At 36.0% G+C, this 140577-nt stretch overlaps 16 protein-coding genes, 1 long non-coding RNA gene and 1 other non-coding gene across 26 annotated transcripts in view; 8 read left to right on the top strand and 10 right to left on the bottom strand.

Moving 5' to 3' along the window:
- Positions 1–15775: 15775 nt before the first annotated feature.
- Positions 15776–16998, top strand: LOC140036104 (uncharacterized). Its single transcript, XM_072077376.1, has 4 exons — positions 15776–15881; positions 16019–16302; positions 16671–16907; positions 16978–16998. The coding sequence occupies exons 1-4, from the start codon at positions 15776–15778 to the stop codon at positions 16996–16998; spliced, it is 648 nt and encodes a 215-aa protein (XP_071933477.1).
- A 6199-nt stretch (positions 16999–23197) lies between these two features.
- LOC113728555 (probable 2' cyclic ADP-D-ribose synthase BdTIR) lies at positions 23198–24424 on the bottom strand. Its single transcript, XM_027252951.2, has 2 exons — positions 23931–24424; positions 23198–23599 (listed from the first exon to the last, which is right to left on the bottom strand). The coding sequence occupies exons 1-2, from the start codon at positions 24422–24424 to the stop codon at positions 23491–23493; spliced, it is 603 nt and encodes a 200-aa protein (XP_027108752.1). The 3' UTR covers positions 23198–23490.
- Positions 24425–34230: 9806 nt separating this feature from the next.
- On the top strand, positions 34231–38643 carry LOC113728556 (uncharacterized). Its single transcript, XM_027252952.2, has 9 exons — positions 34231–34359; positions 35126–35314; positions 35418–35513; positions 35640–35766; positions 35852–37253; positions 37358–37523; positions 37608–37772; positions 37886–38038; positions 38145–38643. Exons 1-9 carry the CDS (start codon positions 34294–34296, stop codon positions 38343–38345), a joined length of 2565 nt encoding a protein of 854 aa, XP_027108753.2. The 5' UTR covers positions 34231–34293; the 3' UTR covers positions 38346–38643.
- On the bottom strand, positions 34976–38392 carry LOC140036649 (uncharacterized). Its single transcript, XR_011840211.1, has 2 exons — positions 38253–38392; positions 34976–36259 (listed from the first exon to the last, which is right to left on the bottom strand). It is a non-coding gene; the product is annotated as an uncharacterized lncRNA (long non-coding RNA).
- Positions 38644–45108: 6465 nt separating the features above from the next.
- Positions 45109–47183, bottom strand: LOC113730934 (polyphenol oxidase, chloroplastic). Its single transcript, XM_027255932.2, has one exon. It carries the CDS (start codon positions 47067–47069, stop codon positions 45327–45329), a length of 1743 nt encoding a protein of 580 aa, XP_027111733.1. The 5' UTR covers positions 47070–47183; the 3' UTR covers positions 45109–45326.
- A 1632-nt stretch (positions 47184–48815) lies between these two features.
- Positions 48816–55312, bottom strand: LOC113728557 (polyphenol oxidase, chloroplastic-like). Its single transcript, XM_072077377.1, has 4 exons — positions 55308–55312; positions 54982–55177; positions 54229–54247; positions 48816–50338 (listed from the first exon to the last, which is right to left on the bottom strand). Exons 1-4 carry the CDS (start codon positions 55310–55312, stop codon positions 48816–48818), a joined length of 1743 nt encoding a protein of 580 aa, XP_071933478.1.
- Positions 55313–58044: 2732 nt separating this feature from the next.
- LOC113728558 (cysteine proteinase inhibitor 1) lies at positions 58045–58446 on the top strand. Its single transcript, XM_027252954.1, has one exon. It carries the CDS (start codon positions 58045–58047, stop codon positions 58444–58446), a length of 402 nt encoding a protein of 133 aa, XP_027108755.1.
- Positions 58447–63962: 5516 nt separating this feature from the next.
- LOC113730935 (protein MOR1) lies at positions 63963–88625 on the top strand. 3 transcript variants are annotated; one of them, XM_027255935.2, is made up of 54 exons: positions 63963–64462; positions 64635–64740; positions 64840–64963; positions 68782–68861; positions 68962–69139; positions 69231–69295; positions 70110–70192; positions 70382–70467; positions 70615–70728; positions 72787–72906; positions 73697–73799; positions 74487–74623; positions 75153–75218; positions 75333–75450; positions 75559–75599; positions 76352–76423; positions 76540–76644; positions 76747–76852; positions 77666–77778; positions 77884–77971; positions 78070–78170; positions 78530–78637; positions 78762–78867; positions 78941–79020; positions 79152–79298; positions 79383–79458; positions 79551–79675; positions 79756–79866; positions 79942–80091; positions 80200–80274; positions 80359–80440; positions 80803–80915; positions 80993–81094; positions 81165–81239; positions 81342–81437; positions 81512–81613; positions 81718–81819; positions 82187–82369; positions 82452–82563; positions 82779–82855; positions 82947–83026; positions 84379–84441; positions 84607–84733; positions 85310–85432; positions 85522–85599; positions 85775–85933; positions 86050–86208; positions 86567–86664; positions 86812–86968; positions 87056–87172; positions 87264–87359; positions 87461–87532; positions 87627–87927; positions 88016–88625. In XM_027255935.2, exons 1-54 carry the CDS (start codon positions 64303–64305, stop codon positions 88285–88287), a joined length of 6090 nt encoding a protein of 2029 aa, XP_027111736.2. In that variant the 5' UTR covers positions 63963–64302; the 3' UTR covers positions 88288–88625. The 3 variants fall into 3 exon arrangements, with proteins under 3 accessions (XP_027111736.2, XP_027111734.2, XP_027111735.2); XM_027255933.2 differs by having other exon boundaries at positions 64152–64462; positions 76352–76432; XM_027255934.2 differs by having other exon boundaries at positions 64152–64462; positions 76352–76432; positions 84613–84733.
- A 2029-nt stretch (positions 88626–90654) lies between these two features.
- Positions 90655–90754, bottom strand: LOC113733560 (U6 spliceosomal RNA). The gene has a single exon (XR_003459068.1). It is a non-coding gene; the product is annotated as a U6 spliceosomal RNA (small nuclear RNA).
- Positions 90755–91891: 1137 nt separating this feature from the next.
- LOC113730936 (uncharacterized) lies at positions 91892–95681 on the top strand. 4 transcript variants are annotated; one of them, XM_027255940.2, is made up of 4 exons: positions 91892–92218; positions 92340–92444; positions 94358–94557; positions 95223–95681. In XM_027255940.2, exons 2-4 carry the CDS (start codon positions 92352–92354, stop codon positions 95476–95478), a joined length of 549 nt encoding a protein of 182 aa, XP_027111741.1. In that variant the 5' UTR covers positions 91892–92218; positions 92340–92351; the 3' UTR covers positions 95479–95681. The 4 variants fall into 4 exon arrangements, with proteins under 4 accessions (XP_027111741.1, XP_027111740.1, XP_027111737.1 ...); XM_027255939.2 differs by having other exon boundaries at positions 91892–92138; XM_027255936.2 differs by having other exon boundaries at positions 91893–92138; positions 92332–92444.
- A 4684-nt stretch (positions 95682–100365) lies between these two features.
- LOC113730938 (uncharacterized) lies at positions 100366–102159 on the bottom strand. The gene has a single exon (XM_027255941.2). The coding sequence runs from the start codon at positions 101649–101651 to the stop codon at positions 100737–100739; it is 915 nt and encodes a 304-aa protein (XP_027111742.1). The 5' UTR covers positions 101652–102159; the 3' UTR covers positions 100366–100736.
- A 4821-nt stretch (positions 102160–106980) lies between these two features.
- LOC113730939 (uncharacterized) lies at positions 106981–116061 on the bottom strand. The gene is made up of 18 exons (XM_027255942.2): positions 115604–116061; positions 113489–113608; positions 113266–113391; positions 113046–113108; positions 112776–112883; positions 112136–112213; positions 111217–111309; positions 111035–111121; positions 110338–110439; positions 110082–110201; positions 109877–109939; positions 109193–109335; positions 108742–108823; positions 108597–108655; positions 108443–108488; positions 107605–107696; positions 107452–107521; positions 106981–107359 (listed from the first exon to the last, which is right to left on the bottom strand). The coding sequence occupies exons 1-18, from the start codon at positions 115862–115864 to the stop codon at positions 107285–107287; spliced, it is 1788 nt and encodes a 595-aa protein (XP_027111743.2). The 5' UTR covers positions 115865–116061; the 3' UTR covers positions 106981–107284.
- A 1497-nt stretch (positions 116062–117558) lies between these two features.
- LOC113730940 (probable polyol transporter 4) lies at positions 117559–119927 on the top strand. The gene is made up of 2 exons (XM_027255943.2): positions 117559–117776; positions 118320–119927. The coding sequence occupies exons 1-2, from the start codon at positions 117599–117601 to the stop codon at positions 119681–119683; spliced, it is 1542 nt and encodes a 513-aa protein (XP_027111744.2). The 5' UTR covers positions 117559–117598; the 3' UTR covers positions 119684–119927.
- A 1859-nt stretch (positions 119928–121786) lies between these two features.
- LOC113730941 (uncharacterized protein At4g19900-like) lies at positions 121787–123621 on the bottom strand. Its single transcript, XM_027255944.2, has one exon. It carries the CDS (start codon positions 123293–123295, stop codon positions 121988–121990), a length of 1308 nt encoding a protein of 435 aa, XP_027111745.1. The 5' UTR covers positions 123296–123621; the 3' UTR covers positions 121787–121987.
- A 2321-nt stretch (positions 123622–125942) lies between these two features.
- LOC113730942 (protein RTF1 homolog) lies at positions 125943–130184 on the bottom strand. 3 transcript variants are annotated; one of them, XM_027255946.2, is made up of 3 exons: positions 130046–130184; positions 129815–129918; positions 125943–128114 (listed from the first exon to the last, which is right to left on the bottom strand). In XM_027255946.2, exon 3 carries the CDS (start codon positions 128109–128111, stop codon positions 126216–126218), a length of 1896 nt encoding a protein of 631 aa, XP_027111747.1. In that variant the 5' UTR covers positions 128112–128114; positions 129815–129918; positions 130046–130184; the 3' UTR covers positions 125943–126215. The 3 variants fall into 3 exon arrangements, with proteins under 3 accessions (XP_027111747.1, XP_071935022.1, XP_027111746.1); XM_072078921.1 differs by having other exon boundaries at positions 129815–129941; XM_027255945.2 differs by lacking the exon at positions 130046–130184 and having other exon boundaries at positions 129815–130008.
- Positions 130185–132464: 2280 nt separating this feature from the next.
- Positions 132465–134624, top strand: LOC113730943 (epoxide hydrolase 1). 2 transcript variants are annotated; one of them, XM_027255947.2, is made up of 4 exons: positions 132465–132925; positions 133406–133573; positions 133743–133978; positions 134119–134624. In XM_027255947.2, exons 1-4 carry the CDS (start codon positions 132641–132643, stop codon positions 134363–134365), a joined length of 936 nt encoding a protein of 311 aa, XP_027111748.1. In that variant the 5' UTR covers positions 132465–132640; the 3' UTR covers positions 134366–134624. The 2 variants fall into 2 exon arrangements, with proteins under 2 accessions (XP_027111748.1, XP_027111749.1); XM_027255948.2 differs by having other exon boundaries at positions 132513–132925; positions 133743–133921.
- A 1193-nt stretch (positions 134625–135817) lies between these two features.
- Positions 135818–139718, top strand: LOC113730944 (epoxide hydrolase 1). Its single transcript, XM_027255949.2, has 4 exons — positions 135818–136215; positions 138273–138440; positions 138734–138969; positions 139201–139718. The coding sequence occupies exons 1-4, from the start codon at positions 135928–135930 to the stop codon at positions 139445–139447; spliced, it is 939 nt and encodes a 312-aa protein (XP_027111750.1). The 5' UTR covers positions 135818–135927; the 3' UTR covers positions 139448–139718.
- A 200-nt stretch (positions 139719–139918) lies between these two features.
- LOC113730945 (NADPH:quinone oxidoreductase-like) overlaps positions 139919–140577 on the bottom strand; it is a 1057-nt gene continuing 398 nt past the window's right edge. Inside the window, exon 1 of the mRNA XM_027255950.2 lies at positions 139919–140577. This exon is cut by the window's right edge and continues 398 nt beyond it. Coding sequence (XP_027111751.1) covers positions 140239–140577 — 339 coding nt within the window. The 3' untranslated portion in view covers positions 139919–140238.

The following is a 140577-nucleotide window of genomic DNA, read 5'->3' on the forward strand; positions in this document are numbered from 1 at the left end:
TTGGTGTGATTTTATGTTTAAAGTATGTGTTTGAGTTATTTTGTTATTTTTCATTTGTAGGTTTGGGAAATGGAAGCAAAAGTGACCAAATGAGGTGAAAAAGGCGAAATTTGATCAAGGAACTCAACCCCTCAATTTGAGTAATTGTTGTTTTTGATTTGTTAGAAGGGGTTAAAATGCATATTTTGATCATTTTACATGTGCATGTATTGAGTATTTTAACAAACAAATGATCTATGATGCATTTTGAGTGTTGGGATACCAATGGTAATTTTTCAAAGTTGGCTTTCTGCAAAAATTTCGCAGAAGAAAATGCATTTGGGCTGAAAACGCGCCTTAGAATCGCGTTTTCCATAATCGCGTTTTCAATTCTGCGCCTATACTGAAGAAAACGCGCCTTCAAAACGCGACAGAAAGTCGCGTTTTCTACCAATTCGCGTTTTCCAGCCTGATCAAAAATTGAAAACGCGCCTTCAGAAACGCGACATGAAGTCGCGTTTTTAAGCATAGCCGCGTTTTCGATCCTGCAAGATATGTGAAGAAACGCGACTTCACAAAACGCGGCTTGGTGGCGCGTTTTGATGAGTCACGTTTTCTGAGCACTTTTTTTTTTTTTTTTGAAAAAAAAAAAAATGCAGTTTCCTTGATTCTCTTTTTCTTCTTTTCCTCATATATTTTCTTGTACCTTGAGTTGCTTATTGTATATTTTATATAGGTACATCACCAAAACAAAGGTTTGAAATTACGGATCGCCGTTTTGTTTTATTAAGCCTTTGTTATCACTTTTGTTTCTTATTTTCTATGTTTCGATTATTATTACTAATGGTTATTCAATGGAACTTATGAAGCGTTGGAGTTACACGGACACTGGATTTTGAAGCTTCATATTCAATCACTACATAGGGGAGTTTTACTTTCTTTCTCTTGATTTTCCTTTTTACACATTGAGGACAATGTGTATGTTAAGTGTGGGGGGAGAATTGAGATTATATATATTGTATGTGATTGACTTATTAGTTGCAAATATTGGACTTGTGTTAAAATTCAAAATTTTTCTAACATCTTGTCCAAAATTGCAAATTTGCCCCCAAAAAAATTTTAAATTTTAAATTTCATCCAAAGGGGTAACAAAGTTCCATACCATTAGTAGTTCAAATTCCTTCTACATTTGAGATAAATATATGTGGTTTAAGCACTTCTTTTCTCATTTAACTTGGAAATGACTATTATGTGATTATAATTTTTGCATTTGTAGGAAAGTATATCTTTTAAAGTGGAGAAAATTATGCCTATATTTTTTTTGCATATTTGATGAAATTTCTTCTCTTTGTTGGATGTTATAAGTTAAGTGATAAATATGGTCAATAATTGCAATACTCTTCTCATGATTATGCTTTCGAGGGAATGTTATTATCTTTATGTCAAAAAAAAAAATGAAAATGAAAAAAAAAGAAGAAAAAAAAAAGATTTATTCTACTCCAATGATTCTTGTACTTAGTAACCGGGAGTCTTCATCTACAAATGTCGACTTTCGCGTAAAAAGGTACTTGAATTAAGAGTATGCAAAGCAACTTGAGTATGTGAAGTGTTGAGTAACCGGTGATCTTCATCTAAAAATGTCGATCCTCGCGTAAAAAGATACTTTCACAACTTAAGTAATATTTAGCTACGTTATATGAATAAATATCTGTTTAAATAGAATAAAAAGATGATCATGGGTTTAGAAAGCATATTATTGGCCATATGAGTTACTTGCGTATGAAATTGGGTAAATATGAAAAATTGATTTGAATTTGTTATAATGACGGTATAATTGTCTCTCCTTTACTTGATATTATGAGTACTTGAACTTAATTGAATAATTGCATAATGGTTATTTACTTTGTTTTGAGGAAATGAAGTTGAAATGCTACATATGTTTATTTTCAAATTTTGGATCATTGTTGGTTTGTATTTCTTATTGCTTGAGGACAAGCAATGGTTCAAGTGTGGGGGTATTTGATAAGAATATATTTTACGTATTTTTTAGTGTGTTTTATTAGTTAATTTTGGTTTGATTATTTAGTTTTATAACTAAAATAACTAAGGTTTTGGTAAAAATCTACATTTTATGTTAAAGTGGCTAACATTGCATTTCTATTGATTTTTATGGGAAAAACTTCATATTTTGTAGGTTTAATGATTCAATCATCAAATGAAGTGCATTGAGAAGATATTTGGATGATTGATGATGGATTAAAGTGGTGAAAATAAAATATGAAGTGTAAAAGGAAGAAATGCAATTTGAGGACAAAAATCAAGAAAAGTCAGCTTTGACAACTCAGACACATTTTCGTATTTTGACTATATCAGAAGCTACAATGATCGGATCAAGGTGATCTTGGTACCATTTTGAAGCTAAGAGATATATCTACATTTGGTATGAAGACATCAAAGTCCAATTCAGCCGATTTCTTGGTCAAAAGGTCGAAACACAGAAACTTATCTGGATGGTCGAAAGCTGAAGCCCAGAATTGACCAGTCTATGGTATTTTGACCATATCTCCGTCCGTCGATCTCCAAATTAGATGATTCTTGAAGCATTGGAACTCTAATTCAAAAGGGCTACAACTTTTGTGTTTTGCACAAAAGCCAGTTCGGCCTTCATCATGGAGAAAAATGCAGTTGAAGTGAGGTCAAAAGTAAAAACGTGTCTGGCAGCCGAATTTCTGTAATTTGCTCAGCCATTTTTCTCATCTTCACACTACTTTCCAGCTAGAGTTGGAGAGAAAACGTAGGTTGCACATGCTTCAGAAGACATAAGGAAGAGATATAGCCAAGGTTCCAAGTCAAAAGCCATTATTTTTGACTCCCTTAACAAATTCAGATTTGGAGAATCATAGTAGAAATTTTTGACTGGTAAGGGAAGGACTTTTCATCAGCTTATATGCAGAGACATTTGAGGTCTAGAATCAGACGGGAGAAGCTTGAAGAGTGCAGAAATGTAGTTCTTCCATTTCCTTAGTGTAGGATAGTGTAATAAGTGTAGTTCATCCATTCTTGTATAATGGCTAGATTAGGATGAAAATGGAGATGAAGAAAGAGAAGTTGAAGCTCAAGTGACATGGGTTATCTCTTCTCCAACTCTTTATCTTTTGTATTGGATTCTTAAATATAGTTAATATGCAAGTTCTGGAATTTATGTCTATTATGTGTTTCTAAAGTTTATGCCTTGGGTTTGGTTGAACTTTCTATGATTGTTAGTGTTTATCATTTGGCTATTTAACTGCTATGATTTGAGCAAGTTATTTAGCACTTTAACTCTTTAAATCATGATTAATCTGGTACCATTAATTGTGATTATCTAAGGTGTTATTTCTGCAATGAAAATTGAGATTTAACATTAGTTCAATAAGTGCAAAACATAGGGAGTACACTCACGAAAGTAGAGGTGCACCTATGTGATTTTTAGTGATTCATTTCATGTAATTTCACTGAAGAAATGAACTTGTAGCTAATTTCATAACCATGAGAATATGTATGGATTAGTTATAAGTATAATTGATTCACTACGAAAGTAGGATTCAAATGCATAAGGAAATTACACCATAATTAGCCTAGATGTAGTAATTAATGATCCAAATATAGCACTTGCATGAGTAGTTAGGGATACCACAAGCTAAGGAGTTTTTATTTGTTAATTTCTTGTATAAGTGCAGTAGGTTAAATTTCTTATCATTAATTGATAGTCTAAATAATAAAGAAACTTTAGTAATACCGGTAGTTGTTCACTCTTCCCTGTGGGATCGACCCGATATATACCCTAAACTACTAGTTGATCTGTATACTTGCAGTGAACGGGTGTAATTCGGTATTTTTTAGCTTGCACGTATGTAAAATACTCGTCAAGTTTTTGGCGCCGTTGCCGGGGAAGATTTGGCAATATCGGTGTGAAGAGCAACTTTATTAATTTAGACAATTTTTTTTTATTTTTGTTGTTTTTGTTGTATCTTATGTGTTTTATATCATTTTTTTTTAGTCAACTTTTATTTTTTTTTCTGTTTTAGTTTGTGTCTTGGAATCTATCCTTCTTAACTAATCTTACTTTTGAGATTGTTTAAAAGTAATTTTAGATAATGAGGAGGGTAGGTGAATTGGGAGGACAAAGCTTGAGAAATGAAAGATTGGCAATGGATGGTTGCCTAGTGCAAAGCTCCTTCAACAGAGGTAACCAAGAATTTACTGAATGTATGTCTTTTGAAGATGGTTTGAAGTGCTTAAAGGCAAAATTTGATGTAATTATGTTACAAGTTCAAATGGACACAATTATAAATGAAATTGAGCAAGGGAGGAATGTTAATACTTTTAATTCTTATCATGTGATTTGTGACTTGTGTGGAGGTTATCATGCAACTAATACATGTATGCAAGCACAAAATGTGGATTACTATGATGAATTAGAGCATTACAATCCTTATTTTGATCAATACAGTGCTAATTGGAGCAATTCTCTTTCTTATGGTTGGGAAAATCAATGTGCATATAGTGATTATCCATATTTTTATGATTACCAATCTGAAAATGTCCATTATAAAGCAAAACCATCTTGGGAGTTAGCTATAGAAAAATTAGCTAATGTGACTTCCGACCGTTTTGATAGGATTGAGGAAATGATAGATGAATTGGCTTCTCACTTTGGTAGAATAAAAGATCAATTACATGTATTGTGTGAAGTTATTTCTTCTAATAATTTGCAAAATGATCCTAGCATGAATGGTGAAAATATTGTATGTGAAAATGGATTGCATTTGGATGAAAATGATGAATCTCAATTATATTTCAATGAGCAAATATCCATTTCATATGATAATACCTTTGAAACTAATTTTGAGCCTCAAGAGGTGAGTTTTAATGACTCATTTTTCACCCCTCTTGAGGAGTGCAGTGAAAGTATAGGTTCTAAAGGTATTCCTGCCCAAGATACTCTTATGGCATCCCCGTTGGTAAGTTCTCAAGTGGTGTATTTTCAAGGTAATATTTATGAAACACTTGGAATAGGTAAGCCACTTCCATCTCTCACATCATTAGAATATGTGACTTTTGCTATAAAGTCACCTTTTTAATGATCCACCACGACCTAAAATGGTGGATTATTCGTTAACTAAACCTCCTTAAAAAATGAGGTTCAATAGTCGAGCCAACGATTATAAATAAAAGCGCTTATTGGGAGGCAACCCAATGTTTTGGCTATTTATGTTATTTTGGTGTGATTTTATGTTTAAAGTATGTGTTTGAGTTATTTTGTTATTTTTCATTTGTAGGTTTGGGAAATGGAAGCAAAAGTGACCAAATGAGGTGAAAAAGGCGAAATTTGATCAAGGAACTCAACCCCTCAATTTGAGTAATTGTTGTTTTTGATTTGTTAGAAGGGGTTAAAATGCATATTTTGATCATTTTACATGTGCATGTATTGAGTATTTTAACAAACAAATGATCTATGATGCATTTTGAGTGTTGGGATACCAATGGTAATTTTTCAAAGTTGGCTTTCTGCAAAAATTTCGCAGAAGAAAATGCATTTGGGCTGAAAACGCGCCTTAGAATCGCGTTTTCCATAATCGCGTTTTCAATTCTGCGCCTATACTGAAGAAAACGCGCCTTCAAAACGCGACAGAAAGTCGCGTTTTCTACCAATTCGCGTTTTCCAGCCTGATCAAAAATTGAAAACGCGCCTTCAGAAACGCGACATGAAGTCGCGTTTTTAAGCATAGCCGCGTTTTCGATCCTGCAAGATATGTGAAGAAACGCGACTTCACAAAACGCGGCTTGGTGGCGCGTTTTGATGAGTCACGTTTTCTGAGCACTTTTTTTTTTTTTTTTGAAAAAAAAAAAAATGCAGTTTCCTTGATTCTCTTTTTCTTCTTTTCCTCATATATTTTCTTGTACCTTGAGTTGCTTATTGTATATTTTATATAGGTACATCACCAAAACAAAGGTTTGAAATTACGGATCGCCGTTTTGTTTTATTAAGCCTTTGTTATCACTTTTGTTTCTTATTTTCTATGTTTCGATTATTATTACTAATGGTTATTCAATGGAACTTATGAAGCGTTGGAGTTACACGGACACTGGATTTTGAAGCTTCATATTCAATCACTACATAGGGGAGTTTTACTTTCTTTCTCTTGATTTTCCTTTTTACACATTGAGGACAATGTGTATGTTAAGTGTGGGGGGAGAATTGAGATTATATATATTGTATGTGATTGACTTATTAGTTGCAAATATTGGACTTGTGTTAAAATTCAAAATTTTTCTAACATCTTGTCCAAAATTGCAAATTTGCCCCCAAAAAAATTTTAAATTTTAAATTTCATCCAAAGGGGTAACAAAGTTCCATACCATTAGTAGTTCAAATTCCTTCTACATTTGAGATAAATATATGTGGTTTAAGCACTTCTTTTCTCATTTAACTTGGAAATGACTATTATGTGATTATAATTTTTGCATTTGTAGGAAAGTATATCTTTTAAAGTGGAGAAAATTATGCCTATATTTTTTTTGCATATTTGATGAAATTTCTTCTCTTTGTTGGATGTTATAAGTTAAGTGATAAATATGGTCAATAATTGCAATACTCTTCTCATGATTATGCTTTCGAGGGAATGTTATTATCTTTATGTCAAAAAAAAAAATGAAAATGAAAAAAAAAGAAGAAAAAAAAAAGATTTATTCTACTCCAATGATTCTTGTACTTAGTAACCGGGAGTCTTCATCTACAAATGTCGACTTTCGCGTAAAAAGGTACTTGAATTAAGAGTATGCAAAGCAACTTGAGTATGTGAAGTGTTGAGTAACCGGTGATCTTCATCTAAAAATGTCGATCCTCGCGTAAAAAGATACTTTCACAACTTAAGTAATATTTAGCTACGTTATATGAATAAATATCTGTTTAAATAGAATAAAAAGATGATCATGGGTTTAGAAAGCATATTATTGGCCATATGAGTTACTTGCGTATGAAATTGGGTAAATATGAAAAATTGATTTGAATTTGTTATAATGACGGTATAATTGTCTCTCCTTTACTTGATATTATGAGTACTTGAACTTAATTGAATAATTGCATAATGGTTATTTACTTTGTTTTGAGGAAATGAAGTTGAAATGCTACATATGTTTATTTTCAAATTTTGGATCATTGTTGGTTTGTATTTCTTATTGCTTGAGGACAAGCAATGGTTCAAGTGTGGGGGTATTTGATAAGAATATATTTTACGTATTTTTTAGTGTGTTTTATTAGTTAATTTTGGTTTGATTATTTAGTTTTATAACTAAAATAACTAAGGTTTTGGTAAAAATCTACATTTTATGTTAAAGTGGCTAACATTGCATTTCTATTGATTTTTATGGGAAAAACTTCATATTTTGTAGGTTTAATGATTCAATCATCAAATGAAGTGCATTGAGAAGATATTTGGATGATTGATGATGGATTAAAGTGGTGAAAATAAAATATGAAGTGTAAAAGGAAGAAATGCAATTTGAGGACAAAAATCAAGAAAAGTCAGCTTTGACAACTCAGACACATTTTCGTATTTTGACTATATCAGAAGCTACAATGATCGGATCAAGGTGATCTTGGTACCATTTTGAAGCTAAGAGATATATCTACATTTGGTATGAAGACATCAAAGTCCAATTCAGCCGATTTCTTGGTCAAAAGGTCGAAACACAGAAACTTATCTGGATGGTCGAAAGCTGAAGCCCAGAATTGACCAGTCTATGGTATTTTGACCATATCTCCGTCCGTCGATCTCCAAATTAGATGATTCTTGAAGCATTGGAACTCTAATTCAAAAGGGCTACAACTTTTGTGTTTTGCACAAAAGCCAGTTCGGCCTTCATCATGGAGAAAAATGCAGTTGAAGTGAGGTCAAAAGTAAAAACGTGTCTGGCAGCCGAATTTCTGTAATTTGCTCAGCCATTTTTCTCATCTTCACACTACTTTCCAGCTAGAGTTGGAGAGAAAACGTAGGTTGCACATGCTTCAGAAGACATAAGGAAGAGATATAGCCAAGGTTCCAAGTCAAAAGCCATTATTTTTGACTCCCTTAACAAATTCAGATTTGGAGAATCATAGTAGAAATTTTTGACTGGTAAGGGAAGGACTTTTCATCAGCTTATATGCAGAGACATTTGAGGTCTAGAATCAGACGGGAGAAGCTTGAAGAGTGCAGAAATGTAGTTCTTCCATTTCCTTAGTGTAGGATAGTGTAATAAGTGTAGTTCATCCATTCTTGTATAATGGCTAGATTAGGATGAAAATGGAGATGAAGAAAGAGAAGTTGAAGCTCAAGTGACATGGGTTATCTCTTCTCCAACTCTTTATCTTTTGTATTGGATTCTTAAATATAGTTAATATGCAAGTTCTGGAATTTATGTCTATTATGTGTTTCTAAAGTTTATGCCTTGGGTTTGGTTGAACTTTCTATGATTGTTAGTGTTTATCATTTGGCTATTTAACTGCTATGATTTGAGCAAGTTATTTAGCACTTTAACTCTTTAAATCATGATTAATCTGGTACCATTAATTGTGATTATCTAAGGTGTTATTTCTGCAATGAAAATTGAGATTTAACATTAGTTCAATAAGTGCAAAACATAGGGAGTACACTCACGAAAGTAGAGGTGCACCTATGTGATTTTTAGTGATTCATTTCATGTAATTTCACTGAAGAAATGAACTTGTAGCTAATTTCATAACCATGAGAATATGTATGGATTAGTTATAAGTATAATTGATTCACTACGAAAGTAGGATTCAAATGCATAAGGAAATTACACCATAATTAGCCTAGATGTAGTAATTAATGATCCAAATATAGCACTTGCATGAGTAGTTAGGGATACCACAAGCTAAGGAGTTTTTATTTGTTAATTTCTTGTATAAGTGCAGTAGGTTAAATTTCTTATCATTAATTGATAGTCTAAATAATAAAGAAACTTTAGTAATACCGGTAGTTGTTCACTCTTCCCTGTGGGATCGACCCGATATATACCCTAAACTACTAGTTGATCTGTATACTTGCAGTGAACGGGTGTAATTCGGTATTTTTTAGCTTGCACGTATGTAAAATACTCGTCAAGTTTTTGGCGCCGTTGCCGGGGAAGATTTGGCAATATCGGTGTGAAGAGCAACTTTATTAATTTAGACAATTTTTTTTTATTTTTGTTGTTTTTGTTGTATCTTATGTGTTTTATATCATTTTTTTTTTAGTCAACTTTTATTTTTTTTTCTGTTTTAGTTTGTGTCTTGGAATCTATCCTTCTTAACTAATCTTACTTTTGAGATTGTTTAAAAGTAATTTTAGATAATGAGGAGGGTAGGTGAATTGGGAGGACAAAGCTTGAGAAATGAAAGATTGGCAATGGATGGTTGCCTAGTGCAAAGCTCCTTCAACAGAGGTAACCAAGAATTTACTGAATGTATGTCTTTTGAAGATGGTTTGAAGTGCTTAAAGGCAAAATTTGATGTAATTATGTTACAAGTTCAAATGGACACAATTATAAATGAAATTGAGCAAGGGAGGAATGTTAATACTTTTAATTCTTATCATGTGATTTGTGACTTGTGTGGAGGTTATCATGCAACTAATACATGTATGCAAGCACAAAATGTGGATTACTATGATGAATTAGAGCATTACAATCCTTATTTTGATCAATACAGTGCTAATTGGAGCAATTCTCTTTCTTATGGTTGGGAAAATCAATGTGCATATAGTGATTATCCATATTTTTATGATTACCAATCTGAAAATGTCCATTATAAAGCAAAACCATCTTGGGAGTTAGCTATAGAAAAATTAGCTAATGTGACTTCCGACCGTTTTGATAGGATTGAGGAAATGATAGATGAATTGGCTTCTCACTTTGGTAGAATAAAAGATCAATTACATGTATTGTGTGAAGTTATTTCTTCTAATAATTTGCAAAATGATCCTAGCATGAATGGTGAAAATATTGTATGTGAAAATGGATTGCATTTGGATGAAAATGATGAATCTCAATTATATTTCAATGAGCAAATATCCATTTCATATGATAATACCTTTGAAACTAATTTTGAGCCTCAAGAGGTGAGTTTTAATGACTCATTTTTCACCCCTCTTGAGGAGTGCAGTGAAAGTATAGGTTCTAAAGGTATTCCTGCCCAAGATACTCTTATGGCATCCCCGTTGGTAAGTTCTCAAGTGGTGTATTTTCAAGGTAATATTTATGAAACACTTGGAATAGGTAAGCCACTTCCATCTCTCACATCATTAGAATATGTGACTTTTGCTATAAAGTCACCTTTTTAATGATCCACCACGACCTAAAATGGTGGATTATTCGTTAACTAAACCTCCTTGAAAAATGAGGTTCAATAGTCGAGCCAACGACTATAAATAAAAGCGCTTATTGGGAGGCAACCCAATGTTTTGGCTATTTATGTTATTTTGGTGTGATTTTATGTTTAAAGTATGTGTTTGAGTTATTTTGTTATTTTTCATTTGTAGGTTTGGGAAATGGAAGCAAAAGTGACCAAATGAGGTGAAAAAGGCGAAATTTGATCAAGGAACTCAACCCCTCAATTTGAGTAATTGTTGTTTTTGATTTGTTAGAAGGGGTTAAAATGCATATTTTGATCATTTTACATGTGCATGTATTGAGTATTTTAACAAACAAATGATCTATGATGCATTTTGAGTGTTGGGATACCAATGGTAATTTTTCAAAGTTGGCTTTCTGCAAAAATTTCGCAGAAGAAAATGCATTTGGGCTGAAAACGCGCCTTAGAATCGCGTTTTCCATAATCGCGTTTTCAATTCTGCGCCTATACTGAAGAAAACGCGCCTTCAAAACGCGACAGAAAGTCGCGTTTTCTACCAATTCGCGTTTTCCAGCCTGATCAAAAATTGAAAACGCGCCTTCAGAAACGCGACATGAAGTCGCGTTTTTAAGCATAGCCGCGTTTTCGATCCTGCAAGATATGTGAAGAAACGCGACTTCACAAAACGCGGCTTGGTGGCGCGTTTTGATGAGTCACGTTTTCTGAGCACTTTTTTTTTTTTTTTTGAAAAAAAAAAAATGCAGTTTCCTTGATTCTCTTTTTCTTCTTTTCCTCATATATTTTCTTGTACCTTGAGTTGCTTATTGTATATTTTATATAGGTACATCACCAAAACAAAGGTTTGAAATTACGGATCGCCGTTTTGTTTTATTAAGCCTTTGTTATCACTTTTGTTTCTTATTTTCTATGTTTCGATTATTATTACTAATGGTTATTCAATGGAACTTATGAAGCGTTGGAGTTACACGGACACTGGATTTTGAAGCTTCATATTCAATCACTACATAGGGGAGTTTTACTTTCTTTCTCTTGATTTTCCTTTTTACACATTGAGGACAATGTGTATGTTAAGTGTAGGGGGAGAATTGAGATTATATATATTGTATGTGATTGACTTATTAGTTGCAAATATTGGACTTGTGTTAAAATTCAAAATTTTTCTAACATCTTGTCCAAAATTGCAAATTTGCCCCCAAAAAAATTTTAAATTTTAAATTTCATCCAAAGGGGTAACAAAGTTCCATACCATTAGTAGTTCAAATTCCTTCTACATTTGAGATAAATATATGTGGTTTAAGCACTTCTTTTCTCATTTAACTTGGAAATGACTATTATGTGATTATAATTTTTGCATTTGTAGGAAAGTATATCTTTTAAAGTGGAGAAAATTATGCCTATATTTTTTTTGCATATTTGATGAAATTTCTTCTCTTTGTTGGATGTTATAAGTTAAGTGATAAATATGGTCAATAATTGCAATACTCTTCTCATGATTATGCTTTCGAGGGAATGTTATTATCTTTATGTCAAAAAAAAAAATGAAAATGAAAAAAAAAGAAGAAAAAAAAAAGATTTATTCTACTCCAATGATTCTTGTACTTAGTAACCGGGAGTCTTCATCTACAAATGTCGACTTTCGCGTAAAAAGGTACTTGAATTAAGAGTATGCAAAGCAACTTGAGTATGTGAAGTGTTGAGTAACCGGTGATCTTCATCTAAAAATGTCGATCCTCGCGTAAAAAGATACTTTCACAACTTAAGTAATATTTAGCTACGTTATATGAATAAATATCTGTTTAAATAGAATAAAAAGATGATCATGGGTTTAGAAAGCATATTATTGGCCATATGAGTTACTTGCGTATGAAATTGGGTAAATATGAAAAATTGATTTGAATTTGTTATAATGACGGTATAATTGTCTCTCCTTTACTTGATATTATGAGTACTTGAACTTAATTGAATAATTGCATAATGGTTATTTACTTTGTTTTGAGGAAATGAAGTTGAAATGCTACATATGTTTATTTTCAAATTTTGGATCATTGTTGGTTTGTATTTCTTATTGCTTGAGGACAAGCAATGGTTCAAGTGTGGGGGTATTTGATAAGAATATATTTTACGTATTTTTTAGTGTGTTTTATTAGTTAATTTTGGTTTGATTATTTAGTTTTATAACTAAAATAACTAAGGTTTTGGTAAAAATCTACATTTTATGTTAAAGTGGCTAACATTGCATTTCTATTGATTTTTATGGGAAAAACTTCATATTTTGTAGGTTTAATGATTCAATCATCAAATGAAGTGCATTGAGAAGATATTTGGATGATTGATGATGGATTAAAGTGGTGAAAATAAAATATGAAGTGTAAAAGGAAGAAATGCAATTTGAGGACAAAAATCAAGAAAAGTCAGCTTTGACAACTCAGACACATTTTCGTATTTTGACTATATCAGAAGCTACAATGATCGGATCAAGGTGATCTTGGTACCATTTTGAAGCTAAGAGATATATCTACATTTGGTATGAAGACATCAAAGTCCAATTCAGCCGATTTCTTGGTCAAAAGGTCGAAACACAGAAACTTATCTGGATGGTCGAAAGCTGAAGCCCAGAATTGACCAGTCTATGGTATTTTGACCATATCTCCGTCCGTCGATCTCCAAATTAGATGATTCTTGAAGCATTGGAACTCTAATTCAAAAGGGCTACAACTTTTGTGTTTTGCACAAAAGCCAGTTCGGCCTTCATCATGGAGAAAAATGCAGTTGAAGTGAGGTCAAAAGTAAAAACGTGTCTGGCAGCCGAATTTCTGTAATTTGCTCAGCCATTTTTCTCATCTTCACACTACTTTCCAGCTAGAGTTGGAGAGAAAACGTAGGTTGCACATGCTTCAGAAGACATAAGGAAGAGATATAGCCAAGGTTCCAAGTCAAAAGCCATTATTTTTGACTCCCTTAACAAATTCAGATTTGGAGAATCATAGTAGAAATTTTTGACTGGTAAGGGAAGGACTTTTCATCAGCTTATATGCAGAGACATTTGAGGTCTAGAATCAGACGGGAGAAGCTTGAAGAGTGCAGAAATGTAGTTCTTCCATTTCCTTAGTGTAGGATAGTGTAATAAGTGTAGTTCATCCATTCTTGTATAATGGCTAGATTAGGATGAAAATGGAGATGAAGAAAGAGAAGTTGAAGCTCAAGTGACATGGGTTATCTCTTCTCCAACTCTTTATCTTTTGTATTGGATTCTTAAATATAGTTAATATGCAAGTTCTGGAATTTATGTCTATTATGTGTTTCTAAAGTTTATGCCTTGGGTTTGGTTGAACTTTCTATGATTGTTAGTGTTTATCATTTGGCTATTTAACTGCTATGATTTGAGCAAGTTATTTAGCACTTTAACTCTTTAAATCATGATTAATCTGGTACCATTAATTGTGATTATCTAAGGTGTTATTTCTGCAATGAAAATTGAGATTTAACATTAGTTCAATAAGTGCAAAACATAGGGAGTACACTCACGAAAGTAGAGGTGCACCTATGTGATTTTTAGTGATTCATTTCATGTAATTTCACTGAAGAAATGAACTTGTAGCTAATTTCATAACCATGAGAATATGTATGGATTAGTTATAAGTATAATTGATTCACTACGAAAGTAGGATTCAAATGCATAAGGAAATTACACCATAATTAGCCTAGATGTAGTAATTAATGATCCAAATATAGCACTTGCATGAGTAGTTAGGGATACCACAACCTAAGGAGTTTTTATTTGTTAATTTCTTGTATAAGTGCAGTAGGTTAAATTTCTTATCATTAATTGATAGTCTAAATAATAAAGAAACTTTAGTAATACCGGTAGTTGTTCACTCTTCCCTGTGGGATCGACCCGATATATACCCTAAACTACTAGTTGATCTGTATACTTGCAGTGAACGGGTGTAATTCGGTATTTTTTAGCTTGCACGTATGTAAAATACCCGTCAACCTTAGCAACTCAAATGGACAATGAAAATGAAGACATTCGATGGGTTCGAGAAGATGATGGAGATGAAATCCTCCACTAGCCTGAATTGCTGAAATGCTTAGTTTTTGCTATTAAAACTGTAAAAGTTGTAACTATAAACATAGTCCCAATTTCATATGCACTTTTTGTCGATGCAAATTCAGATTATCCTTGTTTTGTCTTTGCATTTGCCTACTTTGAAATTTCTATTTTAACCCACCTACTTGCACTTTAAAATTGATTTGTTTGTAGATGAAAAACTTCGGTCTAGTTATAGCCTTACTATTATCATATTTGTTTGAGATTTTGCTATCCTTTTTGCATTTGTGTTCTTCCTTTTGTTAAATGTTTTCATTTGTAGGAATGGCAAGGACTAAAAGACAGAAGATTAATGGAAATACACTTGTTGATCAACCCGAGGATATAGCTGAAAATCAGAATCACATTGAGGAGCCTAATTCTACAGGTACATCTCTAATAAGTCACGCTAAGTTTTGCAGTTCATTCTTGAGATCCAGTTTCAAAATTTCAATTCTACTAGTTCTTTTGGTAATGAAATTCACTAGGGTCATATTTCATGGTTGTAGATGAAGAAAATGCAGATGAAAATTCACAAAGAAAAACTAGAGGGCCAACATATATGACAGAAATATGGGGTAAACCTAGTAGTTGTCATCGATACAAAGTTAGATTTGATAAGGATAGTGAGCCTGTTGGCAAGAACAAGTCCAAATTTGCTGAGTTCTTAGGAACAATAGCAAGAAATGGAAAGTATGCTCCTATAGACGTGACAGATTGGCGTGAAATGACAACTGATAAGAAGCAAGACATGCTTGTACTAGTGAAGGTAATACATATTTTTCTTGATACAAATGTACATCTGTACCTTTTATATGACAAAAATATGTATCTAACTATTGGAGGTGTTATTGTAGGAAAAATTTCGTCTTCCTCCAGGTGCAGATTTCTGGACTTTGAAATCTATTGGCAAAAAATGGAGAAATTGGAAATCAGCTTTAAAGGCAAAATATTACAATCCAAATGAATCCATTGAGAGTCAAATTAACAATAGGGATCAACGGATCTTGAAAGATCAGTGGAGAAATCTTCTGGCTTATTGGAGCTTAGAGGAAACAAAGGTATAGTTGTTTTAACTATTAAATATCAATCACTATGTTGAGATTATAAGTTTCTACTATTTTCTATAATTTCATAATACCAGCGAGAAGAATAAGATGAGTCGGACCAAGAAAACAATGAATCATAAGACAGGGAAGAAATCGTATGCTCAAATTCAAAAGAAATTGGTAAATCTGTTTAACATTTTAGTTTAATTTAGTTTTTCCTTGTATCACCTAGTGGTCTTATGGAGACATCGTTTTCTATAGATGAAAAAATTAGGTCATCTTCCATCACGAGTTGACATGTTCGAACACTGTTATACTGACTCAAATGGAAACCCGGGAAATGATGACGTTGCAACTACATTGGTGAGTCACTAATTGGTTGATGAAATTAGTACCCTAAATGACTGAAATTGTCTACTAACTTAAGACTGATTTTATCTTGATTGATGTAAGATAATCGATTTTAGTAATATTAAACTTTTTCTAGATTTTGAATACAACAAGCTTTGAAAGAAAAAGTTAGCCAACTTCCTCCTGGTTCTAATGATGATGTTGGTCGTGATGATACATTCGCCCAAGTATTTAGGGAAGATAAGAATGGACGTGTGCGCATGTATGGTCTAGGTGTGACACCATCAGACAAATGGGGTAATGCACCTAGTCGCAGCACTTGTCAGCGTATTGTTATGGAGCAAAAGGCAGCAATTTCTAAGATGGAAGAAAAATTTGCTGAACAAGATCAGCAGCTTAAAGACCAAGCCAAAGAACTTACAGAGCTCAAAGCAATGGTGTGTCAGCAGCAAAATAGTGGCTCAAAAACCGGTGGCTAGATAAATTCAACATCCTCTAATCATGTTTCAAAATCACCTATTGGTGCTCGTTCTCTTCAGGTATGTTCATGATTCTTTTCAAGAATTTATTGTGATTATATCATGTGAGGATGCTTTTATTGTTTGAAACTTGTTGATTAATTAAACTGCTATTTTGTTTGGTTATGTTGAATACTAAAACATGGCAATTTCAACTTAGTAGGGTCGTGGTTGATAAGTTTTATTGCTGAAAATTGGAGAAATGTTCAAAATGCAAGGGAAACTCTATCAAATTTTTTAAAATAAATTTATCTAATTCAATTCTATGACTTTAAATTATCTTGTAGGAAGGTGATTGGGTGGATATTGTCAGTTTGCTTGATCCAACAAAATATCTAGCTATTGGTTGCCTCCAAGGAATTGATCCTTCTAAAGTTGTTGGCGGACAATCATTAGGACCATGTTGGTGTGAAATACTAGTACAAATTGTGGTGGAACGCAGCGAACAATTGATTAGGCCTTATGGGCTCTTGCAGACAATTGAAGATGCACTTGGTGCACCGATTGCTTGGCCACTGAAATTGGTATACTTTGACACAAAACTGTTTTGTAAGTTGGATGGATAATGAAGTGGTGTTCTTACTTAATGTATAGGTAAAGATTCATGAGGATTGATAGTTGCACTTTTAGAAAAGACAATGCTGGATTCTATCGCAAGAGTTGGACAACAGCCTTTTGTTTAGAGAAGCAATGCTAGTTTTTGAGTTAACTTCAAATTTGTGGAATATTTTTGTGAGGATGCTGCTGGATTCTATTGCAAGAGTTGGATGGCAGCCTTTTGTTTAGAGCTAGTTTTTGAATTAACTTTAGATTTGTGTACTTTATGAAATGGTCATAAAATTTATTATGAGAGGTATAAACTTTCAAGCAGATTTATATTCTTTGGCATAGTGGCTATCTTACTTTTGCATGTTATGTGTTTGGCGTATTGTATTAGGAGATTAGAGTACAAAATTTGGATGAAAATTGCACCAAAAAAAAAACAGATAGCTATTGAGGCACTTGCCAATGTCTACATTGAAACTAATGCATCTACTAAAACCACATATCATGACACTTTTTTGAGAGTTTGAAGATTCCTTTTAACAACGGTAGAAAATGCCCTGAAAGACAGGTAAACACTGCATTGTGAACTGCCTCCATTAATGTATATAATGCACTTCATTGTGCCTAGACAAACACCTTTTGGCAACATGTACAAGTGTCCTAAAAAGGACAAAACTGATACCAAGTAAAACGCCTTTATAGTGCATCTTTAGAGACATTGGTTTGTGCCTGTTTGCAATTTCTTTCATGGCAATTGTGAGTGCATCAAATTCATTAAACATGGCATTAAAAAGTGCCTCCAACCTGTTCCAAACAGGTAGTTTAGTAGACATTTCATGTGTGTGCCTCAATAGTCTAAGTGCCTCTAAAAGTTCCCTATTCCATCATTTTGTTGTGCCTCCAAATATAATTTTTCTTGTAGTGAACTAAATGTACAAATGTATCTTGGAACATATGGCATTTTGTAGGGAATGAGCGCATGGAACAATCTCTCTAGTTGAAGCAAAGTGCAAGGCAACTCAAGGAGACTAACGTGTACATGAAGCAAGATAGGGAGTTGCGCGGAAAAAAAGAAAAAGATGGAAGCTACAAGCAGGGGAAAAGGATCCGAGCTCGGATCCCCTCCCAAAGGCCACATATCCGAGACCTCAGTTTTTATTCTGCAGAAGCCGATCCTAGAGCACAGGATCCGAGCTCGGATCCATTAGGAATTAGGTCTCGGATCTTCTTCTGCAAGAGACGTGAAAGAATGGAAAAGATGATCCGAGCTCGGATAAGTTTTTTAGCCCTCGGATCCTAGGTCTCGGATCTTTCTCTTTCCTCTACAATTTGCAGAACAACTTGTGTGCATTTCACACTTACCTTTTGACTCATGTTTCACAACAATTTCCGGCTGGAAGCTGTAAAATGCACTTTGTACATTTGAAGAAGTAATATTGGAGATTCCAATTAAGGGCATTTTTGGAATATAAAGTGAAGAGACAAGTTAAAATGGAAGGGGAGGACATTATTGAAAGTAGGGAGAAAGGAAGTTAAAAAGGAGATTCTTTTTCTTGTCTCTAGCTTAACTTAGATATAGTGGTAGATCTAGTTTTTCTTTCTATTGAAAAACTTGAAGAACTCTTGATGTACTAAAGGATTATTGATGGAAATGAGGATGATGGAGCTTGAAGATCATAGTTCTCCATTTGAATGAGCATTTCTTCATCTTTACTCTCTTATTTGTCTTACTAATGCTTTGTTACATTAAAGATAAGAGTTTTGGTGCTAAATCTACCATGTCTAGCTAAATTTTCTTGTTCTAGAGATAGATGAAACTACTTGTGACTTGAATATGGATGAATGAAGTGATTATTGCTACATCTTGTACTTGCTAGTTCATTTATTCATGATTTAATACTTGTGAATGCTTGATCATCATTTACAAGCCATTTTAATTGTTATTAGTCTATGAAAATAGTTGACAATAATGAAAAATGAATGAATGAAACCTAAGGAGTGGACACACGAAAGTAGTGGTGCACTTAGATGGATGTTTATCACATTTCTTGTGCTAGAAGCTGGTTTATGCCTAAGATTTCACCACGAAAGTTGGGAAATGCTTGTGTAGACTAAGTTCGGTTCATTGGTGAAAGCAAGTTCCGATGGTTTGAGAGGAATGCATCCTCAACAAGACAAGAGTATTAGTGATATTTAGCTAATTTATTCATGTTTAGGTACATTTGGTGGATTCTATACCCTAAAACATTAATGTTTAGTTGAATTACTTCGAGTTATTAACTTGCATTGTACTACTTTAGCATTTAGTTGATTAGTCTAGTTGAAATTGTTGGAAAGTTTAGATAATAAAGGGAGCCAAAAGCCTTAGTAATTCATAGTTGATTTCCCTGTGGGATCGATCCTAATTTTCTTATATACTACGATTCACGACCCGTGCACTTGCAGTTAACGAGGGATTAGGTTAAAATTTAAAGCGCAGGTATAGGCCTCATCATTTACAATATTTCAAAAAAAAAAGAAAAGAAAAGGAAAGAAAACACTTGTTGCCCACTGAATTTGATGTAATTTCCATGTGAGTACTAAAGAGATAGTTGATAACTAATGGGAGTACAAATCTTTTTTTTTTTTCATATTTGTATATTCTAGGAAAGTAAATGCTAAGAATTCTTTGATATACATATGAAATATGAGGTAATTTTTTGAGATGAATGCAAGATTACATGACTTATCCAATTTGAAACGAATGGAGCAGTCCAAATATGTCAACTAAGTAAAGCTAGAAATAAAAATGAACGTCATCATGCATGTTTCTACAAATGCAGTTCAAGATTAATGCATGCAAGGTTCCCTGCTAGAAATATAAGGGGATAAATGGCTACCATATGCTATGCAAAGGAGGAGGAATTTAGTAAAGAGGTGCATGCTCACAAAGTGTCTCAGCTGCAAGAACAGCAAGTTCCTCATAATCAGGGATTTGCCTGACGGTTTTCGAGCAATAGGATCCCGTCTGTTAGAGATGCTACTTTCCAAGAAAACTCCTTCAAATATCTCCTACAGCATCAATTGAAAAAGGTAAAGCACCCTGTTGTGAAACTCTTTGGATTAAAAAAATGACAGGTTTCAAGCATTGGGATGAGCTGGTATTAGACATGCCCCAGACAGGTAATCGATTATTATTATTATTTAGATAAATGTCTATTTACTGTTGCTATCAATTGCAAAGTTAGATTCTTTTGAGTTTATCTGTTGATTTTTCTTTTTTTTTTTCACTCCTTCAAAACCCGGCTGGAGCATAGATTGGTTGAGGTCTCAATGTCGCTTTTCTGTCCATATCCGCTATGTTTTGGATAGGATAAACCGAAAAGAAGGAAAGCGCTGGGAATGTATTGTCGAGGGCTAAAAATGGTTCAAACAAGAAATTTGTGCCTGTGTACGTCACATGTGAAAGGAATTGTCCTGTTTTTGGTTGAAAAGAAATGTCTCTTTCTCGTTCTGCCTTTTTTGAAAGGAATTGTTCATCTACCAAGTACTGATCGAGAAGATAAAGGAAAATTATAATATTAGTATATATGGCAAAAAATGGGAGAAAAAAATCATAAATTTTGTATACGTAGTAGTGACTGAGTCACATTTTAATTAATTGAGAAAACCCCCTTTGTGAAACCACTTGTTTGTTCGTAAGGGGATGTAAATGCACTTGTCATGCAACTCGGAGATCTGTTTGGTTATCAAGATTTGCACAAAAAAAGTATGCAAATTTTGTTTTACTTGTATCATAAATACAATTTTCAATTACCTTTCTATCATACATACATGCATTATATCACAAAAGTTCTACAATATTACTTCATTATTTAAGATAATATTTCTCAAATAATCTACCATCCAAACGGACCTGAAATTATTTCAAAGTTAAAATAAGGGCTTGAAAGAATTGTTCAAATACAAATTCTAGTTTCGTACAAGACACAATGTGAAAGGACATACGGCGTGTTCAAATATAATACCATGGGTAGCTCACGGGCTTACTAAAACCAGTTTCTGAATTGGGCGTTAAAAAAAGTAGGGCTTGAGACTTGAGAGTTGAGACTTGTATTTTTTTCCCGCTTAGGAAAAGTATCGTGCTCAATCCTTCTCTTTCTGAAATAAGTATCTAATTTTCGAAATAATTGACCTTAGAAGAGAAAAGTAAAAATGGCGGTTTTGAAGAGAAAAAGGTCAAACAACAGTGAAATGGGCACTTTCGTCACAAGGCAGCTGCATCAAGAGAAACTCAGATGAATGATAGCTTTTTGGATTGGACTAACGGTCCACGGTCTTCCAACAATAGAGAGTTGAAATAATTTTCTTGGTCAAAGACATTCCATTCCAACCATTATAAAACAAAACAGTCTTGATTATACTTTTCTTGCCTATTTAGCTTGGTTTCTTATGAGAAAGGTCAGCTCCATCATGCAACAGAACCAAATTCAGAACTAGAATCCATTAGCCTCTTCCACAAGAATCTTGGACAGCCTTTACCTAAAGGAGGCTAAAAAGTGATATTAAAATTAAAAAAAAAAAAGAAATGTAACATAATGAGTGCGGGAGTCTAAAACTCGTGAACTAGAATCCATTAGCTTCTTCCACAACAATCTTGGACAGCCTCTACCTAAAGGAGGCTAAAAAGTGACAAATTGCGAAATGTGGTATTCTAGTTCATGGAACGAACCAAACGATAACAAGTGTACAAGTACAACTACAGCTGCCTAGTTTGGCAGTTTGCACACAAATGCTGTAAGATATGTGCCCCGAAAATTCTGCGTTGAAAGAGCTCGAGACTGTATTTTCCATCCACAATCTGGAAGCCATCAGCTCGAAATTCTAACGTTAGCACCAGATTCTTTCAAGTGTGGTTCTTTGATTTGTCAGAAGTGTGGAGATAAAGCGAACTTTTGTTGGTTTTATTTTTCTCAGGGAAATGTATGTCTTAGGTTTACCTCGATGGTCAAATTGTTGATTCTTCAAAAATTGGTGTATTTAGTTGATTCTTGCATGATATTGCAATTCACTGCTGTACCTGAAATACCGTCAAGGATAACTTGACGCCTTCTAAGAGTTGAAAAATAAATCCTGGCAAAAAAAAAAACAAAACATAGTTCAAATAATAATGTAGCTCCCATGCCAGACATTCCTCTCCTAATATTTTACAGCAAGATCTCAGAGCAAGAATAACAATGGATAGGACCAGAAAGCATAGAATCATATTAACCATTAATGCGCAGATTCTATCATTTTCTTCATGGAGAGGAAATGGAAATGAAACTTGCCAGCAAGCAATGATCACTGCTAAGTGCTACGCGTTATAGGAATTACCAAGACAGATCGGTTATATTTTCAGTTTCTTCTTTCTACGAAATTAATGTATGAAGTAAGACAACTTTCGTGGTTGCGACTGTGATCAGGACAGCCATTGTCTCAATGCTGTTAGAAATCATGTGTGAAAAAGATTAGGTGACATCAAAGGAAATCCAAGGCATACTATGGAAAAAGAAACACACGCTTATTTGATGGCACTCATTTTATAAGAAATCTATGCCAACTAGAACTGGCTGTACTATAAGTGTTGATTAATCAGCTTAGGCAGCTTTTTCCCGGTAATTGGCATCTCCGATAAGCATATAAAGCTATTAGCAATGCATTGATGCTTATGTTATTTGTTTATTTTGCAGCATTATATCTCATTAACCATAGAAATGCAGAACAGATGGAGAAACATTAGCAAGAATCCAATGATCAAAGATATGGATCGAAAATGATTGATTATCAGTTGAGTGCGAAGAGGATTGCTTGACACGATATAACTGAAATGCCTTTTGATGGGAAGAGTATCAGGGCTCTTTCTCCAAGTTCCTCAACTGCTTTGAGGGGAAAAATTACAACCTAGTTAGCGGAATAACTTGTCATAGTATCAAATTTCACAAAAACCTGGATTTCTTTGTTTTTTTCACGGTGTTTAACTACTCTTCCCTCTGAGGGAGATCACCCATTGTCAACATTTGTGTAGTTCTCTCATAGTTTTATTACCATCAGAGTCCAGAGACAATCAGACAAGTCTGGCTGTTCCTTAATAGTTGCATAAAGTATTTGAGGGGATAGCTGGCGCTTCAAACAGAAGTGCAAGAGAGTTGCGCTTAGACAAAAAAAAAAAAAGTGCAAGAGAGTCTTTAACTACTGAGATCAGTCATTTATTAGGAGAAGAAAAATGAATGTGTAAGAGTTACAATGGACACAGTTTTTACAAATATCTGCAGACACATTTACATTGTTGTCGAGATATTAAAGCTAATTAGCTACAACCCTTTGGCTGACTAGCATTATGAATTTTGACTTCAGATGAAGGGTAAGACTGTGCAAAATCTAGTAGAGAGCTAAAATGTAGTCTCCCAGAGCTTTTAAGGACTTGATTAATGGAACAAAGTAATCGGAGAAAAAGAAAAAGGAATCAATAAATGAATTAAATGAAGTCTAGTTGAAGATTGTGCGTATAAATTGCTCCACCCTGGTCTTTGTGCCTAAACCTTACGAAGAAGAAAACTTGTGTCTCCTCCAATACGTCCGGTCTCCTTCAACCTCCACCAAATTCTTCATTACCGCATCTGAGGCACTTGTTAGGAATTCTGACCAATCCCTATTCAGAAATTAAGAGCGAAAGTACATCAGATTTGTTTCTCCATATAGTCATGACATACATACATACATATATACATATGTGTGTGTGAAGAAATACGTATATATACAGACATACATAGACATCTGTGTGTTGTTTTAAGTGTTGTACCGCAGTGGGTGTGTGTGTGTGTGTGTTTTTTTTTTGTTTTTTTTATTGTGGTACGTCTGTGTGTGAGAAGAAATACGTAGATAGGTGTGTGTGTCTGTATTTTTTTTTTCTGGTGTGTGTACTGTGTAGTGTGAACATTCTAGCGCATGCATGTAATATTCCAAATAACGTGAATGCTCACCCTGTTGACGTATCAAATGTGAGTCCAACCGTGTATTTCGCCTCCTCCAGAGCCCGGCTAAACCGCTCCAAATTCTCCGATGTACAGGTACGGCTGTCCATAACATGGAGTTCAGAAGGTTTTACGTTGCAAAAAATTGGTACAACCTTCTTTTGTAGCTCCATCATTAGAGCCAATTCGTGCAGGCAAAAGTGGGATTTGCAATAATTTGGTGAAAACACGGCCACTCCAACCTTGCATTGGTGAATTCCCACGTCAATTTTTTCGAACAATTTGTCGCCTGGTTTCATGTTCTTGCTGTCCAAAAAGGGGCTTACCCCTAGTCTTTTGAGATGATCGTAGAGCAATCCTGCAACATTTTTCTTCGTATCGATTCCTCGGTGATTGATGAACACATCGCATGGTTTTTGCTGCTGTTTAGGTGTTAATATTTGATTTCGGTATCTGAAAAGCAGTTGGCCAGTTTTCTTGGCTGAAGATGCTGTACGTTGCATGGCCCCAAGAAGAAGAAAGCTGAAAATGTGTAAAGTTTGATGGTTTTGTGTGGCTTTTGGGATTTTGCTGTAATTTAATGTGGTAAATTTGTAATGAAGATTCTTGGGTAAGCTAGGCTAGTATTTATAGATTTTGAAGCTCTTATTAAACCACATTCTGATTAATCATATGTAAGATATTTCCAAATTGCTGAAATGTATACTAATCCAAAATAGACTTTGAGCAAATACCTGGTATTTGTTTTGACAATTGTGCGAAAAAGAGTAAGAGAGTTTGAATAGGATGACTGGAGTACTCCGATCAGAGGAACGAGGAACTTTTAATCCTTCAAACACGGTTGTTAAATAAATATATTTTATGTTATCCTGGCCTAGACTATGCAAAATCCAAGTAAAGCAAGGAGCTCCGGTCTTTTCATTTTGCTTGCTGCTTAATTAAGAAATAAATATTCCAACCATCTGTCCAAAAAATTTTCTTATTTTTGTTAATAATAATTTTTCTCCATAGAATTGTTTTTGCCGGGTTCTTCTTTCTTTCATCTTATGAGGGTTTTTATTTTGTATCACACTAGTTTAATTAATTACTGAATTAAATTCTATCATGAGGCCAAAAAAATCTTAACGTAGTGGTTAAAATTGAGATCTAAAGAATTAGATATTTGAGATTCAGATCCACCTACCCTGCCATTACTTCTTAAGGAAAAAAAAAATAAGAATTCTATCATGAGACTTTTCCTTCGTTTCTGAATTCTTTGATGAAATCTTGTGACTATTTTAAATTGTTTCAAACTTGTCCTAACATTATGAGTCAAGCTAGCATTTCGGCTTGAGTACTTCTGAAATTTCTTTTCTTTTTCTTAATGTACAGTGGGGGGTACGGGGGTAGAATGTTGATATTGTCATAACTTTTGCATCAAGAATGTGCAAAGGGTCACTTTCACCTGAGGTGACGAGTGGGTTCAGTCTGAGAATCAACTTTCCTTACTACTTTTATAATTTGATAAGGGCCACTTAAAGTATTGACACGCATATAAATATACACACTATCAGTGTACAGAAAATTAATCCAAATAAATTACCCTCACCTGAAATGAGATTAATTTGTGTTTCAATACATCATTCCATCTACTTTTTCCAATTCTAAGTTGTATTGATATTTTTCCTTGTTCAGCAATTTTCTTCTTTTTATATTCACTGTACATGGATCTACTCTGTAGGAAGATTATACAGAATCAACTGTAGTAGGCTTCGAAATTATTTGGAAAAAAAAAAAAAAAAAAAAACTCCAGGTTCCTCTAGAGCTTTGACAAGGACAACGATAGACTTATTTTGCAAGGTTTTACCATGACTAAGAGGCACTAGCAAGGCAATCAGCTGCACTAATTACTTCAGCATCACATGTACAACCTCTGTCATGTATGCCAGTTGATGATTTTTACATCATTTGTTGCTCAAATTTTATTTATTCATCTTATAAATTAGGGAAGATAATATCCTTGTAAGAAGGACCTTAAAATTTGGCAGTCCAGAAGCTTGGTATCTGATTTATCAATATCAATAAGAAAATGACATACGTAAAATGAGTAGTTTGGTTGGATTGTGATGTATCTAGAAGTAGGACGAAGGGTGTACTTATACCAAGTCTGCATCCAGAGACCTCTTCTCGTACACATCAATTTATACATATATATTTTTTCTAAAGTAAGACTTCATGTCTTGCAAAGAAAAAGAAAAAGAGTTAAGATTTCACGGTCACGTAACTAATGTTTTTATCACATAAGGTGAGTCTTAAGAGCCAAGCACATCATCTTTACATGCCATGCCACATATTCCGTCAAATCATTAAAAATTCAGTGGTAAAGCTCATTTTGATGAAAATATTTCTCAATGAGATTATGGTATTATGTGAAGTGTAGGTTAAGGTGGGGAAAAAAATTGGTTACATACATACACTACTATTATTTCAGAACATGAGGAAATAACCCTCGATCAGCTTTTCAAACATTACATTAACGGAAAACTTGGGTGAATAATGTATAAAATACGTAGCTCGGTGAAGTTTAATATACTTTCAAGGGTATTTGAGGTCACAACATGCACTTTTACGATCATCCAGATAATTAGTTAATGGCCAAATTAGTGACCTGTGGCGACATTTAAAAAAAAAAATCAAGAATTTAAGGGGCAAATGTTTAACCGATCGATGACCTTGAATCAAAACCCAACAATTACCTCAAATTTTGCAAGTTAATACTATACTTTTGCAAATAGCATCGTTTTAATTTGTCATTAAGCAAGTTAATATACTTCTGCATCGTTCTAGGAATGCTTAATTCCTTGTGTATATGCATGGGGGGACGTAGACAACGTATAAGATAGGGTAACAAGAACTGGAGTTCTTTCATTTCCCTATTCTGCTTACTCTCTCTATTTTTTTTTTGGCTTTCTTTTTACTCTAACCTTCAAACCCATGTTCCTCCTTTGACCAGCCGTCTCAAAATCTGCAAGCCATCTTCCTCATTTGACTAGCCATCTCTATCCCATCATATATGATCTTAAATGTATTTATTGAATATGATCTAATCGTACTCGTGTCGAAAAAGTAAAAAAAAATAAAATAAAATAGCAACAGAAAAAAAAAAGAGATCAAGAAGAGAGCAATTTTTTAAAAAAAATAAGATAAAAATGTTATATTTTGTGAGTTTGAGGAGAAAAGAGTAGCACAACGAAATCTGGAACAGAAAACGGGATAAAAAAAAAAGGGGAAGAAGAAAGAGTAGGAAGAAAAAGTTGCGGAGGAAGGAAAGGTAGAAGCAGGAGGAGAATAGAAGAGAGTCAGAGAACGCAACGTGAGTGCCCTAGCGTCAAAGGAGAAATACGAGGAAATTTTAATTTGGGTTCAAAGTTTTAACAATTTTATATTTCGACCCCCAGAGTATCTCAAAACTGTTGACACACATAGAAATATTTCACAGTTTATCGATAGTCCTAAATTTTAGTGCTGTGTTTCAAATAAATCTCCAAAATTAATTCTAAACTATGGAATAGACATGAAATCATATGAAATACTAGTTGATTATTCTAATGCTATTTGTATTTTCTTATTAAATAACTTTGAAACATCAAGCATGTACTAGTATACCTTACTTGATGTTAACCTACTGTTGGACATTTTACATAATATTTTAATTTTTAATTAAATTATATTAATCACATCATACTGACATCATCCAAATTTTGACACCGAACGAACCCATTGACGCTGATCCCTGAACTGTACTGAATCGTTGTTCGGTTCGAGTTTCAAAACACAAAATACTGGTAACATTTCTTATGTTACACAGTGGAGGTGTACGCTTCATGCTATATGCTTTAATATGCTAACAACTATTCTCTTTAAATCATTCAATCATACCGTGATTAAGTTGAACTCTTAAAGATGAACATAAGTCAATGCATGAGCACATGACGGGTGTGTGTTAGCGTATTAGCGTGTAATAGAAAACCCATACCCTACAAAATAGGCAATGGTCTACGTGGCCATTTTGTCAACGGATTGGATAGACATCATTTTGCAGAACATTTGTCGCATCAAATTGATGAATGCAAATTCACCTAAAACAAGGAAAGATAGAGTAGACAATGGACCGAATACAACGATAAGAGTTAATGCCCTTTTATCGATTTGTTACCATCAAATTTTTCATTGAAAGAGAAGTCTTTGTATCCCAAAATCCAACAGGAAAATGGAAAATATAAAAACAAAGCTGGAATTTGACCGTTCAGAGGGGAAAACTTTGAATTTTTGACTTGGTAAAGGAAGAAAGAATTGTCATCTTCTTCTTCCTTACCTTCCGAAAACCAGTAAAAAGATGAGCACGCGAGACTTTCATTAGGGACAACTGGAACCACGTGAGATTTTGGTCGTCTCGTGGGGTGACAATTCTGGAGCTGCATTTCGCGGCTATTGCGCTTGTCTTGTGGGAATAGCTATAAATTGTAAATCACAGTTTTTGATTGGCGTTTAAACAACGTTAGACAACTCAACGCCTCTTATCTCTTGATTGCCAAGACAAGAAAATTCATCTATTGTTATTTTTAAAATGGTACACTCTTAGTGCGCACTTGGAAATTGCAAATTCTTGACAAATTCAATTCTCACGAGGTCCGCCTACGCAAGTATCCACTTGTCGTCATTGATTGCCTCAAAAATACCACTTTTTTTTATTTTATTTTAGGCTGTTAGCCAAAACTCTCACTCTTTCTTGCCTTTCCAAAATCAGTTGAAACTACTTGCCTTGTTTGGAAATGGATTTTCTATCAAAAAATCTCTACATTTTTCGTGAACACATTTTCTAATCACTTTTTTATCTTATATAAATTAAATCGTTACAGTACATTTTCTACAAAAACTTCAGAAAATTGCAATCCAAACACAATCAAAAGGTTGACCGTGAATTCTTTGGATGACGCAGCCACAACTAAATTTGAATAATTCTCATGTTTTTTTGTGGTTGTAGTGGTTTTTCAATTTTCTTTCTCTGTTGTTTCTTATCCCAATTGAATTCAGAGTTGATTTTTGGAGATGAAAATGCCAATCAAGCCTTATAAGCTGATTTACCTCACCCCTCATGTCACCCCGCTTCCATTTGTTAGCCAAATTCGCCAGACACGTAAGTAGTTATAGGTGAGCCCTTCTTTCAAGTCATCTTCGAAGTTTAAACATGGTTTGGTTCCCCTTAGCTGCAGAAAATACACAAATAAAGTTAACGCCCATTCATGCCCCTCTGCTCGAATTTAGATTCTGTGTAACTGCAGAAGAAAAGTTTTAAAGAATTTAACGGTCGAGATCGGTCCAGTTGACCTTGAGCTGATCTCAGCCGTTAATCTAAAATTCAAATGAATGATCAGTCAAGGTGAACTTCAGGTCAACGGTCGAGATCAATCCAACCTGGACTGGACCAATCTCAATCTCAGCCATCATATGCTCTCTGCAGTTGCAGGAGACAATTCGGACCCCCTTTACCCTATTTATTGTTCTTTAGTTAGTTCGATTGTTGAAGGAGTCCATGCCATACTCTCACAACGGGGTGATTCAAAATTTAATTTTCCTTCAAGAGAAAATTTGTTGTTCTTATCGATTACTGAATAAGGTAGTCCCATTTTAGCGTGAACTTATTTTCTAAAGAATCACCAAAGCTTATTAAGATAAGACCAAAATATCATGCACATAGAAGTTGACATCACATGTACTATGAGTGATTGCATGATAGACAACTTATGATGGCAGCTTGTCCGTTCTAAAAGCTGATGTAGCACAAGGCTCTCAAATCACAGATGAGGGTGGATGCAAGTCACACCATACAATTAATGATTTAGATCAGGTCATACTAACTCGAATCAAATTGAACTATTCATTTCAAAGTAAAATGATATATATATACATATATGTACGTTTGTCTGCATACATTGAATGAAAGTCTTAATTCAAACCGTGTAAATATAGTCCAATCTAAACTATTGAATTTCTCGAATTTCACTCGTAAGAAAAAAGACTAGTGGCATTGCATTTTGAACCTTAATTCATAACAAATTTATATGTTAACCTGGCCAAACCCCCATTAACGTTAATTGCAAATGTTTTTCACCTGCATTAAGATAATCGATCATTTGCAAGTGCGCATTATGAAATTGGATTGAATTTACATCAAAACACTCTCATGCAACTATTACTTTAGAATAGTTCAACGTTCGCTATATTGAAATCACACATTATGACACTCCTAAGTATATTTTGCCACGCTTTCCCTTGGTTGATTCATGGCTGTTACACGAAAGTCAATGTCTTCAATTAGCGAGTAGCAATTAAAAGAAGGCACACATCATTAATTTAGCACTATTCCACCATTCAAGTTTGAACTATGTGGATAAGATAAGGATTACACCATATGTCAAACCCATATGCTGTGGACTTGTGAAGCATAAACATGGTGTCGATCGGTTTCTAATTTAATGCATTATAAGTCGGATAGATTTTGACCCTCACAAAAGCATTAAATGCAGGTCCATGACCGTGATTTTGGAGGATTATATTATAGTTTTGCACGTCCTATTTTCTTCTGGCCCAAGGTTGGTGTATAGTTGTTACGGGTATAGATGGACTCGTTCTTGAATGAAGGCACCAACGTTTATCATATAAATAAACGCGGGGGCTACAGAGAAAAATAATTAATGGTCTTTGATTTTGAGTAATGACTTGGTGGGGCTTTCAGGGTTGTATGGTCCGATCCGAAGTACGTTATTTGATTAATTTGGCGCCCACCTGATCAGAACTGTGGGAAAGAGTAAAATAGAAATTTTCTTTCTCCTTGAAGTGTTAAATTTGATTAATCCGGTCAAGACCTTAATCATTCTGAAATTCATCTGTACATGTCTTCTTCGAGCCAGAAGATACTAAGATGAAACTCATTTTGGTACAGAAAACGTGCCAGCCAAATGCCAGTTTGCCCCAGTTTGGAGTTTTTAATTGACCTTTCTTAATCGGCAAGAAAGTAACTGGTCTCCCCAAGACCAACTTAGTTTTTTTTTTCCCCAGTAGAAAATAGTTTGGATAAGTTAATTCCGATCATCATCACGAGTCAGGATATGTTCACGAGATCATAGATCGCTTCATCTACTAATATAACTTTCACATCAACAACAGAATTCAAATCCACTATATTTTGTGAAGAAGAAGTAACTCATTCTTGCCAAATGAATCAATTTCTGTTGGCCTGGAGACCAACTTAGTCGCTAAAATGTTAATTGGATATTGTTTCTTTCATTTAAGCCTTCTCTTTTCTCCTCCTCCTTTCTTAGAAGGCTTAGATTCTCCTTTAAAAAAAAAAAAAAGAATAATAGTACATGAAATTTAGTTGTCATATTGCTTGTCCAAAATATGAGCTATAAAATATTCAATCGCTAACATTAAGAAGACTGATCCAGTTATTGAGTTTGGCTTTTTCATAAGAGAGCTCGTATTGAATCAGTAATTAATAGATACAAGTTTAAATTGAAAATTACTGGCATTTATGGATAGGATACGTATTCTTGCATGCCATATTCATTGTAAATCCATGAATAATCGTGTTATTGCAAATATCAGTTCAGAAGAATCAATCATCCGATGTATTTATATGAGTACTTTCTGAATAATGCAGTTGTATAGGTAATTTATCCATGCAATGACACTTCTACATAAGCGTGGGAATACGGGTTGGGTTCCGTTTCCTGTTTCAGATATTATTCACACACGTTTTATTGAAATTTTCGACCAAAATTACTTGAAGCTGAAGTTACCTTACGGGAGCATTTGTTGATTTCCAAATATTTTCGACCAGCCACGAGTAGAGGTTCTGGTTAACATCAGCGGACTCTACAGAAATCAAATTTGTCTTCTCTTTACAGAAAATACGATGGGAACAGAGACAGCTTCCACATTGCCAGCCATCGTCCGCGACGACGAAGTGTCCTGTTAAGGTTTTCCAGCACGAAGCATCCACCCGACGGCCGGTTCCACATTTTCCAATCCAATCCAATCATGCTCCATTTTTTATATAAAAATAAAAAAGAATATTTCATTACTCAGCGTGCTGGAAATTATCCAGCACGATTTGTTTGATAAAAGTGGAGGGAGAGTTCCGAAGGATTTAACAAAATCAGAAATTATGCCAAAATGTGTCACTACAAGTGCAATCTTATTTGCTTCTTCTCTTGGAGCTCGACTTCCATCAATATCATTAGAATCAGACATAGTTATGCGCAAATCATCAATAATTGGTCCAATCGTGCTCCTTAATCAAGAATATTTTATATTATCGTTCAGTTCTAAAACAAAATAGAAATACGTGTTTTTTTTTAAGAGACGTTATTTATGCTTTATTCTTATATGATGTCCGAGGCTTTTGATATTTTGATTTTTAAAAATCTATTTTTAATTTTTTTTTCCGATAACGTGCTTAATTACCTTTAGAAATCAGCTACTTAGGTAAGCCAAGGTTATCAAGTACTGCAGTATGAAACCGCGGAAGGGAACGGTCCTGATGCATGTGTTTGAACTTCAAGAACTGATTTTTTCTATTACTGTTTCCTTCACCAACCAAATCTATAGCAAATTCTGTATGTCAGTGTCTGAACAATGCTTTCATGTTTTTCTTAATGGGTTTTTCCTCATTGTTTTTGGGGCAATCCGAACTCAAAAGGATCTAGCAAAGAAATTAGAAACATTCCAAGCAAAGAAATTATTTGGTTGTAGACCTGTACGTATTACCGCCGTTCTTTTGAGTATAATATCCTTCTATAACAAAGTTTGAGCTTCGGCCAAGTACCAAGAAGTTACACTAATTTTTGGGATACACTGAGATTTCTGATTATTTTACTTAGTTCTCTTGAAGTTTCAAAAACTACGAGTTGGTTGCCCAATTTTTTTTTATTTGAATCAATTCCCTTTCTTGATTATCCTTTTTTCGATTCTTTTAGAAACGTCCTTAATGGTCATCTTGGGTGCATTTGATAAAATTGATATCTGAAATTTGAATCCATTAAATTATTGAATTGTTAAGTACTAAATTTAATGCATTTGACTGTACATCACATTATGTGATAAGTGAATAGTTTATCACTTATTCTTTAGAGCAAATTTTGCCTAGAAAATTCAATACGACTTAATTAATTCAGATGTTCAATTTTTAGTTATCAAATGCATCTGAACATATTAAGATCTGAATCCATTAAATTTAAGTACTGAACGAATTTATCAAACAGGACTTAGTGTCGAAGAATTAGAAGTATAAGCATGATAATTCAGTGACATACTACTATTTCAGTCATTTTTCAAAGATTTGCCTCTTTAAATAGGAAATATTTTGTGACAACCACACTCTTGGACATGTAGAAACCACCATAATCTCCTCCTTCGCCTCCCCCACCCCAACCCAAAAAAAAACTCCAAAAAAAATAAATAAAGCTACATATAAAGGTAGAAGACTCCAGACCCCAACCCAAAAGTTATTTCCAGAAAAGGGCACGCACTCTCAGTGCAGAAATGATAAGAAACCCAAAGTCACATGAAATTAAGACGATGAGGTGTTATTTCCCTCAGTGGCCATCATGTTACAATCACAAATATTCCTCCTTTTCCGTAAATTTAATTAGTTATAGTTGTTAAAACCCCATGCCAAATATTGGAAACAAAAAAAGGAAAATTTATTCTTCCAGACAATTTAAAGCATGTTGAAACATAAATGGTACTAACATAGCTTGATTATGATTATCCAAACAAAGAAAAGAAGAAAAATGGACCGCAAAATGTACGGATTAAACGCGGATTTCTCCTAAAATACTCGAAGATTCTCTTGTCGCAAATTGACTCTCATTTTCTCTCTTGTGGAAACAAGGAGAGAAAAAGTCACGTCCATGCGCACATTCAAGACCCAACCCTGCAACATTGGATGCACGTTTGATAATATCATTATTATATCTCTTAATATCTTACGCAATATTTTGCTTTGTCTTTTTTTTTTTTTCTTGAAGTGTTGATCCATTTTCTTACGGAATCTGAATACTCTTCTGGTTAAGAAGCAGTAAACTGTTGAATGTTCTCCCCTTTTGGTATTTTTTTTTTTTTTTGCCACTTGTTGATTCTGTCCTGCATTTGTTTCTTGTTGATTAAGGAAATCTTGGTTTTGTATTTCAAACCCCAGGTGGATGACCTTGTATAGTAACCTTAAAGTGATCACCTGAATATTGTAGATAACGACTACCACCATTACAATAATTGGTTTCCTGTCCCTGAAGAAGAAAACTAATATAAAAGCTGCCTTTTGCCGTTCATGGCATCAGGGGCCTGGTGCGGCGTGGCACCCTTCCTTTTCCGTAAAAAGCTTCCAGGATTTGAGGTGTGTTTCTTTACGCCTAAGCTAATTCTTGTTTACGCATTCTCCTTTTCAGCCTCTTTTTCTTTTTCATGCATGTGGAGGTTTGCGGTTGGTTTTCGTCATGTTTAATTCCATTGGGGGCTTTCTCATCATCTGTCAACGATATATCTGCAAATGACATTCTGGGTTCATGATTAGCTGTTGATTGTGATATATCATCTTTAGGTGCATAGCATATCAATTTCTGGTCAGATCTCATCTTTCAGTGATAATTGGTTATGAGACATCTCCACACATAATTAGTTTCCAACTAAGCAATTCACGATAACTAGTTATATGGCATCTTCTTCTTCTTTTTTGGGTGTAGCAATCCCATTATTGTGAGACAAATTAGAATATCATGCCTGAATTATGTTTTGATCACATTGAACTCGAATCTTCTTCTCTTTTGAAAGTACTTTAGTCTGTCTAATGCATTTCTTGAGCAAACTCTAAGTTTATCAACTCAACAAAAGGTTTATGGCCGTGAAAGTTGACGTGATGCAAAAAAGAATGCAGCCCTGGTTACTTCCAGATTTTCAAATATAGACATAAACCATGTTAAACAAATTATCAAGCAACAATAGATTATGAGAAATTGTGAAGAAAATATGTTTGAGTTTTACTTTATTTGGCATGAAATTTAATAAACGTTTTCATGATCTTAGTCATATGAAGTAAACAACAATAAGAAGGCAGATCTGCAAAATGGAGGAAAGTAACAAGTATATGCCTGTAATGTTTACAGGGCAAAGAACAAGCAAGTAAAAGCTCTAAAGCATCAAAAAATCAAAAACAAATGAAGAATACTGCAGTTGTCAAGTCCCGCGGGGTTGCAGGGAACTTTGTAAAGATGACAGATATTCGGACAAAGGTTCTGACCTTCAGGGACTTGCTTGACTTATCTCCCTGCATTGGCTCTGCTTCTGTGAATGAGGTAATCTTTGATTACGTGTTTCATAATTGTCTTTCTTCATAGAGCTCCAGCGTTTGCAAGTTGACTTCTGAATTCTTCTCATGTCTCCTGATTTTCTCTGCAGCTACTGATATGGACACTGCAGGATCTCCATAGACTATATCCTTCCCTTAAACCAAGCATTCCAGTACCAGAAATAGAAAGAGCATCAACAGATCAGGTCATCTTTCTGCTCGTTTTTGTGGGGTGTTTTTGCTACCTTATCAATCACAAATTCTGGATTCAAATAGTTCACTTGCTCGACGTTTAGTGTACAATAGAAAATTAAGATTACCTAATGAAACAGGTACTACGCTGCTTCTGCGATTTCCTGAAATCACTTGGAGACTCATGGATTAACAATGGTGAATGGATGGTTAAATGCAAGTATGATGCCTCTATTAAGCTGAACCAAAATGATCTGGAAGATATTGGTATGTTGTACATAAGATATATTTGGGAAATATTTCTTACCTGATCAGCATTAACAACAATTTGCATTTGCTGGAATTGAAACAGCACAGTCCATGCTTGAAGACATGAACAAGCTAGCAAGAGAAAGGATGTTTGATATGATGGATGAGGATGAGCAGATGAATGGATATAGTCCCTCCGAGACTGCATTTGGGAAAGCTTTGTCAGAGTCCTATTCAGACAGTAAAAATTCCCTTTCCAGTTCTCCAGCTACTCCAACTTCAGTCCTTCAAGATATGACCAATATGTTATCCAAAGGCACAAAGCAATCCTATACTCCACCTCTTCTGCTTCAACTTAGAGTTCAAGCAGTTGAAAAACTGAACCCCATAGATATAAAGCGCCTGTCATTCCACATGCTTCCTCATGCAGCAGCTCCAGATCCTAATTACCCACTCCAGAAATGTGAAACATTTGAGGGACGACGGCTGGAGCTGGAAGCAAAACATGAATCTGTATCAAAAGCAGCAGGCACCAATGAGGTTAACCAAGATTTTGAAATGGAAGAGGACACTTTCAACGTAGTAATGATCAATTCAGATGAGTCGGCAATTGAAGCTGGAAAAACTAGGACTACTAATGAAAATTCGGTAACTGGGCCAGCCCCTTGCACCCCAGCAAAAGGAGATATTGATGTGGTTCCACCACCTACTTCACTCCCTAAACTGAGATCAAATGTCTCTGAAAAGGAAAATACTCCACAAATTCCAGTAGAATACAAATTACCCCTAGATAAAATAGCCTCACAAGGATCAGCACCACCACCACCCCCACCTCCTCCTCCACCACAGATGTTTCCCAAAAATGAAGTACTATTGGCACGACAATGTCAAACTCAATTATTGGAAACAATATGTCCAACACCACCACCACCTCCACCTATACCGTCACCAATTGCTGAGGGAAGCATAGCCATCACACCACCTCCACCACCACCTCCACCTCTACCACCAGTGACTTCAATGAGCACAACTTTCTTTCCTCCTCCTCCTCCTCCTCCACCTCCATCAACTTCCAACATACCGGGAAGTATAGCACCACCACCACCACCTCCTCCACCTTCATCTATGGCATCAGGAAATTTCACATTTCCTCCACCACCACCCCCTCCACCCATGGGATCAGGAAAAATAGCTCCACCACCTCCACCTCCTCCTATGGGAGCACCCAATGGAGGAGTGCCAGCACCGCCACCCCCCATGCAGCCAGGAATGCGAGGTCCTCCACCTCCTCCTCCAGGGCTTGGAGGTGCCAAAGACCCGCGTCTCAGGAAAGCAGCAACCAAATTGAAGAGGTCATCCCAAATGGGAAATCTGTATCGGCTTCTCAAATTAAAGGTGGAAGGTGGGTCTAATTTAGATGCAAAATCATCAAGGAAAGGTAAAATTTCTTCCACAAGTGGAGGACAACAGGGAATGGCTGATGCACTTGCAGAAATGACAAAGAGGTAAGGCCACAGCAATTTCCAATCCAAAGGTGTAAGGAGGTCAAGATACCTTCCTCCCAATGAATGGAACATGAGTAATGATTTATGGTTTGGCTACATCTCAGGTCAGCATACTTCCAACAGATTGAAGAGGATTTCAAAAATCATGAAAAGTCTATCAGGGAGTTGAAAGTTTCCATCAACTCATTCCAGTGTTCGGACATGACTGAACTCCATAAGTTCCACAAGCATGTGGAGTCCATCCTTGAGAAGTTAACTGATGAGACACAGGTTCTTTTCCTGATATTTTCAGCGACAAGGTATAACATGCAATTCACTAATTGATCACAATATGAGTAATTCTGTATTGTGTAGGTGCTAGCAAGATTTGAAGATTTTCCAACAAAAAAATTGGAAGCACTGAGGATGGCAGCAGCATTGTACTCCAAATTAGATACTATAATCACAACCCTTAAGAACTGGAAGATTGAGTCTCCTGTTGGCCCAGTTATTGATAAAATTGAGAAATACTTTAGCAAGGTATTTCCTCAAAGTCATATGGCTTATTTTACTGCTGTTTTTCCCACAATAAATGCTACAGCACTCGCTTGCAATATTAGTAAGACAATGCTAACTAAAAGCACCGTATTTAGATCAAACAAGAACTGGATGCTTTGGAAAGGACTAAAGATGAAGAGTCTAAGAAATTTCAGAGTCACAAAATCAATTTCGACTTTGGCATCCTTGTACGCATTAAGGAATTGATGGTGGATGTTTCTTCAAGCTGTATGGAGCAGGCACTGAAGGTAAGTTTATTAACAATTTGCTTCTAATCTGGGAAACTTTTATAGATGACTACAAGTGCAAGGTTTGGTTTGAACACGTCTGAAACTATTATACGATATGATCCAGGAAAGAAGAGATGCAAAGGCAATGGAGAATGCACAAAAAGGACCTAAAACCGAATGTCCTAAAAAGAGATCTGGTAAAATGCTTTGGAAGGCCTTTCAGTTTGCATACCGGGTTTATACTTTTGCAGGTGGACATGATGACCGTGCTGATCAGCTGACAAGAGAACTGGCTTCTGAAATCCAGACTGATCCGAATCATTAGTCATACCATACAAAAAGAATTTTAGTGACATCAAACAGAAGAAAAAAAATAACTGACAAACATGCAATAAAATTCATAGCAGCATCCTTAGCCATAAATGCACTCAAAGTTTATGCAATCATCAGATTTAAGCTTTTCTTGGCAAGGGCCGTATAGCTGGTTCTTAAGTTGTGATATTCACATGCATTTTGTTGTCTTGATTTTTACTAAGTAAGCTAGGAATATTATTACCATACAGATAGGATTATTTGATTAGACATTGCAGAACATTAAGCTGAACTCTAGCTTTCTTCTGCCACTACATATACACATATTCCCTAAGTGATTGGTGTTGTAGTCTCAGAATTTTTTTCTATACTTTTGAAATGTGAAACAGCATGGCTATCTGCGTGAGTAATTTCTCCATCTCAAAAAACAGTTTCAACTAGAATAAATTCTGCATCCTTCTACTCAGCTTTCTTCATGATTGCTAATACGAGTTCTCTTGAGCTCTCTTTTCCAAATATTGATCTTCTCAAGAATACATGAGAGAAAGCGAAATGGGGACTGCAAATTCTCAACAAACGTGCAGCTAAATTCTAAACGTGAAATAAGAGCTGAGACATAACATGAAAGTAATTCAAAGTGCAAACCAGATGTCGACAAGCTATAAATTAGATTTCGTATTTCCATATAGAGGGGTGTTTTCATGAATGATTATGCAGGTTTGCAATTGGTAATTATCTTATTAAACCAAATACAGCTTATAACAACCAAAGAAACAAGAAAATGGACAGAAATGCATTTATACCAAAACAAAAGCATAGAAGTAAGTACAGAACGGGTAAATGCGCCTTATTCTTTGCGAAATAAAGCAAAACAGCTGGTGGGCTTTGCTTTTTTCGAATAAATGTCTCTTAAAGCAGCTGAGTCACTTTCAAGTGGCCTTAATTTCCAGCTATCCACATAATGTGGAACCTGCAGGGACCAAGAAAATGAGGATTCTACAATTTTGAAGGCGTGAATTTGCTGAGCAACCTCTGGGGTCGCCATGACTGCAACCTAAAGAACTCAGAACTGATGTAACATACATCTATTGAAAGAATTCCAGCATATCAGGTTCAAAGCATTTAGACAAACTTATAGAGCCCAAAAACTCAAGCCCAATAAAAATCAAAAAATTAAAAAAATGTTCAAGTAAATCATCATAAGATGATGATCTCGTGGTGAAAGTCTCTTCAAAATCTTGGAAGTCTCCTGCGTGCCAATTTGCACACAAGCAGAAAATACTCCAGTCTCTGCAGTTGATTCGAATGCATATGCAGGTGCACCTAAACGACGTAGTTCAACAAAGACTTTTCCTTTCCTTTTTTTTCCCCAAACAATCTATGGTGAGTATGAAAAAGAAATTGTGATTATAAAATAGCTTTTTAAAATTAAAATACATGAATTCCGCATCTATTAAATTAATTATTTGTTATCCGTATTTGATTTCTGGGAAAGAAGAGGAATGACTTTCAGTTCTTGTTGTATGCGACCGATTAGTCAGTTCATAAAACGGTGGTGTGCTTTTTTTTTTTTTTTCGACACAGGGGTGTCCGCGTCAATTCTTACGGGGCCCGACTAATTCCCTGTGGCCCGGCCCCGGCGCCCCAACCTGACCCGAACAAGATAAGTGCGCGGAGAAATCCAGCAGAGCGGAGACTCGAACTTGGGATCTCAAGGGTCACCGGTGAGAGGCGCTACCGCTGGACCATTCACGCGAAAGCGGTGGTGTGCTTAAATAGCAAATCATTTATTTTTTTAATTAATTTTTTATTTTATATACGCCACATTACAAAAAATATTATAATATTACTTTAAATGTTTCTAAATGATATTCATTTCAGTTTGGCTAACGAGAAAAGAAGGTAAAACTTTTATTTATCCCTTACTCCCTTTTGCTTCTTAAGTCCCGCCTAATGTATTATAAGGATGCATTGCGTTTCTTTTCTCCAAAAAAAATCAAAAAGTGTAGTAGAACAGTACGCTTGTTTGGTCTGAAAGTTCACATTCCAATCCCCTTATAAGCCCAGTTGGACTTCTTTTTCCCATAGTATAAAAGTAGCATAGATTGTTGTGACTTGATAAAAAATTGAATTCTGGATTAAAACCACACATTTTACCAAAGAAAGCTAATTGAGTCAAGTTAACTGTACTTCTATTAATATTTGAGTAAAGTTCTTTAAACTTCTTAATTTCATAAACTTATTTATCATCGATTAAGTGAAATTTGTAAGCTGAGAAAGATTCCTCTTGTTACACCCTAACGTATAATACTATGTTACACTCTTTTCTGATGACAAGTTTCCTCCCTTAACCATTATAATAACACTCCTGGTTACATTTGACTATAGTGTAATCAAGTAATCCAAATATTAATGGAGTAGGTTAACTGATTACTTAAACAAAAAAAATCAATCTCCTCTCTCTCTCTCAGGACGTTTCCCTTCCCTGATTGCTTCCAAAATCTTCTCAATAAAAAAGCTTCTAAAAAACTTCCGTTTAGTGTGATGCAGGGACATAGATAAGTTGGAAAAAGAATATTATGCTTTTGGTTAGATGAGTTGGAAAAAGAATATTATACTTTTGGCTCTTTTGTTCTTTAAACATTTTATGCCAACACATTTTGTGCCTACTAGATGTTCTACAAAATGTCTAATTCAGAAAAGTTTGAAGAAGCAAAGACAACCCGCAAAGACTTGAAAGTTTTTTTTTTCAAAGTCTTGAACTATTAAACGACTAACTTTACATTGCATTTTGGAAGTTGTCCTATTTACTCATTTTGTACTGTGAATTTTAATTTTAGACACTTTACACTTTAAACTCTTAATTTTGAATATTTTACAACCTAAAAGTCAAGTTTGTGCCATTTAAATTTAATCAATGATAACATTAACAAAATTAATTAGATAAAGGACAGTGCAAGCAAACAACAATGTAACATTTTATTCTAGTTGTGATTTCTTGGTTTCTTCGGATCGCTTTCAACATATTGTCATTGATTTGTATGATTTGAATCATTAATATTGTTTGTAAAATTAATAAGATAAAGGACGGTATAAATTAATAATATTAATGTATAGTATTGTTCTAACAGTGATCTCTTGCTTCTTTTTGACCACTTTTAGCATATTATTATTGATTTGTAGGATCTTTTGTTCCGTTAATTTTGCTACTGTTGTCATTGATTGATTTACAGGGAAAAACTTGAGAGTTTAGGATACAAAGTATCCCAAATTGAAAGTTTAGATTACAAAGTGTCTAAAACTGAATTTTAAGTTTAAAGGATAAGCAAGAATCTCTCACATTCTGATTTATTGCAGTTTTTTGGGTCTATTGCAATTTATGGACCAACGAGCCAAATGGAATTAGAAGACTGCCAGAGGCATTGCAACTTGAGCCATGAAGTTTGCTCAAAGAGAAAGAGAGAGAGAGAGAGAGAGTAAAGAATCGAGGACGGGCATTTAAAAAAATTCAATAGATAGCTAAATTAATCTCGCAACTTGAGGGGTTCTTTTAAATTATCTTGAATTAGAATCAAATATACTCTTCGGGCAAGAAGGGGGAAAAAAAGGGAGAGAGATTATTGCAATTTGAAACAAAATTTTCACATATCAAAACTCGTAAAAAAAACATGGTGTAGCTAGGTTGAGCAAAATCTCATGAAGGATCCCAGTTTAAGAATTGAGAAGACAAACAGCTCAAGGAGTAAAGTTAATACCCTTTGTTTATTCTCCACGATGGGAAGTACCTTTCGAAGTTGCAATATATGGTTTCGATGAAGAGATAAAGAAAAGGAGAATATCCCACAAAAAGGGCAAAAAGGGGCCGGCAGGGGTGATGAAGAATAGGAAACTCCCATGCCTAAAGCAGCTAATCAGTGGCCAAGTTGTGAACTATCGAATTGGAAACAACCGGGAGGTGCAGGTGGAGACCATGCACAGCGCTTGTATAGTCGACGAGTCGTACAGATTATTGCAGTAAGATATGACAATCAATTCTTGACAATTGCGTACCTACTGAATAATAATGTTGTATAAAGTTCTTTATGCCAAGAGTTGGAGACTGATCCTTCAAAAAAAAAAAACGTATATTAATACTTCAATAATTGTATCCCAACAGCTACACTAGATTATTTACTCCCTCAATATGCTAGACAAAAACTGCTACCGGATAGTACACGGCATCTTCCTTTAGTCAGGAAAAAAAGTGTATAAAAGTTCGAATCTTTCGAGAGCATATATAAAATCCCAAAAACTACCTCAGCTCTTCTGTATCTTACTATTTAAAGTTTAATAAAGTTTGAAGCATCATCTACCACAAGGGTTTCTTTTCTTTTGTTTTCTTTTCTTTGGGTAGGATAGGATCACAAGGGTTGACTTGGAAAATATTCTTAAATCTCATTATTTTCTCATCATTAGTCGTTAGAAAGTATAGTTACTTCCACTGTCAAGAGCTTATAATCTACAGCTACATTCATCTGTAAAAACTACACAAATTTGGGTAATTATGTGTGTGGACAAAAAGTTAGGCTACTAGTTAAATTACTTGTATGTGATGACATGACCTGCTATATTATGGACAGCCTCCATGTTTAGACTTTAGGGCAGTCGCGGATAATGCCTGGTTTTTGACCTCTTCTTGTGCCTACTATAGCGGAGAAATTATGGACGTTTAACTTTGAATTCTAGAAGGAAATAATTGACTTAATCTCTTGATTTAATTTAGTATCCAATGCTGCAATACTAAAAAGCTACCAACAACAACAACAACATTTTCGTCAATTCTTTTGTCTAATTTTTGGAATCTCTACTTACTATTTCCTTGGAATCCACAAAGACCCCAAAAAAAACACACACACACACACGTTAATTGTGATTTGTGCAGTACATGTATAGATAGCCATGCAGTACAAACAACAAAGTACAACCAATCCTGTATAAATTAGAGTGATTGTGCAGAAAAGACTAAAGAGAAGACGAGGGCTGGGAGCATCATACTTTTCTTTTCACGGTAGGCGATTAGGACTTTTTTCCACCTTCCATCTCAGATGCAGTTGGCACGACTTGTATCAATTGTTAGAGCCACTTACAGGGTAAGACACAAGATTCTTATTTGTGGGTTTTCTTTTTTTTTTTTCCTTGTTTTTTCATCTTTTCCATTTCTTTAGGTATTTGTTTACTTTGTTCTAAATCTTCCCATCACTTTCTCTGTGAAAAAAAGTCATTAACGTATCGGGAACGGAGTTACTTAACTTTACTTGGATTAATTAACGATAGAATGTCCTTATATTTGACTTTATCAGTAGCTCGTCAAGACACGATGCCTAGGCTCCTTGATTTTCCCCATAGAATCTCTTCTCTTTCACGTGGCATGTTCTTACTTCTTAGCATCTAAATCCCCCAAAGCTTTATAAATTAGAACTAGTACAAAAGATTAACTGGAGGTAGGACAATTCTATTAATGCACGTAAAATATGCCTGTTTGAAAGGTCGTAGATGCCTTGCAAATTGCAAATTGCAAATTTCTATATTTTCAGCGTGGACCAACGACCACGAATGGACAGGAGAGTGGGAGAAAAAAAAAAAGCAAAAAAGGAAACCTTGAAAGTTGGAATCAATACCAAAAGTGCATGCTTGAAACTTGAAAGGTATCCAATCGTGTTTCCTTTGCATCAAGTAAGTAGTCTTGCAATATTAATGAATTGTTAACACGCTTAAATTATTATATTTATAAGTATACGTACTAATAATTATTATCTTATTTTATAATTATATATCTTTTCTATTTAATTGTATTTTTTTAAAGTATTAATAGTACTTGAAATCAATTTTAACGTGTTTCATTTGAGCACTCGTTAAACATATCCGTGATTAAATGCTGACATGCTTAATGCATCGCGTGGTGTCTTTTGCTTATATAGGGATGAGGCCGGCGCAGCCTATGGTTAAGCCATTCCAGCTCTTGCCAAAGCTGTGCAATAGCTCAAGTGTTTTGCTATAATATAAAAAAAGGTAACTTATACGGATGCAAAGTTTTTAGAATTAATTTCACTTTGCATCTCTAAATTTATATCATCTTTTTAATTTGCATTTTAGACTTCGATTTTGAACACTTTGCATTGTAAACTCTTAATTTTACATACTTTATACCGTAAATTCTCCGATTTATCCCATTTAAATCCAATCAATGATTACATTTTTCAAAATTAATGAGATAAAGAACAGTAAAAATTAATGACAATGAACCATTTTGTTCCAACTACGATCCCTTAATTTTTTGACCATTTTTAGCACATTATCCTTCATTTAAATGGTCTCAATTACTAATAGATTATTGACATTTTTTTAATATTATAACTAATCCACTATGATGGATTTTAAACTAACTGATTAAAAAGAACATAAATTATTAGATCGATGAACAGCACTAACCAATCATTTGATCAAGCTCACAAGTCACAACTGTGATATTTTGAACAAATTAAGAACTCACTGATTATTTCTGGTCTTAATGCTTCACCACTATACTAAAGCTTCATTTACAAAGATTTATTGTATGTTTTGGTGCTTCATAATACATAGCCTTGTAGAAATTCATTTGTTCAAAAAAAGGTAAAGGAAAAAAGGGTTAATTAGAAGCTAGTTATCCCTTGCCAATCCGTTAATTTCTGTCACAAAGAATGAAAAATTAGATATCCAAATGGTAACGATCAGATAAAAAATCGGCAAACATTTTTGAGTTTACTTCCATGAACGGCCTCAGATAGGTTTATTCGTTATTATCTGGAATAGTGCCAAAAACAGGAAAAACAAAGTCCAACTATTACATGAAGGATATATCGACGAATCTGCAGAAATCAAAAGCCAAGCCAGGGCAACGATTAAGAAAATCTTGAAAAAAAAAAACTTCAGCTTTTATTGGCTCCTGGCTGAGCCATGAGCTCCGTGATTAATCAAATCAATCAAGAATAATCTTGATTCCACCAATGGTCACAGCATCAAATCCAACTCGTGGAACCAAAGTCACCATCACATGTTCATCATCTTCAGCATCCAAATCTTCCAAAATCTCAGTCAATGACAGATTCAGATGAGTCTTGATCTTCTTCCCATGCTTATGCTTATGAGGAACATTCACAAAGCTTCCAGCAAACTCGGTATTCTCCGGCGTGCTCTTCGGATCATCTTCATCATTAATGTATATGTCAAACTTGGCAAATGCATCTCTCTCCACTTCAATCTTTTCAATCACCAAAATTTCTTCCTTTTCGTCTTTCTCCTTCTTGCTTCTCTTCTTCTTCGGCCTCTTAACCATGACTTTGATTATCTTGTCCAGCTTTGCTGGGAAGATATCTCTAGGTGAATGGCTATGGTCAGCAGCATTTGCCACCACAAGTTTCTTGACTTTCCTCGCTACCTTTGTCAGGCGGGGCGTTGGACGAGAATTCAACCATGGAGTATCCACAGTTTGATAGCTATACCCAAGCTTGGTTGTGTCCAAACAATCTCGGACTCTTACACGAACCATTTGAGCATTTTCATCATAGAACACGAATGAAGCGTTTAGCCAATCCGTGTCAGTGATATCCTGACGCCTTCCACCCAAAGTTTTCCACAAAGTCCACATTCTATCAATGTTGGAATGATGAGCATAGAAAATAGGGTCTCTACCGGCCGAGTAAAAGTTGCCCATGTCCTCTAGATTAGGCTGAGTTCTGTCACCTGTCCACACGTGGACTGGTCCATGAGGGATGTTTTCAAGTTGACCAGCTCCTGGATCAGGATCATCACCGGCGCGATATGGGCTGCCAAAGAATAGCCGGGGAGTCCTGGAATTCGATACCATTTGGCGGTACATGATAGTGTAATTTTGGGACAATTGCTGGCTATCAGAGATGTTGGAATCGGTTCCATTGAAATCCAAGTCTATCATTGTTGGAGGCTGGTGGCTGCCGTCGCGAAGAGTATCATAGAGTGGAGAAGTAGGGTCAGTGTATATATCAGGCAGACGCATTCCACCTTGAGCATCCCAGTTCCAAAATGGCATGGCAAAAGTTGGATCGTTGATCAACTTTCCCAAGATTCTCTCGTAGAAGTACAAATAGTACCGATGAAATGGAAGGAAAAGCCAAGAGTTGTGAACTTGAAGCTCAAGATTTGGGAATCCAACTTGATCATAGGCTCCATCACAATAAGCACAGTGAACATTTGCCTGTTGTTTGAAACTTCTGGGATCATCATCAGGAAGGGCTTTCATGAGTTGTACTGCCCTCTGAAACTTTGCTATGTATGCTTCATCAACAAGATGAGCAGCTGGTCTAACGCGTAGAGTATTAGATGGTGCAGGAAGCTTGAAATCCACAATGGTGGTTGCCGGCGGAGGGCAGCAATTGGTTGGTGCAGCGCCGGAGGGCAAGTCGGCTGGGCCGCATTTCGAGACATCAGGGCCTTGTATTGGGGCTGCGAGGGCAAAGGGATCAGCGGCAAGACTAGCCGCACCATATAGCCCACCTAAACCGATGAGTACATTTCTCCTAGATGCATTTCTTTCTCCATTTGTGGCTTGGCAAGAAACCTTGAAATGATGGTTACGTTTTTTGGTCGCGGAAATGTGAAAGGTCTTGGCTAGGAAAGGAGAGTAGTGCAAACTGGAAAGGGTGGTGGCAGAAGTGCAGGCAGTGGAAGTTGAAAGAGATGCCATGGTTCCAACTGAGGTGTAATCTTATGGTCATTCTACCCATATTTATAGCATATTAGTGTAGCAATACTGGTTCATTCATGCACAGCCTGTAATGGGACTTTTCTCCTCGGGCTGGTTTCCCTAGTTGACAAAGATAAACAAGTAATCTATAAAATCACGTGGGATGAACTAACTTAGCAAAGGAAGTTTCCTAAGCCAATTTTTCCAATTTTCTTTGTATCTGGGAAAAGAAGAAAAACAAAAGAAATAAAAGTGAGAAAATCAGGGTACATGTTCACAAAGAAACTTCTGGCTTTAGATCTTACTTTAACTAGTTGTTGACCGAAAACGGATTTGGTACAAATCTGATTCATACAAAATGTGAACACTCCATTTTTATTTTTTTTTTGGATTCCTGTCTAATTTCTTGGAATAGAAGTAGAAAGTGGACACATATAGGCTCTTTTAATTTGACTATTATTGCGTATAAGCATAGTATTTTAATTAGTGATTAAGCAGCCCGGGCTGCTAGTGCTTGCAGAGTATGCTGCTATATATGACCATAAGGAAAGAAAAAAAAAATCAAAGCACGCAAGAGATATTATAATAACATAACTGTGGTGATTGACGTAAGGACTACCAAAACCTCTAGTTATTTATTTAGTGATATCAACAATCGGTGATTAGTTTCACCAAAACCTTTGTTTTTCTAGGTCTGATAATATCAATTTTAAACAGTTAATGACAAGAAAAAATTTGTCATCAAGATGTGGTGCTAAGTGGAACTATGACAATTAATTGCGTAATGCGTCAGTATCTCATCTAAGGGTTTTGATTTAATTATGTATTTTTATAAATTTATTCTTTGGATCGAATGGCTTTTGACTGATTATTGTTGGTTTAATTAATGCACAAAGGGAAAAACTTCCACAGCCAGCAGTGACCACCCTACCAGTTTTCTGTCTATTCAGATCTTTCAAGTTGTAGTCAATGAGAATTATATGTTATATTATCTTTTAAAAGATAAATTAAGTAATTTATTGGATGTGCATTGAAACTACTTGTTTAATTTATATTCTCCAGTCAAGATCTGATCTGAATTGGGTTTTTTTTTTCTTCTCTTTTCTTTTCTTTTCCACCTACCCTTAATTCAAATGAGTCGGATCAGACTCACCTTCACGACTATCATTGTTATCAATTTATTTTGCATTTGCACGTTAGCTTCCTCCGGCCATTCACTATTTGAATCTCAATACGGTGCCATGCAAGTTTTTTCAATTAGGTGGAGGGCAAATATAAAGATCCTCAAAAACTGAATGAAGTTCTTTTTTCTTGTTTTTTGGGAAGTATTATGACAACGTAAAAAACAAAAAACCGATGTCAGAATTGTTCTTGGCAATATTCGGCTTGTTTATGATTTTTTTAAAAATATTTTTAGAATTGGAGCTTAGTTGTTTGTAGAAAGAGCTGAAAAGAGAATTACTTTCTCAAAGCAGTAAAATGCTGACAACATTTTCTAATGGAAGCTTATTTGAGCAATTTCGTGATGTTTAAGTATACTCTTTTCTCAAAATTCATATCCGTCACTTGTTGCTTACGAAAAGGAGAAAAAATGCCCTTTGACTAAGTGAAAGTAAAGGCGCAATTTCAACTCCATTAAAGAAAAAATACTCACGGAACGAGGCTGGTCAGAAACGTTGTTATTCAATACAGTAGAATCACATAATTCAGAATATTAATACACATTTCTTCGCAGCTATTAATTATTCAAAGCACAACAATCTTGATACCACCTATTGTCAAAGCATCACAACCGCTACGTGGAATTAAAGTTACCAACACATGATCATCTTCTTCAGCATCCAAATCTTCCAAAATCTCTGTTATGACCAACTTCACTTCAGTCTTGATCTTCTTCCCATGATTATGCCTATGTGGAACGTTCAAAAAGCTCCCGGCAAATTCAGTCTTGTCCGGCCCGCTCTTGATGGCGTCCTCGTCATTAATAAACACGTCAAACTTGGCAAATACATCCCTCTCCACTTCAATCTTTTCAATAATCAAAACTTCCTCTTTCTCCTCTTTCACCTTCTTTTTCCTCTTCGTCTTTGGCCTCTTAACCATAACCTTCACTGCCTTCTCTAGCCTTACTGGGAAGACATCTTTATCCATTTGCGTGTCCGCTGCATTTGCCACCCCAAGCTTCTTTATCTTCCTCGAAACTCTGGTTAGACGAGGGGTAGGAAGAGAATTCAACCATGGATTATCCACGGCTTGATATGTATAACCAAGCTTGGTGGTGTCCAAACAGTCGCGAACTTTTACGCGGACCATTTCAGCATTTTCATCGTAGAAGAGAAATGATGCATCAATCCAATCAGGATCTGTGATATCTTGCCGCCTTCCTCCAAGAGTTTTCCATACATTCCATAGCCTATCCAGATTGGAGTGATGAGCATAGAACATGGGGTCTCGAGCAGCCGAGTAAAAGTTCCCCATATCCTCCCCATTAGGTTGATTTCTGTCGCCAGTCCATACATGAACTGATCCATGAGGGATGTTCTCAAGCGAACCGGCTCCGGGGTCAGGATCATCACCAGCCCGATAAGGGCTGCCAAAAAAGAGCCTGGCAGTCCTGGAATTCACCATCATTTGTCTGTACATGGTTATCAAGTTTTGAGACACTTGTAATTGATCATCCATAGAAGTGTCAAAGCCATTGTAGTTCAAGTCAATTATTGTTGGTGGCTGATGATTGGTGTCGCGAAGACTATCATAGAGTGGAGAATCAGGGTCAGAATAGAATCCAGGTAATTGCATCCCATCAGAATTGTCCCAGTTCCAAAATGGTATGGCGAAATTTGGATCATTAATGAGGCTTCCCAAGATTTTCTCGAAGAAGTATAAGTAACACCGATGAAATGGGAAGAAGAGCCATGAGTTGTGTACTTGAAGTTCAAGATTTGGAAATCCAACTTGATTATAAGCACCATCACAGTAGGCACAATGTACCTTGGCTTGTTGATTGAAACTTCTTGGATCATCGTCAGGAAGGGCTTTCATCCGTTGTATGGCGTCTGCAAACTTCGCTATGTATTCGCCGTCGACTAGGTGAGCAGCAGGCCTAACACGCAGGTTAGTAGATGTTGGAGGAAGCTTGAAATCGACTATGTTTGTGGGGAGTGGAGGGCAACAATTGGTTGGTGTGGCTCCACTGGGCAATTTTGCTGCACCGCATTGAGTAATATCAGGTGCTGATATCGGTGCCGCATAGACAAAAGGTTTAGGGTCTGTTTGATAACATAAAAAAGTGCTGAATCTGAATTTTTTCAGACATTCGGATGTTTTGAGTGTTTGATAAATGAAAATCTATTTGCTGAACTTGTTAAGCAGTGCTGAACCTGTGTGTATTTTTTTCAGCACAGGAATCCTAACTGAATGCTTAATTCTGATAAGAATCAATAGAATTACTTCAACTACCTTATCTTATCTACCAAATCTACCCTTGTTTGTTAATTATGTTCAAAATTCTTATCTAATTAAACAACATAATATTCTCTATCTAACAATTTTTAGTTTCTCTTTTCTCCCTTTTTAATGACTTTCACATCTTCTCCATACTCCTCATATAATATATTTCATCTTTTATATTAATTTGATTTAAAAATAAATATTGTCATTTTCATACCTAACAATTTTAAACTAATTAAATCATAGATTCTATTTCTTTTTTGAATGAAAGGATATAAGGGCAAAATTGTCAAATTAAACTTATTAAGCATTCAGCTATAAATATTTATCAAACAGCATAAATAGGTTTAGCATTAAAATTCAGACATTCATATATTTTTTTCAGTGCTTAAAATTCAGTAAATTAATTATTTCAGTATTCAGATTTCAGAATTCAGACTTCAGAATTCAGATTCAGTTTTATCAAATGGAACCTTAGTAACAAAAGTACAGGCTGCACCATATAGTCCTCCTAAACCAATAAGAACATTTCTACGATCGAACTTCCCAAGGGAAGGATCCTCGGCTTTTGAATTGTTTAGTTGGTTTTGTTCATCATCTCTGGCATGGCAAGACAGCCTAAGAAGGTAAGGATTGCGCTTTTTGCTTATTGAGGGGTTTTTCAAAATGTTAGTTATGAAAGGGGAGAGAAATTTCCAATTTTGTGATGAATTTTAAAAAAATTCTACAAAAGGGGTGATTTTGGTGGGATATTCCGTAGGGGGGTCTTCGCATTCCGAGCTCAGCTCTATTGAACTCGCATTCCCGGAATGCGAGCTCTACTTATTGAGCACAGCTCTATTGAGCTCGCATTCCGCTCTATTTATTGAGCTCGCATTCCACGAATGCGAGCTTAAGTATAATTTAATTTTTTTTGCTTTTTTTTTGGGAGCTAGAGAATTTTTTCCAGAAAATAGTAAGAGCTAAATGCGAGCTCCTAAATGTTTTTTTTTTAAATTCTTCAAATAGCTCGCATTTGGTAAATTTGACCTCCAAAAATGGTATTTAATTTTTTTGTTAGATTTCGCATTTATAAGTATGACTTTCAGAAAATTAAATTCAAACTTGCTAGAAAAAAAATTTAAAATGAAATTTACGAGCTCCCAAAAAAATGTAAAATTAACTGTAAATGTTGTTTGTTTTGTAGAATTTGCCTTTACTAAAATGCTATCGGTAGTAAAATCTTATTTTAAAAGCTCTACTAAAATCTTATATTTCGGAAAAATGTTAGAGAAATGTTATTTAAAAATCTGTAATTAGCAGAGGAATAAATTTTTTTTATTTTAAAACTTGCACGTGCCTAAAGTCATCAAATATGTGCTCTAAAAAAAAACATATTTCTTTTATATTAAAAAAAATTGGTAATTGTACGGTTATTATAATACATTTAAATGGTGGAAAAAGTACACATGCATAGTTCTTTCTATCTATTTCATATATCAATGTAAAAATAGAATGAAATTGTTAACATGTAAGGTGTTGACTATATTTTATGAAAAAAATACTAACTTTTTTTCCTTTTTTATGAAATAAATTTTTTTTATCAAATTCTAATTTTCCTTTGTTATTAATGAATCGTATTTATTTGTTGACACCGATGAATATTAGTTATAAGAATGTAATAGTTAATAGTCATTAATATCTGTTACAATTTCAACTGTAATTTTAGAAATTTCATAACGCAATGTTATTTTAAAAAATTATATAAGTTATTTTTATGAAGTGCATGTTATTTGTTTGGTAGTTGAAAAGGAAAAGAAAAAGAAATTTCACGGAAAGCTCACTGCAGTGACCTCGCATTCCCGGAATGCGAACACCCCATTTGTAGAAAAACCTGCAAAAACCGCCCCAGTTGTAGAATGACTTTTTTTTTTCATTATAAACTAAGAATTCACCCTGAAAGGGGAATAATCCATGCTGGAACAGGTGGAGGAAGGATAGGTGGCATTGATGCTGGTGAGAGGTGTAAGAGAAGCCATGATTTGAAAGTGTAATTCTTGACAACTACTGGAGTTCGGAGCTCTATTTATAGTGGTCTAAATTCATAAGCTGAGATTTTGATATGCAGGCATTCATAGTTGGCCGTAATTAAACTATTGTAATCCTCGTTAGTTGAGATTAACTGGCTTTTAGATGAAGTTTTCTTCATAATTTTCTTGCTTGTCAATGCCGTTAAGCCGTTAATGACTATATACACATATCCTTAAATTAATTCGTCTTACTTCTCCAAAGTCCAATCTTCTCAGTCCATGCATGGCGGGAACATGCATGCTAGTATGCTACGTTACTGTGACCTTAGTTTACAAGTCATAACCTCCAAAAATCCAGCAAAGTAACTTGATCAGCTTGTTATTGCTTATTCAAAATTCCTTGCTGAGATATGTAATATGTTGTTACCCATGCTATATCAATACAAAAGAGTAAATTGTCTAGTCAACCCGTATACTTTTAAGATTAATTTTCTATACATTTTAATCATTGGATACATGACACATAATTCAAATTTTAATTTGAAACTCAAGTTTTGTAAATGTGTTATACATCCAACCATAATAGTGTCTAAAATTTCAGTATATATAAAATTTACTTATACTTTTAACCCTTACACTATATTATATATCATTTAAGCTCTTAAACAAGTTAATCTGTAAGTTTTTGACTATTTTGTCAATTTTTACTATTTGACATAATGAAATGCAGGGACAAAATTGTCGCTTCACAAAAAACAAACTGCGAGAAGATGAGTAAAAGGATCGTCCTACCATATTTCTTGTCATTCTTACTAAATCTTATAAAAGTTAAGGCTAAAGGGTAGGCAAACCAACATGAAAGAGAAGGAAAAAGAGCCAAAAGCTCATCGTCCCATCATTTTTTTATGGAGGAACTGTCCTTCCATTCCATTAGCTCAAAAAATAGAAATTGATAGCAAAGCTGAAAGCTTACACATTAACTTGTCTAAGAGTTTGATCAATACATAGTAGTTTAGGGGTCAAAACTATATAAAAGTAATAGTTTAGGAGTCAGTTGGGCAATTTACTCATTACAATAGGCAAATGTTCTCATATAAAAGTATAAAATATAGTAAGTGTGGGTGAACCTTAATTTATCAGAATTCAAGGGTACATATTGAGGAAGGCCTCCCTCCAAAAATTTAGAAACTATGGCATGGTCCAATTCTCAAATGATTTTGAATAACAATCTTATTTTCTGATTCCAAAATATTGCATTAATTTTTCTGTTCTCAATTGTTTCTCATTTTCAAAAACAAAATCAGAGGCTAAAATTATCCATTTTGCCGCCTAGTTTTCATTTTTCAACATTTCTGCTGGCAGGATGGAGAAGGTGAAGAGGGACAAGAATAGCAATGATGACGACTGTATATTAAGTTTGGAGCTAATATATTTGGTTGTCTAATTCATAGGCTGAGACTTTGAGAGTACTTGAAAATATTCCAGATGAAGCTTTCCTTCTTAAGTTTCATGCTTCTCAAATTTCAAGATCTTCATACCACATTCATGCATGGCCAGAGTACAAGGCTTCAATCTGAACGATTACAAGCTAGCCATAACCTCCATAGATCCACCCTACAAGTTGATCAGCTGGTAAAGAAGTACCTAGCTTCCCTGATTCCTTGGCACGTTGTATATTGCGTGCCATATACCGAACGTACCTTCGGCAGCCTCATAGATCTGCGACATTAACAAGAAGATCCAACAGTTGATTAGTTTTCACTCATGTGTTCTCCCCACTTGTTCCAAAGAGCTAAGTACTTTAAATAAATATTTGATTAATATAGTATCTTGCAGCAAGTCATGAAATTAAGCCTTCACAGATGCAGTTTATCTATTGGTTGGCAAGCTTTCAATCAACAAGAGGGAGAACAAGTTTCTTTAATTCCCATTTTTTATCCTATTTTAGGTGATTTGTATCTTTAATCCCCATTTGATTTTTAATTTACTTAAGATTTTCTTTTAACCGAGTTCTTTTCCTGAGTAATGAGCATGTATTCAAGAACTTACTTGGCCATGCATCTTTTTCATGTATCTTTTCCACATTCTAAACCATTTGTCCCCTAAACCTTAATTACTGATGATTTTGAATATTCTTGTGGAGCTCAAGTAATTTAGAAATAGAGATAAGCAACTGTAAGTATTCGTGTATTTGGAATTTGAAAGTAAATTTTAGAAGTTTGATCGAGTCTTAAGCGACTTGGTTGAACAAGAGTATTGAACCTGTCATAGCTATTTGGAAAAAAAAAATTTTGTGGATGTAAGTGCAATAAAGTTTGTACAAGAGGAAAAAAGAAAGAAAAAACCTCATTTACATAAATAAAAAAAAACCACCAACTATTTACGTAGCTAAAGCATTGAAATAATAATTCCCATTCCAAAGCCAGGTCCCAACTCTGCTTAGTCATAGGTACCTTATTCCATCTGTGTACTGCATGCTGAACCTCATCCACTATGACTGCCAAAATGCCATATAGAGTGTTTGCTGCATTTTGACTCTGGCAGATTTTATAAGCTGTCGCTGTAAAAAGCAAACGTTTGAGTCCGTCAGCAAAGGAGGTAGATTTCCAACGATGAACTTTTCCAACGTCATCTAACAAATAGTTCCCTCTGAAAGTTAGGAACATAGCCTGCACTTTCTCCCAAATGCCATGCGTGGCTTTGCATTGAAAGAAAAGATGTTATATGGACTCTTCAGCTTGCAAGCAAAACAAGCCGTTACTGTCCTGCAAAACTATACCCCATCTCTGCGCAGCATATCAAATGTATTTAGTCGTTTCTTGTATAACGGCCATAAAATGAAAGAAAGCCGAGGAACACAGCTTCTTTGTTGGCATATTAAATCAAGGTTCAAAATTAGAAATTTTCATGTTATTATTTAGTAGTGTTTTAATCAAGTTAGGGTTTTAGCAATTCTACTAGAGTCAAGTTATAGTAGTTTTATTGTTTAAAAATTAATATCTCATTAGGAGGCGTCTAATCTATAAATAAGTGTGTTTAGTTGAGAAGAGTGAATGATTGAAAGTCTTATTCTTATGATCTGATTAATAGATTATCGGTGGTATTATTCCTCTTCTCTCACATATATTTATATGTATGTAAATTACCTCCCCATATATATATATATATATATATTAATTTTATGAAATATATCTTCTATATATTTTTAGTGAATTTTTTGAGTTCTACATTCTTTTCCAAACTAAAGGATACCAGGACACTAGAAGTGTCAAAATGGGTGATTTGGACGGATTTCGGTAAGTTGAAATAGGTAATGGGTATAAGTGAGTCAATTCATTTATACCCATTTAATTAAATAGGTAAGTCAAAAAATGAGTTGGGTAACCCAATTACCCATTTATAACCCCTTTATTTTAATTTTTTGTAAACTCAGTTAAATTCATTTTTGCAAACTAAATTATCAATTTATATCAACCTTTGCACCCATCATTAGTTTTAAATATTTATTTATAATACTCAATAAACCTAATTACCAATTTTTCCCATCCGTTCTCTATGTCGCAAATTACATACTATTTAATAATTGAACAATAAGAATATAAAAATTTGAACTAAGTACTATGAAAGTTAACATAAAAACTTAATCCAAAAATTTTGGACCCCTAGTATTTTTTCACGTGTAAATTTAAATTTTCATTTTAGAAAGTTAGGAAAAGTGGTTAAAACTTGTCATAAATTGGTAATGCTGAAAATTGAGTAAGTTAACAAACTACGAGAAAATAAAATCATAAGATAAAATCAACAAATAATAATAATAATGAAACAAAAGTAGTTAACATCATGACAAAATGAAAATTCTAAAAAAAAATTAAGAAGGATATCTATCTGCGTAAAAAATGCATCAAATGTCTGTTAAAGCTGAAAAATAAAATATTTCACTATATACAAGGGTTTAGCAATATTAATGCATGAAAGTCTCCAACAATGAGTTCAATAATCAAACACAAGCCTCAAATTTCTTCTAAATAGGTGGGGGAAAAAGAGGAGGTCTGGGGGAAGATAATTCTAAATGAGTTAATTAAATTTGGTGGGTTATAAATGAGTATTATTAGATAACCCATTTAAATACCCATTTATACCCATACGCAAAAACTTATACTTTGTGATCCCCTTGATCACTTGAGCAAATTTAAGATACTCATATCCATCTATTCATGGACGAGTATACATAAATTTAATTAAATGGATTTGTTTGCCACCTATACATGACACTTTACTATGTGATCCCCTCGACCACTTGAGAGCAGATTTAATAGTGAAATTAGCAGAAGCATGAGCAGCCCAATAAGTGCCATCTTCCCGATCAGGCAAAGGCACTCAGGAGTAGCTTCTATTAATTCCTTTACTTCTTGATCAGGTAAAGGCACTCATAGATTGCAAGGCTGAGGTATGGACTCATAAATAAACCGGTAAAAAAGAAGAAAAAGAAGAAGAAGAACTGAGAGAGGGAGAGAGATTTGAAGTTTTGGCTTGTCACCAATCCTCATAACATTAGTTAAGTAAGACATGAGTAATTGTTCTTTTGGAAACGTAAAATTAAATTAACTTACTGTATAAATGCAAGAAAGCATAATAAAAGTATCTGTGCTAACCACACATGATAACCATAATAAAATGCTTTAAATTTCATTACTTGGTGAAAGATAACACAAACAAGAACTTAGAAACAATGGACGAAAGTACTAAATGGACAACTAAGGGAAACAAATGAAAGAAAATGCACAACTAGTCCCCTACATTGCACTTTTTTTTAGTTGCTCACAGATTTTTCATCTACCTTCATCCTCAAAATGTTCAATACACAAGTTAGGCTGCGTTGTGATAGTTGCTTCTGGACTTGATTTCAAACAAGTTTCATTGTCAATGTATTTTAATAAGTTACTTGAAAACTCACAATGTCCAAACACAGCTTAAGTTGTTTGTTCAAATTTAATTTAGAACCACTTTTTTTTTCTTGCCTGAATTGGTCCCACTCCCATCACAGGCTAGTAAGTTGAGGTCTAATAATGAAAATGTACCTCTTCTTCTCCAACAAAGATATGTATGCATATCATTCAGGACCAAATTGTTTCTCTTCAAATATGCGAGGATCAATTGCATGAAAATTTTGCATGCGAGGTGCTAAAAAATAATGCGAGGACAAATGTGCAAGCATTCCCAATGTAAATTCTATTCATAAGAAATTTATTGTGAGTAACTGAAGAAAAAACATTTAATAGCTCATTAAACAGCATAACGTATATCCACATCTCATAAAAACCATCCATTACTACTCAATTTTCTCAAGTGCTGTTTAATGTGGATTTTTAACTCAACCCCGTCTAGATACGTTAAATTAAAGGCTTATATTGGATCACAAGTACCAGATATAAAGGTAAGCACAAACCTTCATTTGCAGACATCCTATAAAATTGGAACATAATTCTCCTACCACATATCCAGAAAACACACCAAAAATGGCTCTTAATCTTCACCCTCTCCTCCTCACAATCCTAGTACTACCGGTGGTCTTCCCTTTCTCAGAAGCCTACAGACCAGTCGAAGTAGGCAGGAACCCGATTAATGTAAACGACCCTCATGTAATAGAGATTGCAAAATTTGCAATAAGTTGGCGCAATGCTGTATCCTCTACCCGTTTCCAGTTTCGAAAAGTGATCAAAGGAGAGCGACAAGTTGCTCCAGGAGTTACGGGCGTTAACTACAATCTTGTTATCTTGGCGAAGGCAGCAGATGCTCCCCTTTACTGTGAGGTTGCTGTTTTTGACAGAGAATGGGAGAATCTTAGGATACTCACTTCCTTCAGAGAAATCCCTGCTGGTGATGCATTGGCGCCCGCATTGGCACCGGGAAGTTGGTGAATGGAGATATATGATGGGGAGAAAATTACTATACAAGGAATGGAAATGACTTGTACATCAGGACACTTGTATGGTAATTTCTAAGAAAAAAATAAACTTATATATGGATTTCTCTACATTATAGTAAAGCAGTCTAGCAATGCTTCAATTTCATATGGACCATATTGTTACAATCTTTATAAAAAAAAAAAAAAAATTCTTTCTTAAGGTGTATTTTGTACATGGTGGTTAGCAAATTATGAATTTTATTGACATGAAAATCTAGAGAAAACGAAAAACTGCTAACAATTCAAGAAATCAAAGTTATTATCTGCAAAAGTACGTTAATCCCTTTGTTGGGAAAAGAAACCGGTTAGAAAGAAAAAAAAATGGTTATTTAATTCTGTGAGTAAAGCTTAGGGTTATAAGTTCTTGGACATAAGGTACAAGCATTATCTGACAAAATGTATACTCAAATTTTGAGCCCTATAGAGAAATAAGGAATATTAATGGTGACAACTTCTAAAGTTAAAAGGGAAACTTCTCAAACTGATAAAACTTTTATTTTTTTAACCTTTTGTTTTACCATCCCAACCCTTTTTGTTTTACCATCCCAACCCTTTTTGTATCCTTCTTATCTCCAATTGTTAGACACAGTATTCAAATCTTGAACCTAATAGAAAAGAAATCTCAAATTGAGTAGCTTGATTTATTATGTCAATAAAAATGTTACAATGCCAACTTTGGTCAAGCGAATAATGTAGATTCCCTTTTAATGTAATGAACCTAGTGGGAAGCTTAATTTACCGGTAGGGGTGATTGAAGGCGCGGCCGAAAATTACATGTAATTAATTATGCTAGTAACTTATTGAGATTTGAGAATCTAGTGACTATGGTGAAGAAAAAATTTATTCTTTCTTTAAAAGAGACCTATTAAAACAATGTTGAGCTCGTTAATCTTGAATCTCATGCTTAGTTTCGTCCCCCTATTTCAAATTCTTGACTCTACCACAAACTAGTTAGAAGAATAAGAGATTGGTATGAAGGTGAGATTGAAGAGGTAGGTCAATTACAAAACTTAAAATAAATTTTTATGTTATTATATGTACAATTATGTATTGTATACTTCATTATAGAAATAACATACATATTTATTTATGTACAAAATTATTCAGGGCAAGCTTTAATTCAACTGAGGTCAATGACGTCCAAGCTCAGCTTAAAATATAATCAGTCCTCATTTTTATGCCCAAATTGTACCCATGCAGTTAAATATGAGGTTCGGCCTAATTTTTTCGGCCCAGCTGGCCCACTGACCATTCTTCTTGTAGAGATGCGTCTGGGTTGGCAAATATGCACGCTGATTCAGAAAACTTGTAATATCCGATCTAATTTGGTATGAAAAGTAGGGTATCTGACGTGTATTATTTGATCGTTAAAAGAGGGTTGGATATCTACTTATATGTAAAACTGGTTAAGGTCACAAGATTGAGAACCCATAGGTATCCTATCCGCCCCGCACATATATATATATTTTTTATACATATACTACAAAAATATTTTATTGAACAAATTATACTACAAATATGAGAGGTTATAGTTTGTTTCTAAAATTCATTTGTAAAGGTTATGATTTTATATTTTTCAAAAAATATTTTAATAAATGTGGAAGATATATTTAAAAAAAAGTACCACTTATTTCAAATTTTCATTAAGTTGAATTCTTTTGAATTTTTTTCCTTTTTCTTGTGATCTCTTTGCATGTTTGTTTATTGGTAGGAGATTTTTCTGAGAAAAAAATCTTTGTTGAGTTTTAGATGATTATGTAAAGTACAAAATTAAATTAGCATACATAATAAAAAAGATTAAATGATCAGCAAGGCAAGGTGGGGCTGGCGAGGTAGGTCCGGTTGACTCGACCCTCTTTCGGCAGCTATTCGATAATCAGATACTTACTAACTAGGTACTCTGCCCTGACGCTATGCGTCAGGTAGTTAGGACCTGGTATTTTATTAGAATGAGTATGAGATTGAAAAATTGGAGGGCAGAAAGAATTATTCAACTGACAGGAAAAGCCAGCAGGAAAAGGTTAGGTCGTGGCGGTGGTTTGCATTGGTGTTAGCCAGATGTTGTTTGCATGCCTTTGCAGTATCTAGTTTCTAATTTACCCGAGTAGAATTGCTACTTGTATTTCATGCGTTGATTATGTCAGGAAAGGATTGCCAAGTAGTGCTGATTTTCTTTGTACGTGGCCAATTTCCCGCTACTACATAAGAGGATCATTGTTTTTGGGAGTGAATATGTGTGATATATTTTTGGTTTGTTAGGCAGTAATTTTATTTGCAAAGTGTGTTTTTTTTTAGTTGGATGGAGTCGCAGTGTGTTAGTGTTTGCGGATTGAGTGATCGAATTCGGGGATGGATTGCTAAGTTAATTGTCATGGAAAAAAGTATATTTCAGCGACCTCGCAATTCTAGTTGAATGTTTTTCCGAGTTGTTTTTTGCTGATGCTTCTGTAAGGGTTTCTTAGACTTGTTTTCGTAAGTTTTATTGTGTTTTTGTTTTTTTCATATTGGTAGTAGCTATCTCTTTTTTTTTCAGGGTGATACAATTCAGGGAGTAACATATTTATCTAATCTTGGATGCTATGGATTGTGCACTCAATTTTGCCAAGATCTATCTAGCCCTTTTTTGCCAATTAACATGAGGAAATGCAGCAGATTGAGAGAGTCCCAAACTGAGATAGTCTTCACTGCTTCATGCTAAAGCACTACTACGTGGGCTGATAATCACCATAGAGACATTCAATCAATTGGAAATATCCCAAAGGAATAACACGCAATAGAATCAATCTCAATAAAGTAAGACACAATCTAATCACATAGAGATAACAAGCCACTCTAAAGATCCTTATCAGCAATATAAACTTAAACTAAATGAAACAGAACTTTGAAACAGACAAACCTAACATCGCAATAGACACAATTTAGCAAAAAAATTCAATTATTTATTACCTAAAACCATCTATTGGGGAAGCTTCAAATGCTTGAGACATGGCTTAGTACAATAGATATCTTTGACTTATCTTACATCAGAAACATTGCTAAGCTTAGATCAATGATATAGAAGTCAAAAGCATAACTATGATACAAAAGTAAAGCAACTAAAAAAGAGAAAGCATGACTTATATACGAACATCAAACATCCAATTTGCACCCAATGAGCAGTCATGAGTAGTAATCTGCATGAGTAGAAAATTTGCAACTAATGAATAGTAATGAGTAGTAAATGCAAATTTGCCACCAAAAACCAATCCCAGTTCAGAAATATCCGTGAGATAAACAAAGCATAATCCAATGCTCAGGCTCCACGAGAATTGAAAGGAAAGAATCCGAAGTACAACATACAAAATACCAGCCAGATTCTAATTCATATAAACTTCAACATGATTGAAGAACACACATGCATGACAATCAACAATAGCAAAATAATACAAGACCAATTATACCTCATATCTAGCATAAGATCAGTTCAAAGTACCGGAGATTAGGAGAGAGTCCCAAAACTGAGACTGATAGGCATTAAGTCTCATAGGATGCAGAGAAAGGGATTGAATCAGTAAAATCAAATTGGCCTTGGTGGAGGGAAATGGATATAAGACAGGTATATGAAAAATAAAAAGGGATTGAATCAACAAAACCAAATTGCCCTTGGTGAAGGAGATGGATATAAGGTGGGTATATGGCAAACAAAACTGATGAGGTTGGTACTTCAAACTCTGCCACTCATAGGAGAATCAAAGATCCGATTTTGCATTTGCTAGGGGATTTAGATAGAAGACAGTAGAGAGAAGGAAGGGGAAGAGTGGGAAGTAGAGTTTATCAGTGTTTTGCCACGGAATTGCCGCATGTCCTCCAGGTCGTGTCTTAGCAAGTTACTTGTTGGCATCATAAAACACAAAAACAAAAGCCAAAAGAAGACTACAACTCACCTTACCCAACACAATTAGCAGCTCGTCCTCATATATTCGCTGCTGAGCTTTCTTAGTTACACATCAGTCATTCATGCAAACCAACAAAACAGAGCAAGGCTCACATAAACACCTGCAGAACACCTAAATACTGATGAAAAATCCTAAAATCCACTGCAACATTTCAACACATCCCCAGATAAAACCACACCACTGTCAAAACCAGCAAAAATTAACCAGCTCTTGCAAATAACACCTACCAAGTCACTTGCTCATTCCTAGACTTAATCAGCCACCATGAATTTCCCCATTCTTTCTAGAACACTTAAAAAGTCAATTATGGATGAAGACGCAGTGGAGGAGGCAATCAAATTGAAAGATGACGAGGTAAAAAAAGGACTAGTAGAGCAGGCTAAAAAAAGACTGTAATAGAAATTGCAAAGCTTTCGAGCTGTGGTTCTTGCATCGTATCTCAATTCACCGCTAAACTTGTTGCTGTTCAAGAACAACACGTGGAGAGCGGTGAATTTCCAGCAAAACCACTCCCATCCGGCATCAAAAGACCATAACACCGCTCAAGCTCACAAAAATAACGATATAATCGGACCATGAGTCACTGTTCACAAGCCATTCCTATTTTATATATGTATAAGACATACAGGACATGTAAGGGTTAGAAAATGATTAACCTATAAGGTGCGGTCACTGGCTATTTGGTCCAGTGGTCATCACCATATTTGGTGATGCTGGAGGTCAGGGTTCAACCCCTGCCTCCCACTAATTTATTACTATATGTGGTTGGTTTTAGTTGACCATCTCCCTTTCTCCTAAATTAGGTTAGATTAGGTTATAAGACATCTATTATTGCAGGAAAAAGATTAACCTACAAGGTGCGAATCGAATCAATCAATTAAAATATAGGACGGATACCCGACTCATACCCACTCGTAATTGTCCCTGGGTTGATTTGTGGAGAAGTGTAGGCCCACCAACATTGGACATGTAGCCGTTTTAATCATCCATGACTACAAGCCCGCCGGCAACGTAACGATTAAGACCTTAATGACAGATTCCCTGCACTCACCCACATCAGTCTCCCAACTGCTCTCGAATCATAAACCAATCAATGTTCTCTCCCGCGGAAAACCCCCAGCTACTTTCTTCAAATCAAAACATTCAAAATCGGCCATACAGGTTCCTACGCTGGATTACAGGACACCTGATAGCTACCTACTTAATTAACTACTCTTTAATTTTGAATTCCAAATTCTTTACAAGTACTCTGTCTTCTCTCCGCTCCCCCTTCTGGACCCCACAGTAGTCCCCTCCTTCAAATTGCACCGCTCAACCCCAACAGATCCAAATTAATCTCCCCACGCTTCTCCACCCTTCACAAACCTCCACGCCGCCAAAATCCCAGTACAATTATTACACTCGTCGAGCGCAAATTAGTGCGTGTCATCACGTGCTTTTATGAGATTGGTATTTGTTCCTCCCAAAGCGTAAAACTCAAAATTAGCCCACTGTCTCTCTGTTCTTTTGAAACGTGAAAGATAAAAGAGAGATCACAGATACTGTGACACACACACTCTCTCTCTCTCACACACACGCACACTCTCTCAAAATTCTGCCCTCGCCGGCCCTTTCGGCTGAGAAGAAAACAAAAAAAAGAAAAAAACAGATGAAAACAAAAAAAATTCAAATTTACACCTAAACACGGGAATAACGACGCCGTCTCCAGCATTTTCGATTCCGTTCTGTTTTTCAGTCGTCGGAAAAAGCTTTATTGGCGGCCCGATACAGGGATAGAGTAGTAGATGTTTTTGTATGTATAGTCTGATACGCTCGTAGGAGAACACAGTGTATTGTTGGTGGTGGAGATAGATAGATAGATACAAATAGGAGCAATGTCGGAGGATGAGAAGTTGTTGAAGGAGGCGAAGAAACTGCCATGGGAAGATAGGTTAATGCATAAGAATTGGAAGGTGAGGAACGATGCTAACATCGACTTGGCTGCCGTCTGCGACTCCATTTCCGATCCTAAGGACCCGCGCCTCCGGGAATTCGGTGAGTTAGGGCTTTCATTTCATTTTCTCAGATCTGATTTGTTGTTGTGCGATCTTAGCTTCGTCGATCCCTGTTTGAATATGTGTAATGTGGGTGATTATTCTTCAGTTGGATCTCACTTTTGCTGAATTGTTGCAAAGTAATTCGATTTTGTGTTTGGACATTTTTATAGGACCATTTTTTAAAAAGACTGTTGCGGACTCGAATGCGCCGGTACAAGAGAAGGCGTTAGATGCCCTAATTGCCTTCTTAAAAGCTGCTGATGCTGATGCTGCGAGGTAATTTTAATTTTCTTTCCGTGAATTTTAGTTCTGGTTGTAACAAGCTTAATTCTGTTATCTTGAATGTTGTGTGTATGTGTATGTATTTTCTGGTAGATATGCAAAAGAAGTATGTGACGTGATAGTGGCAAAATGCATGACGGGAAGGCCAAAGACGGTGGAGAAGTCACAAACGGCATTTATGCTGTGGGTGGAGTTGGAAGCTGTTGAGCAATTCTTGGTATTCATTCTGATTTCCTGTTTAATTTATTTTATTAGTGTTTTTATCTTTTACTTTAAATAGTATGTGGTTGGCAATACAACGTGTGATGTTCATTGTGCTTGTGCTGTGCTAAAGTGAACTTACTAGTCATGGAACATTCATCATATCTTAATGCTTGGTTGATCCTTAGCTGGTATATATGCTTCATAGATGTCATTTTAGGGAGTTTCCTGATTCATAATTTGTTTTGATTTCTGTAACGTGGGTTAGAGGCTTGCAGCTGGCAAAAGCTATAATTTTCAACATTGCTGTCTATGTAAATTGTTTTTCACGTTATGGGTGTTTTTGATTTAGTTGTAGTGTGTTCGACTATCTTTGACCTGGGAATGAGCACTCAAGTTTTTTATATATATGCTCTCCTTTTCCTGAAATCCTTTCTGTTATGGAAATTTTGGACCAACTTATATGAATAAGCATACAAACTGAACCTACCCAGCAGTGTTGATATTTGCAAAAAACTGCAGTACCAGAACCTTCAAACATGTGCTACAGAGCTGTAATTGTTATATATATTCTACTCAATGTGAATCACTGAGTAGAATAGCTGAATTTTAGAGTGGATGAATAGCGTTTTCCCAATTCATCTTCTCTGAATTAGTGATAAAGAAGAATCCCATGCATGACATGCCATGTTGGCATGTTATTTCGTAAAATTATGAGTACTTCTATATTATAAATGTTAATTCAGGCTGTTATGAGTAGATATTTTGGTGATGCACAGACTGATAATATCTCTGTGGTTTAACAGTAACATGAATAGGGGCAAGGCAGACTTGTGTATGCCAAAGAATTTCCTTGGCTTCTTTGTTTCATTGTGGTCCATATGTTGATCTTCCACTCTTTTGCTGGTTACTGTTATTGATTTTGTATTTTGATATCATAATTATATACTAGGTTCTGTATTGTGAGTATTCAAGTTAAGTAAAAGATAGTGCCTTGCATTGTCAAATTCAAGATATGAAGAGCTTACTATTCATAAACTGGAAGTATGGACATTATGTCACGGAATATTTTGGCAAATGAGAGAAAGCAATAACTTAATCCATCGTTGGTCCCTTCACATAGGGATTCACTTGCATTATTTCCACAATGATCAGCAAATTTGTGAATATGAGTAAGCTTGTGTTTGTAGCATTACTTTTTGCACTTTCCTTGAAATCTTTTGTCAACTGGAAAAGAAGAAATATTGTATAAGCGTTGTATTGGCCTACTTTGGGTAGGTAGAAATGAAATTAAGTTCAGGACTGATTGGAATATGCTCTTGGATTATGGATTTGGTTCTGATGAAGCAACAATTTTTGAATGGATGCGGGACTGACTGAGATTTATCTGGCCTTTGTGAGAGAAGTCAATGGCCCATTGGGCGCACTCACAGTTGCTAGTTGATAGTTACAGTTGTTTTATCTACACTTTTTGCTGGTCAATCAGTTGTTGCAGGCGTGTTTAGTCTGACATCAAAACTTAAATATAGATATTCTCTTTCAGTGAATAGGAATAGTTACATCCAAATGCTTACACCAGATATTCCTCAAATCTGGCTTTCACCACACTCTACTTCAACTACATTGTTGTGGAATTAGAGAAAGAGGTGTTCTTGATTTTTGAAGGTATGGCTGGAGCAAAGATGTTGCACTGATGGGTACGTGCTTGTTGTTGGTAGTGGTGGTTGGGCATCTTAGTTGCTGCTTTGTCGAGAAGCTGAAACATTTGAATGATGAAGTCAAAAGGAGAAAGTTGTTGGAATTTGAGAATGGACATAGTAAGGGTTGGACAGACAAGTTGGAAGCAAGATCTAGAGTGCTAAGGCTAACCGAAGGAGAATGAGAAAACAGTTTTCCTGGAAGATGTATAATGCTCAAAGAGGGAAGTGCTATGACAGAAAACCGGATGCTATTACAAGGATGAAATATGAAGGGTGAATCTTTGCAATAGTTTGTGCTTTGAACTGCTGGTTTAATTAAGGTTATGCAGAATGCAAATTTTAAATCTTTGGATAAGAAGAGCATTTGGCTATATTGCTATGAACGAAGAAAGATTCTAGGCAAGGTGGATAGATATTATCTTTCTTTTGGAAAGAGAAGTACATCCATTGTCAATAGCCAGTAGACACTCTGAACTGGGTCAATATACCAATTTAAGACGCAAAGCAGCAAACGAGTTGTTATGTAAGCTGATATAGGACACTATTGCATCTAGTAGAGTAATTAACTTTCCCATAAAGGCATCCTAACTGGTAGGAACTTAATAAAGAGCTGAGAATAAGAGCTGACTCCCTGGAAATGGCTACTAACTAGGTTGAACAATGAAGATATACCATTTGCATACTTAGATGGTTGTTGAGTTGTGGGAAACTTTCTAGGTACTTGTGGAGTGTAATGGGCTGTGCGATGGAATATGACAAGATGCACTGGATCCTCTATGGTCGAAAGAAGAAGTCTGAAATTGAAGACACTCTGCAGCTGTGATTTTGTATTTTCTGGAGAGAGTAAAAAGAGGACCTTCAACACAATGGGCAAGGACATCGAAAAGCTAGAAGCTGCTTTCTGGAATATACCATGTCTTTGATAAATCCTAGTTATCTAGTCACACTTCATCAATTGCATAGTCATTTGATGGAACATATTGTTGGTGCTGAAATAGGTTTCAAAGTAACTTTAGCTGCATTCTTTAGGTTTATTGTTTTGTAACTAAAGCTTTACTATCTTGTTAATTCATTAAAAGGTGGTTTCAGGGTACAAATACTGTAAACTTGTGAATTTTGGTGCACGTACAAAGGTGATGCAAGAGTTTGAAACTCAGTAGATAAGTTGAAAAGGCAAAATGCTTTCTGAAGGGGCTGAAAGAGGAAAACTTAAATGTTACTTTAACACTAATTAACTATCCGAACAAAGTTCGAGAAGGATAATGAGAGAGTTTGTTTAACCTTGACACAGAAGGCTTATGATGATGTATTGATGGTCCTTTTTTTTGGAATTAAGGGCAGGGAGGGGCCTGAAGATAGAGGTACAAATGGGAGATATGTTCCTGTTTTCCTGCAGTATTTATCACCATCCAAGTGATTGCAGTTGCTCTTTTTTTTTTGGATCTGATGAAGAGCTAAGCCATGAAAGTACTGTGTAGAGATTGAGCCTTGGAAACTTAATTTCTGTGTATTGCAACTAATCCATCTTTTGTTGCTTGAAGAATTGAAATAATTATGGAGGGACTTATGCTGGGAATATGTGAACGGGAATAGGGTATTTCCAGTGGATTGGAAGACATTATTGGCACCTCCAAGGAAGCAGATTTATTATAAAAAATAATAATGTTTTTTGTAAGGATTAGGAGAAATGGATATATGGATTTGCTGGTCATTTGAGATGTTTAAGAAAATGAATTTGCAGATCTGCTGATAATCATATGGCAAATAGGGTGGTCTGTTCAAGGAGCATTATGGTTGATGGTTGTAATAAAAAACAATTTGAAGGCCAAAGGTACTCAGTGATCTTGTTATGAGCTTTCAGAAACACTGGTCAGTTGGAGTTTGCCCTTTTGGAAAACTAATCGAGTCTTATGGATCATTTAAGCGATTTGATGGCAGTAAATGGAACATGGCTTTTGTTGGATCTTTCTACATTTTTGTTGTTTTGTTTAGATATCATTTTTCCTGGGTAATAACATGGAGTTCATGTGAGGGAAGTCTCTGGTTTGGATTATGCAAGTGTCCTTTTGCATGTTTTGCACATTAATGAAGTGAATGCATGTATAATGCTTGATGAATATTTTGTTCTTTGTAGGATGCCATGGAGAAAGCAATAAAAAATAAAGTTGCTAAAGCTGTTGTTCCCGCAATAGATGTCATGTTTCAGGCCTTAAGGTACATAAATCATGGTCCTTGAGTTAATTTTGTTTGACTTGACAATAATTTAGGTTTTCATGCCATTGAAAGTAATAACGTTTTGCTGAATTATTAATAGTGAATTTGGCTCTAAGATTGTGCCACCAAAGAGAATATTGAAGATGCTTCCTGAACTATTTGATCATCAAGATCAAAACGTACGTGCATCGTCCAAAGGACTAACATTGGAGCTTTGTCGTTGGATTGGTAAAGATGCCGTTAAATCAATTTTACTTGAGAAGATGCGTGACACAATGGTATGTTATTCTTTAATAGATCTTTTTGTATGTTTTCTATGCTGATTTTTAGCTCTTTGTATTTATGGTGTATTTTCTGTAACATTTTAAGAAAAAAGAGTTGGAAGCAGAGCTTGTCAATGTGACAGGGACAGCTAAGCCAACCCGCAAAATAAGGTACTGTTTCTTTTTGAAATCAATCCTCTTTTAACCTCATAGAAGTTCATGAAAGTACTTCATTTATAGCCCCAGTGGAGACGAGAAAATGTGTCATATGAATCCTTTTTGTTTTGACTCTTCGTACTGTAGTTACTTTTATAGTCATCTGCATTTTATGTTCACAAAGATTGATTTTTCGATGCAGCCTTGTTAAACTGGCACTAGGCTTTCAGTGTTGACTGTTGACCAGAGTTGTCATACCATTTTTAATACTTGTAGGAACTATTGATTTATACGTTGATATACCTTAAATCTTTATTATTGACTGTAGAGAAGCTCATGTAACCCTTTGATTCTTCTTTGCCATGGTGGATGGGGGCTTCTAAGGTTTTTGTTCCTTTCTGTTGTAGTGCATGATTGAAGATAAATGTTATTGGGGCCTATATATGTTTATTGATTTAAATCTTCAGGCCATGTTAATATTTGCTGACAGATATATGTTTGTGTTCGTTTGTTTCCATGTATGTTGCTTTCTCATGCCATTGTGCTGGGGATAATACATTCTATGGTGGATTTCATCATTTCATGCGAATACCTCCAGCCCCCATCTTTGAAAATAATGAAAATAGAATAGAACTTTACCAATCCTTAAAAACTTCCCCAGCTTATGTGCATTGTGTATCAAACCACACGATTTTAGCACATTACTTTTTTGAAGTTTATTTTGCTATAGTCTGTGAATGAAGGCTGTGCATGCTGATGACTATTCAATTTGCATAGGATGAGTGGTTTTTCCTTTTCTGATGGTAACTTTTTGATTGACATTTGTCAGATCTGAGCAAGACAAGGAGCCAGAACATGAAGCTGCTTCTGAGGCTGTGATTTCTGGGCCATCTGAAGAAGCTGCAGCTGAAGGTATGCGACTAACTCTGCCAAATGGATTCTTCTTCTGTTTTTTGTCACATTAATTATTGGTACTGAATTTGAAGAAAAGCAATGGCTTGAACTGGCATTCAAATGGTGATTTGTCTTTCAAGGCATGCTCAAGTAGAGTCATATATCCTTTGACCTCCCTGCCTGGGCCTGACAATCTTTTCTTGTCAGTTCATCAGGAGATAGATGAGTATGAACTTGTTGATCCCGTTGATATATTGACGCCCCTGGAGAAGTCTGGTTTTTGGGATGGAGTGGTTAGTGCTCCACTCACTCTCTCATATAAACACACGAATCGTTATTACTGTTGTGATTTTTACTTAAGCATCTTTTATCATCTCATTATTGGGCTAATTTATGTAGGATGGAAGGTAACTTTTTGTTTGTCCGTCTTGATATTTCAGAAAGCTGCAAAGTGGTCAGAGCGGAAAGAAGCTGTTGCAGAGTTAACCAAGCTTGCATCTACCAAAAGGATAGCTCCTGGTGATTTCACAGAGATATGCCGGACACTTAAGAAGGTTTGCAAGTCTTCTGCTTGGTTTATACACCCTTTTGCTGGAGACAAAAAGCTCCAATTTCTCACCTGTCTGCTGTCCTTTTTGAGAGATTTTTCCTGCCTTGTTTTATTTATTTGGTGCCTTTGTGTTTAATTGTTGAAATCTGGACACCTGAAGTTCTGGTGTTCTCCTAATGAACAATCAGAAGCTTGAATTTGTCTTATCTTATCATGTTAACTCTTACTTGTGCTGCAACTGCAATGTTTTCATTATATTAGTTATCAGGGTGAATTGCTATAAACAGCTGCCTCTGCCCTTGGTTCGTGTCTAGTTTTTGCTTGTTCCGTTCTGGCTTTGTAATTTTAGCCTGCTATAATCCTTGAAAAAAAGGGTACTAGACTGCTAAAACCGCTAGTTGAAGTTGACTAGGTGGTGTATTAGTTATGCAACCAACGGTCACTTTTTACTTCCAGTTGTTTGAAATCGACTGTAGGACTCTTTGGAATTGATTGAAGGGTATGACGCAATTAGAAAGAGGTAGAATTGGTTAGTCCCCCTTGGCCACATCGATATAGCCCTACTTTCCTCTTTTGGTTGTTTAGTCATCTTACCATAAGTTTTAACCTTTGTTCACTTTCCAACTTATAGCGTTATTCAAATTTTTGTTTTACCATTGGAAAGTTATCAACTTTATACTGATAAGATATTCAAACAGTACTTAATAGGAGAGCGAAGCACACTGGCTGCTTATGTGTGCAAAGCACACTCTAGAGTTATTTTTAAATTTCAATTCACATTGGTCCGACTTGTCTGGTCACAAAGTTTGTATTGTTGTTCTAAGCATCCACATGCACATGTGGTTAAATTTGTTATGATAGAATTGCAAAGTCAGCCATTCAACCACTTTCTTTTCTGTGTTTTGGAGGTTGGACTTCCCAAAATGTTGAACATTATGGGGACCTAATGATTACTTTCATGTCAAACATAGTTCAGAAATTTGGGGTATTCGGTTAGTAATAGGAAGGTGTAGCATTCTGAAAGTGGCTGATTGAGGAAAAGGACTGTTGAATGTGGAACACGAGTTAATGTGACTGACAATGGTGAAAAGGTGTTGAGACATGAGTTATTAGCTGGTTGTTGTTCAACATACAGGAATGGAGTAGCTTGTTGATTTGCAATTGTAGATTGCTGTTTTGATTTATCTAGTTACAGTTTATTAACTGACAGGCGAATGACAAAACAAATACCTGTTGTTGTCCATGTAAGTTGTGTAATCATCAAGTTTAGCAATTTTTCATGATTCTTATTGGTTATCTATTTGAAAAATCCATTGCTTTGAAGGTGTTGTATTGTTTGTAGCATTGGCTTTCAAGTTGAGTCGAGAGTTTAGGATATAGAAATCTGGTTAATTTGCTTCAGTTTTAATTTTCTGGTGCACTGTGTTGCCTTATAACTGAGTTTTAGAACCAAAAATGGGCGGATGTTAACGTGCCCTGTGGCTGCGATATGAAGCTGTACATGTATTCTTTGGACTAGACCCTTAAGATTTTACTGGACCTTTTGTAATAAAAACTTGTGCCTGGCTTCTAAACTCAGCCATGTAACCATTAATGCTCTTGCCATGCAGAGGAGGAATGATATTGAGTTTCTTTGGTAAATTACATAGGTTACCAGTCTGATATTTGTTCACTGTGAGATTAAAAATTCATTTTGGTTCCGCATGTGGTGAAAGCATTAAAATTAGACTCATTCTAGCCTCATAATTGGAGCGAGTTGGTGGCAGGGAGTTAATAATTGTAGGGTGGAGCATCCATTATGTTACTTACTGGTTTCTGGTTCTTCAGTTTCCTCTGCCACATATACTTGTCAAAAGAAGAATATAGTTAATTGTTTTCTGTAAATTTGACAATTTATGGGTAGCTTAAGTTCTTATGTGAATATTAAGGGCATCTATTTTTGTCTAACTAAAATAAAAGGATGGGTGGGTGCATTTTACTTGCTTTTTGTATTATAAATTCCAAGGCTAACCTTCTTTTCTTCTCATAGTTGGAGTAGTGACTTTTATTGGGGACTTTGCAGCTCATTACAGATGTAAACATAGCTGTTGCAGTGGAAGCTGTCCAAGCAATTGGAAATCTTGCAAGTGGATTAAGAACACATTTTTCAGGGAACTCTCGCCTTCTTTTGCCTGTTTTGCTGGTAATTTTCATCCTATGATACTAGAACTTGCATGGTGAACTGTCAGGGTTTGCTTGTTCAATCATCTAAGCAACCTTTGTAGTTTTAGTGGAAAAATGTTCTTATGTTACAACATTTTAATTATAGTCCTTTTTGTCTGGATAAATTGATCCTGAAATAGATGGTCTTGCATCTGGTATGGGAATGCAGCCAAATGTTTAGGTACACATATTAAAGTATGTCTGTTTATTTTGTTGAAGTTATATAATAGAAGAATCTCTTTTTTGGTTTATATAGCTGAAATAGGTATTTGATTAACTGAGGCTAAAATACCTGGGAGTTAGCCTGCCATACTTGACAGTTACGCTATCACAGTTCCTATGTTTATGCTCATTAATCCTATGTTGTAAAGTGGGTTTCTGTTAGGACTAGTAAGGTGCAAGAGCTCCATCTAAGTAAATCTACCCAACTAACATTTTACCAGGCCCAATACTTTTTAAATAACAGCACCCATGTCATATCCTGCGCACAAAAGTACTTTGCGGTTGAAGTACCATGTAAGGATGGTGTTTACAACTTGAGTTTTGAAATATTGTGTTAGACAATTAAAATGAATGTTGGGACAGCAAAAATTTCTGCAAGGTTGCAGTCTTATAAATACACCATAAACATTGCAGTTTTAGTCAGAAAAGTTGTTTTGTCTTTTTGGTCTCCACTCGTGCTAGTGAACTTCTTGTCTATTTGGTCCATACATCATGGCCTAGGGTTTTGACTTTAATATTACTAATCTTATGCATTATTTGTTTTCCAGGAAAAACTGAAGGAGAAAAAACCTGCTTTGGCAGAGTCTCTTACTCAAACACTCCAGGAAATGCACAAATCAGGGTGCTTAAATCTTGCTGATATTGTTGAAGGCAGGTTTTGTTTCTATACGAGGGTTTATTTAATGTTTGTGTATGATGTGTTCCACAATATTTGATATAATATTGAAAGTTTGTTTTCATGATGATTTTGATTTTTTATGTGCAGCTTATGTATACTTGTCTTTTTTTGCTTGGATTTCTTTTTCTTGTTTTGTGGAATTGCAGATGTTTGTCACATGAGTGATTGTCTTTATGAGTAGTTTAGACAAGCAAGTTCATACCTTGCTGTTGGATAACCTATTACTTGAACGCATTAATATTGGCTTATACTATTGAATGGGTTGAGTAGAACTTGTTCTTAGCACGGAAAAGGGCACTGCACTCAAGTTTTGCATTTTTGTGGGCTCAGCAAGTGCAGGTAGCCCTTTTTTAATGTTGGTTATCAGTTGCAGAAAGATGTGATTTAACTTCAACTGAACAAGTATACAATTTTGGATTATCATTTTTTCATATATATATATATATATATATATACATACCTTTGCCGAAATACTGAGCAGAAATATGAGATTCAATTTCAACTAAACAATTTTTACTTTTGTATGTTTATTTTCTTATGGTTTGGGGGTGGGGTTGAAGATCAGATTTGCTTCTTCGTCCTCTCTCTGTTTTTTATACTTGGTTTCATTTCTGGTGCTTCTGAAGGCTTATCCTAATCAAAGACCGTTGTTGTTGCAGATGTTAAGGTTGCTGTTAAGAATAAAGTACCCCTTGTGCGGTCTTTGACTTTGAACTGGGTTACATTTTGCATTGAGACAATCAATAAAGCTGTCATCCTCAAAGTACACAAGGAGTATGTGCCAATATGCATGGAGGTAAGCATACAGTTTGATCAAAATACCACCATATATATGATGTTGTTTTGTGTCACTTCTCGTATATAAGTACTTAAGAAAAATGTTTCATGCTACTTTGTGCTTTGTGAAATAATTTGGATGCTTTGATTACATTTCCCTATTTGACTTGTTGGCACAAGTTGGAGACTTGCATTTGAAAGTGAATATTAGATTTTCTAAAACTTGAAGAAAGGAAAATCAAGTTGATGCGAGGAGCGATGTTGTTATACTTTATTTCTGGAATTTCATTCTTTAGGTTACTGTACCATAATAACATGTTGATCTTTATTTTTTTGGGGTGTAAATTTTTCATGCATGTTCTGAATCATATTAGTATGTAATTGGATGGTTTTCAGATTTTAATCATGCTGTTGCAGAGTGTTACCATTTCCACAATGATGGTTTTTCTATGATGCTGGCATCTTTTCCTTTCCTATGCTAATGTCTGATGATTTGATCAATATTATCTTGTAATCCATCCCTTTGGAAAATGATTTGGCTGTTGCAGTCACTAAAAGATGGGACACCTGAAGTTAGAGATGCCGCTTTCTCAGCTTTGACGGCGATAGCTAAGGTAATTTTTCCTGTTCCATTCAATTCCTTTATGTTAAGCTAATTGACTGCTTGATGCTTGTCTACTGTGAATGTGGCCACGGTCATTTGTCTCTTCTCATTATTTCTTTTGTAGTCTGTGGGCATGAGACCCTTGGAAAAGTCGCTCGAAAAACTTGATGATGTCAGGAAAAAGAAGCTTACAGAAATGATTGGTGGCTCTGGAGGTGGTCCAGCAGTAGTTTCCAGTTCAGGTATGAAGTGATTGTTTTGATTTGTATGCATTTGTTTATAACGTGCTTGTTCTAAACCACTCAGAAGTTCTTTTCTTTGTTATGTGTCTTAACATGCATTTATGACAGGTGCAATTCAAGCTTCAGTAGGAAGTTCGTCTTCCTTGGAGGTGAATATTTTGTCCTTTTGTTGATGCTGTTGGATGTTCTTGTTTGTTTTTATCATTTAGGATCTATCTATACGAGATAAATAGTATGAATGTATACGAACGAATATATGCAAATTTTTTGAAATTAATGATGTGATATGTATTCTGCTTGGGAGCTCCAATTTTGGTTCATAAAATCAGGTTTCTCTTGCCTACTGAGTCGTGATTTATTCAAATTGCCTTGGACTATTTAGGCTGTCATTGTATTTTGATACATCTTGGTCGGATAGTTTAAAAATAGGATATGTTCTCATTGGGAAGGAGATGGTTTTATAGGGGTAGTTAATGACTCACCTGAAGCCTTTGGGAGGCTTTGGAATGAGTTCTTTGGATAGTGGAAAGCCAATCAAACTACAAAAGATTCTGAGTTTAAATGACCATGGGTAGTTCCAGCCAGGGAATTGATAATGTTTATTTTAACAAAAATTCTTTTAGCTTTTATTTTTGTTGACATTTGTTTCAAACAGATTTGTTACTGTTTGTGTATAGTTGACTTGGATATTTGTACATGGGCATGCTTTTTGGCTGTTAGACCATATTTGGCAGTCACTCATGGACAGTATTCCCCCCCCCCCACACACACACACACACATATATATATATGTATGTATGTATGTACTTAATGTACACACACATGTATATATATTTTGTGTGTGTATTTATATTTATATTTATATATATATTTGCAGTTGTAAGTTGATGGTCTCTTGCAGGTTTCAGACGGATCATTTGCTAGGAAATCTGCAGCAAGCATGCTGAGTGGGAAGAAACCTGTTCAGGCAGCTGTAAGTATTGTATGTTGCAATCATGTACTTACACACTGTGCATTGTTTTTACTTTTTCCTTTGGCAAATTTATCTTGCTTCCAGCACATTTTTTGACTTGAAGTTCAATGTTTCAGCCTGCTAATAAGAAAGCAGCATCAACTAAATCGGGTGTTAACAAAAAGGGGGATGGATCTGGGCATGCAAAAGTTTCAAAGCCTGCAGAAACTGAAGATGTTGAGGTCTAGTTATTTTTTAGCAATTTGATAATTGGAATGCATAACTGGTGTTTCTTTTTGGCATTGCTGTACAAAGTTGTTGAATTTCTTGTGTTGCATTCTCAGCCAGCTGAAATGAGTCTTGAAGAAGTTGAAGAGAAATTGGGTTCCCTAATTCAAGCAGATACTATATCTCAATTGAAAAGTACTGTGTGGAAAGAGCGGCTGGAAGGTACTTTTTATTTTTTCCTTCAAAAACTAAAGAACATAGTTTCCCCTTTGAAATCAATTCTTGAAGTTCGTTCATATAGCAGAAAGCAGTGTTTAATATTTGAGGTTTGGAGAACAAAAGCGAATGATACTTGCATCTGTAATAGTTATTGGTAATTCTTCATCTACTAATGGCCATTGTCACCAGTGCCATTGTCTATTTAGATTGCTCATTTTCATACCAAGCATCTTGTGAGCAGTGGCTGGGAACAGATATTGTACCTTCTGTCAATATATTGACCTGCCATGTCTGAATTTAAGACAATGAAAGTTATTTGGAAACGAGGGGAAGTGAGTGTACTTCACAGTATACAATCTTGGAGGTTTTTCACCTTGTGATGTAAAATCGTTTAATGATTGATGAGAGAGAGAGTGTGAGTGAGAGAGAGACAGTCCATGCTCCATTTACTGTTGTCATACATTATTTGTGCTAGGTTTGTGTAGTTGCGAGGTACCCGATCCGCCACTGTGACTATGGATGGTGTTTACTTGTTGAGCTTAGAATATTGGGCAAATCCTAACAACGATGACTGGATATTCATAGAGACCATGATGACCATAACTTTAAGAGTTGAGTGGTTTAATAGTATGTGCTTTTCAGTTTCTTTCTGATCCCTGTCTATCAAGCTCATACTTGTTCTAGTCAAAACTTATGAACTTGTTACAGTGCATTTAGTTTTTTTTAGTAGTTAGGAACTAAAAGTAGTGGTATGTGCTTATGGTGCTTCATTTATGATGTTACCCAGTTAAATTTTTTTTTCCCTTCCCATTGCAGCTATTGGCTCTTTCAAGGAACAGGTTGAAGCAATACAAGAACTTGATCCATCAGTGGAGATTTTGGTCCGTTTGCTTTGTGCTGTTCCAGGCTGGGGTGAGAAAAATGTTCAGGTACTCCTATTCTATGCTCTTTATAGTCTCATAAGAATGTAAAGTTTATTGTGAGTTCCATCCGGATGGATAAGCTGATTCCTTGTTTCCCTCTGACAACTGCAGGTTCAGCAGCAGGTTATTGAGGTTATTACTCATATTGCTTCAACTGCTTCAAAGTTTCCAAAAAAATGTGTCATGCTATGCCTTCTAGGTGAGTTGCTTTTTTTAATTAATTTTAGTCTCTAATACACACACATGTGCACACTTGGCATCTGGTTTTGTTATGCGAAATGTATTTTTGGCTGACAGGTATTAGTGAAAGAGTTGCTGATATAAAGACAAGAGCTCATGCAATGAAGTGTCTTTCTACTTTTTGTGAAGCTGTTGGTCCGGGCTTTGTTTTCCAGAGAGTAAGCCCTGTTTCCATAACTGGTTTCAGACTTTGAATGTATTGTATATTATGATAATTGGTATGGTAAGGGACAAATGAGAGCTGGTGATGTTCTTCTCAATCTGCATTTTGTTGTAGGAAGCCTTTTATTCTGTCCAGTAAATCTAACAGGATTTGCCAGAAAATTTTTTTCCTACAGCACTTTCACAACTTATCATTTACTTTCTGTGAAGTTCTCTGGTTGATCTTGCAAGTTGGGAAGACTCTATTCTTAGATTTTACCTTCTATTAATTGTCTTTCTGTTCTGTTTAGCACTCATTTTTTGACAGTTGGGTTTACTCATCATCTGATACTGTTGGCATTTGTTTTTTTTTCAGCTATACAAGATCATGAAAGAGCATAAGAATCCTAAAGTTCTTAGCGAAGGGATTCTGTGGATGGTTTCTGCAGTTGATGACTTCGGAACCTCACATTTGGTTCTGAAGGTCTGTAGTGCTTTTTGGAAGTTGTCTACTTTCTAATGATTTTTGGTCTTATCCTTAGTATAGAAATGAAGTTCCTTTATTTTGGTTACCTAAAGTTACTTTTTATGTTCTTCATCTTTTGCAGGATCTAATAGATTTCTGTAAAGATATTGGGTTACAATCTAGTACTGCTGCCACTAGAAATTCAACTATTAAACTCATTGGTACATTGCACAAGTATGTCGGTCCAGGTAAATTTTCTGCTTTCTGAAGTTATTGAAACTTTTTAATGTTTGCAGAAGATATAATGCACCTTCCATGCAGGTATTAAAGGATTTCTATCGGATGTAAAACCTGCTCTTCTCACTGCACTTGATGCAGAGTATGAAAAAAATCCATACGAGGTACAGTTGGCTCGGGGATGGTTCTCTTTCGTGTTACATTCATTCCCTTATTTTATCTTTTAGTTATAGTCTTCAGGAGTCTAATCTGCAGCACCTATAAGAACCGTTAATCTTTGAGTTCTAATTTGTAGGAGTCTGCAGCACCTAAAAGAACTGTTAAGGCAGCAGAGTCCATGTCATCGTCCTCAGGTGGTGGGCTAGATAGCCTTCCACGAGAAGATATTAGTGGTAAGATCACACCTGTTCTGCTCAAGGGCTTGGAAAGTACAGATTGGAAGGTATGACATATACACCTTAAGTTCTGTCTTGAACCATTTTTTGGAATATGCAATTTAGTAGTAATTGATTTATTCGAATTCCAGATACGACTTGAATCTATCGAAACTGTGAATAAAATCATTGAAGAGGCTAATAAGCGTATTCAACCAACTGGAACCGGTAATCATTTTTCCGTGTACGGTGAGGTGGGGTTGATTTGCACTTTAGCAGCTCATTTTATTTTATAACTTTTTCCTTGGCATTTTTGATAGGGGAGCTATTTGGGGCTCTTAGAGGCCGGCTATATGATAGCAACAAGAATCTAATAATAGCAACTTTGTCTACTATTGGCGGTGTTGCATCTGCTATGGGAGCAGCTGTAGACAAGTCAAGCAAGGTTGGGGCTGTGTCCTATTTTGATTTTCATGCAAGCTCGCTTTTTTGATGATCATATCGTGAAGACATTGTTTTTTGCAGGGGATTCTGTCAGATGTTTTGAAATGCCTGGGTGACAATAAAAAGCATACGCGGGAATGCACTTTGAGCACTTTAGATTCTTGGCTAGCTGCTGTTCATCTTGAGAAAATGGTTCTTCCCTTTTGCTTTCTATGATATTTCTGTTGCCAAAATTGTTTCTAGGTTCTTGATGTGTTGCTTCTTCAGATTCCTTATATTACAACTGCAATAACGGACGCTAAACTTGGTGCGGAAGGTCGCAAGGATCTTTTTGATTGGTTGTCCAAACAACTGAATGTGTTAGTTAACTTCCCTGATGCCACACAGCTGCTAAAGCCTGTGGCTTCTTCTATGACGGTATTTTCTTAATGGCATTTTACATTTACCTTAATATACTTTATGTTTTTATTTTAGAAAATTAAGTCTGCGTGCAACTGCAATGAAAATTTGTTTCTCTTGGTGTAGGATAAATCAGCTGATGTTCGACATTCAGCAGAAGCGTGCTTTGCTGAAATTCTCAGGATCTGTGGGCATGAAGTGGTTGGTGTTGCAAATCTTGTCTGCTCTTTCGGGTTATTGATATTTATTTATCCACTTAGACCTTTCCTACATTATCCCATTTAGGTGAGCAAGAATTTGAGAGATATACAAGGACCTGCTTTAGCAATTGTTTTGGAAAGGTTGAAGCCATATGGAGGTCTTCATGGTATTCTCCAATACAATAGCTTTAATATTTTTCCTGCTGATTTGTGGATTCCCCAGTTACCTCTTTCCTTATGGGAGTTATTCTTATTTGCTTAGAATCTGTTGATATTTGCGTTTTTAAGCTAAAAGCTTTTTAAGGTGCCTCTTGTTTGGTTGTGTTCTCCTTCAAGCGTATTTCTACTTCAAAATGTTGATTTGGGAAAGAATTCTTGGTTCCTTTTGCATTATGGCTTTTATTTTTCTGAATTTTCAAGACAAAAGTACATTTTACTTTTATTTTGTTTTTAAGAAATTTGAAGAAATTTTGGAAAATTTTAAGCAAAGATATATCTTTTACTTCTGTTGTTGATTTTTAATTCCCAGAAACGTTTGAATCTGGAAGAGTTTCTGCTGCATCAAAAGGCAGCTCAAAGATCGGAAAGTCAAACGGCTATGGTGATCGTCCAACTAGACATGGAAGCAAAGCTAATTCTTCAGTATGTTTTCTGTATAGTTGAATTGCATAATAGGGTGGAATATATAAATTTAATTAACCGTTTCTTGGTTTCCTTAGAGAGCTATCCCAACAAAAGGCCCAAGGCAAGAGTCCCTTATGTCTGTTCAAGACATTGGTGTCCAGTCACAGGCTTTGCTTAATGTCAAGGATTCAAACAAGGTATCTCTCAATTCATTTTTGAAGTCTAAATTTTAAGATTTAGCTGCTCTTGACATCAATATTTGCACAGGATGATAGAGAGAGAATAGTTGTCCGCAGATATAAGTTTGAGGAGATACGGTCAGAACAGATACAAGATCTTGAGGTTTGTTGTAGTCAAACATTTACCGACTGTAACGAGTTTTTTCTTCAGTATTGTCTATCTGTCATCAAGGTGCTTGCACTCACTAGTATTCCTATTCAACAGAATGACCTTATGAGGTTCTTTAGAGAGGATTTGCACAGGAGGCTTCTAAGTACAGACTTTAAGAAGCAAGTTGATGGGATTGAGATGCTGCAGAAGGTGCATTACTTGTCAGACCTTGTGGTATGTAGTGTTTGGATTGCCTTCTTACTGTTTGTCTTTTAAACTTTCAGGCGCTCCCATCCATTGGAAAAGATATAATAGAAGTTTTAGATGTGCTCTTGAAGTGGTTTGTTATGAGAATATGCGAGTCAAACACTTCATGCCTGCTCAAGGTGTTTTTTCACCCATTTCTTGCCAATTAAAGCATATTGTCATAACATTAATGATTTGCTTTTTCCTATCTCCTGGGACTCACTTTTGAAGAATTATTCAATAGGTGCTGGAATTTCTTCATGAACTTTTTGACATGTTGAAGAATGAGGGGTACATCATGACTGAAGCAGAGGCTGCAATTTTTCTTCCCTGTTTGATTGAAAAGGTTTTGCCACATGACCTGCTATGTTTAAATTATTATGTTTGCCTGTCTTGTGGTGGTGCCAACATGCTTTTCTGCCTATCAAATGGTAAAAAAATTTATATCTATGTTTTTTTGAAAAGAGGCTACTAATATTGGTTGTAAAAGTAACTTTTGGGTGCTTAACTGCATTTGGAGTTAGGTGCGCTTTGTTTTGGTATATTTGACCTGTGGAATTTAGTCCTTGCCATGTAGCAACTTTGTGGTGTATGCTGTGAGCTTTATATTCTGCGAGTTTATTTCTGCCTACCAAGTGGTGTTTCTTGATACATTATTCGTTATTCATTCCCTGGAAGATACATGTTCTCAGATAGATTTGTGTTTTCTGCAGTCTGGACATAACATAGCACAAGTACGAGAAAAGATGCGGGAGTTAATTAAGCAAATAATCCTTACATACTCTGCAGCAAAAACATTTCCATATATTCAGGAGGGCTTACGGTCTAGAAATAATCGAACTCGAATAGAGTGTGTTGATCTTGTTGGTTTCTTACTTGAAAACCATGTTTCAGAGGTAAAGTCATTATATATCTTAAGCTTCTGTTCCTTTGGTTTTGCTTTGAAGAATGCTTAGTCCTTTCTTCTTTTTCTTCCAGATTTGGGGACATCTGAAGTCGTTGCAATCAGTTGCAAGCTTAACATCGGAACGAGATGGTGATATTAGGAATGCTGCTTTAATTACTTTGGCTACTGGATACAAGATTCTTGGTGAGTTTTTATATGCTTCTGCTGATTAATTAGATGGACATCTATACACTTGCTACTCTTGTGCTGATTATTCTTCATTCTTTTATTTTATTTTAAACTTTGAGGTTGTATATTTTCTGGGTAGGCTGCAAGAACGTGGATTAACCTTGACCTTGTCATTATGTTATGCATTATGTATCTACACACTTCTTATTTATACTGGTTGATTTCTTTAGGTGATGACATATGGAAATTCGTCGGAAAGTTGACAGAGGCTCAAAGGAGCATGTTAGATGAAAGATTCAAGCGGAAGGTGGCAACCTTTTCTCCTTTTCTCTTGGTGGTATTGGAATTTCCTATCTTGCAGGAGCCCCTTAAAAGCTATTCATATTCAATTTTGTCAGGCACGGGAGATGGACAAAAGAAAGGAGGGAAAGCCCGGTGAGATTAGGGCAGTATTAAGGCGCTCCGTGAGGGATAATGGGTATTTCCAGTCTCTTATTCGTGTGCCTTTGTTTTGTTCTTTGCACTGAGGGGCTTTTGTTAAATTATTTTCTTGGAGCAATTTCCTTTAGTGTAGATTGTAGTCTGGCTCCTTGTGACCATTCTTTTACAAGTTTGATGTGCTACCTACTGATAATATGCTCTTGTACTATGATAACTCATAGCAAGTACAAAAAAACTCGTCCTGTCAACTCAATTTCAGTTGCTTTTTAGCTTTGTGGCTTTGATTCTTTCTGCAGTCAAGAATTGTTGAACAAGTGTTGTTTATTGGGGTTGTATATATTGTGTGTTAATGCCAAAGTTTAGAATCTATTTTCATTGAATAATAGGTGAAGAAATTAGGCTGTTATAAGTTCCAGTGGTTCTATATATACTAGCACATGAACGTATAACGCATTCATTTATGTACAGTTTGACAAATGTTTCTTATTTTACTTACAATAAAGCTTGATCTGGATTGTCAGCTATCTTTTTGCTGGTGTTCTGTGGATTAGGGGCCTCTCCAGTTGAACTTCTGTTCAGTTCCATCCAGTTCTGTAAAATAGTACCACTTTGGTGTAAACCGGTACAACTTTGGTGTAATTGTGAGTTCTGCATCAACTTAGTACAAAATTCACAGTTACACCAAAGTTGTACACATGTACACCGAATGTTGGACCCATTACAGAACTGGACAGAACTGGGACTGGAATGGCTCCATATGGGTGTTCTGGTTCTGTTGTTTACCTAGAGGGGAAAGTTCCTTCTATAAATGCCGACTCTCCAATTGAATGTGTGAATGGTTGTTGGCTGGCTTGTGGTGAATGAAATGAAACAATCAATATCACAATTTAACCCTTTTTTTTAGTAGATCTGGTCTATCTTGCATGTAAAATGTTGTGGATGGATGGTTTGGTTCTCTTCTTGTTGTTTGCATGTTAACCATCCTACCTATTTAAAAGGAGTACGAGGTGATTTTCTTCCTTCATGGACAGAAACTTGTACCATTATTCCTTCTCTGTTTCTTCCTCATTATTTGCAACAGCTTTATAGTTCTATTTCCCACTTTTACGGTTGCAAAACTATTGGAGTCTGACGATACTTTAGCCAATTTTATAGTATTCTGTTTTCTGCAGTTCCTTTTATCCCGCTTTTCTGTAAATTTTTTCTGCTTCTTTTCTTTTATGTTTACCTTGTACAAGCTCCATACCATATGTATTCTCGTCATCATCCTTTGTTAACAAAACTCTTGTGTTCCTGGAGTTAGTTTGTATTGGTATTCCAGCCTTGCTCTTTCCTAGTTTCTGCAAATGTCCCTTTTAGACCTTTCAACTTGTTTGCTGCCTTATACAGATTGGATCTAGCAGAACAAAGCGGTGAAGTTTCCAGGTCTACTGTTGGCCCATTATCCAATAGGTACTTGACTACTTCGTTGTAATTGCCATTATAGTTACATCATTGTCAATATCTTTTTGTGATTAATTCTGTACAAGTTGCAGCTTTTTATCGATTTCTGGTTTTGTTGAAGTTGCTGTTCATCTTAATATGCAAGGTGAGGTTATTAACTGTATTTTGTTCTAGGGACAGTTATAGTCATTTAGAGTTTCAAATGGATAGAGCTCCAATCCCTCGGACTGTTCCTGGCACAGTTGGTCCTACGGACTGGAATGAAGCTCTGGATATAATATCATATGGTTCCCCAGAACAGGTTTTCTTTTGTTCTCTTTTGTTTAGCCTACTATGTTAGGTTAATGTTGCAGCTTCTGGATTGTTGTTGTCCTGCTGGGTGATACTCCAATGTGGATTCATTTATTCGCTGTTTTTTTTTTCTAAGCTAATGTATTTGTGACTTGTGATATAGCTCTCGACTTGCATACTATGGTAATTAATAAGAGGGTTATAGCAAACAGCTGGACCACTGAGAAATTGACAAGACTTTGATGGGGTGGAAATTTGATCTCTCTTTGAATGGAGGTTTTAGTTTCAAGTGACAAGTGGGCTAGCTGATAAAAGTATTTTTTCTATGGTCGGTTTGTGGTATGGAATTGATTGATCAAATCCTGTTGTTAGGTGTGTTGTGGATTCTTGTTAAAAATATTAAATTAATTTTGACTAGCACCAAAGAGAAAATGTGATATTTTTCCTGGTATAAAGATGCAGCCCCTATTCTTGGGCGTGTTGTGCATTCTTGTAAAAACTGTTAGTAATTGGTTATTCATATGTGGGTGGGAATTGCGCATTACCTTTTTGTGATTTACTGGATAATTTGCATTATTTCTTGCAGTCCGTTGAAGGAATGAAAGTTGTGTGCCATGAGTTGGCCCAGGCCACTAGTGATCCCGAAGGCAGTGCTATGGATGATGTGGTTAAAGATGCAGATAGACTTGTTTCATGCTTAGCAAACAAGGCAACACTTAAATGCTTTCGTTTACAATGTTGTTCCCTTTTTGTTGATTTAAATTGGTTCAAAATGCTCACACTATTTGATCTTAGCAGGTAGCTAAAACTTTCGACTTTAGTCTGACGGGCGCCTCCTCAAGATCTTGTAAATATGTCCTGAACACGCTCATGCAGGTTGGTGCTTATCACTATTGATTGTTAGTTGACCATTTTGGTACTAATAAATGAAGAAGAGATGGTGGACATTTACTTTTCCCAGCTGTCATTGGGTTTAATAATTTTAATTTTGGTCCATTCAAGCAATCTATTAACCGTAAATGTAATTTCAATACTTTTTTTCTTTTAACAGACATTTCAAAACAGAAGACTTGCCCATGCCGTCAAGGAGAGTACTCTTGATAGCCTAATTACTGAGCTTTTGCTTTGGCTTTTGGATGAAAGGGTTCCTCGGATGGATGATGGCAGTCAACTTTTGAAAGCTTTGAATGTCTTGATGCTCAAAATATTGGTACGCTAATAATTTCGTAATCGATTAGCATTGTTACAAAATTCAAATTGTTCTTTTATATTCTTGAGACAATGTCCTTGCTCACTCCTAAGTTTGACTAATGGTTGTGCTTCCAGGATAATGCTGACAGAACGTCATCCTTTGTTGTGCTCATTAATCTCTTGCGGCCTCTTGACCCATCAAGGTGGCCATCTCCGGCAATAAACGAGTCTCTTGCTATAAGAAATCAGAAATTTTCAGATTTGGTTGTCAAATGTCTGATCAAACTGACAAAGGTGATTCTTGTGGTTGTCTTATTTCCCTACTTATCAGTGGTAGCTATAAAGATAAGTGTATATGTCTGACTTACTAAATTGTGATACATGATGTGCAAGTGCACACATATGGCCAACTTAAGCCACAAGTAAAAGTTGCTTCAGCTAGAATATGACTAGGAAAATTTACAGTTTCTTTTATTCATTTCCCAGTAATCTGCTTTAAGCATTTCCTACTGCAGCTTGACACGTTATTATCTCAAAATGATAAGAGTTAAAAGTTAGCATCTGTGTGTCTTAGAAATTATTCCATCTTTTGTCGATCTGGCTTAGCAATTAGCATCGGCTTTGTATGTTTAAGAGCTTTTCACTGATACAGGTTTTGCAAAGTACTATTTATGAGGTTGACCTTGATCGCATTCTCCAAAGCATTCACATATACCTTCAAGAGCTAGGAATGGAAGAAATTCGCAAAAGGTATCTACTTGATTGTTTAGTTGAGTCCTCTATTTGATTGCTTTGTCTGAATAGATCAAGTGGCTACTATCCTTGCATGCTATTGAGTAGATGTAGATGAATCACATGTTATTTTAAACTTTTGTTGGTTCTACTTCTATAAACAAGGGCGGGAGCTGATGACAAACCGTTGCGCATGGTCAAAACTGTCTTGCATGAACTTGTGAAGCTTCGTGGAACTGCCATAAAGGGTCACCTTTCAATGGTTCCAATAGATATGGAACCCCAACCAATTATACTTGCCTACATAGATCTTAACCTTCAGGTACTGCAAGATTTCACATTTGATACTTGATCTTGTTCCTGTGTGCTTTATTCAAAATTGAGATAAATATATTTTGGGAATTGCTAGACCTTGGCAGCAGCCAGAATGTTATCCCCATCTGGGCCTGTCGGCCAAACTCATTGGGGAGATTCCACGGCCAATAATCCAGCTCCTGCAACCCATTCTGCAGATGCACAATTGAAGGTATTGAATCCGTGTTTGAGTCATGTGACTCATCTCTGTCATTGTAGACTATGCATTCTCTCCTTTTCATCATTTGCATTTCTTCTTGCAGCAAGAACTTGCTGCAATATTCAAGAAAATTGGTGACAAGCAAACTTGCACCATCGGCCTTTATGAGCTGTACAGGATTACGCAATTATACCCCAAGGTTAGCAATAAATAACATCCAGATGCTTGAAGTAATCTCTTTTATACATGGACAATATTTACCATTTTTATGCATCAACTTCTCATTCCTGTTCATTTCAGGTTGATATATTTGCTCAGCTGCAAAATGCTAGTGAAGCATTTCGAACTTACATTAGAGATGGTTTAGCACAGGTATCTACTGAACTGTTTCTAGTGAAGTGCGTATCTATGTGGTATGTATGTTAATCAGAGATTTCCCCTTCCTTCTGTTAAACTCCTCTTTCAGATGGAGAAGACTACGGCTGCAGGAAGGACGCCTTCAAGCGTACCCTTGTCGACCCCTCCTCCTGCTGCACTTAACCTATCTTCCCCAAAATTTGGTGCTTTGTCACCAGTAAATACTAATCCGCTTAGTGAAGCAAAATCAATGAACACTAAATTAGAAGCTACAAACTTCAGTTTGCCACCATCATATGCTGAAGATGATCGAGGCAGTAATCCTGCCCTTTCAAGGGGCCCCAGGTTTGATCAGTCAGATTCAAGGCATCAATCTGGGGACCAAAGAAACGACAGATTACCATCTGGAGGTTAAATTACTGCATCTTTATATCTCTTCTGCTTGTCTTTTACTGAACTCTGGAGTAAAATATGACTGAAATATCATGGTTACTGCAGTTACAAGTGGAGCATTAGATGCAATAAGGGAAAGAATGAAGAGCATTCAATTAGCTGCAGCTGCAGGAAATCAGGAGCCTGCAAACAAGCCCGTGATAGCTGTGAATGGGAATTTAGGTCATCCCCTGCCAAATCAGTTTCCCCTCGCCACTGAGCATGCGAGTATTGAAAATTCAATGCCGGGAGGGGTTCTTCCTATGGATGAGAAAGCATTATCTGGGCTTCAGGCACGAATGGAGAGGCTAAAAAGTGGGTCCATTGAACCTTTATAGGGAGAGCAATCACTTCTGGGAAAATCATCAATTCTTTTAAGCATCTAGGTGTCATTGTGCCAAAAAGATGCTGATTTTGTAAATGAAGAGCGTGTGTCCTGGTGTAATTATAGGGCTGCCTTGAGTACGCATCCATCTTTGGTGATGGAAAAGACTCGTCAAGATTTATTAAAGGTTGCTTTTACAGCTGAGATTGTCCTGTAAGAAATTGGCAACTGGATTATTCTGATTTACTCTTTCTTTGTATATTGTAGGTTGTTCCTTTGTCATGTTTGGCATTTGATAAATGTTTAATGAAAAGTTTTTGATGTGTCAATACAACCAAATTTTGATACCAAGTGTATGTTTGATGATGGATTTCTCCGATTGGAGGTGGTATATTTGGATTTGGATATTTAGACTCCATATTTTGCAAAAAGGTGGTTGCGATTACGTCTAATCAAATCTTTTAAACAATTGTGATGGGAGGTTAATTCAAAATAACAGCTCTCAAATCCTGATGGTTTGTTTTCAGAAATCTGAGGAAGATGGATGTTATGGAATCGCTACTTGTATTACAGCGGAGGACACAGTTAATATAGCGCCTTTGTTGGACCCCTGTAGGCTGTACTTGCGAGTCACTATTTTTTTTCCCGACACGATGGCTTCTCTATTCTTATTCTTATTCTATATCATATTATATGCAAACAAATTTATTTAGTTAAATTTACTTGTACCTGCACATGAATAGTTGGATATGAATATCTTAAGTTTTTATATATGGGTATAAATAGGGTATCCAATAATATTTATTTATTAAATTGATATAATTGAGTAATCCACCAAATTCAATTAGCCCATTTAAAATTGTCTTTCCCAAACCTCCTCTCTTTTCTCACCCATTTAGAAGAATTTTGAGCCCTGCATTTGATTATTAAATTCATTGTCGGAAACTTTCATGCATTAATATTGTTTAAATTTTGTATATAGTGGAATGTTTTATTTTTCAGTCTTAACAAATATTTGATGCATTTTTTATGCAAATAGATATCCTACTTGATTTTTTTTTTTTTAGATTCGTCATTTTGTCATGATGTTGAACCACCGTTGGATCAAATGGTTGCCTTTGCATTGAAACTTTTCAGGAAATTTTGGAGATGAATGCAAGTCAATGGTCGGTCCCTTGACCTGCAAAATACTTAAATGAAACAGAGTAGCAATTGAATTTGAAAGCATTCGTGATTTCAAGAAAACTGAGAATATTGGCGACTTCATGGATCTTTAATATGTTTAAGGAATCTGCAAAATTTAGATGCTACAACATAAGAGGGTCGGATGGGAATCCGCTTCATTATATGCTCAGAGGATGTTTTAAGCGTCAGAAACGAAACTTGCATCTGGGTTTGAAATTAGATCCTCAATTTTGCCCCAAAAAAAAAGGGGGCATAACAAACTTGGTGAGTGAATTTAGAAACTTATAATAATAAACTAGGCGAGTGAGTTTAGAAACTTCGACCGAAATTTGGAACAAACCCTTGTTCTCAAAAACTTTAAATAAAAAAAAATAAAAAAATTACAGGTGTGAATTTGGGAACTTCGACAGCAAAGTTTCTACAATATGAAACTTGGTCACTCTAATTACAGACTAATTACTAAAACAAAAAGAATGGCAATATTTGCATTTTGGTTCAATGATCGATCTTCAATCACATGTGCCTACTTCATTTGTTTGAGCTGATGCTTTATGGGTGGTTTTGGTTGGTTTGTCACATGAACATGATGATCGTCAAGATCTATAGCCTATTTAATTTGCTCAGTTTCCCCCAACTCCCAAGCGCCTTTGTCATATCACAAGAAGACAATTTATTGCTTCATATATAGTCTTAACTACAAAGATTTAGTTCGAAAACTACTACATGTATACCCGCCTTAGTCCTTGAAAACATCCAAAGCATTTCGTGATGAGAACAATATTGGAAAAAATTATCTTACAATTTTTTTTTTTTTACACAAGAAATAAAAAAGTATAAAAAAGTTTCAACCTCTACATGCATGTGTTCACAAAGCAGACAGTATATATACTTGTTTGCATTGCATGCAAGATGATTTTCCCTCGTCGATAGGGATGACTACGAGAATCTCCATCAGCAGGTCACATCACTATGGCAATTCCATGTAGTACTATTTATTTGCTATGCAGAATGAGAGGTAAAACTAAATATTTAAAAAATTTGAAAAGTCTCCGTGTTTATCCTTTTTTTTTTTTTAGGAGTATCCCGCAGAGTGGATCTCCTAGACAATCCCACCCTCCACAACTTGCTGGCAGCAAGGTTCAAACTACGAACCTAAGGCTCCATCTTCAGCAACCTCAACCACCCCCGAAGGGCAAAAAATTTGGACCATTTCTCGATTTGTGCGTGCCATCCTTGCGCAGGGGCCATGCTAATCCTTTTCTCTTAGTATGGATATTATATACTACAAGCTTTATTTCTATTTCCCTACTAGTTCTTTTGTGTTATATTAGTAGGAAATGCATTCCTAAATTACTTTCAGTCCTCCATTTCTAAAATTTTGTATTTTGAGTCCTCGAACACAATAATTTCTTACACGTAGTACATAAGTTTATAATAATCGTACAAGTACATAAGGGATTGGCTTAATTTTTGTTAAAATCAAAATTATGGTGGCATTGACAATTGCAGAATTAAGGCAACCACAAAACATTCATTTTTCATCCAACAATTTCCCAAATAAATTAGAATGAAAACATTGTGTTCAATTTAACATTTGAAGCTTAAAAAGTCGAAAGAATATATATATATTTTGTTTTCAAGAGGCATTTGTTCTTAATGGTGAATTTTCACTTTAAGTGTAAGATGTCAAAAATTAAGAGGGGGGAACATAAAAGAAGAAAAGGAATTTTACAAAAGTTTAGAATGTGTAATTTTGCGACATGATTAAAATCCTTAAAACTTTTTCCAGCCTATTTTATAATTTTCAATAGATGAGGAACTTCCAAGCCCCCCAATAACTGCATAGATATTTAATTCTTGCTTGATCTTTAACTTGAAATATTTTTGGTCGACACTGTGGCATTTTCAATATTCGTGAATTAGAATACATCACTCTAAATTTTGCTGTTTATGAAATTTTTTCTATTGTATGAGAAGGGTTTTAAGTCTTTTTTTTTTTAAAAAAAAATTGAAATAGTGCCTCCTGTAATTGCGAAGTAATTAATGGGAGTTTTGTGAATTTAAATAATAAATGAAAACTAACATTTGATAAAAGTGAAACTAAAATATGGACTCTGAAATATGAAGCTGTTAAGTTTTTGAATTGTTAGGTATTGAAATATTAATATTTGAATCTATTCTACATTAAGTGATAAGTAAACAGCTTATCACTTGTTATTTTGAGTAAGTATATTCTATTTTTTTGTGATCAAACAAGCCTAACATCACTTTTATGATGTTGTATTTTTTATTATCAAACACAAGATCTGAACCATTAAATTTAAGTATTAAATTGAATTATGGAACAGGGTCTAAGTGTACTAAATAGTACATTTGGGGCACCCATTAAAAATTCTCGGAAATAAAAAGCGACCAACTGAAGTCACATAAGGCCTCAAATCCTGACTCCTGAAGAAGCACGCTAAGTTTAAACGATAGCTCATTCAATCGAATCATTAATATTTGATAATTAAACGACACAAGTAATACACTACTACTGAAGCGGTAAGTGCATTAAGTTTATTCCGCTCTTACAAGAATCCAAGAAAGTCTCCTCCCCTCCCAGAATTCCAAGAAACCTCCTCCTTCGTTACTTGACTTCTTCCTTAATCAACAAAAGATTTTTTTTGGTTATTTCCGGTAAGTACTCAGTCCACAGTATATATCTGGTCTATAATATCTTCTTCAATTTCCAGACACACAGACACCTAGTAATATTGGTGGGTTTTTTTTTTCTCCTTTTTTGGCCCCCTGTGGGATTTTTTATGCTTGCTTTTCTGTAACGCTTTTAATACTTTTGTTTAACTTTTGCGGTGTTGATATTGAATTGAAGTGATATAGGCTATTGTTAAGATGGCTTCTTCAACGCTTTTGCTGTTGGTGGTGTTTATTATTGATTTGATAGCTTTTGCACTTGCTGTTGCTGCTGAGCAAAGAAGGGCTTCTGTAAGTTTATTCCCAGACTTCTAATTTGCCTTCTTCTATGCCAATTTAGAGTGGTAGATGGAACTCTTTTTTCTTGATTATAGCTTGAGGTTTTTGGTTAGAGCTGCTGGCAGAAAGTTGCAATTTTGTTTTGGTTCGTGATCTGCTAATATTTAATTGCAATTTTGATAAAGGCCTGTTGAATTTTCACGTGCATCAGAAATAGAATCCAAGTCTGTCTGCTGTTCTCGAGTTTAATGAATTTCCCATTTTAGGTATTCAGGTAGCTAATTTTACAGTATAACCATTCATGTTCAGTGTTGTGGTTGTGATATGGAAATGGAAATATGTATTGAGCATGAGCATTCTAGCAATAAATCACGGTAGGCCTAATGAGAAAAATTATAGTTTGTGGTCTTCATCTCCATATTGTCTTTGCGTGTCTTTGCATATCGTAGATTTGTGTGTCTCTAGTTCTGCAGGTCTCAGTGTGATAAGAAATTTTGATGTCATTTATGTAAGACCCAACTGACACATAACATATTGTATACATTTCATGAAGGTCTCCAAGTAAAAACTGCTTTTTTTTTTTGGTCTCTGATATAACTATAGAAAGGGCATTCATTGATTAGATAGAAACGTATGTGCCCCAATAACTGAAGATTCAATGAAAATCAAAAGAGAAAATATTATAGAGATTGAAGGGCTTGAGACCAAGGTTCAGTAGGGGCTTCCAATGGTTGGGAAATTTCCTAAAAAAAAAAAAAGGATTAGGCAAGAATGACTGCAAACGATGCTTTATAGGTGTTTACCATAGGAGGAGTGCAAACTGGTTAAGCCATTCAGGAAACTGTAGTCTGTTTTTTTGGCCACCCCAACCCTGGTTTTACAAAGAAGAGATTCAGTGATTGTGTATAGGAAGCCTGAAATGTGAAAAAACTTGGAAGACAACATGCATCAGTGAAGTGATGGAGATTATTGTCCTCTTCTCTGACTATTGTTCACTGTGTATAAAGTGCTTGTGCTAGTGTGATGGTTGTGACTATAATTGCCTGGGCATGAAGGCCATGTCAATGCCCTTTCAAAAATCCACATGGAGTCTTTTGTGCAGGGTAGGATTTAAGACTTAATTGACGGAAATAATTTAAGAGATAAGCGTTTGATTTCTTCTCTGCATGTTCGGATTGCCCTCATCAAAGTCAGGTAAGGGACCTGTAGAGCCGGATGGTCTACCTGAAGCCAGCCTCTCACTTTAGTTGCTTCATTTCTTAACCTGACTCTTCTCTCATCTGTCACTCCCAAATTTACCTTAGTCAAGGCTGATGTAGAGAAGCAAAGGGGGAATTGTAAACATTTGTGGAATTCACCAAGAAACAGTTTGCAATCTAAAATTGAATTGTTCAGTATCTAAATTTTAAAATGGTAGTGCATGAACACAAGTTTTTTATCAGATCCTCCAATATAGCAACTAGTATCAAATTGCTTGCATCATAAGCAGTGGCTTTTATTACTAATTGTCTCGGAAGGTGCACCATTTTAACCATTTGAATGACCTTAAGGTCGCTATTTAACAGACCATCCTTGAAAAGAGTGATAGCATAAAGCTGGAATAATTGTGTTGAATTGAGGCAGTTATCTTTGCTTACTGTAGTGCCAATTAATAGGCATCAAATTTGAACTTTTTTCCCCCCATTTTTTGGCCTCAAAATATCCTTAAACACTCCACAAACTTGTTATCCAGAAATTGATAATGAATACCAGAAACACCTTTACATCTAGAATTGGACTTCTATTAAGCTTAATTACTTATATATCTCAACTGTTGTAGCTCAGTAAATGATATTGCACTGGAGAAGTAATCAGTTATTTCTTTATAGAAAGATTGGCTCAAATTAGAGCACTATAACAATTCATGTGCCTCACTTTTCTGGCAGGCAACAACTACCACGGATGCTACTTCAAACTATTGCGTCTATGAATCAGATGTTGCGACTGGCTTGGGTGTGGGGTCACTGCTGTGCCTTCTGGCAAGTCAACTACTTGTGATGTTTGCAAGTCGATGCTTGTGTTGTGGCAGGGCACTACGGCCTGGCCGTCCAAGGACCTGGGCAATTGTCCTATTTATAACCTGCTGGTATGTTCTGTTAAATATTACTCTTCCTGCTCTTCATGTTTGCTTAAGATGGCCATTTTGTACTCTCACCCATGGCGTTGTTAGTTTTACTTGGAAAGCTGCACTTAAAGCCAAGCCCAGGCTAGCTCTGACACAGTCAGGGGTGGGTTAAGCAAATCTGACTTGAGCATCCACTTCACGCTTTGTCTTTTTTTGTCCTGAATATTGAGATTGAGCTAACTCAGATTTATATTTAATAAACTCAAGTTTGGCTTGAGTTCTGTAATATTTCTTTCTGTTATTTTCCCGGATGTCTTCTTTCGCATTCTCATAAACCCCCAACTTTTTATGTTTCAACAACAAGAAACCCTAATGGGCTTATGATGTGTGCATAGCACATAATATTTGCACTCTAAAATAGAGAAGGAATTCATTAGTGAAAGTGTGAATAGACATGCTTAATTTTGTATTAAGTTATGTTTTAGCTTGGAATTATATTGCTTAAACGTGAATCACTTGTAAAATGATACTTAACTTGATTCAAGCTCATTAGTCTTCAAATCAAGCCCCAGCAATTTGATTAAAGCTCTCTTTGATCTCAACCCGACTTGCATCTTTTATTTTCATGAAGAAAATGGAATTTTTTCCTGGATTTGGATAAATGGCGGTGCATTCTTGGTTTTCAGGTTGACCTTTTTTATTGCTGAAGTGTGCTTGCTAGCTGGTTCTGTGAAAAATGCCTACCATACCAAATACAGAACTATTCTATCTCAGAACCCTCCTTCCTGCGAGACATTGAGGAAGGGGGTCTTTGGGGCTGCGGCTGCATTGATTGTTTTCACTGGCGTACTCTCTGAGCTCTACTACGTGAGTTATTCAAGGGCTGATGATGGATACCTCCCTAATGTTAGGGATGCTGGCATAAGGATGGGGGCCTTATAACAAGAGACCACCAACATTACTAGAGATAATTTTATTAGAAAACTGAAGTACGATGGATGGTGCTTTAATGTTCTAGGATTTGTTGGGTTCTCATCTGTAAATTGTGGTGCTATTCTGAAATGGAGGTGCGTATATGTACGAAAACAGTTGCCCCTCCTGTTCCTTCTAACCTCTCTAATGTCTTGTTCTGCCACAGTTCCACATGTTTGCCTTTTTCTTCTTGTCCTTTCTTTTATTTTCTCTATATAATTCTTGGTGGAGCGGTACAGACGTTGCTCCTCCGGCATCGAGGTTAATGTCATTTCCAACTCAGCTCAAATGGTTGGAGTCTCTCTGGTCTTTATAATCCCTTGCAGTAGTCAGAATGGCATTAAGCAGTGAAATAAATTCCCAAAAGCAGTTTGGCTTCTTCTTCATTGGTATGCATTTAACGCGCACGAAGTTTCAGTCTTATTTGATGTTCAGTAAGGTATGGTGTGTTTTGTGCATGCTCTCCAATTCTATTCCTGTAAGAAGCTGACGAACACGAATTAGAAGGATCCAAGTTCCAAAAGATGAGGAAGCAGACTACCCTGAAATTTATGGCTTTGATCAAGGGAAATTTAGAACTATCGGTTTAACCCTCTTGGGTTGCCGTATGAACTTTGCAACTGATTATCTTTTACAGAAAGGTAGCTTGACATTAACGGCATGGGGCTGGTAAATTGTCGATAGGTACCAACTAGCAAATCGTATCTTTGGAAGGAGATATCAAACGAACGAAAGTCATATTATTGAACGTTGAGTTTCTTGGAAACAGGTAATTCAATTCTGAGCCATTCGTTTTATCTTTGTATTACTCTCATTTGGCCTTTTCAGAAAAATCTAATCTCATCGCTTGTTATTCACACGTATATGAGCTAGAACCACTTCGACTGGAAACTAATGATCTTCTTCACTCTCCCTAAATGGATTATAACCATGGAATTTCAATGTATGTTGCTGTATGTGAGGCAGGCAAGGGGTCCTGGCCCTTTATTCTTGTGATATTTGTCCTGATAATAAAGACATGCTCGTTTATGAACATGCACTGGACTTGTCAAATTTATTTTCCCTTTTCAAATGATAAGTTTGATTTTTTTTAAAATTTCCGACCAATTGCTTGTATTATTGTAAAAATCAAAGAGATAATTTCGAAACCTCACCCTTGATGTCTGATAGTATCACTGACCTTTTCTCGGGTTTCAAAAATATCACCAATCTCTCCTAAAACCAATTTTTTCTAACCATGTTAGCCCAAAGTCAGAAAAAAAATCATAAAGTTATCATTTAAGGAGAGAGATGATATTTTGATTCTAACTCTGCACTTTTGTGTTGACCCACGCTGAATTTTCTACCAAGTTGATTTATAATAGAGGGTAGGCATAAAAGGACTAAAAATGTGGGGGGGTTTAAATGCAAACAAAGAAATGGTTAGAATACGATTTTTTTTTTTTTTTGGAAAATTTTCTACCTAAAATTTATCAAAATTAATTAGATTAATTTCATGTAAGGTTGGCAATGCAGGGCCAAAAAAGTCGGGCCGGGGCGGGGAAGGGGGAGAAAGGAGGGGCTTTTAAGTATAAGATTAATTGTTAAACCACAATTTTTTATGAATTTCAATCTTTTTCTATTCTAATTAGTTGGCCTAGATAATTATTAGAATTGCAAGGATAATGCAACACAAGATTAGCATGGAATGAAAGTTTAGGGAAGGTGGTTCGAGTGCAAAAGTAATGGTTAGAATAGCCATTTTCTATTGATCTCGATTTTTTTTCTTCCATTTTTTTTTAGCCTAAATAAGTGTTAGGATAGAGAATATTGTAATATAATGTTGACATAGGAGAAACCAAAAAGTGGAGGTTTTAGTACAAAAGTAATTGTAGGAATTTTTTTTTTTTTTGTCCATCAATTTTGATTCTTTCTCCAGATCGTTTGTGCCTAAATAATCGCTAGAAGAGTAGGGAAGACTGGTGTCTTTGGATCCCACCTCTGTAGTAGGGGAAGTAAGCGTAGTTCTGAAACTTTGGGGATGCTAAATGATATTGTTCAAAATCTTGGGGATGTTTTTTGAAATTATCCCAAAATCAAAAGACTGGACTGTAGTTTTGACAACTACCTTTTGAAGTTTGGAAAATGTCTCCTTAGCGGAGAAGAAATTAGTAAGGCTCCAAATTTCCAATATCTGCTTTCAAGTGCAGAGGCGTGGTGTAGAGAGTTGCGCCTTCAATTGCAGCTGGAGGTATGATTTCTCTAATTTTGCCCCTGCAGCTATTGAAAAAGAAAGCGACATAGCATAAAGTGAGAAATAATTAAAGTATAGCTAGAAATCACACCACGTATTAATTGAACACATGTTGATGAGATCCAACTCAAGTCTTTTAAGTAAGTTAGGAAAGTTAAAAGAGAACGGTTTATTGTCAAGGAGATTTTGATCTAGTGATTAAGATTGAAATTTCAAAATTTAGAGGTTTTGAATTTCAATCATTATATTCCTCCTTACTTCTTAAATGCCATCCCTCCCTACTAGAAAAAAAAAATTAGAAAACCCAGCAGTCGTTTTTTTTTGGTCAAGTTAAGTCATCACCACAAATCTAGCAATTTTTTTTGGTTAAGTTTTTAGTACTTTTCTAATTTGGTAGTTTTGAGTATTGTTTTAAGTTATTTCCCGTGTATTTTTTTTTTATTTACAGTCGATTTAGTAGCTTGAGTATCGTTTGAAGTTATTTGTTGAATATTTGTGACTTACAGTTTTCGATTATAAGTAGGGCGTCTAATTGTTATATTTAGTTAAGAAGAGTGAAAACATGAAAGTCTTGTTCTTATTAATTAATAATATATTGTTGAATTTTATTCCCCTTTTCTTACACATCTTCATGTGTGTAAATTAGCCTCCCTTTTATGTATTTGTGCGAGCTTGAAATTGATCTCCCAATTCGATAATTTTGGGTTCTACAATGATTCGCTAGCTGCCAATTGATCCAACAACAGGTTGGAAGGCGTGCTTTTTAACTAGACGCCTTAATGTAAGTGCTAGTGAAAACGTGCTTCCTTTAGCATTGTGACATTATACCTTTAATTACCTTAGCTCATTGGAGTGAGGTCAGTAAACCACATTATTCAACAGTATCTTGACTTCTCCTAGTCAATTACAAAGGCATTTTTTGAGCTGTGGGTTATTTAAATTTGGGTAAATTACATTTTACCCTCCTGTGGTTTACCCTTTTTTTTACATAACTCCCCTATAGTTTCAAAAGCTATACATAACCCCCTCATGGTTTGGATTAAAGTGTCAAAGTAACGGAAATAGTCACTCGTAACGGAACTTCTAAAAATGTCGAAATTACCCTTATAAATACATGACACATTAACCCCGTATGATTTTTATATTTTACCATATAACCCCCTTATGATTTAATACTTTACCATATAACCCCCTTATGATTTTCAAAATATACACATAACCCCCCTTGGTTAATACATAAATTTTAATTTTACATAAGGGTATTTTTGACATTTTAGATGACGCCGTTACGAGTGACTATTTCCGTTACTTTAACACTTTAATCCAAACCATAAGGGGGTTATGTATAGCTTTTGAAACTATAGGGGGGTTATATGAAAAAATGCTAAATCACAGGGGGATAAAGTGGAATTTGCCCTTTAAATTTCTATATCTACCAACGGGTCTCATCACCACAAATTCACAATACATAGATGAGGTTAAAAAAGATCTTTTTACTTTCAAAAGAAATTTATATTCTTTGTCACCAAATAAAAAAACTTGAAAAGAACTAAATACAGGAAAAAACGTGTAAACACTTTTAATAGGTAGCTTTTTTAATTAACATTTTGCTTATAAAATACTACTTTCTTTTATTTATCATCCAAATGAATTGAAGGAAGACTAATGTGCATTTAGCCGAACTACTAAATTTAAACTAAACCCAATGTTAAAGAAGAAATAGGAAATAAATTTTTAAAAGCATACTAATATTTCAAGTAAGAAAGTAGCTGGATTCAAGCTTAATTTATTCAAAATGAATGTCATATGGTTGGGTGGAACATTCGACTTTTTAAGGAAAAGAACATATTGATGAACTTTGTAATAGTACTGTTGTACAGCAAGCTTAAACAACATCGATTTCTTAGAATCTCTAACGTGATCATTTAGCTAGCCCTTCTAGCAACCATCCAAATGTTAATCTCTGTTGTTATTTGGCTTGGGAAAAACCTTCAGCAAAGGGACAAAGGAAGGAGAAAGAAGAACGGCAGACTTTATATTGGTTCTCTCAGTAAAACCAAACCAAAAGGAAGGAAGAAAAAATAATACATGCCTTTCCCATATAAGCAAAAACCGAAGGATGAGTTTAATTATAATCAGGATACACTCGTATTTATTGATTTCTTATAGCAATTTTAATTTCAAATGAGGTGAAAATCAGGACTAAGATCTTCATTGCCATGTCCATGAATTTTAAATTAATGTGAGATTTCAAAGTTTATATTGTTGCTTTATCAAATTCCTAGAGAAGCCTTTCTTCAAGGGGGTAATACATGCTATTTGACTTGAATTGTATAGTCTTTCAAGCACTAAATCGAATTTAATTATTAGTGCATTAAAAATATGAGTGAAAAAAAATAATCATGAGTGAACGTGAAGCAGGTAGCGTTTATTACTAGTAGTTTAGAACTATTCTCTTCATTAATTGAACTCCATCTAGATTATGAAAGCATATCATGTATTTTTGCAAGAATCTTCCATCAAATCTAGTCATCCCCACCCAGCTCGACAAAGACCCCATTCATCTCTTCCCCTGTGCCTGTCGAGTCCAATTCCTGTTCCATTCCATAAGAACAACTTGTGGCTGAGAAACATAACCCTCGGAAGAAGCAATTTTTATTAAACATTCTCTTATCAATGAAGAGAAAAAAAGAGCTTAATGCTCATATTTATAACCATGAAGCTGATAATAAAAGAACAGCTTCAAAGATCATAGTAAATATTTTGATCCCAGATAGAAGAAAGCCACCGAAAAAACAAACAAAACAAAACGTGCACACACCTTACATCTCACTATAGAGTTAAGCATTGAGCACTGGTTCAACTCTGTATAGAATGTTATGACCGAAATTAGGGACAGATTATGTACATTAATTCATCCGCCAAACATGATGAGATCTGAATCGAAACAACAAATACAGATGATTCCTTTTGTTATCAATTTGTTTGTTGTCCTTCAGGGCTTAATCTCTATATCATCCCACGGAATATTGAGGTCAGCCGAAACCAATGGATCCATATCATTCCAATTCCAGTAGTTTGGCATTTCGGCCAGGGTACTGCTGGTATTTGTTGTCTGACCTTGCCACGATGACTGAGAAAAAACACCAGCACTCGTTGTAGATGGAGTGACTGTAGTAACTGTTGATGATTCCAGATGATCAAGCTCCGCAGTATAATCATAAGCGTTATTCAGGGATAAATTGCAGCAAGGAAATGAGCATGGGATTGTATCAAAAGGGCTTAAGCTAGAGAATGAAAATTGTAAACTATGACGATCTTGAGGCAGCGATAGCATTGGACCAGTAATAGCATTGCTCATCGAAGTCTTGCTGGCGAAGGCATTGATTGGATCATGCTGGACTGAAGAAGAACTGCTAATCAAGGCCTGGTAAAGAATATCAGAAATATTTTTCTGGTCATTAATAGTGGCTAGAGGAGAATTATGACAATTTCGCTGGCTCTGAGCAAGATTGGCATAATTCCTGTTACTACTGCCGCCGCCAACAATGGCAGTATTGGTGGTGGTGATGGCAGTGGTGGTCGTGGCAGCATTTGCTGTCTTCAGGCGCTTGTTTTTGCGACCACCGCCAACGGGCACATTACGAAGAGTCCCTCCATTAGTCCAGTGCCTCTTACAAGCTTTGCAAAAATGGCGAGGTTGAGACTTGTTGTAATTGTTGTAGTAACAAAACTTAGTATTCGAGGAACCACACCTTGGACACTTCAAAGGCTCTGATTGCTGTTGCTGATTCTGTTGTTGCCTTTTCGCTGGAGGGGGTTTCGGCAACTCCACCGCGCCAGAATCCAACAAAGTTTGGTTCCAATCCAGTGGATGATCACTCGAAACTTGTTTAGTATTTAATCCCATCTTTACTTTCACGCAAAGAATCCAAGGAATTAATGCAGGTAAGAAAAACAAAAGAGAATTCCACTAAATTTGATTGCTTTCACTGTTAATGTCTATGCATATGATCAAACAAATTCTAGCTAGCTAGCCCCTTTGGATGGTGGTGCAAGAAGAGAGAGGAACCTGAAGAGGACAAGAAGTATCAAATTGTTTTGCTCAAGGCAAAGGGAGTGCGGCTGTGATTGTGAAGATATAAGAAATTGGCAGACAAGGCAAAGTAGAATGAAATTCTTAGGAAGGCAATGAGAAGCGAGCATGTCTGAGATTCTCTTTATCTGTCTATCTATTTCTAGTTCTCTACTAGTACTAGAACTGCCTATCTATCTCTCTCTTTCTACCAATCTACCTGTAAAACAATGATAACAAGAAGAGGGAGGGAGGGAGGGAGGGACTAGGGAGAGAGATCTATAAATCTATACCTCTATTTTCCCGATAAACTTCAATGGTCCAAGAGGGTTTTGATTGATCCTATGTGGGTTGTTGGGGTCCTCGTGTCAACTATATATATAAAATTCCACCCCCCACTATATCTATAGAAAATTTCCTTACATATTCTTTTCTCTCCTTAAAAGAAAAACACACATTCAAATAAAGAAAACGCACACCAATGTAAACATTCCATCCTCTATGGTGGGCTGAGTGTGGTTACTTCGCCCCTAAGTTGAGGGTGGCAAGCAAGAATGGACACGGAATGAATCTTGGCCGTTGATAGTGCATTTCCATATAGGGAAAAATGGAATGCATGCATGTAAATTGAAAGATACAACTCGGAGGTTGTTTTGAGGTAAAGAAAAGAAATGAGTTTCCATGTGGAATATATGAAGGTATTCGATTCAATAACATTTAATCTTGTGGGGTTCCAAAGTTGACAGAAAGAGATGTATAGTGGCGTAGAAAGAGAGACTGATCGTATTGTTTCATGCAGTCTTTTTTAGCACACACAAATGTAGGGATGAAGAAAGAATGGTCGGTGTAATTAATTGTCTGCTGTTCTATAACCATTCATGGTGGTGATTGATGATGATGATTAACTCTAAATCATATAGTGAGAGAGAGGTTAATTAAGTAAAGGTGTTGGAGCCTTGGGGTGTAAACCAGTTGTCACTCACCACGTGATTCCTCGTGGGGGCGGCCAATTTTTACAAACTTTTTAACCTATAACAGATTCTCGCTCGCTCTGTACTCTGTAGTAGTAACATTTAGATTTTCATAAGTGGAAAATTTTTCTTGTTAATGCTCCCTAGACATACATACAATACAAGGGAGGACAAAACTTCTATACAGCGTACTAGTCAAAATTATTCTTTTATTCGATTCATGTCTATAGGCGGTAAGTAGTCCAACATTATGGCAGACTCACCATTTTCAATAATTGCGGTGAAGAAAAATCTATGCACCTAAAAGATGTAATTCTTGCGGGTGCTCATAGGCTTGGCTGTTCATCTGATCTGATCCACCGGACTGAAAATCTATGCCACAGGCCACCAAGGACGGACCATCCGCCGTATAATCTTCAGCCTCCGAACTGTATCTGAGTCTTATCAGTTTGATTAAATTCTTTGGCGTTGTCGTTTGCATTTCAACCATGAAATCATTTTAACAGCAATATGTACGTGATGGCTCAAGTACAAGCAAAATTGTCTCAGAAATAGTCACCGGACAAACTGCTAGCAAACATCCGGAATTGACATGTAAGGTTGATGATGGTGTACGGCCAGAATTGAAATTTGATACAGGTGCTAGCTAGCTACCCGGAATTGACACCAGAGTCACCAAGAAAATGATGATGGCGATGGAAACCTTCATGTTCAGTCTTCTGGTGGAGGTAGCTAGCAGCCTAGGTACTGGCTAAGATTATTGTTAATTTGATTTTGCAGTGGACAAAAGCTAGCCAGTGTCAAATCGTAAATCTTTTCACTTTCGCCTCATATTGATCTCGCAGCGTCATAAAACGATTGAAAATGTTGAAGGACTTAAAATGCTTATCGTTCATGCTCAAAAAGTTCACTTTGAATAGACTTTTGGGATATATTAATTTATCAGGCGACGGACTCTTAACAAAAACTTGCATTAATATTTCTTTGGAACATGTAAAGAGTTAGGATTGAAAATCTGATCAAGTGACAAGAATTTGTACACTAATTTATAAAATTGCGCTACTTATTCTCATCTACCCCATCCAACTTCTTTTGTTACCGGCCGGTGTTCGTTTAGCTGACAAGGAGAAAACAACCCAAGTTCATAAAAAATGTAATCACATCCCAACAAAATGTCCTTGACTACTTTACCAACAAATCCAATCAATCAGAAAGGAGGAGCAGCAGCAGAGCAATAGATGTTCCAGATAACAAAATCAGGAGGGAATCAACTAGGTCGGTGGGTTAGGTAAAGCCACTTTACGGGTAAGATGCCTCTCCCTAATAGTAGTACGTATTAAAAGACCAAACAGAATATTTGTCGGACAACCTGCTGCTGCTAAAAATATAAATATAATTAAGTGTGGCTTCACTTCACTTCTTTATTAAGCATATATATACTACTAATCAAAGTCCAACATCGACATGGAGTTGGAATCCCACGTTAGTGAATAAACAATTCTCCACAAAGTATTTGAGTTCACACATCATTCTATATATCCAACTAATCAAGTCAAAATCTTTGTGTAAACATGCGGAATCAGACTATTATTATTTTTGGTTTTGTAGAATAAGCAGCCCCTGTCGCAACGCAACTGCAGCGTATCATTGTCGTTCGTACAATGCATATGTTGGTTGCATTGCTAATATATATATATACTACTACTAGTACTAGTAATTAAAGGGGTTTCATGCAAGAATGATCAGCCAGAGGTTTTTTCCTCTTAGCCGAATGTTTCGAGTGACTGGCATCATGGGATGCTTCCAACTGGCCGCTGGACCACCGGATGGACCCAGCTCCAGGTTGGAAAATGATTCTGATGAATTAGGTGGTGGGCTGTGCTAAGTTTATTCATCACTTCATTCAGCTAAATCCTATATGATATTGAGGAGGATATCACAAAGTAGACTGCCGACCCACCAGAATCATGACCGGATATGATTATCTCCACAAACTCTAAAAGCATGCTGCTAATTAACTGCTAAGTAAGTAAACCTTTCTGTCAAAACTCAAAGGGTAGCTGCTCAAGGTGACGGAGGACTTGTGTGTGTTTAGCTGCTCTCTGTCTCTGTCTCTCTCTCATACACACACACACACTAATACATACATACATATATATATATATATATAGAGAGAGAGAGAGAGAGCTCTAGAATTAGTGTATTATAAGTAACACTACTACTATCTAGACAAGTTAATTAGTATATATATATATATTATTACTTATTAGTATAAAAAAGAAGATTAATTGTCATCTTCATAGTTCATTCCTGTGCATTGCCACGCCATTCATGCAGTAAGCAAACTACTCGAACCAATTCTTTGTCAGTCGGCATTCTGAGAATCCACCAAAAAATTATAGGGGCCCCATCCATTATCAATTTCGATTTGTGTGGTGATAAATAATGGCTGTGCTTCGGTCATGGCTTCCCATAGGCTGCATTTGAATACAGAGGATTCGAAATTCTCTCAAATAAATGCCTATAGTTGTCTACTTACGCTATTTAAGAGGTATTTAATAATTGATATAAGTATTACAAACCCCCAAGTGCCTGTTAAGTAATCCAAACAACTATTGGAGTGATATGGATTAGATTTCAAATGCTTGGTCAAATATTAATTGCTCAAGCCAAACAAAGCCATATATATAGTATAATAGTTTCTTATATGCTGCATTACAAGCCTCTACAGTTTGAGCCTTTGATGATAGTACAGGGATTACACATGCAAAGGGGAGCAAGGGAACATTAAAACAAGTAGCCAAATGGGTAATGAATTGACACATGCATCATTACGAAAGGACAAGGACGTGGTACAATCTGGGACAAAATTCCATTGTTTGGCATATCCCTGTCAAGTAATTTCATTGAACGACCAGAAAAATTCAAATTTGCACTAGAATTAATAAAAACCAGAATTGAGGCTAAGGGTATTGCGGTTTACAATTACAAGACAATATTAATTGGCATGCCAAAGCGAACAGCAAGTAACATGTCCACAGCATCGAAAATGGTCCTACGTCAACATTATTAGCATGTGGTATAGGGTCAATCAAGCAACCTAGCAGTGCCCTCAAGAAATTTATAAAGCTATATATTTTTTTTGGAATATTTCACATGTACAACCTAGGAGTCTTTGCAATTTCAGGTCTATATAAGTTCTTATAACTAGTAATTTCAGTTTTCTCCAAAGATTTTTTTAAATGTGTCGATTTACAGCGGGGACCATTTTCTACTTCAATGTCAACTATCATTTTCCCGCGAGTACAGATAGGTCAGTTTTAGAACTAACTAAAGCCTTTAGACATGCAGAGCTTCCAATCAGCTACCTTTAGACGTGTCTTCCAAGAAGCTATTAATAATAGATGTGCGGATCATTTTTTCGGCATGGATCGGAGTCAATGCAGAAGGAGACTTTTTTGTTTTTCCTTGTAGGCCTGTGGCCATTTCAAAACTTCTCCAGGATGATTGTAGGAGCTTTTGCTTGCTTTGTTCTGTAAATTCCCCCTAAACTTGACCTTTTTTTTAAAAAAATTTAAGATTACTATCTTTCACACACACACACACAAACTAAGCCGTTATATTAATAAAACACAAATTAGACAAATCGTAAAATAGACAAGTAATGGTGTGGATCACGTCGGAATGCATAACCATTTTAACCTAAACTCGTGACACGGACTAGAGGGGGAGCGCATTGGTCCTATCTGTCAGTCATGTGGCTTCTGATTCGCTACGAGGAAGGAAGGAATGGCATTGGATGGCAACCCCAGAAAAACATATGGTACGCTGGACAACACAACCCCGAAAACCCTGTTTCCGATTACCCCTCATACCACATCACATCCCCCTAAAAGTACATAATACATAACATTTGCCCGACCCAATATGTCCCATTCCATTACCACTCGACGCTCATTAAATATACATTTATTTGGAAGATATAATATTTACTTGTCGTCACCACAAAATTCAGCAGAATGTTTAAATTTGCCTGCTATTTTTTGTTTTCCCCTTTTCTCACTTCTACTTCCCCGGAGACACCACCAAGAACAATCATCCAACCCTTTTCTCTCCCCCCCCCCCCCGGGGACCAAACACGTCGATCATCCTGTCAGGCATGAGATGTCATCTACAAGGGGAATACGGCAGGAGAGCAAAAAAGTTAGCGGCAGTTACATTTGTCCGTATTATAGGACAACGGCAGAAGTACAATGCTAATTAATTACTACCACATACTTTATAATGGACATAACGGTGCAGTAAAGCCCTTAACAGAAAACTCCAGGAGGCATTAATAGAGATTTACTCCTAGGCTTTGACTAAAAATGGGTTATTCTAGGAGGACAAACAACAATTCTACAATACTGGCACGACAAAGGCGCCAATTAATCAGAGGAGGAGAAGCACAATTTCTCTTGCACCTCTGTTGATGCTGCAACTAGCAACCCTTGCACCCTAGAACTTGAAATCCTTCTTCTTCTTTGACTTGCCTTCTTTTTCATGCATCTTTCTCTTCCTTTTATTCTCATTCTGCAGTAGTTTCGTCCCATTAGATAAGAGAACAGAACTACAAAAGATAAAACCACCATACCAGGAAATAAACTTCTATTCTATGCACGCACCTCAGCAACCATGTCACTGAAATCTTCTCTCTGGCTTCTTAACTTCTCTTCTTCCCTCGCTTCCTCGTATCTGACAATCATACAAGAAAGAATTAAATTACACACCAGCAAAACAAAGTCGCTGGAGCAATCAGAAACAGGCACCACACTTACTTGGCTGGCAAGACATTATCCATGACTTCTAACTCCTCTGGTGCTAATGTGACATCAACTCTATCAGCTTTCTGACCTCTAAGCAGATCAACCTGAAAGAGACCAGTATAAACAATCCAGAGTGAATTGTAACCCAAATAGTATAATTATAACATGACCTAGAAGTGACATCATCTTTACTTCTAGCAAACACCATAACACTCCAAGTTATTTAGGACATTTTTAATGTCCACGTGGGTATATCTGTTTGGAGGATCCAAAATTGCATCAACAAAGTTGTAAAACACCAAAATCGGCATTTTCACCAAACCAGAACAATTACTGACAATGTACACGAGAAAATCTCTTTGAACATGGAACCAGGACCTCATGTAGTATACCAGATCTTTGTCCTCAACTCATCAATTAGCAATGCAACAACTATACTAAATTGGCAAATCCACACTGGTCAATTATGATTGCATACTGAGCAGTCTAAGCCCAAAAAACAAGAAGAAAATTTGGCAATGGCAATAATATACATAACTAAGCATGGTCCCACATAGCATACAAATTCCATCAATGCGCAGTATCACGCGGCTGAGGCAAACAAACAACTTAGCAAACCCCACAAAGTATCAATCATCCAGAGAACATCTTCTCATTCAACATTAACAGGTAAACTACTGTAAAAAAGACCACTGCCAGAGTTTCCTAGTCATGCAGACATTTTTCAGACCACTACAGGAAGATTGTAAACAGCCAAAAAAGAGCAACCATTTGTAGACCCATCAAAAAGTTGAGATGCAAGTGACTACAATTAGCATAATTACCAAACAAAGATATCAAATATACTCACCCTTTTTGCAGCAGTCTTGTCTTGTGTGCCAGTATTGATCACATACCTGTAGGTAGACAGCAGAGTTATCTTAGTTATTGACAACCGAGGCTCTTGTGAAAACAAAGACACAAAAACTAAGAGGGATTTCTGATACTACAAGCATGATACTTACGTGTGAGTTGTTCCAAGTAGGGTTCCTGGAGCTATCCTCTCTTCTTTCTCTTCAAGCACCTTTACATAAATGCGTTGTTAGCTTCAGCAACAACACAAAGGGACAAATGGATGGAATAGGATTGGAACTCATGTTCTCCACTAACCTGATACAAAGGCTTCTCTGGCTCCTTCCTTTGCTGCTTGCGAAGATCAATAACGTCTGGAGTCTCAACGCCAGTAGGTGTGCTGTAAAAACAAAGAAGGAAAAATAAAGACAATTGAAGAATAACAAATGTGCCAAACAATTATTTAATCAGCAGTTCACTTTTCATTTTGACCATTTTCTAGAGTTTTTCAGCATGCATACTCCAATGCCTTTAATGTCGTACCAGATTAAGTTACTGATACAACTTACATTGACAAAAAGCCTTTCTAGGGCTTATCATGTTAAACTTGCAAAATGTCAACAGAAGCCACAAAACTTGTGGTGTAAGGATAACTCATAGCAAGCCATCTACCATCTTAACAACTTACAAGAATACCGTAACAAAGCACCAGATCAAACATCTACTGTAAAGAGAAAATCAAGATGCAAACCAAGATATACTGAAATACCTTGAAAGGCTATCCACCGATTGAATACCATCTTCCATTTCTTCCTCCTCAATCTGTTCTTCCTCCTCCTCTTCATCCTCCTCCTCCTCCTCTTCCTCCTCCTCAAAGTCACCCCAATGTTTACTCTTATCAACTGGTTCCTCCTGATTTTTTTATCAGGAATTGCAAAATATGTCAGGGAACCGAAATCACAGAAATCGAAGAAATCATACGATCTTGATGAATTATACAACCCTTCTGAGATTGAGAATCCAAAATTATATGCTTATCACAAAAGGCAGATAAAAACATTTTTTCAAAAGTCTCAAAAAATGCCATCTCTCAGTTTGTATATTTAACAGGTGCAAGGATTCTAATGTACCAAAAATTTACCAACCAAGAGCAGTTAATGTTACTGCAGTTACACAGTCTCATCCATCTTCAAGAAAGAACAACGGATATTTTCTAAAATTATCTCCAGAAGACACACAAGGCAATAATCAAACATAGACAAACTATGTTCCAGAAAAAGAAGGCCAATAATATTCACATCCCAACACACACACACACACACACACACAAATGAATGAAATGCTTTATAAAGAACATAGTTGGCTACATTTCTGAAAAATAAGCACGACCTTCTGCAAGAACAAAGAGGAGAAAATTTTTAATTGAAACAAGTAACTGATTAGGAAGCAGTACCTCATAATTAGGCTGCTCTTGATGAAGAACTCCAAAGACATCTCCATATATAGGGTTCCCATGCTGCTCAAGATATGTAAAATAGAAAGAACTTAGAAGTAAAACAGTTGTAACATGTGATGTACACAAAAGGAGATTGCCACCAGCAAAGATGACACAAAAAATGTGCCATTAAAGAATCAAAAGAAGGGGGGAAAAAACTTACTTCATCAACAGGTGGTTTGCCCCAGCCTCCAGGTTGAAAACCAAATTTAGCTCCAGGTGGAATAGGTGCATTTAATCCCGGAATCTTAAGATGAGGATAGGAAGGTGGGGGCCCATACCTCTGAAATAAGAAGATAATTGAACAAGCAAGAAAGAAGGCACGTTCCCTTGAACTAATATGTGCGATTTTCAAGTAAAACTGGAATTACGATGGTAATGGTAAGAAAAAGCATGAACAAGTATGTAACTCATTTGACCTGCATATTAATAAGCCAAGGAGGAGGGGCTCCTTCTGGCATACCAAGAGCCTCTTTCAGTTCCTGTGATAACATGCCTGGCTTCATTTCCCGCAACTTTACCTGCATTGAGTGCAAACAACAGTAAATCATTAAAAACCTTAAAGGGAAGAATACAAGGACACTTACACTCACTTTTTAGACGAATCTACCGGTTACAACAGTAGCACTATGCTTCACAACTAGTATAGAACATAATCAAGGACAACTGACAGGTTCATTATGACAACATATGCAATAAGACTCAAAAATATCAAACTGTTAGTCATCTGAATTCTGATGTCAAGGAACTAAGCAAGACTGCCATGTTCAGAAACAAATTCCTTAAAATACCAGACAAAAGTAATTACATCACAGTCTCTGTTTTTCATCATGAATTTATTTTCACATCTATGAATTACCAGACACATGATCACCACGCTGATCCTTCAGTCAAAACAAAAAAAAAAAATTCAATCAGAGCGTCAAATTAATGGACCAATATAACCAGTTACAGAGACATATTAACATCTATGGTTATCTACAAGGACATTGAAATTGTTGTCTAACCAGTGTGTGTGCGCATTGGCAAGACATCATCTCCAAATGACAAAAATATAGATTATGCAGGGGCAAATAAAGTACATCTTAATGCCCAGGTAAAGCATCAGGTGCATACCTCAAACTCCTTTCCTTCAAAGTACAGATCACCGTGTGTTGTGAGCTTTGGTTTGGTCTGGTATTTGAAAAATGCATCATGCAGTACCTATGATGAAGTAACAACATATGAAAAGGTGAGGAACGTATAATATGGAAAACAAAAGGGAAAGTTCTGTTTGTAAGTTGACAGGATGAAGAAACCTGATAGTCAATGTCCATTTTCCCCATCTTAGGCTGCATCCTCTCACGCTGTTTCTGTTTAAGTTTTTTACTGTCCTCCTTTTCAATATATGCCTGCATTAGCATAAAAACAGTCAAGCAGATTTTACATCCAGGATCTGACAGGAGAAATGGCACAGCAGCAGAGTTGCTAACTAATCAAATGCTTCTCAGTAAATAGAATCAAAACAGACAAATTACCACAAAACGGGGAAAAAAAGTTCCATTATTGAGTAATGAAGAACAAAAAAGAGCCAAACTCTATATTTGGATTCGGAAAATCCCTCGTCATTGACCATGCAATTGCTAAACAGAAAAAAACAGCTTGGCTTTGTCCAAACAGAAAAGGTGACCAACATGTCAACCACAGTTTGAATAAACATACAAACCAAACTTCAGCAGAGAATACACAAGAAAGAGATCAAGAATCAAACTTTTAATCTTAACAACCTGAACAAAAAATACAGCCATATTCCCAATAAAACACCTTCTCCCAACAAACACACGCGTGCAGTCTGACTTGTACCCTTCCTGGGGGGGTAAATTTTTTTCCTGAAAACTAACTTGGGCATTCACATTAGCCTATATCTTGCGTTAGTTGATGACAGGTGGATGGTGCTTAAAATAGACTGACACAGAAACCAAAATAGAGAAAAATTCATCACCAAGTGCCTCAGCCAATCCCAATTAAACAACTAACTTCTGCGACAATGAATGCCAATTAAAAACATAATATTTCAAATTTCTGAAGGATAAATTGCATAAAGAAAAAGTCTGACCATTAAAAAAGATCAACAATGTAGTTCTTAAAATTAAGTTTTTGCTCATATCATCAAGAAGACGTACATTCTAGAACAACAAGATTCTTGCAGAAAGAAACCTCAGTAAATATAACACTTACTTGTCTGATTTTCTCAATTCCAGTGGCAGCAATAAAATCAGGAAGTTGAAAGGGCTGTTTCTCAATTCCTCGTTTTCCCTGCAAAATACGTATCAAGCCCGATGAGATAACAGCTTAACACAACTTATGTGTCTTAAAGCAACACTCACTAGGGTGTAAATAGTAACTTAGATTAAATAGCCTAGGCCAATAACTTAAGCATTAAACTAATCCAAGCCTTATGCAGGATGTAATAGGATCTGAGAATGCAAATATATACATTAGCATCCTGCTAGGTATGAGTCACTTGTTGCACTTGCAAAGGCAGAATTAAAGAGATCTATTTGCCCATAAGCAAAAGCATGGATTATTACATCCCAACCCCCACCAGTAAAAATGTTAAGATAGAGATATCAAGCAAGGATCCCCTTGCCAAACACCTACATGTCCAGGCTCCTTAGACGTCACAGCCGCTCGCCTGCAAGAACCACATATACTCACATAAGACAAACGGCATCGACTTTATCTTCCACCACACTCAACCCAAAACCCACCCTTATCAAGCCCATCATTTTCGCATTTACAGCATTGTATGGACATCTAAAAAGCATGAACATTAATACGGCAACCAATAGCTAACTTTCTAACTGCAGCTACTAACCTGCAAAAATTTCCGCTTCTGACACCAGTGCCTTGGAACTGGAACTGTATTTCTATAAGATTTAAGAAATACTAACAGCTTAGGGTCTGCAGCAGTAGCATCCCAGACCTGCAAAAAGTAAACAAGTATCATCGCAAACTGAAACAACGATAAGAAGTAGAATGGTGCATATGTGGAGAACCAATTGAAGACACCGAAATGAATTTCCTACAGTAAGGATGACCAGAACAAGAATTTTAAGAATTTTTTAAGTTCTGCATCACAAAATACCTCAACAACATCAGGTCTTGAGGAAATCTGTTTCAGTTCTGCAATTTTCATCCGACGTTGGAGCTGCATGCACACACAATGAAATGAAATAAGAGGTACTACCAACCAAAAGGAACTAGCTCTACCAGTAAAAGGAAAGCCAAGTAATTTTAGCTACAAAATACTGAGGAACGAGAATAACATCGAATACAAACTTTAGTATCAAGATAAACCTAATAACCTTTTTCTTTTTATTGGAAAGGCCTTTCTCCTTTTGCTGGGGGTCCTGCTCTTCTCCATCTGAATCTGAATCAACCTTCTTATTGGAGGTGGCATCAGGTGCAGTTTCATCCTTTTTGTCATTCTCCTATATAGATCAGATGGTGAAAACTTGGCCAAAATATTAAAGCTAGAAATACCAACACAAACAACAGCAACTTAATAAAATGAATTGGACCTCTTACCTCAGAACCAACAGCATCCTTGAAACTGAATTTCTCAAAAACCTTTCTCAATTCATCATCTAAATCACCGTCAAGTTCAGCCTTTTCTGGAACATACTCCACCTCAACTTGCTCCAAGACCTATTCAATACAAGAAAAACAAGGAAGTTAAAATCCACATAATTTTTTTATTTGATTCTCCAATGAAAACATCCAACCATATTACAGAAATGCCAAGATATCAGAATCCAGAAGCCTATTCAACTTAGCACAGATGACAAGTTTATTCAGTTAGATTGGTAGAAATTTCTTGGTTTTGGCATACAACGGATTTTGAAAACAATGCAACCAACTTAGTCAAACAATTCTCATTACAATGCAATCAACTTAGTCAAACAATTCTCATTTCCAAGAAATAAGCAAGAAAATGACACAAATCTCTAATTCATCTGGCATGATGAAACAACTTCCTGCTAGTAAATATTCTCCAGATTCCAAATGTATCCAGTCCCACAGAAACACATGACAGCCATAGACTTAACTAAAAAGCTACTTCTTATATGGCCATTAAAGAATGCACAAACATCATAAACCACGCATAAACCAAGCAGAAATGCACATATGACCAGTTACGAGCGACAGCTTTCATCATTGCATGCCAAACCGTTCAAATATCTCAAGCAGTTTCATGTGCACCCAAGTGATTTCTTCCTTGACTCTTAGCCATCAACACTTGAGAAATGCAAAGCCAATAACCTTTACTAGTGTCAACAACTGACGCCACAGAAGGTCAACGTTAATCCATACTCATTACTAATCACTTTTTTATGTTATTCAGACCTGATGGATTCTCTTTAGTCCAGGAAGGTCCAGCAATTCTTAGATCAGAGATTGACAACACATGTTTACACAAAACTTTTCCAGAGCCAATTTGGTACACTATAATATACTTTTGGTCTGAAACACCAAAAACATTCTAGTAGTGGCCAAACTGCAATAAACTTTTGTGGTATAGAATGTATTCATGAAGAGGAAAACTATCAACCAGAAAAAGACTTTTCAGATCTTGACATATTTCTTGTACTTCACAATAATCTATCAGAGAGTACAACCATTTTTTTCCCTTTGACAAAGTTACAGAAACATGTTTTGACTGTTTCTGGAAAGACAACAATTCCAAAGATGCTCAAACAACAGAATGAATATTCCAGTTCCCACCAGATCAGGAAATAAAATTGTGTTTCGCCAACAGCAGGAAAAAAAAAAAGAGGGAAAAACAATTTTCAAACCAACCAGCCAAGTACGACAGAAGCTGGTTCAGTTATGATGCTGTTTCATATTAAATCATATCACAGGAATTCAAATTACATGGCAAATCGGGAAAAGAAGAACACATCAAATATGTACAAGACAAATTTTCCAGGTATGACATGAGAGAACAAATAATGCTAGATCCTTCCTCTTTCCCATTTTTCTTTCCCAATAATATACTTTTCCACCCTCTACCAAATCTTGTGCTCAAGTTCCACACCCATTTCATTGACAAAGCAGAATGCCCTAGAGCCTGGCCTCCTAAAATTCCACAACGAATGAGTCCCTTAGATAAAGTGATATCAAATATTACCTAGACAAAATAAATATGACAAAGCACAAACAAGTAAGACAAGGTAATCACTTGCAGACCTCCTTTAGTACCAAGCACAACATAACCAAAACAAAGCATATACCCAGTCTTAACTCTTATCTCATAACATACTTTGGGATTCCTGAAAGATCTAGCCGAGACTACCAAAAAGCTACGGGATAAAGATAAAAAGGATTTCCACCACCAGTAAGTAATCAAGTCAAAACAAATCTTAGCAAAAAACTAATCTACAAAAAACGAAAACCATAGCTTCGACAGAGTATTGTCAGAAACTTTTGCATGCACCTTCAAAATCAAGCCCTAGTTTCCATAATCATAGGATATAGTTTTTATTTCTCTAAAATCTTGGGCCATAGTTACTGACTCACAATCTCGTACGCATTTGGTCAATTTCCAATGTATGCAAAATCCACAAAATTAAGAAACCTAACTGTAGCATGATCCATAGAAAAAGAAAAGCAAAAGAAAACACAAGTAAAAATGAAACATACCTTTTGAGGATCCGAGTTCTCCTTGGCGCTATCATTATCGGTGGTGCCGTTAGCATCCTCGGAGGCGGCAGCGGCATTGTCACTCTCGTCACCGGTATTATTGGTCCCAGACGCCGCCTTGTTCTTCTTCTGCTTGCGCCGCCTCCGGCGCCGCTCGCTCTCCCGAGATTTCTTGGCAGTGGCGCTAGGGTTTTGGGTTTTCAAGTCCCCGTTCGGATAGGATAAGCCCCCTGCAACGCCGTTCGCTACCTCGACGGTCATATTCCGATCTCTCGTCGGTAAAATTTATTCTAAGATTTTTCCTATTCTTTAATTTCTCTCTCTAGATCCTGTGTTTTTTCTTTTTCTTTTTCTTTTTTTTGTCAAATCTCTAGCTCCTGTGTTGAGAGGGAGCAAATGGAGAAGGCAATGAGTCGAGGGAGAAATACAACGATAGGAGATAACGACGACTGAAATTTTTTAAGGAATGTGCCAATCTGGCATTATATATCTTCGGGCACCGTAAACTAATTGGGCTTACAGATAATACAAGAAAAAATTTGGGCCTTTCGAGTCAGAAAGGCATGGCCAATGGGATCACCTTAATGATATTTGGGCTTAGACCCGTTGTCAAGTTTAATACTCTCTCCCTTTTTTTATAACTGACGTTTAAGGTTTTGCACACCAATTAAGAAAAAATTTTCATTACTTAAATCTGTACACTATTTTACTTTTGTACCCTCATTAATTGTCCAATTCACCCATGTTTTCTCTCACTAGAGTATTAAATGGTGCTGTTTTATTAGACCAAAAGCAATGCAAAGAGAGAAGCAATAATTACTAGGAGTAGTAATTAAGAACCATGTATTGGAAAAGAGAGATAAAAGGGTAAAATTGTGAAAAAATAATTAATACTGTATAGGGATAATAAAACGACAGATAAAAGTACACTAGAGCAAATTTCTTAAACGTCAGTTATAAAAAAAGGGAGGGAGTAATTGGTAATATTTGTTTTAAGAGTTAATCTTATATACATTCATTATTAGAAACATGAAATTTATATAAAAAATATTCAAATTAGTTATCATATATGTAATAGTGCTAATGTCTACAATGTTGGTTTGTACAAAATCAACTAATATCAATTTTAAATGCTACAAAAGATAATTGAATGGCAAGACGGAATATTAAAGTCTATCTTATGAGCAAAATAAGAATGTTCTAAAAATAAAGGTGACAAATATAATGTGATTTTGAATTTTCTAGAATTGCAAAGACAGCCTAAAATAGAATTTTCTAACAGTAGTGTGTATTATAAAAATTTTGTAAAAACATCCATAAAAGACCTAGGTCAAATTCTTATCCAAATTTCTAAACCTTGAATTGAATAACGGAAAAGATCAATGAACAATGGGAGAAAAAAAATAATTTTTTTTGTTTTATTGAGAATATATATGTTCTTATAGCATGTGGCTAGTAGAGAAATGATTTCTTCTTTTTTTTTTTTGTTTTATTAAGAATATATTCAACTTCCAAGTCAATGCTATGTTTCTTGAGGCCAAAAAAAGAAAAAATGAATAACTAAACAAAAACCTTAGCAGTACAAGCTTGTTTCTGCGGATTGATAATTTGAAGTGAGTTCAGACCCCAGGTTACTGCCGCCAACGCTGAAAAGAAAGACAATGTGTTGAGTGAAGCAACATTTTTTCCTTCTACAGCCGTAAGCTAGCCTATTGGCCTTAATTTTGATACACTTAGCGGGACCAATCCTTTTAAGAAGATGTTAATGCTTAGTAGTATAGTATACAACCAAGCTCTGAGGAAACCATGAAAATATTGCTCCAAACACACTACAGGCGAGAGCCTGAGATCTTGCTGGCTCTCCTTTCTTCTTTGATGTTTTAGAAGGGAAAGGTGAAAATTGTGATAATGAACCATTTCTTTATCAGACTCAACTGTTTGGATATTGCGATATTTTGATATCAAAGGTAAATATTCTGAGGGGGAAAGAGCAAGATGGAACTCCAAGAAACTGGGAACGTGGGTGTCCCAAAGTACAAGAAGACGGATTATGATACAACAGAAGAGGAAATTCAGCGTATTGCATGCAAAGAAAATGGAAAAAATAGCAGCAAGAGATATGTACTAGTCTGTTCCATCTTTGCCTCTCTAAATTCTGTGATTCTTGGATATGGTTTGTATCTTTGCCTTCCCCTCTTTGAAATTAACGGTCATTTTGTGCTTCAGTATCCATTCTTCAATCTCTTTTCTTTGAACTTTACCTCCTTGATTTACTGCTTTTGCCAATGTGATTATGCAAGGCATGATCATTTGTTGCGGATGATCAAAGTTCGAATTCTCAAGAATGGGAAAATAAAATTGCTGAAAAATGCTAGATACTTGCATTTTTCTGCTCAAGATCAAGGCTTCAACAGTAGATGCCAGGAATTTTATATATCTGTTAGAAAAACAATATTGTTTATTATAGAAAATTAACTGTTACGGTTAGTTTCTTAAACATTTATTCCTCCAGACAATTATCGTGTTTATGCTCCATTTTCCAGTTTTTGGATTATTCATAATCATACTCATTGGTTAGTTCCATGGTACTGATACATAAAAGTCATTTCCTGCTAACTAAACCAGAATCCTATCAAAATTTTTGTCAACTCCTATAGTTCCCCAAGCTTGATATATCTTTATTGACAGCTCACAAGTAATAAATATGAAATCACAGATATTGGAGTTATGAGTGGAGCAATATTATTTGTTCAAGAAGATTTAAAGATTTCTGAGTTACAAGTAGAAGTCCTTGTCGGGATTTTGAGCATAATTTCACTGGCGGGTAGTCTAGCAGGGGGTAAAGCATCAGATGCCATTGGTAGAAAATGGACTATGGCATTTGGTGCCATTGTGTTTCAATCTGGTGCTGCTATTATGGCTCTTGCTCCCTCTTTCGAGGTGCTAATGGTCGGAAGGATTTTGACTGGGATTGGAGTAGGCTTTGCAGTGGCGATTGCACCTATATACATTGCTGAGATATCCCCTAGTGTTGCTAGAGGATCATTAACCTCCATCCCCGAAATTTCCATTAATTTTGGGATCCTGCTTGGTTATGTTTCAAATTATGCCTTCTCAGGACTGCCCGTACACACAAATTGGAGGATCATGCTTGCTGCTGGGATTCTCCCTTCAGCTTTCACCTGTTTTGCTCTGTTTATCATCCCTGAATCTCCGCGGTGGCTAGTAATGCAAAGCATGACTGCCAAAGCCAGGTTGGTGCTTCTCAAAACAACAGAAAATGCAAAAGAAGCAGAGGAGAGATTAGCTGAAATACAACTAGCTGCAGGGCTCGCCAACGCTGAAAGGCACGAGGAGAGATCTGTATGGCGTGAATTACTAAATCCGTCACCCGGGGTTAAACGGATGCTCATTGCAGGTTGTGGAATTCAGATTTTCCAACAAATCACAGGAATGGATGCGACTGTGTATTATAGTCCCGCAATCTTTAAAGATGCCGGGATCAAGAGCAGTTCGAAACTTCTTGCTGCAACAGTTGCTGTGGGGTTTACCAAAACAGTTTTCATCCTGATAGCTATTTTACTTATTGACAAAGTAGGTAGAAAACCACTTCTTTATGTGAGTACAATTGGAATGACTGCCTTTTTGTTCATTCTGGGATTAACTCTCTCTTTCCTGGGGAATCGTCCAGTTGGGATAAAGTTGGCCATTCTCTGTGTATGTGGAAATGCAGCATTCTTCTCAGTGGGAATTGGTCCAGTTTGTTGGGTTTTGTCCTCTGAAATCTTCCCTCTGAGGCTACGAGCTCAAGCATCCTCCATTGGGGCTGCGGGGAGTAGAGTCAGTAGTGGCCTGGTTGCCATGTCTTTCCTAACCATTTCTCATGCTATTACAGTTGGTGGAACCTTTTTCGTCTTTGCAGCAATTTCAGCTCTTTCTGTTGCTTTTGTTTACAAGTGTGTCCCAGAAACGAAGGCGAAATCACTAGAGCAAATTGAAAAGCTTTTTCAGACTGATAAGCACTGGAAAGGAGGCGAAGTGGAGCTTGGAGATGTTGAGCATCTAGTGCAGAAGCAATGATACTGGCTTGAAAAACAAATATACACCAATAAATTGCTTTTGCCTCACAAACACTAGTGAGAAACTACAGTACCAAAGCTGAATCTACTTTGTAATGAAGCCTCAGCTGCTTTATCATATTGCATATTGTCTTTTTTCTCAAAATCATGTTTCACATAAGCCTGATTTTTGTGCCAAGAACCTATGCAGTCTCTTGTGTTAAAGTTGGTTGCCTACTTTAGTTGTAGATGTTCTCAAAGATAAATTTGCTGAGAGGATACTTTTGACTGAAAGCTGCAATAAGTTTCAGAAACTGATTGTATTTGTCAAGTTATAAAGCAATTGAAAGAAAGATTAAAAGTTGAAATCACCTTATCTTCAAAAGGTTTGCCATTTTTTTCTATCCTACTTTTACTTTGTTTTGAAAATGCAATTTCCACCCCATCCATAGAAGGAATTCTACTTATCAAAAGTTACAACAACCTTTAGGAATAAAGGATAGATGTGACAACATTTAAGAATAAAGGAAGGGCATCCAATTCCTTTCTATCATATTAATATCCCTGTCGTCATCCGGGTTTTCATCAGCACTTCTGATTGTGCCCATTGCCTGGTAACAACACCAGGGGCCATTGGGTTTAATAAGCTTTGAGTAGCTGGAAAAGCAAAGAGAGCATAGGTGCAGCTTATTGGGAAGCACATATGCTTTTAACCATAAAGCAGTTGCAAATTCCCAGCAAGAGTATCCATTACTGTGTTTCTAAGCACTAATTCTTCACTTTTCAGATCAGGCTGCTCCTACCAAACTACCTTTCAAACATAAAATAAGAGATTTATTCAATGATTGAAGTGTGGAAGTAGAAAGGTTCAAAATTTAGTGTTGAATTATTAATATATAGCACAGGAAAATTGACAATTTGAACAACAGATAAGACTTGAAAGGGAAAGCACATGAAAGGCCACATGGCACATGTAATCAAAAACATCATAATACAAATGAAAGGGATGGCTTTAAAGGTTTTGGGGCTAACTCTGCCTGCATAAATGTTGCTGAGACATCAAGCTTCACCTATATGATTCCAAATGGAGTTATGCACCTCTAAACATAACAAATACAGGGAAAGGCAAACCGGCATTGATCACATGCCACATTCCATTATCATATTATGCAGCACAGCAGCATCCCTTTTGCGTCCGCAACTATCATAAGAAAGTAAAAAAAAACTGCTGTGGAAAATGAACTTAGACTCAAAAAACTGATTGAGTTGAGCAATTGGTCTCAGATGAAAAGTTACTTCAAACAGTTGCTTACTTATTCATAAACTACAGAGCAGCTAGTTACTGAGGTTTAATGAGGTTGGAACAGCCACTTGCATTTCTAAGTTTTATAGACTGTTGGTGGGATGATTCAATTAGCTTGCAGGTATTCTTGCATGGGTTGTTACTTGTTACTGCTACTTGTATCAAATTAAATCATCATCGAGAATACCACTTTAGTAATCATAATGAAGAGGTATAAGTAAGCAACACCCAAGAGAGTTATTCCCGGTTGGATCAGTTAGAATTGTGTCTTACCTAATTCTTTCTAATTTAAGTTGGTACTTTGCATGATCTAACTTCATAGCCGCATCACATTTATATGTAATTAGTCAGATAGAAGCGCATAATTAGGCTGATCATCCAAAAGAGTCCTCGAGCACAACATTAACGGAACTTTATATGCTAAGGTTCGTTTAACTACAAGATATATTTTGGAATTGGATCTTAGGATGTCATAATAAAGCTAAATTCAGTTAGTCTAAAAGGCACTAGGATGTTGAGGAAAATGAGCAATATTAAGCACCAGGATGTGTTGGTTGTAAAGAACACAAATTTGTACTTTTAAGTGGGAAAGAAGGTCAAGAATAAAGTTGAAGGATAGCAAAACTTACCAATTACAATTTACAAGTACATCACATCACCACAGGCTACATTTATTGGCCTAAACAGAACTTTAAAGAATTCACCTACCAACACGAGATTTCATATAGAAAAGCTTTCAACTTTTCTGCCATGAACTGGGAAGACTAAAACGACAAATGGCTTGAAACTGGTGAATTCAGTTATCAGACGAAACTCAAAAAATTCAAATGAAAATGAGATCATCCACAATTGCTTCTGTATAACGTGCGTAGTTGGAAGGTTTTCCAGCAATACAAATGGAAAGATATACTACAACTAGCTATTTAACATTGGCTAATTTAGACTATGTTCTCCTTAAATTTCTTTAGTATAAAAAGAATGCAGTACAGTGGTAGGACTGAGTTGGTCCTATACCACATTTAATTAACCTGAAGTAAAATTGCAAAAGATGCAAGTATCTGACATTATGTGTTGGATAATGCTTCCTTGTTGAATCTCAAGCTTTCTGCTCTCCTTATTCCAGAGATGCACTGCAAAACTTCGGCCACGAATCTGCCTAAGTTTAGTAAACATCCACTTCCATTGAGTCTCATTCCTTGGAGCTCTAAAGAGGCTGCCAATCCTGCTCCAATCAACAGGATAAAATGCCGCAGGAGGCAACACCGTAAAATTATATCCAGGCCTTTGGCTTACCCTTGAAACAACTCTTGAAACCAAGTAAGGGCCATTGTGACCCCATTTATTGCCATCAAAAGTTAGTGCAAATTCTTCAATAAACTTGTAAAGCAATGGATGCCCTTTATCGAAAATCATCACTGCATTATTCAACCTGCTCCAATTTCTTGTCTGAAGATTCACAGTCTGAGCTCCAATTGCATTCCTCAAGTTGACAAACCTCTTCAATACTATCATATCAGCGTCGATATAGATCCCACCAAACTTGTACAGCAAACCAAGCCTAAGCAAATTGGAGAGGTTTTGGCCAAATGAAACCTCCCCGGGATTGACATTTCCTTTGGTTAAACGATCAATCCAAGCTTTTGCAACTGTATTCTTGAACAAATAATTGTAATCAGGGGAAACCGCAGCTACCCTGAATCCCTTTTTCAAGAAAGGCCTTAAAATTTCCATCCCTTGTCTTGAATCCAATGAATCTGACGCTATTATCAAGCAACCATCCGGATGTGACTTGAATAAACTTTCTATGGTGAAAAATTCTCTATCACCGAAATTGCCTATTGAAGATATCCAAGTCATAAAAAACCGAAACTTACATGAAGAGTTCGATGAATTAGCTTTGAAGAACTCCTTCACTCTTTTCGAGAACCGCTTCATTTCCCCATCCTGCCCGAAAATTTTGCTCAAAGCCTTTCTACTTTGCCTTCTTTTCACATGAAGTATGACAGATTCATTCCTAATAAAATCCAATGAATTTTGGTTTGTATGCAGGAGGGTAAAGTTCAAGTCCAAAAGGGTCTTCTTTTCTGCAACAGGGATTTCTTCTTTCACAGCATACATGACAGAAGAGGACACTTTACCTGAGGAAGACATAGAAACCAACCTTCTTGATTTTTCTGCAACATTTTCCGGCGAGGAACTAGCTAGCAGGGGAGCTGTCTTGGCTGGAAACGGGATATAAACTGAGAAGATACTGAGACTATTGTAAGCTAAAAGAACAATCAAGACAAGGGAAACAAGAAGCTGAGATAGCTGCAGTTTGAAAATCCCCATTGGTACTTCTGTGATCTTTGCATGGTCAAGGATTTACATTTGTCTTTAGGACAAAAATTGGAAAGTGAGAAGTAAAGTTGAAGAGCATTCTTCCTATTAATAGTTATTACCACATTTTTCAATAGCGGGGGCGGCAAAATTTTGGGCACGAAGATTATTGAAAATGTTTATTGGGTTTTGAGCTATGAAGATTTTGGAAGCAGAAGTTTATATAACCTCTGAACGGAAGCTGGTTGGGTTTTGAGCCAAAATTGTACTTTTAGTGGAAGGAGGAAAACACAGATGGGATGAAATTAATTTGTATTGGCGGTTGGGAAGTTGGCTACGGCGTGGTGCATGCTCCGAGTCCATGACAACTTACTTGGAGTGGTTGCAAAAAATATACACTCTCTCCGTCCCAATTATTTAACCATATTTAAGAAATTCAACTTTTTAAAATAATGATTTTATTGTATTATTTGTACGTTTTTTAATAATTTTACCTTCATAAATTTAAATTTTAAATTTAAATGTTAGCCTGTGTATGATTAGAAAAAAGGGTTATATTGAAAATAAAGACAAAAATGTATTTAGACTTTTTCAACATGACAAATATTTTGGAACATTTCAAAATGAAAAATATGACACTTTAATTACATCATAAATATGTTTTTCTCTTTAATTGTAAAGTGCACGTATATATGTATATATATATATATATATATATATATATATATATATATATATATTATATATCACACTGAGTTAAGCTGATAGTGGCAGTATGCCTTCTGTTGTTCAGGCATACAGGATAAATGGTTAAAGAGTTATAGCTAAATAAATAAGAATTATGATTTGTGACCAAAGATGTTCTCAAATATATGTTCAAATTGACAAATTAGCAAATCATTGATTGGATTGAAGGCGTACTTCTCTTTTCATTTCATTGCTATGTACACCTCAATGACACGATGAAATTCAATTTATGAGTTAGGTTGATTATTTTAGCATGGGGAAAAATTAGAAAGTTTAGGGGAGTTGATCCAATTCGAGAATGATAGAGGTAAAATTATAAATTTTTCGAATACCCACCACACTTTGTGGATAGCAAGTTTTGATCACTCAACTTTTAAAAATATATATTTACCCACTAAATTATTAAAAATATAAATTTTGGATCATTTCGTCTATTTTTACCATTAAGTCTATTAGATCTAAGGACGTGCACAATAGTTTAATGAATAAAAACATATTCACACAATAGTTTAGTAGAAAAATACATATTCATACAATAGTTAACTTCTGTACTTTCCGAACTACCAACTTGGTTGCATCTCGTGACTCGTGCAAGTTCTTAGATCCAACACACTGAATTGTGAAAATAGGTAGAATGATTCAAATTTTATATTGTTAATAATTTAATGGATAAATACATACTTTTAAAATTAAATGACCAAAACCCTATTATTCTAAGAATTCAGTGAGTAGCGGGGCAATTTGCTCACAAGCAGAATGAGATACATGTAATCTAAACTTACTAATGTAAAATATATAAAAGACTGATGATTTATATATATATATTTAAAATATTTTTTTTTTTTGAACACTGACAGAATATATTTAAAAGACTTACTCGACAGAATATATTTAACTTTGTGCGCCAAGTTGTCCTCTAAACTTGGGGCAGCTTGTATTTGCCGTAGTTGTTGTATTAAGAAGTACAATAACAAGTCAATGACACGACAAATGATTGTCGCCATTCCGAAGCATTTTCTATAACTCATTATTTGCTTATTATTTACCAACTTCAGTGACTATAACCAATCCTCTATACCTTTCTCGCAAAACTTGAAACCAGGTAATTTTCTTTGAAAATGGTTAGTTTCAATTTCTAAAATTTGAGCCATGGATACATTATCATTCAAACTTTCTCAATTTGAATAGAAATTGGGGATGCAATGGACATGAACCTGCTAAGTTAAAAGCGTTGCATGACTTAAAATCAGCAAAATAAAATGGATATCTTCACTCTCCCTACTTCAATTTTCGTTCAAATCGATTAATTTTCTGTTCGAGGATGAAATTGGTATAAAAATTGGTAGTTCGGATCCTAAATGTGTTATACTAGAAAATTTGATAGCAAAATACATTCACGGCCCAAAGTTTAGAGATGAAAGTTGGCATGTTCCCCTTTTCTTTTGTTTTTTATGCAAAAATCCTGCAAGTGCACATTGTTTTATGTTCTGCAAGGTTTCTTCCACAGGGCAAAGCAGTCATGGCCTATGCAGACAAAGCTAATATAAAATTTACGGTACATCATGCAAGTAGAAGTTACATGCAACAAAAGTGACGGAGCTAAGACTCGCAAGCCTCAGCCACCGGAAGAACAGAAAATTGGAACGGTTGACGGCGCATGTCATCTTTATTTGGCTACGAAATTCAAAGTTCTCCAAATTTTAGAGGATAAATGAATGTGGACGAATTTCATAACTATGCATAATCGAATCCGTGTCCTCCAATGTTTCAGGTTAACCATAGAGACTATAGTCCAGCCAGTGGTACGAAGATATGCTGCTGCAGCTACCCAACACGGCACAAAAAGGAACTGTTCCGTAAAAGAAAACCAATGTAGGCATTTTCCCACAAAGATTGTGAAGGAAATCCGATATACATATCAAAGTTTCGAATTAAATTCACCATTCATCACTCATAAAAGCCCATGATCAAGAAGAAAGACCTTAATCAATACAACCGCATTAGTCATAATTAAATATAATGTGTCACTCAAAACTACAATAATAAGGAAAGCCTGAACCTGAAAGTGTAGCATCAAACTTCAAAGCAACCCCATTCTTCTCTTATAGTCGCTGACAGTCAAAGTTAAAGAATGTCTCCTCATCATTTTCTGGAACCCTATATCCCTAAAATGCAGCATCAAACTTCAAAGCAATCCCATTCTTCTCTTGTAGTCGCTGACAGTCAAGGTTAAAACATGTCTCCTCCCATCATTTTCTGGAACTCTACAACCAACAGTTGCTTCTATTCTCTGCTTCCGAGCCATGAACCCTGCTTGCGCTCCTTTGGCCCCACCAAAATTTTCAAGTGGATCCAAGTTAATTTCAAGTTTAAAACCATGCAGCATGTTCGACTCTCTTCCTTGATCTACAGGAGCACTTGTATCTACCAACTTCCCATCATCCGCTGCAGCTGTAGCTGCCTTTCCCATCTCAGTGGAAACTACAGCTGTGCCATTACGGTTATCAACTGCTGAGGCTGCAGTAGCTTCACCATCTGCTGCAGCTGCTTCTCCATCAATGGGGTTTTTGACATAATAATTTCTTGACCTGGTCCATCTCCTTGAGAAGGGATCATACCCAGCTTCACCAGCTTTCAGACCCGCATTGACCGGTTTCAATCCTGATGCATTCTTGAAGTTTTCAACCCTGTTCTTTCTGTTCATCTCTGCCAACCTAATAGCTTTTTTGTCCATCTCATGGGCTTGCCGAGATGCCTCCAATTCCTGCAGTCTGGCCTTGATCCTCTCCACCTCTAGTTCATCATTGTTAATCTTTGCCACTTCCATCTCTGTCCTCAAACGATCCTTCTCAGCTGCAACATTCAGCGGTCTCCATGTGGCAGACTTTTTCTCCTGCAACATCTGCTTGACAGTTTCTGCAGAGTAAACAAATGAATTTGTCTTCTGAATGGCCTCCTTCTTTTCCAATACCTCCAGTTTGCTTGGCATGCGGCCACCACTGCGCTCTACTTCCCTAACCCATTGGTCATATTCCTCCTTGGCAGGTGGAGAGTCTGAAATCATGGCCATCTGCCACCTAGCAGCAGAGTTTTCATTTCCCCAAACAACATTTAGATACTTATATGTGGTCTTGTTATCAAGCTTGTACAGGCGATCTGGGTCTGAGCCATCAACATTGCGGACAACACAGAGTCTGTAGATTGGACCATATCTATTCTTCCCAATTCCAACCCTTACAAAACAACCAACAATCAAATCCTCAAAAAAAGGTTCCATAAACCACTTTGCTAATTTAGATCTTCGAATGGTAATTTCCTTTATATCCTCATAGGTTGGCCACTTTGATTCAGCTGATGTCTTGTCGTCATCACTATCAGCCATTCCACCATCACCAGTAGACTCTTCCTCATCACTATGTGAAGCGCTTCCACTCCGGGTAGGGCTACCTATAGTTGCTGCAGTAAAGGGTCTACGCTTGACAGGTGAGTAACCACGGCTTCCAGAGCCATCTCTAGTTGCATCCCTAAGTTTCCGATGAGCCTCTGGATCCTGCTGCCTCATTCGCTTTGCTCGTATCTCATTCAGCGCGTCATCTTTGGCAGCTGCCCTGTCAGCAAATCTAGTTGATGAGCGCACAGCACGAGAATGAGTTTGAGTGGGGCTCCCTTTTCTTTTTTTTGCAAATTTTTCGTGCATTTCTCTATCACTTCTTGTTGATGCACGATCTGCTAAAATCATTTCCCTTTGAAGTTCCGACATCTGTGCAAGCTTTTTCCTATCATCTTCATCCTTGTAGAGGTCACTCCCAACAGAATCGTCATCACTGTCACCTTCATGATAACCATCTTCTTCATGATTACTATCATCCTCATCCCTTTCCAAGGGGTCCAACCTTTTCTTGAGAGGGACTTGTGAACCAGAGGGTTTTCTGTTTGAATAAGCATGATCATCATCATAGTCATCATCTTTTGAGTCACTCTCATCATCAGAGTATGGAACCTTGCGTCGTCTTCTCTCACTTTCACCTGTTCTCCCAGCTGCCTCTAGCAACAAGTCGTCTAATTCTTCTTCCTCAGCCATCGTCTGCAAAATTAGGATGCATTTTTTTTTTGTATTCAATAAGTTAAATCTTTCACAATCAATTCAGAGGAAGATGGACAAACGAATGAGTTTCTCAATGAGTCCCAAAACTAGATAAGCACCTCTCACAATGAAAACAATTTCCAGAAAAAGATGATGAAAAGGGACGCGGAAGCCAGAATGCCTAGCGGATGTCATTGTTAAACATAAAGATGGTTTCATCATACAAGTTATAACATTGCATAAGTGATCAATCGTAAAACGTGCAAACTCCATCTTTTGCAGTATCTTTCACCAATTCAATAATTAGGACCTATGCTGACACGATGTCCAACAAGTGCATCACATTGAACAATGGTGACAGATGCCACAAATCTAAGTTTTGCGTCATGTAAATTCAGTTCATTAATTGGTTCAGCAGTGATTAGCTAAGTCATTATTGGAACGGTGTCGTTTATTTATTCTAGTAGTATAATAAGTAGTTTTATTGTGGTGTCGCTTAGTTCAGCCCAGGGTCGTTTTGAACTCAGTTAGGTTTTTTTATAGAATTCTTCCAGCTCAGCAAGTTTGTTGTTTCCCTTTTAGTTTGTTAGATAAATAGCATTGCTCCTGCATTGGGGATCAGTTGCAATCTTACTTTTAAAATTTTGCTAGCGACAAGGAGATATTCCTTTCTCTGCAAGAAACTTCCCTTCTTTTCCTTCCTTTGTTGATCATTCCTTTTCCTTCCATTTTTGGGTTGAATTTTTCAAATTTCTTCATTGATTGACAAGTGGTATTCAGAGCTGTTTGATTCGTTGGCAATGGCGGAAACAACAAGTAAAGCTTCTGAGGAAAATCTTAAAAGGCTAGATAAAGAAGTTTCAGAATTGGGGTAGCTTTAGTACCATACAAACTCCGAAAAACCAAACCAGGTACATCAACTCACAACTCTATTAGCCAAAATTAAGAATCATTCAGGACTCTGAAATCAATAGCGAAACATACAAGAACCAGAAAATGTAGTCATACAATCTTCTCAAACATCAACAAGCGGCAAAGTGAAGTCAATTCAACAGAATAGAAGCATAAACTGTATTCACATAAACCAACTTCGCAAGCAACTACATATCCAACTACATTATGTAAATCCTTGCCAGTCTAACTTTACCAGCCAAAACTAGTGTACTGTCACTTTAGGGTCCATACCACATTGTACATGCATTAACTTGTATCATTCTTACACAAACATTACACTAATTTTCATTTTTAAATCCAATATACCCATAAAAACTACCTCAATCAAGCCGGTCAAACGATTTTCCCTAATCCTCAAAGTACAGCAACTCAGAGTTTCCCCTTTTTTTCTGCTGAACACTAATAAGAAAATTGCTCCCGCAAAGAAGTCTAAAGCCAAACATGAAAAATAAAGAATTATCCATAGGTCGAACAAGAACTGGCATCGTAGAATTCAAAGCACAAAACAGGAAGAGTTTTTGAAGTACTATATTCTCAAGAAATAACACCTGTATCCACATATCATCACGAATTTCAACTCAAACATAGATCTGCAAGTATGCGCCTAGCAGCCCTAGAATCGAACTCCACTAGTTTTACATTCTTCTTTTCCTTTTATTTCGTCATGAGCAATGAAGAAGAAAAAACTAGCTGATAAATTAAAAACTAATAAGGCAGAATTAGATAGCTACAGCGAGAAAGCTTACCGGAGAGAGTTAGAGAGCGATAGAATTAAACAGCGGAGTCTCGTCGTCCGGTCGGCTGACGGAGTCGGTGGCTCCTCCGGCTAAATATAGCAGAGGAACAAATCCTGCTGAGATCAAGAGGATCGAGCTGAGGGCAATCAAAGGAAACCGTATATATATATTTTAATTAGTACCCCTTTTTCAGGTGAATATAATGACGCACCAGTCATTAATTTTGATGAATTTGATTACCTTATTGCTGGGCTGCTATCGGCCCATTTATCTCGGTTTTTGTAGGACGAAGCTCGGTGTTGCATAGGCCATGATGTTTAGGCTCCAACTCAGGCCCTTCTACTCTGTTAGGCTTAGGGATGGCAACGGGGCGGGGTTGGGGCGGGGGACGGGGGAGTTCCCCCCGTCCCCCGCCCCGTCCCCCGCCTCCCGCTCCCCCCGCCCCGCCCCGCCCCCGCCCCGCCTTGCGGGGGCACCCGCGGGGGCACCCGCGGGGTTAATAAAATTTTATTATATAATTTTATTATAATTAAATTTTAATAAATAATCAAGTACTAAAATATCAACACATCACCAAATTATTATTCATTGTAATTTTACAATTGAAACTCATAAAAACAATCAAACAGAAGTTATTTGAATACAATCCAATATGATGAAATAAATATAACTAAAATAGTCAAATTTTCACTTTTAGTACAAATGCAATCACTAATTCATCATTGTGTTTGTGTTTTTTTTTGAGAAAAAAGTGTTATTCTATTAAGTGTAATTAGAAATTTAGTATAAATGTATTAGTAAATTTAGTATAACTAATTAATAAATTCTATTAGTAGACATGTATAATTATTCATATAATTGATAATATCAATTATATTACATAAACTAATATACATTATATAATACATCTAACTAATAATATCATTATCATAAGTTTATAACTAATTAACTTACATATAATATATAGTCATTTATATATATATATATATATATATATATATATATATATATATATATATATATATATTTTTTTTTTTTTTTTTTTTTTTTTTTTTTTTGCGGGTGGCGGGGCGGGGGAGTATACCCCCGCCCCCCGCCCCGTTTCTAAGCGGGGGGAAAAAATTCCCCCCCCGCCCCATGAGCCCCCCGCGGGGCGGGCACCCGCGGGCACCCGCCCCCATTGCTATCCCTAGTTAGGCTGTATTCTATACCTGATTAGCCCAAAATAAGATCTTATTTCATTTTTTTTATTATTCAAAAATGAATTCAAGCAAGTAAAAGAAAAAAAAAAGTGTATTGGTGAATATAAATGGTTGCCAACAGATGGCGACTTAATTTTTATTTGATAATTCAATTTAACACTTAAAATTTAGTGAATTTAAATTTTAATACGTTCAAACTGTATTTTGACCCAATATTTGTTGCAACGGGATCAAGAATCCCGTAGCAAAGTTGCACAATGTTACAAATAGGCACATTGTATTTCAAGATTTGATTACTACTACTACTAACGAGTCTAATTAGTCTACCACTTGTTGAATTTCTGATGCAACAGAAGCTGTTTGTAGGCCAACAGATTTGTGGAATTGATTCTCGAGTTTTATGCAATTGATCGATAAATCAATATGAGTCTGATTAAAGAAAATTTTTTATTTGCTTAAAAATTAAACTTACAAAAATAACTTTTCTCCATAGCTACAATTTACAAACCAGCTGTCTGTTCTGCATCATGTCAAGACAGCTTTAATGGGATCACGTGCTATCTTTTTGCACCATAAATTTGGAGGATAATTTCAGAAACATCCCCTGAGGTTTTTGATAATTTCATGTGGCTCTCTTATGGTTTTAAAAATTACATCTACCTCCCTTATTCATTGAAAATGACAATATTAACCTTAATATTTTAATAGAACTCTCTTGTTGCCATGTTTATATAAAAGATGGATTTTATAATTTTTTTCCGTTTTCCTTCTTATTTCTCTTATATTTCATTAGAAATATAGAAGAACTATCAATGTTGTCACTAATATCTATTCAGAACAAATGTTAAATTAGTAATTTTTTTGATGACTTTTAATATCATTCAAATTTTTTAGCTCTTTTTTTTGTATCAAAATCAAGAATAAATCAACAATAATTAAAAACAAATTGCCCAAAATCACTACCAAACTTTGATAGTTCCATCACTAAACTAATCCATAAACTTTTATTAAAAAAAATTAGTTCATAAACTTAGAAAACACAAGATAACACTTTCTTCTCTATTTTAAAAAGAACCTTTATTCTAAATAAAGCAGTATAAAAAATAACTTATTATAGCAAGAGATTTATTGTTATAGTTGATTATTAAATAACAAATATTGGTATGAAAAACTTGAGACTCTGTTTTTTTTTTTTAAACTAATTGTATTGAATTACTTTATAATTATTTAGAAGAATAAATTAAACTTTATAAGATAAGGATATTTTAGGGTATTCATTAAATTTTTTACCTTATTTTAAGGTTTGATTACCAAAGTGTCAAATCGAGGGAGATAAGTGTAATTTTTAAAACTTTAAGGGAACTAAGTGAAAATAGTCAGAAACCTCAGGGGAGATTTCTGAAATTATCCCTAAATTTGGTGTACCATAAAATCGAATGGACAAACAAGAAAGAGATGAGATTCGAATATTCTGAAAATCTTTAGACACAGACAACAATTGACCGACTACTACTAATGACAGACTCAAATTGAAACCGTGCGTAAGCGAAAATCAGAGCAAAATATTGGAAGTCATTTGATTTTGGATTCTTCCTTGAGCCATTTATCGTCTGCATTTCTTTCGCTTAGTCAAATGGAGAAGATAGAGCACAAGTCTGTTGAAGTGAATGGCTTGAAGCTTCATGTAGCTGAGATCGGAAATGGGCCTAAGACAGTGTTGTTCTGTCATGGGTTTCCAGAGATCTGGTACTCCTGGCGCCACCAAATGGTTGCGGTGGCCAGCGCTGGTTTTAGAGCCCTTGCACCTGATTACAGAGGATATGGATTTTCCGATCCCCCACCTGTTCCTGAGAAGGCCAACTACTTAGACTTTGTCAGTGACCTCCACGCTCTGATTCAATGTCTTGGCATTCCAAAGGTTGATACCCTTTTGCTAATTGTCTCTTTCTGTGAGAGCATTTTGCTTTTCCCGTTAGCTGTTGTGAATGTGCTTTTCTTGCATAATTGGGAAAGCTTATTAACTCTGAATCTAATCGATCAAGAAATTTTCTTTTTTTCCTCACTCATTTCCATGAAATAATAATCTTAAGATGCGGAATTTGATCTGTAAGTTCACCTGCTTTTCTTTGGAAAAATGTTCAAGAAATGAACAAAGGGGATCTTTTTGAAGTTGTTTCTGATACTTTTATATGGACTACTGGGACTACCAATCTGTCTCAAGTCTTTCCTCTTTGATATATGAGTTCAGATGGGTAAAATTTCTTAATCTCATTTCCAAGATGCACCAGTATATGAGAGAAAAGAAGAGAGATGAAGAATGCTCTGCCAAAATCATTCCTTTGTCACTGAAATTAAAACCTTTTGAGATTCTTCTCCGAATTTTCCGCACAATGTGCAGGTTTTTCTCGTGGCCAAAGATTTTGGAGTCCGCGTAGCACAAGTTTTTGCCCTTCTCCATCCGGAGAAAGTTGAAGGAGTTGTAACACTGGGTGCACCCTTCACACCTTTGGGACCCCCACTGTTTCTGCAGTACCTCCCTGAAGGCTTCTATATTTCAAGATGGCAGGTGCATAATTCTCTTTGTTATTTTCTTCCTTCTTCTTGCATTCATACCAGAGTTAAGTAAATTCTGGATGCGGAATTATGCTGGAGTGGGAGTAGGGAGTCATGAATTTCGAATACAGGTTTCGAGTTCAAAATGTGGGTTCTAACAAAAAATAACTTGTTCATTCTAGGAACCTGGAAGAGCTGAAGCAGATTTCGGCAGGTTTGATCCTAAAACAGTTGTTCGCAGAATCTACATTCTGTTCTCAAGAAGTGAATTGCCAATTGCTGGGGAGAATCAGGAAATAATGGACTTGGTGGATTCATCTATGCCTTTGCCCTCTTGGTTCACGGAGAAAGATCTCGAAATGTATGGCAGTCTTTATGATAAATCTGGATTCCGCACCGCACTAAAAGTACCTTATAGGTACCCAATCAATCAAATTCCTCTTGAATATGCAACTAGCTTTGTACTGACTGAGTCAGCCATGTTTCTAAAACTAGGAGTTTTCTTGTTACTGTTCAGTCTTCTAAACCTGCTAACCAACTGGTTTGTTTGTGTTATAGGTCATTGAGCGAAGAGTTCAACATATCAGAAATGAAGGTGGATGTCCCAGCGCTATTGATAATGGGCGAAAAGGATTATGTTATCAACTTCCCAGGAATGAATGACTTCATAAGAACTGAACAGGCAAAAGAGTGTGTTCCTCAATTGGAGACAAAATACATACCTGAAGGTTCCCATTTTGTTCAGGAACAATTTCCTGATCAAGCGAATGAGCTGATACTCAACTTTCTCAAGCAGCATAGTTGACCCGGGCACCAAAAAAACAACTCTCTCTAGTAGATTTGATGTACTTTTGACTGTTCCCTACTACTTTCACTTCAGAGTGGACATTTGAAAGTTCTTAACCAGATGTGTGGATGGAGTTTCCCAGTGCTATGACATTGGTGGAGTTTGTAATGCTGTAACATTTCTGAAATAATAGAGAGAGATTCTCTGCTGTAATGCTGCATCATTCACAATTTCTGTGATACTACTACTTAAAAGCACTTCTTACCATTTCACCAAAGCTTGGCATTTTCTAGCTTTTGTCCAACATGATGCTATGGTTGATTTTCATTTGTCAAAAGTTTTATGGGTAATATAGCTAGTGATTTCTCCCCGACTCATACAACCCAAAAAATTCAAATTCAAAACTTTTGACTAATTTTAATTTGATTTTAACCGTTAGATATTGTAGTTTCTTTTAGTTGTCCTAAATTTCCCTAAAATAAAAAAAGATTGGGACCATATTTATTTTGGTCAAAATATCAGGAATCAATTTAACTCATGAACCAAACATGGGGGACCCAAATTGCACATCTCCCTTTATTTTAATTATGCCTAAGTTCCCAACTTTTTTTTTTTTATATTTATGTTTCAATTATTTCAAATATCAAACTCAATTAAAAAAAAAAAAACTACCACAACATTTGATTTAACATATATAAAATTCACTAACTAACATTGAAAATGTCACCAATTTTCCATTACAACAATCTTGTCTATCTTATCATGCCTTTTTTCTACGTTTTTTTTACATTCACTTTTCGCTCTTTCCCTTTCATTGGGATCTGTATTTCGGCTGGAGTGTTTACAAAATATTTTTTAAGTACTAGGCATTAAATGATAAACAAATTTTTAAAAGGGTTTTTATTGTAATTTTAGAATGTATTGCATTATTTCATTCACGCACAACCGGCCTTATCCGGTGCCCAGTACATCTTTTTGCTATCCGTCTTTGTGCGTCCCCACAAAAAACAGTTGGCGTCCTTGCATTGCTTCTGCCTACCGCGGCCTACCGCGGGCAGAAAAGTGAATTTTCCACCGTGGACGGGACCACCGCCGAGAAATAAAGGTGCAAGATCCAAAACATGACGCATTGAGTTGGACTACTTAGAGTCCCTGGGAGGACCTCAAGAGTTGCCGGCTTTTGAGGTTTCTTTTGGGATTAGGTTTATAAAAGCCGAATTTCTAAACTTCAGTTTAGAAAAGGTCAAGAGGCAAATTCATGCAGGGATAGTTTACTGAGTGTCGTGAGGGGTCTTCACTTCTTAGCAGCAGCTGCCTTACTGGCTTGCCCTTGTGGGGTTTGCCATCCCACATCGGTTCTGGGAGGAGTTTGGGTTTGGTTTATAAGTCCCTGGGAGGACCTCAAGAGTTGCCGGCTTTTGAGGTTTCTTCTGGGATTAGGTTTATAAAAGCCGAATTTCTAAACTTCAGTTTAGAAAAGGTTAAGAGAGAGTTGGACTACTTAGAAGTACTAAGTAAATACTCCCTTCTGCCCATACTATTTGTATCTCTCTTGTCTTTCTTGAATTTTCCTCCTGCAAATGGATCAGATTCAACACAAGTTCATTGAAGTGAACGGGCTGAAGCTCCATGTAGCTGAGATTGGAGAAAATGAGTCAAAAGCTGTATTGTTCTGTCATGGGTTTCCAGAGATTTGGTATTCTTGGCGTCATCAGATGGTTGCAGTAGCCAAAGCTGGTTATAGAGCCATTGCACCCGATTACAGAGGATATGGACTGTCCGACCCACCATCTGTACCCCAGGAGGCTACCTACTCTGACTTCATCAGTGATCTTTATTCCCTCCTTGATGTTCTTGGCATTTCCAAGGTACTTTAATGGAGTCTGTATCCTTTTACATTTATTTTGGGTTTCATGTTTCTCATTCAAAAGAGGGGTGGTATAAGGCGTCTGACCTATGTTGTTAGGATCCCGATACGGATAGTAGGATCGTACGATCCTACGATCCGGATTAAGGCTAACGATCCAATCTACGATTATAATACGATTCTATTATTTTCAATAAATTAAATAACAATTTTAATATTTTGACTCTATTTTTGTGTAGAAAACTCAAAATTGAGTGTCGTTTATTGCGTTGTAAATTATATTCAGAGTGCTTTAAATCCATGTAAATAATTAAACCTAATTCCAAACCTAGAAAATTTGATGAATCTTTAAATTTGACTCGTATAATTCACTAAAGTGAATAAATGATCTTTGTTATAGGTTATCACATGGAGCTAGTGTTTTGTGTCTTTATTATAATAAATTAATATGGTTTAGAGCCTTTAGAAATGAATTAACCTTAATTAACAATATAATTATATTGATTGCACATGAATTACATTATTTGTTACTATATTTATGAATTGCAAACTTAAAAATTATTAATATGACAATTTATTACATTTTTTGTAGGATCTACCGATTCTACGATCCGATCTTGCAAACCAAAAAACAATCCTAGGTAGGATCCCGATTTTGAAAACCTTGCGTCTGACAAAGTGTATGGGCACAAATTAAGACTCATAATGAGAAAATCCAGTTGAGTTTTCCAGAGAGCTTATGGAGATCAGACTAGTTTGACTAGATTTGTGCGATCCATATTGAATTCTCTGCTTTGCATTCGTCCTAAATAATCACCAACTGGGAGTACTATAGTAATTGTTCATTATTTGGCATTAAGTTTTGGTTATTTTGATGCTGACAAAGAATAAATGAATGAAAAGTATAAAAGAAAAAATTGCAGTTTTGAAACCAAATGTGTGGAGCATCGGCAGTTTTAGACTTTTTTATTCTCTAAAGTATGGACGAGAGAAAATCTAGTACCAAAGGTTTCAATTTTTAAGCACATTTAGTCCAGTTGACTAGTTTTGGCAAATTGTTATCGAAATCTGGTCGCGTGGGAAGCGCGTTCGGGTAGGTAAATTTTGAAAAGAAAAAAGAAAAAAGGTTGTTGATCATAATTTGTAATTAATGGGCGCTAATTAGTCACATGCCAAGTAATTAGTCTAATTAAATGGCACTAATTAGTGCCCTTTAATTACAGATTATGGCCACCAACATTTTTTCTTTTTTTGTTTTTGTTTTTAAAAAAACCTTTTGTTAAAATGTATCCACGGTCATGTGCTGCCCACATGACTGGATTCCGGTAAAAATTTGTCAAAATCGTTAATTGGATTTAACGTGCTTAAAAATTGAAACATTTGGTTTTGGATTTGCTTTCGTCCAAACTTTAGGATCTAAAATTGCTAATGTTCCAAGTATTTGATACCAAAACTACAATTTTCTCTATCTTAAAATTCAGGGGGAATGTGAAACCAACCCACCAGGAGATCAAAATGATCGTGTTATAAACAGGTTTTTCTCATTGCTAAAGATTTTGGCTTTCATTTATCTCAATAAAAAGATCATGGAAGGTGTCTCGCATGGTATATGCGCGACTCAAATCAAGATTAATGAGAAAATATGATCTAGCTTTCGAGAGAGCTTATGGATATTAGACTGGTTTGATTAGATTTCTGCCATTCACATTTGCATTCTCTGTTCTGCACTCATCCAAAATAACCCAATGGAGGGAGTACATAGAAAATGACATGGTAATTGTTCATTGTCCGACATAAGTTTCAGTAATTTTGTAGCTGACGAAGAAGAAAATGAAAACTCTGTTGAAATTCGGGGGAAATGTAACCAATTTTAATATCTAGCACCAACTCACCAATTACTAGCAGATCAATATGAAAAAGTAGTAGGTAAGTCCCCATCTTACACGAACGCGGATTAAGGTTGATTGTTGTTTGTATGCTAGATGATTTCTACTTGCCGCAATTTGTTGGTGTTTTTCAGGAGCTTATATCACGTGTATATCTTTGTGTTGTACACAGGTTTTTCTCATAGCGAAAGATTTTGGAGCTAGGGTTGCATACCTTTTTGTGCTTCTCCACCCAGAGAGGGTTGCAGGAGTTGTGACTTTGGGTATACCTTTCTTCCCACCAGTTCTTCCTCCACTGAAAGAGGGCCTTCCTGAAGGCTTCTATATGGCCAGATGGGAGGTATGAAAGTCTCTTTCTTCACTTATTTTTTTTTTGACACTTTTCTTTCTGGTGGTACATTTATGAAATTTTGGGATGGGGATGGTGAATCTTGAAACCATTTTCAGCATAATCCAAAGTAAAGGTTTCCGAGCTTCAGCAAACGCTTGCTCTTTTATGTGGCAAGGTTTCCAAGTTTCAGGAAACTCTTGCTCTTTTATGTAGCAAAATAGAAGAGGAAACCTATGCATCTCAAGAGAGTTTTCCACTATAGGAAAAATGTCAATGCATCTCAATAAATATCTCTATCTTAGGAACCTGGAAGAGCTGAAGCTGATTTTGGTCGACTTGATCCTAAAACAGTCGTGCGCAACATCTATATCCTGTTCTCCAGACCTGACGTACCAGTAGCTGAGAAAAATCAGGAGATAATGGATTTAGTGGATTCATCTACTCCTCTACCCTCTTGGTTCACCGAAGAAGATCTTGCAAATTATGGTGCTCTCTATGAAAAATCTGGATTCCAAACTGCTCTAAAGGTTCCATATAGGTAAGCGAATAAAAATACTTCTCATTTAAAACGTTACCAATTTCTTACATGCTCTCTTTATCCTGAAATCATTGTGCCACAACACCAGATTATAGTTCTGATTGTTCACTCAAGATCTCTTAGCTCATCTAAACAACAGGGTAGCTAAAAGTACTTTATGGCGGCTCTAGAAACTAGTTTCGTGCTTTGGTAAGGAATTAGTCAGTTAGCATAATGCACATTTCTTTGTAGGTCATTGCAAGAAGTGTTCAACGTACCAGAAGTCAAGGTTGATGCTCCTGCACTGTTGATAATGGGTGAAAAAGATTATTGCATCAAATTCCCAAGTATGGGGGGCTATATTAGAAGTGATCAAGCTAAAATGTTTGTTCCCAGGTTGGAGACAGTATTCATACCCGAAGGTAGCCACTTTGTTCAAGAACAATTTCCGGACCAAGTGAATGAGCTGATACTCAATTTCTTAAAGACCCATAGTTAATCTATATGTGCAACAAAAAGGGTCCATAGCTCCTGAACTATTTGATGCTCTGTTTTTGGTGGTTTGGAGGCTGAATGCTGTAGTTCATTGAAGTTACTTTTCCTGCAAATCTCGTCTTTACTACTTATCTAAGGCCATTTACTTTTCTAAAAGATCTTATCCATGAAGACACAGGAGATTTTCTCCTGTTAAAAAGACCATGATTTTCGCGGTCTGCATCCATACACCTACTTTGTTCACGAAATATTAAGTACCTATTGTATTGTATGCTTTCCCTTGAGTTTGTTCGTTTGCCGAGTTTAATAAAAGAGAGTACATTTAATTGAAATTGACAAGGATACAGGATTTGAATAGGACTTCATTTTTGGCCTCGCTTGTTCACCTTTTCATCACTGTTGTCTGTGTTTTACAAGAATCTGGGATGGGAAATTGCTACATGCCAATCTTCAAGGCATGGTGGAAAATGCTACATTTGCCGAATCAGTGCATTCATGCATACAACATTAAACTAAGGTACATTTATTTTCGTCCACGAAGGATACAGAATTACAAAAACCTCCTAGAAGCATTTTGCAAGAACTTGGCAAATTCCCAATCCCAAGTAGTAGCCTGCCCCAGAAGGAATACGAACAAACAAGAAACAAACAACATATGATGCCCTGAAAACCGAAAGTAAGTTATAGCTCTTCCCAACACTATTAACTCCAGTGATGAAAGAATCAAATTTTATTCATTAGACCGTGTGAAATGACGTGCTAGCAGATGAGAAGGAGAAAGTAACGGAACATATATCATTTAGACTTGCCCTGGAGTCTCAAGGTAAATGCATATAAAGACAAAAGAACCTCCTTCAACCTCTCTCTGACTTCCCCATCGATCAAGTTACCATCTTCATCACACTTCTGGGGCGGGGCTAAAGGCCTCCGGAGGAAAAACTCAGGCTTATTGATGAAATGAAGATTAAGAAAGACTCCAATCTGGCGGACATGATACTGTTGAAGAGCCCCACCAGTACCTCCGGCAGCACCTACAAGTGCAGCAGCCTTATCAGCCCAAACATTGGGGGGTCTTGATCCCCAATCGATAGCATTTTTCAGAGGTGCAGTGACAGAATAGTTGTAGTCTGGCGA

Source organism: Coffea arabica, chromosome 2e (assembly GCF_036785885.1).
Source record: "Coffea arabica cultivar ET-39 chromosome 2e, Coffea Arabica ET-39 HiFi, whole genome shotgun sequence".
Taxonomy (NCBI): domain Eukaryota; kingdom Viridiplantae; phylum Streptophyta; class Magnoliopsida; order Gentianales; family Rubiaceae; genus Coffea; species Coffea arabica.

Bases quoted from the DNA above. Each gene is read 5' to 3' on its own strand.
- LOC113728556 (XM_027252952.2), top strand. From the start codon at position 34,294: ATGGCATCAGGGGCCTGGTGCGGCGTGGCACCCTTCCTTTTCCGTAAA. The intron at 37,254-37,357 runs GTAAGGCCACAG...GCTACATCTCAG, and splicing joins CTTGCAGAAATGACAAAGAG to GTCAGCATACTTCCAACAGA. The intron at 37,773-37,885 runs GTATTTCCTCAA...CACCGTATTTAG, and splicing joins TTGAGAAATACTTTAGCAAG to ATCAAACAAGAACTGGATGC.
- LOC113730943 (XM_027255947.2), top strand. From the start codon at position 132,641: ATGGAGAAGATAGAGCACAAGTCTGTTGAAGTGAATGGCTTGAAGCTT. The intron at 132,926-133,405 runs GTTGATACCCTT...CACAATGTGCAG, and splicing joins AATGTCTTGGCATTCCAAAG to GTTTTTCTCGTGGCCAAAGA. The intron at 133,979-134,118 runs GTACCCAATCAA...TTTGTGTTATAG, and splicing joins GCACTAAAAGTACCTTATAG to GTCATTGAGCGAAGAGTTCA.
- LOC113730938 (XM_027255941.2), bottom strand. From the start codon at position 101,651: ATGGGATTAAATACTAAACAAGTTTCGAGTGATCATCCACTGGATTGG.
- LOC113730942 (XM_027255946.2), bottom strand. From the start codon at position 128,111: ATGGCTGAGGAAGAAGAATTAGACGACTTGTTGCTAGAGGCAGCTGGG.
- LOC113730939 (XM_027255942.2), bottom strand. From the start codon at position 115,864: ATGACCGTCGAGGTAGCGAACGGCGTTGCAGGGGGCTTATCCTATCCG. The intron at 113,609-115,603 runs GTATGTTTCATT...TGTATTGAATAG, and splicing joins AGAACTCGGATCCTCAAAAG to GTCTTGGAGCAAGTTGAGGT. The intron at 109,940-110,081 runs GTAAGTTTTTTC...TATCTTGAGCAG, and splicing joins GCAAACCACCTGTTGATGAA to CATGGGAACCCTATATATGG.
- LOC113730944 (XM_027255949.2), top strand. From the start codon at position 135,928: ATGGATCAGATTCAACACAAGTTCATTGAAGTGAACGGGCTGAAGCTC. The intron at 138,441-138,733 runs GTATGAAAGTCT...TCTCTATCTTAG, and splicing joins TCTATATGGCCAGATGGGAG to GAACCTGGAAGAGCTGAAGC. The intron at 138,970-139,200 runs GTAAGCGAATAA...ATTTCTTTGTAG, and splicing joins GCTCTAAAGGTTCCATATAG to GTCATTGCAAGAAGTGTTCA.
- LOC113730935 (XM_027255933.2), top strand. From the start codon at position 64,303: ATGTCGGAGGATGAGAAGTTGTTGAAGGAGGCGAAGAAACTGCCATGG. The intron at 80,275-80,358 runs GTTGGTGTTGCA...TATCCCATTTAG, and splicing joins GGATCTGTGGGCATGAAGTG to GTGAGCAAGAATTTGAGAGA. The intron at 86,969-87,055 runs GTACTGCAAGAT...GGGAATTGCTAG, and splicing joins ACATAGATCTTAACCTTCAG to ACCTTGGCAGCAGCCAGAAT.
- LOC113728555 (XM_027252951.2), bottom strand. From the start codon at position 24,424: ATGCAACGTACAGCATCTTCAGCCAAGAAAACTGGCCAACTGCTTTTC. The intron at 23,600-23,930 runs GTGAGCATTCAC...ATTTCTGAATAG, and splicing joins ACATTTGATACGTCAACAGG to GGATTGGTCAGAATTCCTAA.
- LOC113730936 (XM_027255940.2), top strand. From the start codon at position 92,352: ATGGCTTCTTCAACGCTTTTGCTGTTGGTGGTGTTTATTATTGATTTG. The intron at 92,445-94,357 runs GTAAGTTTATTC...CTTTTCTGGCAG, and splicing joins CTGAGCAAAGAAGGGCTTCT to GCAACAACTACCACGGATGC. The intron at 94,558-95,222 runs GTATGTTCTGTT...CTTGGTTTTCAG, and splicing joins GTCCTATTTATAACCTGCTG to GTTGACCTTTTTTATTGCTG.
- LOC113730940 (XM_027255943.2), top strand. From the start codon at position 117,599: ATGGAACTCCAAGAAACTGGGAACGTGGGTGTCCCAAAGTACAAGAAG. The intron at 117,777-118,319 runs GTTTGTATCTTT...ATGAAATCACAG, and splicing joins TTCTGTGATTCTTGGATATG to ATATTGGAGTTATGAGTGGA.
- LOC113730934 (XM_027255932.2), bottom strand. From the start codon at position 47,069: ATGGCATCTCTTTCAACTTCCACTGCCTGCACTTCTGCCACCACCCTT.
- LOC140036104 (XM_072077376.1), top strand. From the start codon at position 15,776: ATGAAAAAATTAGGTCATCTTCCATCACGAGTTGACATGTTCGAACAC. The intron at 15,882-16,018 runs GTCACTAATTGG...GAATACAACAAG, and splicing joins CGTTGCAACTACATTGGTGA to CTTTGAAAGAAAAAGTTAGC. The intron at 16,303-16,670 runs GTGTGTCAGCAG...ATTATCTTGTAG, and splicing joins TTACAGAGCTCAAAGCAATG to GAAGGTGATTGGGTGGATAT.
- LOC113728558 (XM_027252954.1), top strand. From the start codon at position 58,045: ATGGCTCTTAATCTTCACCCTCTCCTCCTCACAATCCTAGTACTACCG.
- LOC113730941 (XM_027255944.2), bottom strand. From the start codon at position 123,295: ATGGGGATTTTCAAACTGCAGCTATCTCAGCTTCTTGTTTCCCTTGTC.